We start from the raw sequence: 144,179 nt of genomic DNA, 5'->3' as shown, positions 1-144,179 counted from the left end.
CAATACAGACTAACAGCAGTTTACAAATTACTTGTTAAAGGTACACTGATGGCTTGTCAAATTAACAAAATCCTCTTTCTCAGTAAAGTTGCAAATAATTCTGAATATTCGCAGTTGAAGATAAATTTGTGTGATATTAATATAATTAGAGGAAAGCCCCCTATTATGAGATAGGCGCCTAATATGAGATAGCGGCGTTTCTGCTAAACTAATAAATGCTATCTGTTGATTTTACCATGAAATTATTGCTCTTGGATTGAAAACTATTTAGTGGAAAATCCATTGTTAAATCATGCCTACAGTAATTGTAAGATAAAATTTTAGAATTTAAATGTTTTCAAGTTTCATTGAGATAAGCCTTTAATCTTTGTTTATTATTTAATGAGTAATTATTTGGCAATAAATTCTTCATGTAGTAATAGAGTAAGATCGTACTGATAGAAAAATACGGAATATGTTGAATTTCTTAATTAAAGAAGTTAGATTTGATGATTGTAAAACTGTAAGACGTGATGTATAAATGTTATTGTACAATAATAAAAAGAATAACCGGAATGAACATTGAGGGTCTGTTTCTGCAATGCTTCGTTTCAATTGCTGAAGACAAATCCTGAGTACAATGCATCACACGCTCAATTTACGCGCACAGGCTGTACTCGTTTGTATTTTAGAAACGTCAAATACAGTTTTTTTAATTCTAATACCGATGTACTTTGTGCTTTATTATCGACTTCTCGGGGTATCTCATATTAGGAGCACAATTTTTTTACTTTGCGATTTTTGTTCACCTTTTACATTTCTTTAATTAAAAAATAAAATGAAATTTGAATTAAATTTTACATAACACTATCTTAAAGCTTATTAAATCCTCTTCAAAATGATCCATTATTTTTTTAAATTCTGCCTACGAACTTCTAGCATTTATTTAAAGTAAACTCAGTATCTCATAATAGGAGCCTTTCCTCTAATAAATAATAAACGCTGTAATTTATCCCTTTTTTTTCTTTAAATAGATACGCCTAATGTTTCTAACACGTCGGTTTCTGTATGAAGGAGAAGATAATCGTTAACTCCGATACTATCGGAGTGTATCGCATGCTTGCTGCCTGTTCGTTATTACCGCGTCTCACGACGCAGCTAATCGGTCGCGATCGCGAACGTGTCCGCGCGGATTAACGGGGTGCTCGCCTGTCGTTGCACTCGTTATTGTTTAATACGGCGAGAACGGGGAGTGGTATATCGTAAAGAATCCGAGAGGACAGCACAATCGCACGCGCGTCATTATTCGCGTATGAGCACGGAATACTCGTCTGTATGCATGGCTATAATTCGCCGAGGTTGCATTACACAATATGCACGGCTACTTAACGTCGAGTCTCGATCCGCGATTTGCGCGCTCCTGCTCGAGCGAGACTATCGCGGATGTAAATTCCTAGTCGATGAAAGTCGAGCACACGGCAATCGGGATACTTCAAACTATCGCTTCCAGCTGTGCCCCAACGGAGGCATTTCAAAGAGAGACACTCGTTAGCGGTCATGCTGCTATTGTTTCGCCAATGCAGAATCAAAGAGATTTGTCCAACGACGATAAACTCGTAGATGATGGCGGCGATTCATCTTCGCGATAATTTAACGGACGACAGGAGGCGAGTACCTGCGCGGGTAACGATGTGGAATTATTGAATCTCATGCTGTATTATATAATATACTTACGATACTCGCTAGATATAATAATTGTTTTATATTAGATATAATAATTATTTTATTTAAACAGTATCAGTGCACCCCTGATGAAGTGAACGGCACGGTTCACGAAACGTTGGCATTAATAATGAAGAAAGACACGGCGATAACCCACAAACCTTCTGGTATAATCGAATAATTATTTTCTTAATGTTTATCTATTTTTATTTAATTTTAAAGAAAAAATAACACAAAAGTTTTACATCTTAATATGTTGCAGTGGCACGCACGTATCGTCGAAATGATTAAGACAATTTGTATTATAAAAATTCTATCTCGCCGAGAGGTGGTTTTTGCTTTCGTTTACTCGTTCTCTCTATCATCCTCTCGTCTCTCATCCCAAATCGGTAAAGACAGTTCCCGGAAGTCGTACTTCGAAAATCGCTTCCACGGAAGATTCTTTTCGATCTTGAGGATGAATTCTGCCGAGCAAATCGCGAATTATTCGAAACGACTAGCAGCACGGCACGTAGAAATCACTATGTCGAGGCGATGCAATTTCGCAAGCACGTTGTTCGTTTTTACAATTTCAAGTTTTCGGGTTTCACGGGATTTCATCGAATATAAACGTCCACCCCGGCGGACTTTGATACTTGCGGAAGAGCAAACATGTCATTTTATTTAATAAATGCAAGTCGAGTACAAAAGGGAGAAAAGTGACGTCGCGCAGAAGTCGAAAGCTACTTAGTACATTTTTTATTATTTATGTACAGCGAATAGCTATACAGACAGTTCTATATATATATAATAAAACTTATTTTCTCTTCGTCTCTTTCTACCGTTTTACAGTCTCTAATTTTTACTCTGTAAATTTCGTAAGACGCGAAGTTACTGCTCTTCGAATTGTTCACCTATCCGCGAAAAATGGATGATAGAATTGGGAACATGGTTCGTTTAACGATCGAAATCGTACATGAAAATTTCATATTCCTGTCCACTTGAGCCGTTCACCTTCCGGACGATCACCTTCGCTCAATATCCAGTGTCCAATAAGGCTACGTACGTGCCAGGACGCACACTAGCACGTATAGGACACTCACACACGGGGAAAGGCCTTCCTCGGTAGGTACTCGTCGAAATCGTACGAGCCACCCCCGGGATGACCATCCTTCCCTGGGCGCAGCATTTTAGGGCGTCTTTTGGCTGCCGAGCTCTCTCTCGTCTCATGCGCGCACACACACACACACACACACACACACACACACACACACACACACATTCTTACGTATATATAAGGCGAGATGGAGGTGGGGGTCTGCGAGATGGTGCGACGGTTAGGGGTTGCTGGTGTGTCCAGTCCACTCCAGTGGAGCCCAGGGCAGACCGTTCGATCAATAGAGGGTAGAAGCTACACGTTTCTAGGAGGTGGACACCCTGCTGCTCTCTGCCGCCCCTCGCATATGCCGTCGACGACGATCGCGCCGTGCCACCTTCCATACGATACCGCCGCCTTTCGTCGGCTCTTATCTCGTAATTTTCCACCAATGCTCTCTCATCGAAGCATCGTTATTTGAAGGTTTCGCGCGACGTTTCTCAAGAATACTATATAACAGCATATATATATATATATGTGTATTTTTCGTAATAAAGTTGTTTGTATAACCTTTCGAAAATCGAGGATAATACTCATTAATTCCTGACACACTGTGTCCAATGTGTGCTGTACCGGCGCGGCGCGGCGACGAGACGTTATACATTTTTGCAGCAAAACGTATAAACGATAACGACACGACATATACGAAGAATCCGCGTTGGCGTACCGGCGAAGTCAAGGTCATTGACCCAATCGAAAATTACGAGGCGCTTCGCTCGCGCGGCTCGTACTCGCCGGGTCTTGATCCAATTATCTCGTGTCCCTTGTCGGGATCAGCGTGCTACGCCATTGGTCTGCATGGTCCGGACCGCCGGGCCGTTTGTTTTGTAAGTCTAATCGCAGAACAGTTCTCCGGTGGTCTTCCTCGGCTCCATCTACCGCTGCAGCGGGTCTCTCTTCGCGTCTCTCTCCTATCCTTCTTCCCACTCGGACCTCTCGGGGCCCCTCACGCCTCTCTCGCTTCTTCGTCCCCGTGTGCGACGTCGACCGGCGGCGCGGCTGCTATTTTATTTTAAAAAAAAAAAAAAAGAACGACCGCCAAGCGCACTTTCGTTCGTTCGTTCATTCTCGGTGCAAGCGAGGGGTTCGATTCTCCGCTGCGTATAGTGGCGCCATGGCCAACGCGCTCCTATAACCGTGCGCGCGGGGAAGAAAAAAGAAATAGAGAAGAAGAGTAAGATAGAGAGAGAGAGAGAGAGAGAGAGAGAGAGAGAGAGAAAAGCCAAGAGCTTCGCAGCTATGCTAGAGAGCCGAGAATACTGCGTACTGCAACAAGCCTCGGGAAACCCTATTCACCCTCGCAGCAGTACCGCATCATCGCCATAGAAGAAATGCGTAGACTTGATGACTCCGTCGGCTGATTGCACGGAATTAGCGCGGTATCAAACACGACCGGTGAATACTGCAGAAGAGCGAAAATCCAAAGAGCGAGCACGCATCACTTCCACATACAGTTCCATCTGAAATCAATTATCTTTTGCTTCTCTTATAACATTGAACGTTAAAAACATCCCTCTATAATATTCCTATTGCTCGCGCAATCGTGGGAACGATATATCTCTTTTATCGAGATATGCGCGCGAGCAATTGCTATAATAACGCGAAAGCCATATAGTAGCGCGATACGTAATCGCTCCGCTGAATTATTTCGGAGCTCCATTATTTTAGGGAGTATATAGTCCGTGTTCTTAAGGTAGAAAAAGCCCTGCTGAGGTCGAGACAATTTACTTTTTTTCTACACTCTCGGAGCGGTACGGTGCCTCTAATGACGTTTATTACCGTACGATCATTAGATAATGGACGTTATAAAAGTGAAATGAAATATTTCGCTCTTGAAAGTGTTTTCCGATATTCAGAATATACTTGTTATCTATTTGATATTTGTCATGCGTAAATGTTTTTTGATACTCGTATATTAAGTAAATCGTTTCTCGCATGATGATTTTATATGATTATTCATTTTATCGTGGAAAATTAGTGAGAAATTAGGTTCATTTCACCATCACAATTATCTCAATCGATCCTGCTTTTCTTTCTCTCTCTCTCTCTCTCTCTCTCTCTCGCTCGCTGTCCCTTTCCCATACATGAGCAATAGTTCTAACAATTCCGAGAAAACAGTAACTCGGGAAAAGTACAAACTGTCGTGACCGCATCTCGTAAGAGATAGCATGGAGATTTCTCGGAGTGAAACTTTTGCTCGTCCTACACACCACCTCCGCTGTGGTGCTCTTTTTTCTCAAAGTGTCTGACAAGGTCTCGACCTTTGACCTGGCAGTTTGGTCTTCTCTCTTTTTGCGCGGAACGACATTGAGAAGAAAGTATCAGGAAAAAGTAGTGTATGCGAGCAATTTACGAAAGTTCGGTAATCGCTTCAAAAGAACAGAAATCGATTAATCGCCATTAGTCTTCACGCGGAAGAGAAGCAACGAAAATGAATGTTTTATGTGTTTGCGACCTGGAGCGCGACGTCGCGGGAATTCCCAATCCCGAGGAATACGAGAGATACGGAAAAGCGTGCGCGGAGACGCAAATATACAAGAGAAACGTGAAAGAATATCAGCCACGAATGGTCGTCTTTTCTACAGGGCTAAAGTTCTCTCGAGGGAGTTTCGCAGGGCTGAGCCATCTTATCCTGGCGCCAGGGCTAGGCAGGGCCTGGCAAAAGGGATAAATAAAGCAGCGCGCGCGTGTTCGTGAGGGCGAGTGTGCGTGCGCAGCTGTGGTCAGCGAGTATTAGAGGATTGACCGTAGGTGGCCTAGGGAGAGATAGCGAGGAAGAGAGAGAGAGAGAGAGAGAGAGAGAGCGAGAGAGCGAGGGAGGGCCACGAGAGCCATAATGATATTGGTTCTGGATCCGTAATCACTGTTATACGGGAATTAATAATCTCTGCGGTTTTAGTTCTGCGGACAAAGTCACGTGACCACGACCAAACTCATTTCCTCAAAGATGATTGAGACATCCGCGTCCGAACTCTACGAGAACGAGCTTGCGATGTCGCAGCGTTAACGATGTTTTATGCGAAATGTAATGCATATATACATACAGCCGTGAGAAACGTCTTTCGTCTGCGGTAGTATCGAATTTTTTTAGGAATTTGTTATTAAAAAACGCCCAATAGAATCAAAAAACTTCAAATATACATCGAACAGTTCACGATAGTGATATTCGAATTCTCAAAGTTTCATAAATATTTTTGACTAGCTCTCTATATAGTATATATATTTTATTTATTTTGTCGCTGATATAGTTTTTAATTAGAATCCAATTACTCGAATATTTGTTTAGAAAATTGTTTAAACGATTCAGGCGTATCGATCGTTTTTCTATTTCGTACTTTGTTCGCTGCACAACTTTTAAAACCGAAGAGTAAGAATCTCGGGCATCGAGCGACGAAAGGACGCTTACTAGAATTCGTAGACCGGCATGAGAACCTGCGGAATGCTTGCACATAAAGACGCAACCCCATAAGACTTCATCCCCTTTTATACAGAACGTTCTCGCCCCCGAAGGAGCGCTTGCGACGCGCACTCACGAGCTCGTGTGTGTATATGTGTGCGTGTAGGCGGCCCCCGTATGGGTTACTCCGGGATCGATGTTTCCTCCTTCATCCCCGGTATCGGGATGTAGTTCGTGCGTAAAAACCAACCCCAAAGATCTTGTCCCCTCGCTCCCCATTCCATTCCTCGTTGCTTTTTTCTCTTGGATTCCGTCGCGCGAGAATTCAGAGTCCACGAAATTCGACGGAGAATTCCTGTGAATATATTTGATTCCCCCTGACCTCCGCGATTTCCGCCGACTTGTGCTTGACGTTGTGCTTTTTCGAGTTTCACAAGTGGAAGTAGAGAAATAGTGACCTAATTCTCTTTTCTTGAATCTGCCGTTAAATGTATCAAAAGAAAATTTTCCATTCGTATAAACTTTATCTTAATCTGCAGCGTATTTCGACGAATAAAAATAATATAATAATAACAAATAATAGATACTCTGTAATACTGGAAGAAAAGATTGGCTGAATATGGCACGACATTTTTATTTTTTAATTGGCTGCAGCAGCCAGTCTTTTCTTTCGGCGTAGCAATACAAATTTTTAGCAATCATAAATAATTGATATAAACATATAGGTAGTACATAATAATTTTAACAACCTTTCTTTATTTTGAGCTCCAAAGATTTATTATAGTACCGATGAATTCTATGAATTCTAGTTGGTGAGCGTTCTTTCGTCGCTCGGCGCACTGTCCAGCATTCTTTCTTGCTCTTCGGTTTTCGTAAGTTATTCTGCGCGGCGAATGAAACACAAAACCCAATTGGTTTCAATTAAATCCTTCTCCATTGTAATTTTAATTTTTTATTCTTGTATGCAACGAAAAGCCGGGTGCGATATAAAAATTGGATCGCGCGCGATTACTTTTATCCTCTCGGCTTGATATTTCGAGCATATGGTATACGTATTCACTATATATATCCGACGCCGAGATCTCATTGGACCTGCAAGAAGAACTCGGACGGGCGGACGTTCGCCGTCGTTTTGCCGGCCACGAATTCCGCGGAAAACCCTCGGGCGAAACCTCAACAAAAGTTTCACAGTCGAGGAGCCAGCGACAATAGGAAGAGCAGAACACGGGAACGATTTAGCGCTGAATGCGGATGTGACTAATTTTCTGGGTTGTCCACACAACCTACCGTTTAAATCTTCCCCCATCGGCGGCGTCCAGAAAACGTTAGTCGACGCTCAAAGCAGCAGCTCCAGTTGCCGCGTTGCCAAATTAACGGAACTTCTCGTTCTCGTTTATCAGACAGAATGTATAGTAATTTGTGCGAAGTAATCCAATCGTTTGAAAGAAATGGATTTCAAAACTGGCAAAAGATCGTGTAATTTACATGAATGACGGTAATCAAGGAGAATATCCTGAGTGGAGAAACGAAATTGCGAAGGGACGTATCCGGTAAAATATATATATGCACATATTTTTTCACATCTGCTGTTTAATATCAGTGTCAGGGGAAAAGCACTCGCCGGATATGTTGAACGTGAGCGCGAATTTTACGGCTGCACGGCAATTAATGCGCGGATCTGGTCTAAGGTTAATGAAATTCCCGGTGCCGATTTCCCGTGCTCTTTCCGACATTCTGAATTGCCAGTTCCGCGCTCCTTCCTGCTCTGAGAGTATGCGCGCCGTATAATGATACGCGAGGTACACGTCAACGGAGTAAAGCTGAATTAATGACAGACGTCGAAGAGAAGAGCCGTGGAAACACAGGCTACGGTTTCACAATGGCCGAGGTGCAGGTTATAATGCGAATGGCAGTTATGTATCGCGGTAGGAGTGCCCGGGATAATAAGGGGTTGTTGTCAGTAGCGGTGTTGCATGTGCGGAATATAGGGGGAGAGATTCTACGCGACACTGTATATACGCACGCCGCGGCCCAGATATGTATTTGCTGCGTGAATGTACTTTCGAAATTGAAAATTACATTGTCGAGATTAATGTAATACTTAACGACCTGAAGCGGCGAGTTTATCGGATGAAAAATATTCGATAAATGTGTCTATTGATGTAACAAACTGTGATTTTCTGAGAGTGCATATAAAGGGAAAACAAATTTTCACTTATGTACATTTATCTTGTCAATTTCGTCTTTTGTATTTGTTTACGAGAGAGAGATACATAGCCTAAAAAGAATTGCTAAAAAGAAGTATAAGAGTTATCGAAAACAAATAAATTGAACATTTCAAGGACTCTTTTATATAATAATAATCAAATACGTTAAACAGGACCAAGAATTAACGAACATATGTGACAATAAAAAAAAGAATATGAAGCCATATTGATGAATAAACTGATTTGCGTTGCGTTGATTAATAGAAAAGTGTGAAAAATGTACGACATGTGTACGCGCTCGTGTATTTTAAAAGTGATTATCCTATACGAAAATTAAAATGTATTCTAGATTAATCCGGCGAAAACCGGGTTGCGGGGGCTCGGAAGTAATCCCGAAGGCGCGTCTGTTTACATTCGGCGGGCTATACGTTATAGAAACGGGTAACAAGGGAAATCCTCGGACGGAAAAGTATATATACGTGCATATATGCATACACACTCGAAATAGTGGAAACAAAAAAAAAATCACATACGTTCAGTACGAAACTACTTCGCCGCGCCGCGCCGCGCCGCGCCGCGCCGCACCGACGGTAACGCGACGGCACGCATTTATTAGATACGCGAAAGTAACAAAACAGAAAATGAAAATTCAAACAATTCCCATAGCTATACCAATCATTGACGGCAATTAACGACAATTTTATCGCGCGAATTCACGGTGTCCCGAGCATCGAGTGCGGATCGTGAGTAATTATTTGAATGCGATTGAAATTTCGCGTTTTCCGCGGTGGCGGTCGCGAGGAAATGTCGACTGACATCAATTGTACGTCAGAAATTTGATGCGATCCGCGGCGGCCGGCTTCCATCCGTGCATTCCGCGCGTGCCGTGTAATTTATAATTTCCATGAAATATTCACGCGTCGCTCGCGAATACCGGCAAAACCGCGGTACTCGCGGAACTTTACGAATCTCGCGACTCGCTGCGAGCACGGCTGGAAAAAATCACTCATTCCCGTTGTATCGCCCCGGAGTTTTCGGCATTAATTAAACGCGAGCGCGAAACACAAATCTCACCTCTCTCGGCTCACAATACGCGGGCTCGGTTTGAATGTACGTTCGACAGTATCAATGAAATGATGGATGGATTTTCGTGGTTCTATTGTTTAACTAAGCATGCTTTTCATAGTGAAATGTTCTTCGTGAAATGTCTTTCAAAAATAATATTGTATTGATTAATTTTATTTACCATTTATATAATAATGCGATAGTGTTAAATATTACAACCGATTGAATAACATTATAATTTGTAAAAGAATTACGAAACGTCGACGCTTCTATATTATATTGTACAAGCACAGTAAAATGCACAAATAAACCGATAAAGAAATACAACGTTAACGAGCAATGATTAAATAATGATAAATTCCACAAATTGTAACGCTGCCGCAATATGATCGTTAATCTCATTAACGATAAGTTAATCTCGTTAATCGTCTCTCTGCATCGCATTTGTACGTAAACGACGTTTTTTTCTCGTGATAAATGACGGCGATTAATGTCTATGTGAGAATTATGTGTGTGTGTGTGTACAAAATAACTTTAATATTATAATGTTTAATGAAATAAAATTTAATTACATATACAGACGATATTTTTATTATCTCTCTCTCTCTCTCTCTCTCTCTCTCTCTCTCTCTCTCTCTCTCGACACGGCATCGACTCATAAAGTGGTAATCCGAGTGTAGAATATTTCCAGCGAGATAATCGCTATCTATCTATTAATCTACTAATTAAATATTTACGATATCGATCGCGTCATCATCGATGGGCAACTCGCCGGCGAGCTTTCATGGCGCGACATGAATCGAGAGGTCGAGTTTCTCCGACCGATCCCGGGGATATCGGGGGGCTCGGGGAGGCGGTCGGCCGAATTTCCATTGGTGCTCACCTCAGGGGTGGTTTTTGGCCGAGCTGCCCCGAGAAGAAAGGGGGCCCCTTCGCACACGACGGCACAAAACCGCTTCGCGCTAATACACGTATACGACTGCGGGTACGACGCTTGGAGAAAACCCACCCTCGGAGAGAGAGAAAAAAAAAAACGCGTTGCTCATAATGGAAGCGAAGCTATCCCTCTTGCCTCCGCCCTGCCGCGACCCCCTTTTATACCGACGTTCGTGCACGCGTGTGCCATTGGAAATTTCCGAAATATATATCCCCGCGTGCGTCCTATTGTCGGCCGAAGAATGGCCGGAATTTCATAGTTTCCTCCATCTTTTCCTACGTTTTCACAAGCGGCGCGAGGGAGATCGTATTTCGGGCTCTCTGCGCTTTACGACGCCCGCGTACGGGCTTTTTTTTTCCTTCACGAGAGTTTCCTCTTGCGCTCTGCAAACCGCCCGCTATTGCAGGCGCATATCGAGGCGAAACGCGTAAGTAGAAGAATCGAATGGGCATTAGGCTTGTAATAAGGATAAAATGTCGCGAGTGAAATTTACCGCGCGGCGCGAGTGCTCCAAGCAAATTTGCGTCCTCGACAGTTTGAGTGGAGTGATATGTAACTCATCGTCCTGATTCTGGAACTTTTTGTGACTACTCTTACTGTACATCCAATGAGAAATTCCATTTCCTATACTTTATACATATATAGTGATAGGTTCATGAACGATATTGTAACAAGATGGTTATTTTGTTAACACAGTATATATTATTTTCAGTAAGTCAAAACGTTTGCATTCTACATTCAACATTGTAATAAATATTTATGTACCAACCTATAATGCTACATAAAGTCTCATCATAATTCATTTGCGTTTTGTATCAAAGCATAATTACGCATATTATATTATTTTTATTCAGTCAGGGATAAAAGAGTAACGAATAAATAACAAAATATTTATATACTCGGTTAACAAACGATTAAACGGTTTGAAGGAGACGGGAGTTGCTCGCCGCAGTGACTTCAACCATTGGCATTTTCTCTCACGATATGTATAGGAGCGGAATTCCTCGCACTGACAGTACGCGCCGGTTCGATTGGCGGAGAGCGCTGCGAATGGAAAAGACTCTTTAATTTATTTAGATGCCGAGAGCGCACGTCCGCCTCACGTCGTTCTCCGTAAACGTGCAATGCAGAGAGGCTATAGATGAGGCTCTAGCTGTATAAGTGAAAAGGGTTTAAACGGGTGCATCGGCAACCTGCAAATGGACGGCAATCCTCGCGATGAAACGACCAACGGTAAACCGCAGCGAAACTTTCGAAACTTACACACGTTATTTATAATACAAACTCGTGAAACGACGAAACGCCTCCTTTGTGTGTTGAATTTAGCGCGATTGATCGCTGATGATGGGTAAATACAAAAGTTGCTTAAGTAAAGGAACGGTGGAAAAGGGGGAGCGAAAAAACTTTGTCGCCTCGATATCTTCTCTATATTATATTACAATTTTGCACTTCGGACTGCCATGCCGTCAAGAGAAGTTAGCAATTCTCTGCGCAGCGAATAAATCTTCTATTAAGAAACTACTTTGTAAGCGAAACTTTTGCCAGGAATAATATTTAAATTACTGTCTTTAGTTGTCTTATATATGCGCGTGGATAAATGCGTCGATAAGAAATTGTTAAAAAGTATTAACGCAATAAATACACGAAGATTCTGCTAGAAATTGTTACATTTCTATTCCAACACTCTCCTCTTAATTGTAGATTTTTTAATGATCGGATAAATGCTCTCTTGTTATTACTGCAACGGTTGTTATCAGAATCAGAATCGATTGGGAACGTGCAACTATGCGCACTTTCGCGATACGCTGAAATTCTGCTCCAGATTCGGGCAACCCGACTCAACAAATCGTCCGTTAATTCCGCCGCTTGCAAAGTTTAGTTGCTCGGGACTAAACCATTGGTGGCTGGGGGTCGCTGTAGTCCGTCGTGTCCTCGTTCGTTCATGCGAATTCCGCGACTTAAACTGGAGCACGTCTATAGCTGAACGACGTTTGCCTCCGTAAACTGTTGGCCACGCGAGGCAAGCAACTTCGGCAGGTCGCTATATCGAGTGACGTTTTTTTTTTTTTCACGTATTTTTGATTGCCAAGCCGACGTGTGCCCCGACATTCTCTCCTCCTTTCCTATCGAAACTTTTCGTAACGTTTACATATCCGCTGAGAAAAATGTCACGTGGATCGCAAAGTCGTGTCTACTCTAAATTCTCTCTCCTACTAAAAATTATTCTTATTTCTTTTTTCTAAAATTCTTAATTCTCTTTTCTTTCGCGCACGTACATGCCTATACACTTGTAACAAAATTGTTCCTCACCTATCCAAAAAGATCTCACACACAGATACATCACGCGTATAATATATTTAAATATCATTTCACTTTATATAAATAACCTGTCGTGTTATGTAAATTCGGCCTTTAATGTAATTTTTTCAGAGTCTGCTTTCGTGGGTAGAGTTCTCTGTTGGTAAGATTAATTAAAATTGTAAGTATCTAAGCGCGCGGAGGAAAAATGATAAACGCACCGATGTGACTTCCGGTATCCGTGGAGGCCTATATTAGTGTAACGTACACACGTCCTTCGTGGGAAGGTCTTGGCAGATCAATTAAATTTTCACGACGGAGGAGAGACGCGTCATTACGGCGCGACATACCACGACAAAAGAGGCCGAGGCGGGCTAGGCCGCTGCTACGTGCGATATTGAATTATCGATGAGTGTCGTGCGTTTGGATATTCATGTGTTAGCGGCAAACGGCAACATTATGTCCGATGAACGACCGAACGAGTTCCCTCGTATTGCCCTGTCACGTTCAGCACCGCCCAATGGCCATTTTTCACGAGGCAGGCACGGGCAAATATTTTGCGGGATCCTCTTCGCAGATTCATTCGTTGTGACATTCTCAGGTGATAGCCTTGTGTTCGAGGCCTGGCATATATATGATATCAATGTGCTAATTATAGTGAATTTCAATTCCTTTTTATTGTATAATTCTTTTGCATTACGAAATGTATTATATATGTATATATATTGTTCGCTTCTTATCATATACTTAATATATACGTATCGTTCCTTTACTCTAAAAAAATGATACAACTTAAAAAAATTAAATTTTTTAGAAAAAGGGAAACCTATGTTTCCACTTAACAAGAAATTATTGACTAATCAAATAATATACTCTTTAAAATTATTCGGCAAAAAAGTACTTTTAGAAAGATAATCAATATCATCCTTTTTATTGTTTTCGTCTGAAAATCTTTAAAAAGTCACCCTTTCGAAATTGTGATTTTAATATTTTACAGAATTATAACAAATCTTTATATAATTTATTGAGATAACAAATCTGTAATAATTTATTGAAAGTAAGTAACATAATTCGAAATATTATTAACAGTTTATATTTATCTTGATTAGCGAAAATGATTATATAAATTAAAAAAGAAGACAATTTTTTCTTTAAACTTTAATTACCAAACTGTCTTGATTTTAAATGTTTTCTGTGTAAAAGATTCTCCTCTTTTTATTTACAATATAAAACAATTCTTATTATATATCACTCTTATATATATAAAGTGTTATGATTTCCTTGAAAACCTTAAGAATCTGTGAAGTTAAGTTAGTTTACTTTGAATAACTGATAAAATAATCTTTACCTAATCCATTAATATAACTTGATATTATATAACTTGAAAATCATATTTATTTTAATTGTGTCACTTTTGATTAAAATAAGAAAACGATATTATATACTGCAACCTCTCATTATGTTATAAAGAATAATATCATCGACGAAATTCTCGTAGGGTTTTACGTCCAACTGAACGTTTCGTCCGAATCTTGAGAGTGTTCTTAAGCGTCAGATCGCGGCGGCGGCGGTGGCGATCTAAGGGACTGCGGTGTAATCCGATCTAAGAAATCTATGTCGATAGGGCAATAATTAGGCTGCTTAAAGACGGAGAGGGCAGAAGGGAGGTATACAGAAAGTGCCGCCGCTTCTGTCTCTCGAGCCTTTTTCTCTTTCTTTCCGCGCGCGCGCTACTAAAAGGAGGGTCCGAAAAGACGACGAGAGGACAGTCGTCATAGGTACTGCGTTACCCCTTTTCATCCCTTTCGAAGGCGCGCGTACCGCCATGAATGGTCTATCCAGAGATCCGCAAGATTCCAACCCTCTTCTTCTTCCTCCATCTCTTCTTACTCTTTCTGTTTAACGCACGAGGCATATACATATATTCCCTTTGCGAAAAGAGAAGACGGAGAGAAACAATCCCAGAAGCGCTGCACTCGTATACGAGTGTCGTCGCCGCCTTCACCGCCTTCGCCGTCATCGTGTCGTCGTTGGTTGCAGCTTGACGTCCCTGTGAACTACACTTCGAGCCTGTATCCGCACTCTGTAATGGAGGCAGAGGGCCGGCAAAATCGAGGGAAGGACCCCCCCCCCCCCCTCTCTCTCTCTCTCTCTCTCTTTCTCTCTTTGGTATAATGGCGGGTTCGACACAAGGCCTCAAAAGAAACCCATAGATATCGCATTGCGCGCCCGGGCGACTGACGGGACAAAACAGCTCGGACCACGAGACAGCAAGCGGGCCGGGTGCGTCGGCGGGGGGAGAGGGATGAAGGGGCTCCAAGAGTCCCTCTCATATATAAGTTTCGTAAACCTCTGCGAGTGAGAGAAGAGGGACGCGGCATTGGGACGAAAATGAACGGGAGAGAGTGGAACGATTATAGATTGGACGATAGTCTGCGTATATGAGAGCGGCGGAGATGAAGGTGGAGGAGATGGAATGCGATGGTTGCGAACAATGTTTTCACGTCACGGAGCATCGCTCACCGCGGTATCGGCAGACGCGAGAGATTATTAGGTTCTCCTCACGTGCCGATCCATTAATTAACCATTACTGTTTCCTGCGACACTTTAGGCGGAACGACTGCGAAAATAAAAGGGGGACTGCGATGCCATGTTCTTCCAAGGATACTTGGAAAACACAAATTTTTACGAGTACGAGCGCGACAGTTCGTTGCCATCGAATCACTATCGATCGCCACAAATTGCCTCACGACAATACATTCGACTGTATGTATTTTTCACTCTCCGCTACCAATTATGTTGTTTGTGAAGTATCCTACGGTTAATTCGATGTAACCAAGTGCTGTTGCTAAACAATGGAAAATTTTATTTATCATCACATGAGAAAGTAACCCCATATGTCACACACGCAGTAACGATCGATGTCGAAAGGATCGCACGTGTCGCGATGTTACCACCGTAAACATCGGGCGACGTTATTATTTTCTTCAATTATAAATTGGCATTTCTATGACGGATCTCTCCGCAATAAAATTAGCCTGCCATTTTCTCGTGTACCACGTATTGGACGAAACCTGCGATGACAGTACCGAGATAGTATCGAAGGGTGAATAGCAAAGTTGTAAACTATAGCTTACTTGCATAGGTAATCAGTTTCTAAATAAAAGTCAAGTCGATAAAATGGCGATTGTGTATACGCATTCCCCGTGTTGTACAGCGTTGACATCTCTTCGAACTTGAATTGCTGCACGTAATTCACTACGATTGAGAATATCGCGTTTATTCGACATTTTTGATAAATGAATCGTTTCAGTTGACGAAATATCCAATATTTTTGCACGGTACGATAATAATCTTTTTTTTTTATGTAAAGTTTTAATGAAAGAAAATTTTAAATAAAATTATTTGTCGTCATTTGTTAATTAATTAGTTAGTTAATTTGAAAATTATATGAAAGTAGGATATCGAACGCAAAATTTAATATATCTATTATTTGACTTCTTAACGTGATATTCTGAATTTTGTACAACATGTTACTACTTTTAGTTTTTATATTACAAGTTTTGTTGCGAGTATCGTTCAAATGCTCAATCGATACGTTACATTTCTAGTATATACTCTAAAGCTCACATCTATTTTAAGATAGTTTGTAATAGTTAACGAGATATTCTAGATTCTACATATGATTCGTCATACATGCTGCATCGCCACTTTTATTGTTAACCCCAAGTCAGTTCTCGAATGTCAGTCGTAGCTTTTATGCAAATCGGACAGGTCTGTGACCTTGTATAGTTTTCCATGTTACACGCAGCTGGAAATCTGTTTAGAAGTTTTCGTGAGTTCCTTTATAATTTTTCATGGATTACCGTGGCATGCAAACGATGTCAACTTCAGACGATAAATTATATATGTGAAAATGTATTCGTCAGATGATTTCAAAATTATAGTTTCTATAAAAAGAGACTCTCTCGAGATTTTTTCTCTTATAATTTTCTTCCTACGAGTCAATTTATCTTTTACAATTATTATTATTCTACGATTAATTCAATGTCGCAATAAGTCAGAATGATGTTACATGACAGAGAAATTTCTCACTTATGAAATACGTGCACTCAGATGATTTCTAAATTTACATAAGAAACGTAAATTATTATCCAAATACGATAATACTTATAAATATGAACGAAGATCTTCATTCGCGGGTTCTAATCGGAACGCAAGACATATCTAGTCTAGTCAGCTGGTTTAAATAGTTACTTGAACGATGAGTTAAATGGGTTCCACGCGGCGGTACACCTACGGCGAATTCAATCAACTGTATGCCCGATAATTCAATCAATGGCGCGAAGTTGACTCCCGGAAACACAATCGAGTCTCCGCGTTATCGGAAGTGAATTTCGAGTAGAACAATTGTCGCTCGCAGCTATAGATGGACTAACGAATCGATAATTCGTTGCCGAGATCCGACGACGGTTACGCAACATATGTTGTATTAATTTTCGCTGCAATCTATTGGATGTGTACCTTGAGCCGCACCAAGTGAGTAGTAATTATCTAATTAATAGCGCGAAGCTCCGGAGTACGCACGATTAACAGATCATTGTTGTTTATTCTCTTTTACATTTCCAACCGAAAAGTGATAACAATTTCATCATCTGTCCTCCACTATGCACGAGTATGTTATATTTTTAATTATTCCTATTTATGATCAACTAACTATGTAGATTTTCTTTCTATTATATTGCTGCGTTATGTGACGCATATCAAAATTAGAGAATATTTTATGAATTAGGGAGAGGTAAAATTTTAATTAGGATACTAAAAATGCACAATTTCATTTTCTTTCCATGTTATACTTTTTCAATTAGGTATATAAACTTTTCAAAACTATATCATGAGTTTTCAAAATTCGAACACCATACAATTCTAACACCAATTTTGTCACTTTTGTCACTTTTCTATCAAAGTGGCGATATGAAATTTCTCGAATCACATTAATATTATCGTAAATCTTTATTAAATTCGAATCTGCAAAAGAGATCTAAAACATCGAGTAAATTCCACTTGGAATCTTAATTCACTCCACCGAATTGGAGAGTCTCGGAGGTTTTAAAATCACATTATAAAAGAAACGAATATTCTCGAACGAAGATGCCAAGCTAACCCTGTAAAGCGTTACGAGGCCTATTGTGGAGAGATCTCGTTTACCAAAACTATCAATTGATGTCGGGGCACAAACAGGGTAACGCGCGGTATAACACACTCGCAGCTGCACCCTCGAACACCGAAATCCAAACAGAGCGCATATATCTCCTCGCCTGTCCATCTGTCGTTGTGTAACGGAACACCGGCTAATAGTATTAGAAATATATATATATCTCGGACTAAACTACCCCTGTCAAACCACTCGATCGAGCACCACCCTCCCGCTTCTGGCTTTCCTGCTCTTCTACAGATCGCTACGGTCGCTACGGATTACGTCGGTAAACGTCGGGGTTCGCCGAACGAATTCTGATCTCTCTAGCTTCTTCCACCCTAAAATCTGCTAAACACATCGATGGATCGGCGATATCCCATCGAGGGCCCGACACTCGGCGACCCCGATTTATTATCCAAATCTACCAGCGTATTTGTCGCCGCGTGTTAACAGGACGACTGTATTATCCTTGTATATCTATGAGTATCACATTAATTTAATTTACATGTCACTTTGCAATTATGCGTTATTAATTCTGATACGAAGAAAAGTAAAAAGTTTATTCCTATTCTTATTGTGTCATTAGGGTAAAGTTGTCGAAATCAGTTTTCACATAAAGATTCATAGCTCAGAAATTATAATGAATAATCTTGATTTTTTACAGCATAATAAACTACATGTTTTTCCCCCTTTTTTATGTAATTTTTTTTACATTATTATAACGTTTTAAATGAGGATTTTTTTCAATATGGTGTAATTTTGGCAAAGAGGAATTTTGTTACCTAAATCGCATCATATTTTGATATTCTTCATTTAAAATTAATGCGTTAAACATTATAATAATGTAAAAAAATTTTAAATTACATAAGAAAAGACAAAAATTATATTTTTCTTATTATGTGAATTAATATTTCGTAAGATTACAATGCATACAATTAAATTTTTATATAATAATAAATAAAATAAAAATGTAAGAAGGGTATAACTATTATTGGAGATTTAGAAAGTTAAATTGTTATTAGAAAACTACATCATGGTGCGATTTAGAAAACTAGAGTATCTAGTAAATTTTTATTCATTTAACCTATAAACAAAAATGTAAAGCAAACTTTAACCCTATTGATTTAATTTTAATAATATTCTAATTACGACAGATGATCAAGGCTTAAGCTATTTATTTTAATTATATTTTCTGTAATTCTGATATAAAATACGTTAAAAAATGGCAACATTCACAATTTTTTTATTTAGATAAATAACAATACTCCTATTTTGTGACTTATGTCACAAGTGTAACGCAGCAGCGTTGCAGTATAATATAGTTCTCAAAAACTAACCAGTAAAGAACTATGTAAGTACAATAATTGAATTTTTAAGTGAGGTAGTGCGATTTAAGAGCCGGTGCCATTTCATATATTACGCACCCTATGTTCTGCACAACTTTATTTGATTCATATAACTATCTATATAATCATAAAACTTTTTAAAATTAATACACGAATGTGTGTGTAACCCCCTTATTAAAGCATTATTATATCGAAATATCAACTTTGTAACAACCATAGCAGGATTTATTTGAATATTCATTTGTGTTGAACGTGAAGTCGATCATCAAAACTCAGGTTAAGAAGCGCAACGTGTAATTGATATCGAGGTGCATTTTTTGTCCTTTTTCACTGCATCCCATCACGTATAGTACGTAGTCGAACAGGCTGGAGAATTCGAAAATCGTGACGTGTCGAGCGCGCGAGCAGGCGCCGTGGAGACGGCGGATGCCGGTTTTTGTTTGCTTGTTTGTTGTTTGTTCCGGGCGTTTCGTTGCCGCGTCGTGTCGGTTAGATACTTGACTCTCCTCTCGCGCTCCCGCGTTTTCCTGAACCGGCGATGATTTCCTCTCTCGCTCGCTCTCTCGCTCTCTCTCTCTCTCTCTCTCTCTCTCTCTCTTTCCCCTCTTCGTTCCTCCTGTCCGGAATCGATCCGTGCAAATTTACACGCCCGCGGCGCGCTGGAGTGACGTCGGGAATTTTCGCTGTCTTTCCACACTTCTGAACCATCACCGTCACCACGGCACCACCTCTCGTCGTCTCTCTCCTCCGGCCCTTTGTCCCTCTCTCGTCACGACAACGATCACCCCGAGGCTATCCGGCTTTGCCGTCGCTCTCTGTGGGGGATGGATCGGCATGTGCCCTCCGATTGTTTTATCCGATTGTTACGGAATTACCGTCGCGGTAATCCCGTCCCATTAAAATACTTAATTGGTTTGTTCTGTCCTCGCGCACAATTTTCCCGTCTATCCCAGCCGATACCTATACGTGAGCTAAGCCTCTCTCTATCTGGCAGTGTTTCTTTTTGCTGAATTTTCTGAGGAAAAGCTGCCTTGACGTTCGAAGGCGATGACGAGTATACGCCGTTTACGCTCCAATTTCAATCTACTGATGATCAGTTGGTATCACGCAACCTTCATTAGTGTCTTGTTCGATTCCCCAGCGCGAACAAGTTACTCAAAGCGGCATCCGTAACTGCACGTTCCAGCCTCTCGTGTGGAAAGAAAAGTCCCTGTTTATCTTCACGTTAAAGTGTTCTCGAGGCACAATAATTTTACGCTCGTACAAACAATTTCGCTTACGATTATTTATGTACTCCGTATATTACATAATATTATATATTGTTTTATTTTCGTATATTATATTACATCTATATTTATGTACTCCCCGTATATTACATTATAGATGTGCAATGGATGCATGTGTGTGTGTGTATGTGTGTGTACAAGTAAATTTCGACATTACACGCGCGTCTATGAATAGTGTTTCATGGTATAAACTGCAGACCGGCTTACGTCTGTAACACCGTCGAAGTCTCGAGGAACTCGAGAGGGATGCATGTGCTAAGATATATGAAGAGACGAAGCAGCTAAGAGTACAAAATTGGCCGCGGTACTCCCTTCCCTCGAAGAAGCAAGCTGCGACTTGATGAGTTTGGCGTTAAATTCAGCCATCAGGGGCTTTCAGCCCCGTTCCACCCCGCCACTAGTCTCGTCACCCTCGTGTGCGAGTCACTCCTCCTCCTCTCTCTTGCTTCTTTCGCGAGTTACTCGCGGAGAGAGCGAAGCGACGACCGTCGTCACGCACATGCTGCAACGACCTTTCGCGTTCAAAAGCTTTGTTTATGGGCCGAGAAGATTTATAGGCTGCGCGCCGATATACATATAGCGGGGCCGGTGTACTCTATCTGCTTTATGGAATCTCCGTTCGAAATGTTGACGAGGGAAATTCATTTTGCGTATCCAACTTACCGAGCTGCTGGATTTAGTAAAATAAAAGGCGTCGCGGAACAACAATATCCGGTTGTAGAAGATTACTTAAGGATGAGATGTGACAACAGTACTGATTTTGTGTGGAACTAATCAGACCTATTGTATCTTTTACTTCAAAAACGACACAACTACACTGTGTAAAAAATAAAATGTTAATTTTAACTCAAAGACGTTGAGTGGATTTTCTGAGACATGCAAAAATGTTAACATTAACACAAAAATGTTAATTTTAACATTTTTGCATGTCTCAAAAAATCCACTCAACGTCTTTGAGTTAAAATTAATAACATTTTATTTTTTACAGTGTAAAAACCGCCACTTTCGAATTATAATTATTACTACGAATGAATAAGCAAATATTAAATCAATCATCAAAAATGAATTAACTTTACTTAATAAGAAATTATCAGTAAAGAGTGTTGAAAAATAGTTTTTCCCTGATCCTGAGAAATTTAAATTTTTTGAGTTGTATCACTTTTATAGGTAGAGAGCACACAATATGAAAAAATGTATTATTTATTATATCTAGAGAAAATTACATATGGAAGTTACATCTACAATCGAGTCTACAATTAGATAAGTCGGATATGCAGGTATTGAATGAATGTAATATCGATATATTAAAATTCACTGTTTGCACACTCACGCATGTTTTCAACTTTGCATCAATCGCAATTTAAAGGTGACCCTACACGATCAGTAATACTGTCAGTATTACTAAATACTGACAGTGTTACTTATGATATATATGTGGTTAGTATTGATGGATTGTAAAATACTGTTGTGTGTGATCTGGATTTTGATTCTCGAGCCTCAGTATTGTTTTAGGTAATGCAATGGATAATGTATGTAAAACTAAAGTGAAATATATTGTCAATAATACTGACCGTGTAAAATTGTAAAAATACTGAAAATATCGATGCATATTGTTGATTCAATTACTGATCAATATTATTATTGATTACACGAAGTCACCTCGAGTCGGATATATTTTTTCTTGCACATGAATTCATCTGGCTCGATTCCCTCTCCTGTATGCAGTTCGTCAGTTTCCAGAATTTCGCAGCCACTGTGGTTAACTAATGCGACTATGCGTATGCGATGGTTCACCGCATCGGGGGAGGAACAAATGGTCTATATCGGGGTGGCGTACTCGCGAACAGTGGTTGGTAGGCATCATTAATTATATGCGAGTTATTGGCACTATCAACGTAGCGTTTCAAAGACCGGATGCACTACATACGCGTACTGTCCACTTCCTGCGGGCGGAATAGCCCGCGATCGAAGACGTAATTTGATAGTAATATTATCGCCTAAAGCGCAAAGTTTATATCCCTTTGACGAAACTAATTTTGAAATCACCTATACGATACAATTATTATAGTCCGAGAAACGTGTGTTACATGACATTTTCCAATTTCTTTAAAATGTATACGTTAACTCTGTAGAGGTGCAGTAGTTTTTCATTTTAACGTATTTATCATGCGTCTATACATGTATACTCACGGATATATCTTGCCTCTAAATAACTTTATTGTAAATATAAATTATATACTTTTCCTATATTCTATCATCAAGAATCATTTTAGAATATTATTTTGTGAACAATCAAATTTGCTATCTGAAAAAAGTCTATCTTACATATTCTTACATATGTATGTGTTGCAAAGTTATTTATAAAATCATCTGCTTTTTATTGTATACTTTATTGTATACATGAGCTCTTTATTTAATTGTTACTTATTTTTTCCGCACACTCGATTATTATTGCACTAGCAATTGAGAGAACGTAATGTTAAATAATTGCTTTTTATATTTCTGCATTTAGAAGTAAAATTTAATTTAATCAAACGAAAAAATTCTTTACATATATGACAAGAGTCAGTACAGTTTTAGTAATATCAATGTACACTGATCCACAGGAATCTCACGTCTCTTCATATATATGTATATTGTTTTCTTATACTTGTAGGCGAAAAAACTAGTCTTACAATATAATTTAATTGTCTCAATGCAATAATCTACGAGGAGTTTTTAGGACACGTCGCAGGACTTGATATAATTATCCGATAAAATCTGTGGTCTTGTGGGATGTTCATCGTTTGCACACCAAGCGATAGGATGTACGTGGCGTACGAAACGCTGCACTAAGTTCCTTCGTGCAAAACTTCAGCCAATCTCCACACTGACCAGCCAACAAGACCACCGCGTATGCGCGCAAAAAAGATCTCACCGTGTATGCTGGACAACGTGAGCGCGCGCGCGTGTTAAACACATGCTCTCGGTGTATGTACGTGTGTGTGTCCTGTCTTTTCGTCCTACTCTCATCGCGGTCACGGGACGAATGCCACACGAGTCTCCATCCTCGTCTCGCAGACCCCCCACTTCCTCGCCTCGTACACTCGATACGATTCCGTGCGTCGCGTAAGACTAGACCCCTACTTACGGATCGGGTGATGATAGTGGAGGGGAGTTGAGGCACGTAGGCGGAGTCAAGCCGTGCCACGCCCTATCGCGTTGCCCCTTTACCAGCCCGGTGCGCTCGTCAAATGTTTTTCGTCGCGGATTATGACGCGGTCTGCGCGATTATGACCACCTCTCTCTTTCTCTCGCCCGCGCCGTCGTTCTCCTTCTATCTTACGTTGCTTCCCCCTGACTCCGCATATCACGGCGCTCGGTGGCGGGATTTTTTTTCTTTCTCTTTCTTTCTCTCTTTTTCTGTCTCACACCGCTATCTTCTCCCTGCCGACGAGGACAAACTTTGCTCTCTTGCCTCAGCCGCTCGCTACCACGTCGTCTCGGACACGCGAAGAGGCGACTAAGCTCCTTCTCTTTCTCACTGTGGGATTTCTTGCAGTATATATGTACCCGTAGGATTTTCAGACGTTCTTTCTCTCGCCTTCTGCTTTATGTTTTTTTTTATTTCGTTTCCTTTACGTTTCACTGCCTCTATCCGATAGCTAACACATATAGTAGCATCGATCGCCGCCGCTACATTTTCCTCAGATTGGTCAAGGAAAGAAAGAGAACGAAAAGTGTAGAATGAGCTGTCTACAACGAGTGTCCGATAATCCAGCAGGAGACAAATGAGAACTAGTGTAAGGTGACATTATGAGAAATAGTCTATCAGATGTACACGTTGTGTTAATAATTATTACACGAATAACTCAACTAGTCTAATCTTTTACTCTAAAGATATAAATGAAAAAAGAAAATTTTGCTTTGATATAAACAAATTTAAATTTACACGATTATAAAGTTGCAAATTGACTTGAGAATTTTTTTTTCAATTTGTGAAAGACATATGCTACAAGTTAAATTTAATAAAATAGATGCTACAAACTTAAATTGAATAAAATATTAAAAAGATATCGTGTATTTTACCTTTACACCGGTATCAATATTAACTTTGTAAACCATTATGTATATTTTAGATACAATACGTAGATTTTCTATGATGAAACTTATATCTGTATTTTAAAAGTGCATTGAATATAATATCGTTGCAGTCAATTCGACGTATTCTGAAGTACGTATACCTATATGAAATTTGAAACGTGATTAGAGGTAAAAATTTTCAAGCACTGTTATTATTTTTCTCTTGTGGAATAAATCAGAAAAATTCAGTTTATAAAAAGTGCAACGGAAAGGTGCACGTTGCCAATAATTCACTGCAGAAGCAATAAATAATGAAGCAACATGATCCGCCCCCTTTATTCCAGACGTTTAATCCTCCCGCGTTTCTCTCTCCCCATATAATTATGATTAAACCGGATCATGGCCCGGCAGACTGAATTTCGCTTTGGGCCAATAAAAAAAAGCAACTTCCGATCGACGGTTTCAGTGTGACGGCGGTCACTCTTTACGATGCTCCCGAATAATATGATTCTGAATACATAATTCCAGTCCGCGCGGGTAGAAAAGCTTCTCGCGGATTTGGCAACACTGTGATGCTCTGGGCGTCTCAACGACACTCTGCGGCGCGAAGGACGAGCGTCGAACGTTTCACGACAGAGCGGGAGAGGTTTCGCCAGAAGTAAAGGGTGAAGGGCGGCACCCGCGAGAGACGAGACGGGGAAGCACAGCGGACGACAGAGATAGTGAACGCGAAAGGGGAACGGATTTGATCACGTGATACCGTGAGAGGGGATGATCGCGGTGACGGTAGGGGTATAGGGGGTGTGGCTATAAGTTTCCTCTCTGTGTCGCTGCTACCACTACACTGAAACGGGAGAGCGCCTGAGAGTGCAAGCGAGAAGAGAACGGAGTGAGACAGGGTGAGACTCATGACGCTGTACCGTGCGAATTTTGGCACGGCTCTCGAAAACTTCTCACTCGCGGTATTTCGCGGAAAACTCGCTGAATTCCCGACGTGGTCGCAATTGTATTGCATTACGGCGATGATAAAGTATATTCGCCACGCGAGTGCGCGCACGATGGAAAGATACCTATATATAGGTATCTATACATTTTCGAGTGAAACTCGTCGCCAAACGTGATTCCACACACACAGAGGAATTATATTCTCTTCATACAATTTTGGTCGAACTTTACTTATACAGATAAGTTCGTTTGATCTTCAATTATGTGATTTTTCGTGCCTTATTCTAATTCGCTTAAATAAGACTATTGGCATTTTTTCAATTTTGGAATTGTAAGACATAATAAGTCACAAAATATGTATAATATTATTGACAAAAGTATATCTGCTATACGTTACATCATATTACTTATTAATTGAAATTGATATTATACCCTATATCATCAAGTCAGAACTTTGAAGATATATATATCCCTTATTATTAAGGTAAAATTTTATTTAATGACAGTACAAGTTAAAAAAAAGTTAATAATACCTGGATAGAGAAATTGTGCAGCTAATAATACACTGGCACCTGTTATATACAACCCGTATTACCCAAGTAATCGAAATTCGCTTATCTATAATACGTGAATTTTAATTCTTTTATCATAATAGAATTAAATAATTTGGAACGTGTATTACAAATATTGTATTTAATGAAATACGGAGATTTAAGCTAATTGATAAAATTACATACAAATATGATAAATGTTTTTAATATTTAAGCAAATTTCTCAATTATTCAAACAGTATGGCCAACCGTAATAAAGAAAAATTAATAAGATTAAAATTATAACGTGTGAATGGTGTATTTGAGTAACTCATTTCTCAATCCAAATTAAATTATTTATTCAAGGCGCTCTGATTATACTTCCCTTTTTATTAGATAAAAAATATCATTTTTTTAATACCTGATGAATCTCGAAAAAAGTTTTCAATCGTTGCAATTAATCGAAATGCTGAATGACAGATCTGATAGCAATAGCATTATATTCTATGATTCAGCAAACGAAGGTGTCGAACAACGTGGCAAGTCAAATGTGAAAATTCTCTCGCGTGTCAAATGCGAGAGAGCGTTAACGTTCAGTCGGCGAAGATTCGAGCGAGCTTCACTAACGACACCTCGCGACGTCGGTCGTGTGCTCCCTTCCTCTGTACTCGATGCCCCCGCCCTCGTTGGAAGGCAGTGACGCAGGGTGGTGTTAATGGGCGTACTCGCGGTTAACACCCTTAGAAGCAAGGTGGTGGGGGTAGACGTCGAGTTCACCGACGACAAACGGAGAGCGCGGCGAGAGTGTGTGCGTACGTGACGTGTAGCGGTGGGGATAAGTCCGTGAGGAGAGGAGACAGGGAGAGCGTGCGAAGGCGCGAGTGAGACCGGTCGTTGGCTCGAGTAGCGTCGGAAAAGGCGTCGAGTCCAACGCCGCTCGGATTGGCGCCGGAACGCCAATCCGGACTACGAGCGCTCATTATCGCCCGACCGGGTGGTAGGGAGAAGGTGCCGCGAAATTCACCCTTCTCCCCACCGCTCGCCGCTTCGTTTCGCCGGTCCGGCATCTCGGTCTTTGTTACTCTCGTGGCTGCTTGTAGACAGTCGGGGAAGGCCGGACCCCCACTCCCAACCCCGGCTGGTCATAGGGGAAGGGAGGAGGAGCCCCCGCATGGTCTCAGTCTTCGCGTCGCTGCCCTCCAGCATTCACGCCTCCCGCGTCCGTTCTGCGGCGCAGGCACACCGCGGTCTGTATACACGCGCGTAACGCACACACACGGTGCCGCGGACCACCCATATACACGCGGCCGTCGCGTACACACCGCCCTGAATCCGGACGGGGACTTTAGCACACCAACACCTCCGTGGGAGGTGTGGGGGTGAGCCCCCAGAGTAGGTGTCAATCCTAGCGCTGCTCAGTGACCATCGCGGCGCCACCCAAGTAACACCTTTCGTCCGCTCTTCAGCCCCGGCCCGAGAGCACCGTCGTCGTCGTCGCCTTGCGTCGAGAGAAGGATAAACTCGCTCCTTTTTATTCACGTCATCGTCAAATCGTCGACTTGCGCTCCTCGTGTCGAATCACGCATGTCGACCAGCGTGTGACGCATTCAACTAAACTGTCCTCTCGTCGAGACTGATGGTGGTGGTGGTCTTTAAACCCGTCGGACCCATCGAACGAGTGTCCGAGTGTCGTGTTTTGGAGCATTTCGAGAGAAACGAAGAGAGGGAAAAGACGACAGAAGAGTAAGTAAGTGATACACAAGTGAGAGTAACGGATTCGCGCACTATGGGGCCTAGAGTGCATCGCGCGGCTAGTGTCTCGACATGAGAGTGACTCTTATACTGAAGATCTATGACGCGGCGTCACCGTAGACGTCCGCTCGCGAGTGTACCAGCTCCTCGACGATTCGGAGTGTCAGTGTGCTGCCATCCTCTTCGACCCGATTAGAGATCAGGTGCTCCGAAAACGGACGACGCTTTCGCGCGAGTGATAATTCCGATCGAACGCACACTTGGCGCTGTATTAATTGGTGAGAGATCCAGCTGAGACACAAAGTCGGACAATCCTGCCGGCAGGATCGAGTGTCCGCTCGGAGTAAGATGTCGACTAGGCAATTTCCATCAGCGTCATTCGGTAGCGAGACAACGATCGTCGACGACGATTTCCTACGGTCGGAAATTGGTGGCGCGAAAGAACGACGCGGGCGTACCGACGACGAGGAACGTGATCCACAGTCTTGAGGCGCCGCGCGCCTCTTTTCTTGGATATGTGGAGGAACGAGCGTAATAATAATCGTTGACACCTAGAGAGCCGTCGACATAGGAAGAAGGAAGAGTCGCAGCAACGCAGCGTCCGTCCCGCGTGCGTAATTCGGGTCGTAGGAGGATTGCGGCGAGCAACATCGAGCACAGAGAGAGAGAGAGCGCGAGGTTTGAGTCACTCGAAGAGGAATCTCGCGCGACTCGGCACACCCGCCCGTCTCGATGAGATTCGAACAAGACACGGCGTGCAGGGGTACCCACTGCGCCAGCACTCCGCAACCCTCCGCGCTGCAGCAGCGATCACGGCCAGAGGAGGTGGTGGTGGAGGAGGAGGAGGACTCCTCCGCGAAGGACGTCGACGGTCAACGACGTAGACTTGGCATAGAATTGGAGGCTAACGTGGTCGAGGGTGCGAATACGGGTGGGCCGCGGGCCGAGGCCGGGGGGCCTGGGATGGCGTATCCCGCGTCAGCGACGGCTCTGAATCAACATTCGACCTTCGCTAACTCGCTCGCCGGCGGCACGCCGCCCGCCAGCAACCCGAACGGCCACATCACCCTGCCCGCACCGGCGGCACCGCGACCGACGGACTTTAGCGTCTCCTCGCTGTTGACCGCGGCGAGCACCCATCCGCCTGGTATTCTGGGCGGCTCGTCCTCTCAGGGTAGCGCTTCTCCGCCGCCCGGCGGACCCGGTAGTCCGGCAGCAGCGCCGGAGACTCCGCCGCCGCCCTTACCCGCGAGCGGTCAGCGTGACTTGTCGCACCCATCTTCCGCGGTGGCGGCCGCGAGTTACTTCAGCGCTGCCGCCCTGGCGGCAGCGAGTTTCTACGGTCCGGCACATCTGCCGCCCACCAGTTCGCCGGGACCGACGGCGGCGCATCATCTTCAGGCCAAGGGGATACTCGCCGGCGCGCATCATCATCCGCATCTCAACCCGCACGGTATTACGCCGCCAGGTAATAAGAGCGCAGCGTGATGTTTCCTTTAGCCAAAAGTGTATTGTTTATATCCTACGTCTTGGATTGTCTTGGTGTCCGGTGTGAACCAGTAAAAATGAACATTTTACCGTTAGACTTTTCTCGAGGCAGCCCACTTCATGCGGCAGGGGGCTGAGGATTAGTAGGTAGTTTCCTAAAGCCGTCCTATATAGTTAGTGGGGTATAGTAGCGATCTCGCGCGCGTAAAGAGTGTGTTTTCGTCGAGGAAAGTGCTCCCGCGCATTTAATTAATACGTCAGCACGACGAGAGAGAGAGAGAGAGAGAGAGAGAGAGACAGGCGAAAGGGGCCAGCAAGTTTTATGAGTCGTACAAGCTAACCGTACGAGCTAAACAAACTTGTTGCGTGCCAACGGTAATGCTGACGGTGTTTATTTCGGCTGCAGAGACGGTACTTACTGGCGCGAGTATTAGGCGGCAGGTTTTATGAACACGTTTACTTTCCCCAGTTTTCGCGTTGCGGACATATCGTTCTCCGCTTTTTATTATTTCCGACTCTAGCGCTTAGACATTCCGTCTATTTTATCCATAAAACGAAAGATGAATCTTCTTCGTATCGCAAGTTTGACTTGACTTTTTCTTTTCGATGACAAATCCGAGCCGTATGATGTCAATGTTACGCAGATAGAACGGCAAAAGTCGCCGGTTCGCTCGAGCTCTCTCCATCGGTCGGAAATCGACGTAATAATCGCTCGGCGTTTCAAGAAGAAGCTTGCGGACGCGCATCTCGTTGTTCTGGCGCGATGCCATTGTCGCCGCCGGAAACGCGCACGTTTTTCGGAAGGGCGCACATATTCGTGACGAGCTGGAAGTCTCTCGTTTGTCACTCACGTCGTCTCGTTTCGTCTCGCGGACCTTACGCAATATCCTGATCGCGTACAACTTGGCGTGCGACGACGTCAAAGCGCGCGACGGCCGCACGGTAGAAAACGACGGCGTATGAAATATTGCGCGTTTCGTCCGTCGCGTCGCGCCGCTTCCAAGTAGATCGAGGCGCGTTTTCTCGCGCGAGTCTCTCTGCTTTGTTTTTTTTCCTCCTCGCGCGATACTGCGCAATAATTAGACGCATCTCGCGAACGGCGGCCATTGTTAATTCGCGCGACGATAAAGCGACGTAGTTCGCCGCTATTGATATTAAATGCCGCTAATTAAAGACAGTTTATTACCTTGTTTGCCGAGTCGTTTGGTGCCATTATAAAGATTGGCGCTAATGTCGCGACATTTGATTGTGCCCAACCAATCGCCTGCTAATTGTTTTCTCAATAATATTCTGTTCCACGCCTGAGAGAAAGAGAGGGAAATGTCGCCGAAAGTGTCGTCGAGTGTGGCTCGACTTTGCTTTATCTGTTTTGTTTTTCGATGGAGAGTTTCGCGAGAGAGAGAGTTATCGGAGTCAAATCGCGGCTGTAATGTTCCGATCCCGTCACAATTCGCGTCATAATAATGAGATTATCCTCAGGGTATGACAATATTTTCAGAATAGTTGGCGAATATCTTGCGAGAATGAACGTTCGTGCAATATTCGAGATTATATACGTTCCCCGCTTTGTGCATTTTCAATCGAGAGATTAATTGCAACTTTTTCACTCATAAAGCATGTTCTATTAAACGTCTTTTCTCATTAATTTAGCTTGTAACGTGGACAGACATCTTTAACTTCTTTTCGCGCGGGAAACTAAGACGTTTTATATACCTATATTAAAATGAATTTCAACACAATATTGAGCGAAAACGATCTTGGCGCCTAATAATATTTTTGTGTGAATTTTAAGTTTAAACGAACTGCGCGCCGATAATACATTTCGTTCTTCTCGAAAAAGGGTGATTTCTTTAGCTTTCGGAAGATATATTAATTATGGAAATGTGATTTGTGATTCGATATACGTGAACTGTAAAAACGGTAAAAAAGAAATCGGATTGCACTCGATTATCAGTGATCACAACAGCGACGTTGATATCATCGAAAGAATACGACGCGATTACAATTGAGATTGACAATTGAAAAGCACAGACAACAGAAAAATAGGGAATCCCGGATTTTATCGTTTCAATTAATCTATAAGAAAACATGTATTCCAGTGTATTATACGGTTTCTGATCGTTGAAATCTGTTAGTCCTCCCTTTCTCTATTACCTGTGCTCTTCCGTTGTGCCTCGGGCTTAACGCAGTCGACAAAAAAAATGTGCAATTGGTGCATAGTCAGCAATATATTAGGCAGTGATAATGCAATCGATCTGGCATATCTTCAGCGTTAAACGAACAGAGCGAACGTGGATTCGTGTGACTCAATTCTTCGACTTCATTACTTTTAAAATGTATTGTCTCGTATGCTTTTCCACCGACGAATGAAAATGTTCGAACCACAATATGCGCGGATATGCAAAAATGCAAGACGTTTCGTGGAAAAGTGTTTGAGAAAGCGACGAAATACGTCAGCGTTAAGCATTGTCGCAAAATTTTTCGAGAGCTCTGGAATTATATCCACGTCTAATGGTGTAAGTTTTCTATTAGCATTCGAAATGAAGAACGCGGATTAGAAAAGGAAAATACGACGCGCAAAAGCACTCTTTATCATTCGTTTTTACTCTGTGAATAAAAGGCGGCAATAACAGCGGGATGCAATGCTGTCTGCAAATGTCGTGCCAGGTGCGTGAAAAAAAGAAAAAAAAACAAAGAATCGGAAGAACGATTTCCAGAGCCGACAACGTGCTCATCGCGCTCGTCCTCGTCTTATCTGACATCGCATTATTACGCGCGTCCACCTCATCCGCTACAACTAGTTATTCCCTTCGTTAGGCTAAATGATGAATTAATTCCCGACGTCGGTAGACACGCGCGTTACCATGTTGCCGCTAGACAATTTAGCTCCTGCTGACGTACAACTCTTTCACTTGCTGTAATATTTCACTTGCTGCGCCGCGATTCAATAATATTGGATCGAAAATTTTTCGTGAAAAAATTAACCGACATTTTGTTGGTGAAATCCTACTTTTTGTCTAACGGTGACAGTTGAATATATTTTTGAATATATTTTCTTTCGATGATAAATAAAGAAATCTGCCAAATGAATTAAGAAAACGCAGTTGGAAAAATTGGAGAGAGATCCTGTGCTTCGTTTTCATCTTCCATCTGTAATCGCGACGCGCACAGCGACGATTCCCTCGAACGACGCGAAGCCGACGTGTTCTCGCGGTTCATCGCGACGTCCGATCGTCGAGCCAGGATGCGATCTGTCCATCCGTTATACTGTTTTACCGTCATTTTTCGAAACGGTGCTCGTTCTTCTTCCTCTTTTCCGTAAGTCGGGCTCGCGGCCAACTGACCGTAAGGTAGTGGCGATTAATCTCGCCAAGGGCATGCCCGACGACGTTCCTTGCATTCGAAATTCGGGACGCCGCCGTGTACTTGCGTGCGTAACCCGTGTACTCCGAGGAGAAAACGACAGCGACGGGGATGCGGCAAGGGGAGAAAAAGAACTGGATATGCAAAAAGGAAAGTGAAATATACGTTTTATTTCTGCGTGCGTGTCGAATATACAACGCGGTGGCTGCGGCGGCGACAACTTACAAGACGAAAAATATGCCTCGTAAACGCGCGTTCGATCAGATTCCATTTAGATCAGATTCTAAAAACGGACCGAAATAAAATATACATATTAGTCTTTATCGTGAAATTAATTCCAGTTTCACTTTGCGGAGCGATAATAATCCCATTCGGTAGGCGACTGTGATCGCATTAATCTGTCGTTCGCAGTTAGATGTACACACGTATGGTAAAAAGGACTACGCGCTCGCAGTGACAAAATCGCCGCTCGTGAAAACGATGGAAAATTCGAATGTGATATCGCGGTACGATTAAATGTGCGGGGCATTGTTGTGTCTTGTTGTTAGCAATTGTATTAAGGCATTGTGCGACGCAGAAATCACGTTCGGTAAATCGAAAATCCGCGTTCTGCATTTTATCGAGGCTTTATACGCCTGCTGCTTGTTTATAATTTTCAATAATGTATTACTTGTGCAGAGAGAATAGGCTACGCACACGGCTGTTGATAAATTGACGGCAATGAAGCAATGTGTATTTTCACTGCTTGATAACGGTCCTTCCAATCGTGGGAGAGTTATTAAATTCGCCGCGTATTTGTGACGCCGTAACAAAGCGTACGTTTTTCCCGCGATCAAAGTTCCATGTCGCGCGTAATTAATATGCAAAAAATCGTAACCGCAAACGTAAAATTATCCCGAGAGATCGAACGATTATTCAGGGTACCAGTGTCCTTTCCAAGAAGCTTTTCCGAAATTTCGAAAAACTTTCAATCCGTCTTATTAGGCACAATAAAAGAGCGTGTGTGTCGCAAGAAATCGTATCTGGATAGATATGTATCCCAAGGTTGCACACTTTGCGCTAATTAATGTTTCCGTTTTCATTAAAATAGGAATAGGGCTTGGCGAATAACCGACAGGAAGAATGTTCCAACTTCGTTGGAATCGCCAGTAATATAATGAATATGCAATCCGACGCGGTCGAGGAGCGACACGAAAATTAGTAAAAGAGCAAAATAAATGGAAATTAAATGAAGAGCGGCTTAATCCGCGCCGTCATCTCGACAGGAACCTCGCACTTGCGTCACACACTCAAAGTTTCATCTCCCTTTGATAAGAAATAATGTGGCATGACGTGTTACATAAATGCCATGTCGCGGATACTGAACAGAGAGAGCCGACGGTTACTCTTTTTCCTTTCTCCTCTCTCTCGATTAGCGATACCGTGTAATCATCATCATTGCGAACAATCGTATGTCATTCCGCTCAGTCTGGACATTTTTAGCGCGGTGTACTTCGATTGCGCGTGGATTCACGTGAAAAATATAGCACGTCCTATTAAAAAAAAAAAAAAAAAAAAAAAAAAAAAAAACGCCGCGGTTAAAGAACGTCGCATATCGCGAAGCGCGTGTATATTTCCGTTGCTGGTTCACGAATAAAAATCAAAATACATCGAGTGCACGCGGCTAAGTGTTCGATAAAATTCGATTCAGCTACGCGTCAGATGTATCTGGGATGTGCGTTTGATAAACGAACGGAATACCAAACATCACGGTTCACTAGCGCTTTCGTTCAGTTAATATGCTACGAATTTCGGCGAATTTATAGCCGTTTCCTGAATGCATTAACGCGTAAAAATATCGCCTATTTCGCGCGATCAATCTCTCGTTCGACTGCGGCGAAAGTCCGCGCACGACAGCACCCCGTGATATGTTTATAATCGTGACCGCACACGCTCTCTCGAGTACGCGGGGTTTACATTTCGTATTGTGGTTACATTGCGTATTACACATCTTGAGACATCAGCAAAACGGCGGGCGGGGTGCGTTTTCAATATTTTCAATATATATAACGACACACAAAAAGAAATGGCAAGAAAACCGCGCCTGGAATAAGCAGTCTCGCAAATCTGTTATAAGATCGCGCGCGGTATATTATTATCGACTTAGTGCCCTATAACTTTACTCTAGTATTATATCCACATCGCTTGTCTTTACACAAACGCAAATACACATTACCGTTTAACGCGCAAACAACAAATACGGTTGCAAACAAATTCCTCCGTCCATGCGTCGCGTATAATTATTCATCTCCTGCACGCCGTGCATCTTACGACTGCAGGAGTATTATTTAAATTACGAATTACGACAGTTTCGTATATAAACACCCAGCTGATTTATCGACGAGTATATACAATAAAAAGGCGTACCTTGCATGTACACGCGAAATCGTGCAAAATTAAAGCTACAAGTATCGTTACATTTTACAGTTTTATTGCATTACAAAAGATAACGTATATTTAAAGCGCGTATAAATTAATGCTATGACTGTAATTTGAAATATGCGTTGTATTTGTTGTGTCGTGAGCGCGATTCGTAAAAAAAATGTTACGTAACGTGTTTATTTTCGCACTTTTGTCTGTTGTGATTGTCGGCTAAAGTTTATTAACGATTGCAACACTTTCTACGTATAAAAAAATATGAAAAATACAATAATTTCTTCACAAAAACATGTAATTACAAATTGTTATATAAATAAATTAGGATACGCGAAACACAAAGAGGTGATAATGTAACCAAATATTTCAAACGTTAAGGATGCTGCAAATGTTTTGTTTCTTTCAATGTCGGGTTTTTATTTCTTTACGCAATTACACGTTACATTTATCATAATAACGCGCGTTACGAGAAATCAGATTAAATTATACGGTACCTTCTATAACGACACTAGCAAAAGTAAAATGAACTTCTAACCATTAGAAATATTAATAGAATGCAATAAATAATAGAATGCAAGCAAATAATAGACCTTTTTAACGCACAATAACTTGTTAGACAAAAAGGAATGAACGTTAATCATATACATATAGACTGAATTACAGACTTGTCAAATTATTGTAATTATTGTCATTATTTGTTTTGAAAAGAAAGTATTGCGTGATAAATACATAAAGGTAAACCATACTTTGCTGCAGGTTATGCATGAATCATTACTTCCATCGGCACGATGTCTCATCGAGAGAGATTGTATGATAGAAACACACGAGTATATATTGTACAGTAGCGATTACATTTTCTTTTACATGTTTAGTAACGGAATAATTAATACGCACGAGAAAGAACGGGATTAAAGATTATTGAAGATAATAGTTATCGAGCTCAGAATTGACTTACAGAGATCTGCCGCGGTAACAATCATAAAGTCATTACACGCGGTAACAGGTTTTTCGTATTTTTTCCCGTTTACAGATGGTAATTGATTGAAAAGGAAAGGAAATACCGGGAGCTGCCGTATCTACGTCGTTAACTATTAACTGCATCATTACTCATAACATTTATGAACGGTGATTTACATTAATCATTTTCGCTAACTTGACATTATAGCAAACGGTGGTGTTATCTAGACGGACTAATGCAATTTCTCACGAAGTGACTCGCATTGATACACAACGCGTAAAATAAGATTCTTCATTTTTGATACGTCTGCATGTGATTTCAAGTCATATTTTCGGGAAATCGTCGCAACTTTGCTGAATTGTTTATAAATATTTTATCGCATTATACTTTTGCGGTTTCAGTTTAAATAAGCAAACAGGATTTGCCATATAATATATTTCTATATTTATAGTTTCATTTGTATATCTCTCTATTCTGTTAATTTGCAACATCTTGTCGCTATATTTGAAATTATGATATTCTCGATCACTATAAGAAGATAGTATAGGTAGATTGCTTTATTGATTCAAGAATAGGTCTATTCTTAAAGATGCATCTTTGCAGTTCAAGAATAAAGTGTATATAGTTAGTCGCGTCCGCTCGCAATTTCCGCAAAACATCCTTTTTAAGTCGCCGTAATGGGAATAGAGAGGAGAAGAGGAAGTTTGAGATCAGAGTCAGGTGAAGGGAAAAGGTGGCTGTCGGGGAGGCGTAGAGAAGAATCCGCAACTTTCCTCCGGGGGTTGCTATCGTGAACTGCCAGGTGATTCACCCTCGCGGAACTTAAAGCAGCTGTCTTTTACTTGTTATCCCATCGCTGATTTGCGGCCCGCTCGCTGGATCGACAGTTCGCATGTTGCGTTTACGTGGATTATCGAGAGAGACGACCATATGTTGCTCATCGCACTGATACCGATTTTCGATTATCGTGATTATAGCCCTACTCTCCGTTAAATTACTCCTACCGAAAAATCTGTCAGATGTCTCCATTAATTGTTTTTACCATACTTTCTTACTATCACGCAATAATAATCTGAATATTGAAGAACAAACGCACTGAAAGAAAAGATTGGCTGAACATAGTACAGGTAATTTTTTACCATTTAATTTTACCATTTTCCCTTTGAAGAATTATATTTTGTTTATTGTTTACCATTTAATTTGCTGCAACAGCCAATCTTTTCTTTCAGTGCGATTATTGGTATATTTTTTCAAACTAGATCGCATAACATTCGGTAAAATTTCAGGCCTAGGGCTGGGCCCGCACACGCCGGAAGAAGTTCTGGCGGCGGCCGCGGCGGCGTTACATCACCATCACCAAGGTCCCGGCGGTCCTACGATGAGGCCTCTAAGGCCACCACTACCGCCGGGGATGCTTCATACATCGCCGCATCCTTTGGCCGCGCATCACCCTCTCACGGCGCCACATCATCCCCTCGTACCTCCTCATCACCCGGAGGAAGACGGCGTCGTCGACGATCCTAAAGTCACCCTAGAGGGCAAAGAGCTCTGGGAGAAATTTCATAAGCTCGGGACAGAAATGGTCATCACGAAAAGTGGCCGGTAAGTGTCAACGTCATCATTCTTCGACATCGTTATCATGATTACGATCCTTTGTTACTAATTGAACGATCGCTGATTTGGCTCTCCCAAGCCAAAGCAATCAGGACGTCATCTACCAAGTTTCATCGCACGTGCGCGTCTATATAAATTTGTAATGTTTAACAGACATCAAATGGCTATCGGACTTTAGTCCATTTATGATATCTTGCTGATTGCGTGACACGTTATCGAAAATTGCGGTTTCGTTCGGAACGCTTTGACATGAATATAATTTATGACGTATGAATTGCGCGTGTTTATGTCATAACGGTGGCTTACCAACTTGTGATACTTCGCACTATTTTCCTCCTGCGATATGTGACAAAACTCATTTTTACTATTACTTTACTATCGCCAAAGATACTAGAAATTCAGAATGCGTATATAATTTTCATATCTATATAATTATTCTTTTGATTATTTGTAAATATTTTTCACGCTTAAGAATGATTAATTGTCCGTATAAAGATCCGTTTTTGTTTTAATGAATTTAAGCAAAAAATATTTCTATGGACAACTTTACGCTAAAGGCAATACACTGTACAAGCTACAGCACACAAAAATCTTAAGCAATAAAACGTAAATAATAAGGAGCTATCAACTTGCTATTGTTTACTACGACCTTACAGTCTTTATTGTGATTTAGTGCTTAAGTTTTTTCTTGTATCGTGGTCTTAGATATTAAAGAAGCAATGATAACCCCTAATTTCCCTTGAATTAAATAAATTTATTTTTAATTTTTATGTTAAAAATAACAGTTTTTTATTTTTAACTTTTATTGCGTTAAAATGCAAATTAATTTATTTATTTCTCTTCTGATTGAATTGCTTAATTTCAAAATAAACATGACAACGTTCATATTAACACTAGAAATACCAACCTTTCTTATTAAAAAGATTACACAAATAAATTACAATGAAAATAAAAAAAACGTGCTGTGAAAAATGAAGTATTTTATTTTATTAGTATAAAGCCGTGAAGGTAAAAAAAATTAGAATCTTATTTTTTTTACACAAAAAATGTTTAAAAAATATAAATAATCAATAAAATCACCTTTTGATAATTCTACTTAACGTATGTACACAGTATGTAAATATACCGGACAGTAATCTGTAATTGTGGTTGTGTATATTAAAAACCTTATATTTAAAAAATTACTGCTTAAAGTAAAAATTTATACACAACTATTTTACTTAATTTTCGAGAATCTTTATGCTATGGTATTTCGAGTCGCAAATTTGGAGACAACTTTGTAAAAAGTATTTACGAAGACTAACTATACGATTTTTGCACTTGTAGATATACATACATACATACGTATGTATACCTATATCTATGCACACATATGGAACTTTACAACTTTATTCTTGAGAGACGTGGCCGCGAGTAAAGTACTCTCGAACGAACCTGATACCTCAAATGAACATGAGAAAGAGATGTCATGCGGGTTGTCTCAATTTGCTCATTAATGTCGTGAGCACACACAATGCAGAGTTTTTAATTCTTCTAGCAAATTAGATTAAACAGAGACATATTCTAAACTTTTTTATTAAAATAAATTTTAATCGAATATATATAACAATTACTGACTCTAATTTGCTAAACAATAATAAAATGTACATAAGTCAATTGAGAGCAGTACTGGATCATGATTTAAAATTACTTTATAAGTTAGTAGTTTTTAATACACACAATATCGTGAGGGGAATGTTTCAACTTTACTTAGTCTTTATCTCAACCCCATACAGAAATAATAATTTATTCATATAAATTTCAAATTAGTAAAAGTTTAGAAAAATCAATACGCTTAACGTCACATGTCAAGTTGGACATAAGAATACAATCATATAAACCACCACTAAAAATATACATTCTTCCAGTCGTATAAACTTACATATTAACTATTTCTTTGTTTAAAAGCGAGAAAAATAAAGTCAGTCGATTCACAAATCTATTTCTATGTGAGTCAAAAATGACGTGTATTGTCATTGAATTTTAAACATATAAATACAGATAACAATAAAGTTAAACGCTTGTTATGTTTTAAAACAACAAATTACGATATTAAATTATTTTTTCATTGAATTTTAGTCGGTCAAATAATTGAAGGAATGAGATAATTAAATTTATATTTTTTGGCCGTGTCTGTGTGTGTGACTGTTAAATTATGTCTATATAGGTAAACTAAGTCTCATGTGTGTTGACTAAAATAAATTTTAATTAATTAGGATCCAAACGACGCACATGGACGCATAATCGGAAAGAATGTCTCTATCACATAAATTCGACTTATTCTGACTTTTTTCTCGCATAATACAAAGAATTTAAATTTATATAATGGCGACATGTCGATTTCATTATCTCTAGATGCTGCGGGAGAAAAGCGTCACTATTGACAAGCAATTTTATTACATGCGATGTGTGCTCTCGACGAGCTTTTACTTTTCGTTATTGCGAGCCGTGCTCGTATCACGCACGTATATAACGCACACGTGTTCGCGCGCGCACGATCCCGTGATCCCCACGCACGTGTGTACGGGGGTTGCATCACACGGCACTTTCCCGATGACGTTATATAGCAGCGCGCAACGGTAAGAAGATATCACTGCGAAGTTGGATCTCCCTTCGTCGTCAAGCAATTGAAACTTGTCACTCCCACCGCCCTCGATCGCTCTTTTGTGCCCTCCCTTTTTCCCCCTTCCCACTTTCTTATGCCCTTCAATTTTTGCTCTCTCCTTTTCTCGAAGCGTGAACTTATCTACTTCACCCTATTCCGCGAAGTCATGATCGCTCGGTAGTGGTGTTGTCGTGCTGGCAAAGAAAATAGCGCTTGATGTGGAAGGCGGCGAACGAGCGAGCCAAGAAAAGAGAGAGAGAGAGAGAAAGAGCCGAGCTCTGCTTCGCGGTGATAGACCGAGAGCTGCAAACCGGCAGGTATATCGAGTCTGAATGAAGACGACGGCAAACTATAATAGCCGAGACTAGAGCACACGCGCCCGCGCGACGAAAGGGTGAGCATACACGCTTACATATTTCATGTGCGATGTATACAGGTGCTAAAGCGCTCGCGGGCGCGCGCACGCGTGTCCGTGCGATACAACCATACCGGATGATGTGAAAACGTCGGACGCGTGTATCGGTCGGATTAAATCTTCCTCGCTCTTTTCCTTCGATCGTCGGTTAAATGCGCGCTTTCCTCACTTCTCGCGAGCGCGCGCACTGGGGGATCGTTTTAAGGGATTGTTGTCGCCGCGCGCTGTGAGAATCAAGGCTTAAACGAAATCAGCGATAATTAACGACGTAATCCTTATGTAAATTTTTACTGAAAAGATATTCGTAAAATAAAAGATGCAAGAAAAATGTGTATCTTAAAATTTGAGAATCAAACTAGTGTTAACCTTTAGACTGCTGGCATTTTATTTTCATTAAAATAGTGGTTCTTTTTTCTTAAAAATTTTTCTATACAAAAAGTAACACATGACGTAAAATTTTGAGATTTTTGCAAAAGTGGCTTTGCCGACAAGGAACGTACGATCAAATATGGAAAATGTTTATTTTCTCTGTTAAAATAGTGTATTTGAGGGTTTTTGGTATCGCTGATTCCAAAATTCTGAGCATATATTTATAAAATTTTGAGCCCTAAGCGCAATATTGACAAAATAAATGAATATATAAATGTATAGACTTAGAATTTTCCTTTAGCATTATCCAGAGCTAACGACGTGGACGTAGAAAATTTGTAGCTCCTTTTTGATTTTCTTTTTTCTTTTTCTTTCTTTTTCATTTAATATTTAAAATACCACTAAAAATAATGATATTTTAACCCAAACTCAAGAGCCACAAAAGTGGCTTTCCCGGCAGTCTAAAGATTATATTAAATGTATGGTATATCAATCGTTCCACATTTAAGCTGATATTATTCAACTAAATAGCATTATTTAACGAATAATCGATTTTATTAATTTTTTATTATTTATCAATTTATTTTTGTATAAATTTTTACTCTCTCTGAGAAGAAACAAAAGATACAAGAAAAATTGTTTTAAAATTTGTGAATTCAAATTGATATTAAGTATGTATATACTATATACATATTAATTATTACAAATTAGGCCGATATTCATAATCGATCATTATTATTTAACGAATAATCAGTTTTATAAATCTTTGATTATTCATGAATTTATATTTAATTTTTACAAGGATTCGAATAGCTTTCAAATATTTTTTTACTTTATGAAAGCGCTGATTTATGAATTACTTCGACAATTTCAGATTGATGAAATTGTAGATTTAAATCATTTATTTATTCGGATGATAAATTTTATACAATATAGATACGTGTGTGTATGTATATATGTGGAACATATTATCTTTTTCTTTTATAACATATCTTCAATCTTCAATCGTAAATAATAACTGTTTTTTCAAACAACAAATTACAGATACAGATAAAACAGACATTTGATGTGAAACATTAATTTACAATATGAATCTGTAATTAATTACACTCTCAATTAAAGATGAAAAATTATTTACGACTATGAATTCCGGCTTTTGACGTGATATTATCAATAAAGTTATCAGCAATTTTATTAATATAACAAAACTGCTTACACACACACATAATAGTTTTAACGCATGCTTATCATATACGATCTGCCAATCTCAGCTACGTCTTTGATAAATACAAGATGCCGTTTAACATGACAAATAATAATTGATCGCGATATTTAGTAATTTAATTTACAACATCGTAGAGCAAATTGAACATACGAAAAGGAACGACTGATTTAAAACCGACAAGATGATTAATTCATACGTGTGTAATGACACATATCGTAATGATCCGTTATCGAACTGTAATAATTATCCCTCTTCCTTATGTGACAGCTGTTCTACATCTGAAATTTATTCAACGGCTTACGTCTTCAATGCTCTACAATAAACTGAGCTATAACACTCACGTATGAACATTCATACGAGAGAAATTAGCATTATTATGATGACAATGTTAATTTATTACAGTACATATATATTAATCTTTTGAAAAAAAGGTTTCGACTTAACATAGCAATTCAGTTAAGTATTGTTCTTACAAATTTCGAAAATAAACTATTGTCTATAGAAGATACAATTTTAGTAATTCTTATAACAGAATGGATATTAAGTAATTAAATAAACAAAAATAAAACAATTACTTCTCATAAGAAATTACGGTTATTAAAAACAAGTACTTGCATCATTAACGAGACACGTGAATAATAATCGTTTCAACGACGAAAGGTTTTGAGTCAATCTTGTTGAAATGAGCAAGCTTGACTTTTAGCGTTCTTATCAGAATCGGATGACTGGTCTCTCCGATCGACCTAAAATCGCGCTCGATGGTGCTCGCGATTCGAGCGACGCCGATCGATCGCAATCTCGAGGACTAGCACAGCGCTCTAAATCAATCTCCATCGATAAATAATAACCGACCTGTCTCCTCTCTCTCTCTCTCTCTCTCTGTCCGGTTGTAGTATCCGCCCGCTCGCGATCGGGTTTCAGCGAAACACCGAGCGAGCGAGAACCGCACCGTGCCGCGCCGGCCGGGTCTCCGTAACGGCCGATCATCGATAATTATACGCGTGGAAATTATGCCGGGGTCTGTTCGTTGGACCCCGCACTCGAACCCGTCCGGTGGTCTACGTCTCAATACAGCATACGGCATTTGACACATTCGCCACCACATGCAAAGCGCATTTACACTTGGAGTGTGCGTGATCTTGTGCCAGACGCTCTCCCGCGCCCTCTCTCGTTCTCACCCTTTTCGTTTCTCGCCCGCAGCGTTATTTTCATGCGTTTTTGTACAGGGTGTCCCGAAAGAAGCGCAGCATAGAGGTTTAGCGTATTCTTCATCGGTCGAATGTATATATCACAATTGATAAACATGTTACGAAAATTGGTTTGACGCCGAAGCTCTCAATTTAGCCTGAACCCGTAACGCTCTGAATTTTTCTGTGGGAATATATACATACCCGCTACTGTTCCTCGACGATTTCCGTGACACCCTGTGCACTCGCACACGTAATGAGACGCAGCAGTATCGTAGATGCACATAATAGCGAGCATGTAATGCCAGAGGGGGTATGTAGGGTGGGGCCGGAAACGGGTGGGGAGGGGGGTCTTAAGTATAGGGCAGCCTTAACGATGTTTGTTTTATACATTGGCAGCCTCTTCTCGAACCTGTAATCTTTCTAAACGAGATATTACCCGGACCCGTTGCGATACACAAACCCTACCCGTGTGTGTGGTGTGCGCGTTCGAGAAGCTCGTCTCTCGCTCGAGAGAGGAAGAGGAAGAGCGAATGAAAATGAGAGAAAGTGAGACGGAGAGGAGATGAAGGGGAGATGAGGAGGTTTGGGCGAAAATTTTGTGCTCGAACGAAGAGTCAGTGCCACGACGAGGAGACAGGGGAGTATAGGGCCTCGGGACCCAAAATTGCCTCTCCTCCGCCTTCGACTGCCTTCAAATTGCTCATCATTCACAGGTTTCACGTTTATATACGCACGCACGCACGCCACGCCACGCATGTGCGTGTTCTGGCCACTGCACTGAATTAAGAGAACAGCGATTAAAAGCAGACTGGCACAGAATTCGTCAGTGCCCGACGCTGCTGAAATCCAAGGTTTGTAGGCTATACGATCTTGACATGGACGAATTGACTTAACGACGAGATGTGTAAGCGCTTTAATTCTTCTGATTTCTAAATCAAATAGGCGCGCGCAGACTGACCGCGGGAGCAAACAAAGCGCGAGTCATCAAAGGGATCCCGTGAAATCTTATGTAATCGGCTTAACATTCGTCTTCGTCACTTTCAGTTTCTTGGCTAACGCCGGCACGAGCCATCGCACCGTTTCGTGCCATTTTCGACATCTCGTGAAACACGAATATAATATACTCGGTATCGTTTATTTCTCGAATCATTGAATCCAAGGAGAGAGGAACCGCGTGCGTCTTTAAAGTCAAATTTGCGCGTCACAGAGAAAGATATTTGGTTGAATTAACTAAAAATTTTTTGATGGAAAATGATCCATAATTCTGGTTAAGATTTCTTAAATTTTACGATAAGTGAAATTTACTAGAATTCTGGTAGATTTAGATAATTATTTATTTTAACCAGAAATCTCTAGTAGATTTAACTAGAATTTTGGATCATTCTCTCATATTCCATCAGAATTCTACCTAATTCAACCAAATATTTTTCTCCGTACGTGAATCGCAAAACGTTACTCCAAGTATCGTAATATCTTACGTTTAATTCGAAGAAATAACGCGGTCGTTGATGCGGTTGATGCGTGTGAAACACGTTTTATAGGGATGCAACATCCTTTTTCCGTACATCGCTCTATCTTTGATACGGCGTCTGTTCCCCTCCCCCTTTCTATCTATCTATCTCGTATTCTCTTTCTCAGCAGCTCAAGTTTATCCCATCTCTATCACACGCGCGCATGCGTGACATGCGTTTGCACGCAGTTTCTCTATTACGTTCAACGCAAATGCTCACCCTTACCAACCCTTACTAAGTTGGGCTCTCTCTCTCTCTCTCTCTCTCTCTCTCTCTCTCTCTCTCTCTCTCTCTCTCTCTCTCTCTTCCCCTCTTGCCTCTTCTATATGCAGGACGCGCGCGCTTGTCACGGGGTAACCGTGAGCTCGATATAATTAGCCGTATAGTGGGCTCACACGCGCGTGCGAGCCTAAAAATGCATGCCGCGATTGTGATAGAAGTGTCGGTACATCCACTGCCGTATATCGACGTTTTCTTCGGGGTTGCGGTTCAATGACGGTCGCTACGAATGAGACGAGGGTGTCTGAAAGCGAGCATACCATTCCTCCCCCGTCGTTGGAAGCCTGTCTTTCGCTGCTTGTTTCGACCTTTCACACTAATTTTTTTTTACACCGGAGTGCAGTAACGTCGTCACTTGAATGTAATGAGAAAATTTAAGAAGCAAGTTTGGAGGATTTTTTTTTCATAAATTTAATTAAATATCTGTATATTTTAAAATTGAAAAGTGATTCTACTTGTAAGTTCCTTTTTAACTGTTTGCAATCGAAGTATTTCTTGGTATAAGCGAAGTTTTATTCAAATAAAGAAGGACGGAGTCCGGTTCTTCCTTATTTTTATTCAAGTTTCAGTTTTTATCAAATAAATATTTTAACATTCGAGTTAAAAAATCCAGATTGTAGACTGAGGAAGTAAAAGTATATGATTGAATGGAGGGTTAAACATTAGAATATACAATTTTATAACAAGTGACACTTATTATATAAAAAGATATTGTAGGAACGTGATAGTATCATGACGAGCTCCGTAATCTGCTTTTAAAAAGATTGTGATTGTCAGATTAAAAATACTATTGTTGTAACTGATTAATATTAGAGATACGTATATGCCGCTGTTTATCTCTCGGTGTGAAAGTAGCCTGCGTCATCGCAATCGACTCGTCTCGCGAGCTTCGCGTGACGCTAATAAGGAAGTCTCTCGTGTCGGGATATTGAAACCGACAGTTCGTAACGTCGAGTTGACATTTCGGTTTCGTCATATTTCAGAGCGAGATGTACACGAGAAATCGAGCTCGAGAGAATAGTCGAGGTTTTTTTTTTTTTTTCCTTGAAGTGTCTGGCGCGTTGCTTTGCGCACTCACGACGCCCTCCGCTCCCTAAGTCACACTCTTTAAGAGCGATGGTATCTGCCGCACTGGACGACTTTAAGCCTTCTCACGTTTCGCTACTTTTTCCGCTGCAAAATATCGCGTTTTACGCTTTATGCTCCGACGAAAGTCATTCGCGAGCCTCGAAGATCATTATCCGAAGAGGGACATTTCGTAATGCAAGAAAGCAGAAAAAAGAAGGAAGGAGACTGAAATCACGAGCGTGCGCGTTGCATGAGCGTTGATTTAAGACCACCGCGGCCACCGTTTTCGAGAACCGAGACGGTGTGTGCTCTCGCGGGTCGAAAATCCACACGCGATAAAGAGAGAGAAAAACGCAAGCGACGCCCCTGTGTTCGCGGGATATTAGCGCAACGTATTCGCATTCGAAGCCTATAATCTTTCCGTGCCAGTTAAACGATAGCTGTCCTGTGCATTCCGCGCGTCCAGTAATTATACAAATCCAGGAGGAGGAGGAGGGAGGGAGGGGTGGGTGGGGGGGATATAATCGCCGCATTCTTGCATCACCGCTCATAAATATTAGCCAAAGCGTCAATTCATTACCGCGCTGCTGGTACGTGCCGCGGGCACTTTGTCTCCGATATATCGGTTACACCTTTCTCTCATACGCGGTCTCGCTCGCTATGCGAAAATCGTCACGCGTATTGTCTCGTAAATGAAAAGAAACTAAAAAAAAAAAAAAAAGAGAGAGAGAGAGAGAAAAACGGAAAACCAAAAGGGACGCGATTGCGAGAAATTACGCGGTTACGTAATTCCGCAGTTCGTTTCATCGGCGATCCGAACGTAGGTATAACGACAGGATGTCCCGCGGCTCTGCCGCCGATCCTTTCCGTGGCTTTACATTTAAAAAAGAGAAAGAGATCGTCTGTTTCCCCCAGCGGCTGTTATCTTATTATTTGTTCGCCCGATCGACAGGCTTTTCGTGTCTTCAACCACCTTGTCTCTCGTGTCGTTTTTGTTTCTTCGCTGTGCACCTCGTTATAATTTATAATACCATCCCACTCTTTTCTTTGCATTCGCAATTAACTTTCTTTTGTGATATATGTCATTAAATTAAGTTGTTATCGTGCGTGTGAATTTGTTTTAGTATCAAATCACTCGTGCTTTCATCCATTTATTTAATGTCTTTCAATACTCTCTCTCTCTCTCTCTCTCTTTTCTTTTCCCTCCTTTCTCGCCGACTTCATTTCTTTTATTTTATTCAGACGCGAGTGTCCTTATCTTCGACGGCACTTCGCGGCGTGTCTCAAGGTTACAAAAGCCCGTACACGCGATTACGAGATAGTGCATCCCGTCGTATCGCCTCGCACGCGAAGCTGTTTTGTGCGCGCCACACGGCGTGACGCTTGAAAGAGTGCTCTGAGCCCCGCGCTTTTGAATGATTCTTCTTGCTCGTGAGCTTCCAACTATCCGTGGAAACCCGCACTTTTCACACCGTGAGCGGCATTTAACGATCGGCGCGAAACTCGGCGCGTGTGTCGGTTGCATGCAAGTCACGCATCCGTATTGATTGAATTTCCATCGTCGAGCTTTACCATATATCCGATAGCTGAATTTTTTTCAGTAAAATTAAAGTATTCCGTGGTAGAAAGAAAAAAATACGGGCTTTTTTGAAAAAAATCAAAAGTAGAGGAGACACGGCGAAGAAATTTTATTCACGCCTGCGGTTATTCTCCGCGACGGTCGAAATCGAAGTGCGTTGGGAGCGAAATATTCTCGATCGTTTCATCGATCATTTCCCTGTCATATTGGACGTTGTTATACTATGTTAGGTGTGTATATAGTCAACGCTATTGAAATCATACCTTAAAATTCGTTGCCAAATGAAAATTTCTCAAGGTGATGAACGTACAGAAATTACTACTTACAATTGATAGTCAATGCTACGTGCCGGAAGGTTATTGCGAATAAATTAGCATGCGGCGAGGTAATGAGGCGTTAAATACACTGCATTGTCACGGTGATACATTTGCGCATAAAGCGCGAACATTTTCTTGTGCGGCATCCATCATGGATAGATATATACGGGGGGATAATCGTGTCCCCGCGATTCGCTTATGCGCGACGGACTGCTTTTTAGAGGAATAATAATAATAAAAGTACAGAGGTGAAGTTCGAGGCTATTGTTATTCCGCGGTCACATAAATTCATTCTCCGTAGGATCGCGCGTTGCATCCAATTATCGGCGTATACAGTTATTGTGCCGAACGTTATCGCGCCGTCTGCAGGATGGCATCCGTCTTTAAGGCCGCGCGCTTTAAGTAGGTACGCCGTGATAAAGGCCGGAATATAACGCAAATAGCATGGAATCACGAGATATCGTATATATACGCGGAAGCGTCGACCGCCGCGCGTTCACCGATCGCGATAAATCGGTGTCGCGCGAGAAGAGAACCTTTTCCTTCGCGCTCGCATGATGCGATCTCGCGACACTTTGTGGCGGAAAATTCCACACCAGCGCGATAGGTGAAAATTTGAGGGATACGCGGCGCGGGGGAGCAATTTATATATTATTACGAAGCGATGAACAATCGGTAAAACGATATCGAGCATTTACGCGCGCGTATTCGATACGTTGCCAATGGTATAACGATTCATAAATCTGTTGTGTGATGTAACTTTAGCCCTTTCTCACGTTACGCCACGTAATAATTCGTAAAAGCGCACACGTTATGTAGCATTCACGGACAGTTGTACGCCGGTTGCGCTGCTTGGATCTTGATCGATCGGCCGCGATCCATCGATCGCGCGGCGCTGCTGCTGCTGCTGCGTGCAGTGCGCGCGTTATCGAGCCGCGGGAAAGAGGTGATCGGATAGACGTTATCTGCAGATCGAATTCCGCGGGAATATATTAATTTAAAGTCGCCGCCGCACGCTGCCCGTTCCCGCGTGTTGGAACGGCGGGATTAAACGGCGATTGCGATCTGACGTGCGCCTCAAACAGGTGCGAGAGCTTTATTATCCGTCAGTGGAGAGCACGATACCTATTATCCTCTCGCGATGTACGTCGAGATCATCTTTTTCGACGTTCACTTCAAACTCGACGGCGATGTACGTTGAAAGCGGGCCCGCTCGAATTTAATAGGGCATCGACGTTGCGGAATCACTCGGACGCTCATCATCAGGACGGAATGCAGCGCGGCATCGCGTTGTTATCTAAACCCGAATCTGGAAAAAGGGAAAAACGAGACAGAGGAGCGATCGGTCGAAAAACTGTGTGGTTGACGGATTGGTCACGTTTGAAATAGTAGAGAATAACGCAAAATAGAGAATCGCCGCGAAATGACGCGCGCGGATCAGCTCGAGTTCACGATAAAACGTGTAACGTTATCGGTCCTTGAACACGATAGGTGCGTCCATGAAGTGTCTAATTAAGCGCCTCGCGACACATATCCTCTGTGCATCGCGCATCGCGTTCGCCTCGACTCGCTACTCCATATCGCACGAATGTATAACAACGCGGCGCGTTAATAGCCGGCTTCGCCGGCATCGTATTACGTGCATTACAGCTGGTTTAAATCTTGATGGATACAGCAGCGCGCGCGTTCATTTTTATAATTAAACGAAATATAAACTGTCAGGACTGATATGTACGCGGAAGGGGGATATATATATAATTATAGTTTCCAGCGTCTTTTTTTTCTTCGTAGCCGCGTTACAGTTGCCCGTGTTAAAACTCAATTTGGACAATATCCTAGACGAACGCTCTTCGATTCAGCTGAAGGAAAAAAAAAAGGATTGGAAAAATCGGCGGACTGCGTTTTTGTTAAAACGAGTGTATTTTTCTAACGATAAAAAAAAAAACTTTATAAAACTGTCAGCGTTATTCGCATAAATACATTTATATGAGCCATAAATATTGAGGAAAAACGGGCTACGATTGCTTGAACAAATTAATTATATCGCTAGCAGGTCATAAATTTAATTAAGAACAGACACACGTTTAGACATACTGTACCCTGCTCGATAAGTTAGAAATACTAATATTTTCACAAATATATACTCACACTCGGTCGAGGGATTGAAGCTCGTTTGTGTAAAACTTCCTGAAATGCTTTCGAAAGGGGTTAGACGGATGTGTTGGTTAATTAATTAATATTCTTATTACTTTGACTTTTGAAATAATTAAAGGTGACACACTGTACTCTCTCACCGTAAAATAAATGAATCTCACAATCAGCCGAGCTGGTAGCTCATTCAAAATTTCCGAAGGCAAGACCGTCGGAGGGAGGAGAACGCGAGGTATACGTGGTGTGGTAGGCAGGAAGGAAGGAAGGAGATCGCTGTGACGGCCAATTTCTGAATGCAAATAACGGTGGTGTCGAAAGGGGGTCTCGCGGATGAAAACGCGGGGAGGCGGTGGTATGCAAATAGAAAGCTGTTACGGGCGTCTTCTTCGCCTTCGGCCTAACCTACGCCACTTGAATATGACGCGCGAGCCAACCCCTTTCTCACGGCGCGGAAAGTGTGAATTCAATGTGAAACGCCAGGGTGAAGCAAGAAGATCTTGAATTTTTTTTTTTTTTTTTTTTTTTTTTTTTTTTTTACCGACTTATTTTGGAACGGTATCTTGCTGCGAAAATTCTTCGCGGAAAACGAGCGTGACCTAAAAATGATTAATTGAGTCGCTCGATCTGACTTTATCGGAAATCACGACCTTTCGTTTAATTATTACATTTTGCACGTGAGTGTAGAAGGAAATTGCTCGCGCGATTGAATCAATTTGCGTTTTTATTTGCATTTGTCATTACAAATAACGATCGATCAGCTCAAGCGCACTGCGAGAGATCGTTCTTCGTACGCGATTGTTGCTTTACGCGTACATCACAAGCGCGATATTAAGCCGGCAGCGACAAGCTGGATCTGATTAATTAGCGATCGTATGCGGGCAAGTTAATCTCGCGCTTTATCTGAAGGACTTTAATAGGTGCCTCGCCGCCATTCACCAGCTGCCGCTACACGCTGCACGGGACACGGTTACCCCACTTGCAGCGGTCTTCTATTAATTCAAAGGCCGTAGAAGCATCCGTACTATTTTGTAACATCGCAGTACACATTATTCTTTTCTCCTTTCATCTCCGGGCGATACGAAATAATTAACACCGTGTCGATTCGTTATTGCAATGCACACCGTGCAGAAAATACGCAGAAACGAAGAAAAAAAAAGGTCGGGGAAGTGAAAGTGTATGCGAGATATTACGCGTGTGTTAATTTTAATAACAAATTCTTTTCGTCTACGTCACGATACGGCCGTCGTCATATTTTATAGCGGCTGTAAATTTACGACACCCGGTACGTAATCGATCGGTGCGTCATTACGATCGAGTCGAGTTCTCCGAGTTTCTCACACCTGAGTTGAAGAGGACTAATAAGAAATCCTATAGGGACGGCCGCATGGCGAGATCACGACGTGAAGAGTCTCCGCGCTCAACACACGCACACGCACGCTCGCACGCACGCACGCACGCACGCGTGCACGCACGCAGCAGCGAAGACGAGAGATATAATGATGGCCGTGGCGTGCCCTATAGCGTGTAAACCATAAGAGATAATGTAACAGTGGAAGTTCGGCTGGCGCCACTCGTTATTTATACAGTGTGGTCGGCGAGAATGGGGCTTGTCGAGGGGAGAGAGAAGAGGGATTTCTCCGAGAGCAGGGGGTGAAGGCCGGGAGACGCCCACTAAATTATTATTTGTTCTTGGCGAGTCATAAACGCCCGGAATTATACCGGAGCTACCACGAAGTCTTCTCGCGACCACAAAACTTTTGCCCCGCTGTCCTTCGGAGCAGCAGGAAGTGATGAGAGTTCGTTTAGCACTCGATATATATATATATATTGCTTTCTTTCGAGTTCTTAATTCCTCGCTTTACGCTAAACGCCTTGCTACAATTTTCTCCCTCGAAGTCTACTCATCATAGAGTCTACTCTAGTCATACGCGTGCCGAAAAGCAGAGTATTGAAATATTGTGAATGATCTTTATCTGAAAAAATTATTACAAGAAGTACACATATACTATATAAAATATAAAGATCGTTGAGATCCGAGTTTCGAAAAATCACAACAGCCGTGAGATATAATATGATGAAATCATTCTTTTGATTCCGCGTCTTCAGGACTGAAACAAAAAGACACGCGACGACGCTTTTCCTCGTCTCGTTTAAATTGCGCCCGTGATAAAATGGACGAAAAAGGTTCGGAGAAACTTTTGGTACGGAGACTTCGGTATGTTCCGTCGATCCTCCTCTCTCTCCTCGGATCCGGTTAAAAAAGTTCCTCGCTGCGGGGGTTCCTATGAGAGGAGATGCGGCCGAAGGAGAGATGTAGGGAGAGGAAGCTCTCGAAACCCTGGCGATGCCAGAGGAGAGCGGCGACTATCGGTTTCCCTATCGCGCTCGCTCATCTCTCTTTGGAGCCCTGTACGCGGGGCCCTACGGTAGAAAGGCGTATATAAACTCGGGCTTAACTGCTTTACGACGATCGTTTGTACCGATTTGTTCGACAAGACTCTCTCGCGCAGTCGAGAGGAGTGAACAGAGAGCGGCGAGAAGGAGGAGAAGATGGAGGATAGGAAAGTGGCGCGCGGAGAGGTGACTCTTTCTCTCTCTCTCTCTTTCTCTCCTCTCTTTGCTCTTCTTGCATCTTTTTCTTACCGTCGTCAGTTCACGAATAGATTTGTGTCCTGCCCTTGGTCGTCCCATAAAGTCTCCTCTCCTCGTCTTCTCCTGTTCACCTCGTCGCACTCCTCTTCCCCCCCCCCTCTCCCGCCGCCCCGGTCTTTTCCGGTGTGTTTTGCTTCAAGTGCCAAGAAGAACGGTTTGCGCATCGTTATGAAAACGTGTCGATAAATTTGCGGGACGTAACAGCGCGCAAGCAGATTAAAATAACGACGCTGGAGGTGCACGCGATAATTTTGTAATATATGGCGCGATTGATTCATCGGGATTCGAGATGAAGAGGGGGAGAGAGAGAGACGGTGTTTGCGACGTGGCCAATTTACGGTGTAGTTTCGGGAGGATTTTTTAATTTCCTCGGCACGGCGTCTCTCTCTTTTACATAGACTCGTACGGTTTCTTGAACCTATATACTTGATGTGCTTGTGGAAAGCGTGAAAGATACGGTGAACCGCGTGTCCTTGCAACTGGTGGGAAAGAGCGACAAAGAAGCATGAGAAAAGTTGCTCGTATGTATATTAGAATAAATTATCAGATTTAGATTTTTAATTGTAATTTGACTCTTATTTCGCCTTGTTTAACGTATTAATTATTATTATATATAAAAGAGTCCTTGAAATCTTCAATTTATTTGCTCGTATGATCTTTAACACTAAGGAATTTTTTATTAAAACTTGCAATTTCATCATCTCGACGAGACATGTATATAATTCGGCGCGTCGAAAATTGTTAATTAATTCTAATTGCACACGGAAAAGATGCAAGCATATAAGCGATACTGCAAAAAGTTTTGACATTCTGCATAGCAGACAACCGAGTTTGAACATCCTACGTAATTATTTTGATGGTTCAACAGAATAATTTTCAGATATCCCTGTATCTAACTAAATTTTCAGATACTTTTTATTTCGTGCACGCAAACTTTTGTTTCAAACGAGAGTCGTCTCAAGCAGTATTAAGGGGATCCTAAAGTAGTCTGTATTACTGACTAAATCGTACAATTTTTGTATCGTAAATACTTTTTTTGTCATTCACAGATTCGAAAATCCTTTTACAGAATTAAAGTACCTATACGCATTAATACGTGCCTGTGAGGTAGAATCTATGCTGAAGGCGATAAAAAATTTCAAAATTGAGTTCTTCTTTACCATTTTTTAGTCCAATATGGCGCTCCAGAGCTGTCACGTCGTTGCACATCGTAACAACATTTGTTCTATATAAAAGCTGCGCAATCTGTACTTAAGAAATAGTAGTCCACAGGCATGTAGTTTGCATGAAGAAACAGCGTGGAGTTCTTAAAATTAGATTTAGATGTCTAATTAAAACATAATTACGATACAAACATCTACACATATATATGTGTGGCATGCGTGAGTAAGATATTGCAAGATGTAATGATGTGTCAATGACACGTTATCGTCTGTGTGTAAGTGCTATTTCCAATATGATTAATTGTCTTTAGGATCCCCTTAAACCAAAAGATTACTCAGTCACAATTATAATAATTTCTTAATGAGAATAAACTCACGGAGGTGGACCTTTATATGCAGCGCGTATACGCTTCGCGTGTCACCCGTTATGTGGCCCGAGATCGACGAGAGGTTGAAGAAGGAGAGAAAGGCGATAAGAGGAGCGGTATAAGAGATTGGCGGGCAGAGAGAGAAATAAATAGGCATGCGAAAGGGACGCGAGAGAGCAAATCATCGGTGGGCGCGCAGCCGCGCTCTTAGCGATAAAATAAATTAACTTAAAGCTACCGGGTTGCGCGGGATTCTTTCGGTGGCGCGTCCCCGTCGTGCGTAATGACGCGCCGTAAATAACGATTCCCCCCCTTTTCGATTTATCGACGAGTGCGGGACGGTGGGGGCGGGGGAGATTCGGTCCAAGCTGTTTGGCGCGCTGCATAAAGGCGCGCGATGCGACGTGAGGATGCGCGTTACAGTTGCCGGACGACAAGCCGCATCGTTATACGCCTTACAGAGGAGCTCGTTCTCGCCGGGCTAATAACGAGGCTTCTTTTTCTACGGCCTCCGGCCACGACCCAGAGAAATCGTAACGATTAGTCGCGCAAAGTCGTAACGTTCCATCGGCACGTTGTTTGAATTTCTCAGCGCCGCGAAAGAAACCGCGCGCACGAGATGGCCTTTCTTAATTGCAGCGTAAAACAGAAATCCTATATTCGATCCTCGAAAATTTATAAATCAGTAAAAGTTGCGATAAAAGTTGCGTTTGTATAACCACACGATAAAATAAATATAGTTTTTATTTTCTTGGATACGTATATATATAAATATTGACGCATTTTCAAAAAGATCGTTCTTAGTCATTGTTGCATTTATTTATTCGTTTTTATCCTTTCGCTTTCTTTCCTAAATAGTGAGTTTGCACTTATGGAGAAATGTCGGAAACGCGAAACCAGCGTGTGTGAATCAATTGTAGTAAATAGGGTGTTGCGCGATTCTCTTTCTCTCTTTCTCGTACAATGATTACATAGAACGATACATCTACCGTGTGTCCGTCCAGGTCGTAAATCCGCGGTTGGTTTTATCGAACCGACGACGGCGGGTGTATCTCCATCGAGATATCGGCGCGACGGTGAAGAAACATCAGCAACATGCACCTGTGGTCCCTTTTCTGTCCTATTTGTCGTCATTACTCATCGACAATATCGTAACGTATATTCCATGAGGAGCGAGCTCCTCTCTCTTTCTCTGCTCTTTATTTATGTCCACTCTCAGATGTACGTAACTGCGATATTTGTATACGAATGAGATTGTTCCATAGGAACCACTTTCGCCCAAGAATTTTACTCGGAATTTTACGTGATAGATAATTTTCATTATATATTTTTTTCATTATGTAAGTAATGAATAAATAAATAACCGTAGAACGAGAAAAAAGGAAGAAAAAAGTCCTTTAAAATACTTTTAATATTTTAGAAATGCTTAATCACAATTTTGATATTCCAAAATATTTTTTATTTTAAGAAATTCCTAAGAAATATAGATTCCTATTTTTATTCCAAAAAGTAGATATAAAGATTGATAAAAAAAGCAGTGTTATAAATATAGGTTTGCCACAAAGATAAAGCGTAAAAATTAGATGTTTTATAAAATGCTTATATAATTTAAATAAAACGTTTCGTCGGTTATATGTTTACATAGTACTTTTTCAATATAATATGTCAGTAGTGATTTAAATATTTTATATTTCACACATTTGACCTTAAAAAAATTTCGTTTGCTGCGCGTCAATCGTCCCCCTCTTGACAAATTTCTGGATTCGTTCCTACTGAAAGTTTGATGGTTTTTTTTTTTTTAATAACCCCAATGTATTTGAGAGAAAATTAATATCTATGAAACTCTGTGTCTCTCTTTTCTACTTTTGCCAAATATTTCTGATCAATTGTTCAACGAGATCACACGTTTCGCTGTATTAACGATCGACGATAATCGCGACTATAGAGACTCGTGAGGGCTTTGTTGAGCAAGGCAACGTACGCATGTGTGCGATATATAAGCATATTCAATCGGTTTCTCCGACGTTTCTTCGTCTCTTGTTAACGAGGCAGAAGCCATAGGGTCGGCACGAAACGTCGAAAGAACGCCCGAGGCTGCCGCGCGTTTTAGATCGGGCCCTGGCGATAGAGCCGTAACGCCGAAAATTAGCGCCGTTCGAGAAACAAATACGTGAGAAGAGAGAGAGAGAGAAGGACAGCGAAGGTGGGACGACGAGGTAAGCTTGCGCGACGTCGTCGCGTGAGGGAAGAGGAGAGACGCTCGCGTATAGGTATACGTGTGTCGACGATGAGAGGATGCATGTGCGCGCGCTCCGCTCGTCGTCTCGTCGTCGTTGTCGTGCTCTTGCACATCACCGCGGGCTCCTGAGGTTTCGTGGAAGCGATCTCTCTTCCACCTGCCGTACACCGCGGAAAGTGCAGTACCGGGGATGGATGTACTGGGTGTCCCGGAAGTGCATCTCTCTGCGGTTAAACCCGAAACTGGCAAACCACTTCCGCGTGCGCGAAGCAAAATGCGGCGCGAGAGAGAGGGAGACGGGAAGACGCTGCGGTATCTAAAAATTTAGTTGGATAGACCGATCTGAAAGTATAATTTTGTTGGATCATTCAAATATTTATGCAAACCGCTTAAATACTGATTACAATATACTGCGAAAAGTTCTAACAATCGCTTGCAGCTTAAGCGTTCTATATAATTATTTTGACGATCCAAACAAAATTATATTTTCAGATTGGTATCTAACTATAAATTTTTAGATGTGTATTTCAACAAAACCGTTCTTTCTGTGCAGATAAATTGTTTATCGAGATTCAGCAAGCGCTCTAAGAACATGTATAAAGAAACAAAAATAAAAACAACGAATGCAAACGTAATACTACAATAATACATAAAGAAAATAGAAAAGAGATTAATTATAACAATTACAAATAGTATGAGAAAATTATCTGTTATATATCTAGAGAAGAAAGAGGAGAGAGAGAGAGAGAGAAAGAAAAGTTTCGGCGATATCAAGTGGAAATGATCGAAATGAAGGAACAAAATAATGAAAATACGTACCGCGTATTTCTGCACATATAATTAATATCTATATGTATAATTAATATTTATATAACGTGCAATTAATTAAACGTATTTGCATATATTAATTTCAGTTAAATTATGTGAGACACATGGAGTTAAAGTAACAATTAATCTGACAGGATTATACACTGTCATAAAAAGAACGAGTCTATTCGATTGATCGTTAATTGCGATCATCGTGATCATCGCGATCATTGTGTGCGGAGCGGAGAGCATAAATTATATATCGATTAAAAAGATTAGCATCTCGCAACTTATTAGTGATGATATCCGCGATATAGGTTCACGCACTGTGGATCGATCAGAGAGTCTCGAAAATGGAAGTATACCATATGCCGTATGGGAATAAACTGATGCGATGCACTTGCAAGAGAGAGAGAGAGAGAGAGAGAGAGAGAGGGAAATTGCGATGTGTAAAGCCCTTTGAACGTTGTAGCGGGACGAAGAATTACAAACGAGGAAGGAACGCCGGATGATCGAATGTTGGACGGAGCAGGTGCCTCGACAAACTTACCCGTTTTACACGTCGCACATTATTTTGTATTCTATTCCATTTCTCATTGAGCGATACCTCCGAGAGAATCAATCGTAATCTGATATCGCCACGGTGGCCGTTATCGTTTTTCCCGATGTAATTGTGTCGTCGGGTACACCCTACATATTTAATATAGCAATAATCGCCGAACGTAAGCGTATAGGCACCATGCCTATCATACATAAACGGAAAACACCGTTGGCGTCTCATTTCACGCTACCTTAATTATTTTAACATGGAGTCCGAAATCGAGATTATTACATTATACATTTTAATTGGTTCTGGCAAAACTTAGGAACAATAGTATATATAATTTATACCGCTCTCTGGGAAATTTACATGAATTTTTCATGGTCATCGAAAGATTACACGATTTTTATCACCGCGGGTCTGCTCGCTCTCGAAATAGAAATGGTGTAAAAAAAAAAAAAAAGGATGCCATCATCGGCTAAATCCTGTTAATCCGATATTCTTTTAATTTTCTTAGGCACGATTTATCGTGCGCGCGATCACTACTTTTACGATGTAATTTTTAGTATTATTACCGGGCATAGACATTAACGTGACGTCGACAATAATTGAACGCGGCTCGATCTGGCACCTAATTTCTCTCGTTCTTCCCAACAGCAACATAAACTGATAATGAGGATACGGATCGTACCCAATAAATACTTCTGATGACTCGGTCGCTGCCATAAGGCTTCAGTCTTGAGACTTCGAAAGCCCTTTCCCGTAATCTGGGAGGGGGCTGGCCATTAAAGTCGAACGGCGCCTTCTCGGCTTCCTAAGGAATGTCATGTCTTTTTTTTTTCTAAAGAAAACTATATCTCCGGTTGAGCGTTTAACAGAAACAATACTATGGAAAAAAATCTTCAGTCGATCTTGACATTTATTTTTTTGTCGTTCGAGTTAGTTTAAGATCCTACATTTAAAACAATGATACAAATTTTATTTTACTTTCGTATTTAATACATGACATATAAAATGTATAAAAGGGAAACTGTTTGAAAAACGGTTACAGAGATAGAGTTATATATGAAGGAACAGGCTTATATTATTCTTTAGGTTACTTCGACCTATTACAACACGTAATGAGCGATGGTGTCTCCAAATTTGGACCAGAGAAATATGGTAGCCGTATATCACTCGGGACGAAACGGACAGCTGCTTTCGGTCGGTGGCAAATATCTTATCGGACCGTTTTGTATGGCGATACGTTGTTTGAGTGTGGAGGCTGAGAAAAGAAGGAGCTGCGGTGAAAACGAAATCTCTCAAAGGCGCGTTTATCAGACGATTTACAGCTTTCAGCAATTTCTTGCGTTGACAACGACCGGTTCATAATTTGTTTACCCGCATTGTCACTCATTAGCAGCTAAAGCAGCTAAGAGTTATATGTACAGCGGAAAAGAAGGTCGCGCGAGAAATCGACACCGCGCCGCTTCTATGCTAGTATACGAGACAACCGGATGAATCTTAACCCCGCGTGTGATTTCAGAGTGATAACACACACCCGGTTCTTCAAAGACTCTCGTTTGTTAGCCATCAAATAATATGATACGCGTCCCGCGTATTTTGGACATCTGCATCTGAATTCTGTGTCATACTTTTTGTCGTTTTTCTGTCAATTTTTGCCACAATTAAATTCAGGTGTAAATATATGTATATCTGTTAGAGAATGGCTGTTTACACACGTCTCGGACTGATTTTTAATCGATTTAAAACAGATTAATAACGCATCGTATCATTGATTAATTTGATAATTTGATGTAAATTAATTAAAGATAATTTTGTAGCGTGTCTGCATTCTTATTTTTTAATCGTTCTCAAGTTAAATACCGCCGGATTGTAAGTTATTTTTGTCTTTGAATTATATTAGGACGCAAGCATAACTTCCTATATTACTTATGATTTTGTTTCCTGCTATTGATTTAGTGCCATTGTAAAGATGGGACACGTGATGCAACGAAATAACGCATTTTGCGAGGCAAAGATAAAATATCTTAATAATGGAAAAGTAATAATATTATAAATTATTAATATTTCTTAATATATAATTAAGTAAACGTTCGAGTAAAATATATTCAAGTAAATACTGCACGAATAAACAACGGTATAATTTAATTACGTTCCAACAATTGCGTTATGCATTCATTTGTCTTAATTTTATAAAATATTGTTTAATAAAATTATTATTTTATTAAATTATATTATTTCATAAAATATCTTAGCGTTGTACGATCGAGCGATCATACAGTCGTCGAATAGAGGATATTAGCGTTCCATATAGCATTTTGCTTAGAGAGATGTAACGCCGACAGTACTTACATTCATCGCAGGACTCTCGTGTCTTCTCCCGCGGGATATTTTGGCTCACATAGCGCGGATAATCCGGCTTAATGTCCTCCTTGACGTGAATGAGAATGGCGCTCGTTTATCGCGAGCGAATGCGCCGAGATCTTGTCCTGTCCTTGCTCGCGCCGAAATTCGACGAAGAACGTCTCAACGGACATACAGTAGACAGATGCTACCAGAAATCCCTGCGATACCTTTCACGTCGCGAGACAAACGCCCAGCCCTTCTCAGTAATCATTTTCGATCGATATTCGGTAGCTCTTATTCGCGAGATCTTTTCTCGTAACAGTTTTGATTAATTTTTTTTGTCTCTGCGTCTATTATGATGAATTTGTAAAACTTATCAAATTTTTCTCCATTATTTGACCACTCATAATTTTATTGCGCTCAAAGACTTTTATAGTCAATATTCATTTTTTATTTATTTGCTTATTGAAGAAGTGATTTATTAAAGTCGACTACACACAGTACATTCTTGCCCTTGAATTGAAGTGAAAAATCGGGAGAGTTAAAAATCTTTGTTTGCTGTTATTAATAACTATTTATTGCTCTGAGCTTTTAAATATTTTATTAAATATCCTAGTTTATAAATATACCGAGACTCATTGTTTTCAATAAAACAACGTTGTCTTTAAATATTGTACATCATAATGTATATTTCGAGATCTATTAAGATATATTTTTCAAACTTGATGAGTTTTTAGCAGCTAATCATGGTAATGAAATGTTTGGTTGCGGAAAATTCAACACTGAAGTGTGCCAATAAATTTGAAGGTATAATGTCGGCTCTTAGTTATCCTTATAAAATTCTACAATTTCTGTGCGATGGAATTTGGAATTAAGTATATTACAAAGGAAGTAATAGTATGTTGAACACTTTTGTGATAGATATAAGTATTCTATTAGTAATATATTATGTACTAGTAAATATATCATGTTCTATGATATAAATATATTGTGTAATGATAAACGTATAAACGTTTTAATTTTACGTCTGTACTTATTATTGTTGAATCGTATTCATTTTTACTAAGAAAATATTGGAATCATGATAACGATATGAGTATGATACATCTTATACGTATAGTATACAGTGTTATTTTTAATACATATAAGACTCATGCATGTATGAAAGCATTTAAGTATTACATACTTGGACTTGGAGTGTGCATAGAACGATATTGTTTAATTAAAGTGCATGTATTTTGAAGTACTTAATTTTTTCTTATGTGTTTCGAAAAAGTATTTACGGTAAAAGGAATACATATGTATACTGCATATATATAAATATAGTATATGCATTATATATTGTATTTATTATTTTTTTGTATACATGATTAGCGCTTGCAGGACGATAGATAGGTACAACTCCGATGTAATTCCTCGTATGGAATCTCGAAGCGCGGCTCTTCTCCAGAAAAACATGTCGCACGTAATTTTCATTGTAGAACCGACGGCGAGTTACACGAACCGGCTAGATTCCGTCGAAAAACGTGTATATCCGAGCGACAATTTTCTCGATTTTCTTTCCAGCGACGCCGGTCGTGCATCTCCTCTTCGTCTCGGGCGAATATAATTCCTCCACGCGCATCCTCGGCCGAACGCACCTTGACAGTCCGTCGTCGGTTTCTAGCCCGGGGAACGGAGTCCGGTTTTTACTTACTCCAGAGAACGCGCGCCTCGAAAGCCAACGGCGCGTCCGCTGTCTGACAGCGGCCGGGATTGACTCATGCACGTTTCTATTCCGACCGTCCAGGATTTACCAGATGTCGCCGACGTGACTCGCGACCGCGTGATGTTCCTCGTGCGAGTGCGCGCGTTTCATCCCTCTCGAGTTCGTTTCAGGAACAAGTAGGGTTACCAACCCAAGACCGCAGAAAATGTGTATATTGGTTGCCAAAAAGAGTACATTTTCCAAAAGAAAAAAAAAAGGAAATGGAGAAAAAGGTTTTCTCTTTTGATTGCCGGTATAAATTCAATAAAATGACATGTGTGCAATGTAACTTCCAAATATATGTTAATGTAATAAAAGTAATATTTATTTGTGTTTTAGCAACTACATTTGTACATATAACATTATATTAAAATTGGAAAATTAAAATTAATTCAAATTTAAAAAAAAACTCAATCAAATAAGATGAAAATATTCAATGATTCCTAGTATAACAATAATTAATATAAGTCAGAAAGGGCGATATAAGAGTCAAACGATAAAATTTCATACTATGATATTTAATACTAAAATTTGACACGTATATTGACAAAATATAAATATTAAATTATCAGTATGAAAAAAATTAAATATAAAAATTACTTAAATTAAATACATGATGATCGTCGTAAAATCATCATGAATTTAATTTAAATTATTTTTATATTTAATTTTTTTTATACTGATAGTTTTATATTTTATTACTTGTCAAATTTTAGTATTAAATAGTATGAAATTTTATCGTTTGACTCTTACATCGCCCTTTCCGACTTATATTAAAAAACTCAATCTTTTATGTAACAAATGTATATATATGTACAGTCTTCAGGTGTCACGAACCAATTAGAGAGCCGCATTCGCGTCTTAAGACATTACTTAAGACAGTCTTCAAATAAGAATTGACTACGAATACCGGCCTAACACAACCTAGTACAAACCAAGCATAACTTCGTATAAATTTATAAATATATCAAATAATAGTTTTTTAAATTTTGTCTCATTTTTAAAAAAAGAGTACAATAAGTGAAAAGAGTACACTGTTTTCCGACCTCGAAAAGAGTACGTGTATTCTTTAAAGAGTACGGTTGGTAACCCTAAGAGCAAGGATCTCCGAGCCGAAACCGCTTTTCGCGAGGAACGAGCTTTTTGCGATTCTCCAGAATAAATATGTGTTCTAAATTCAGATTTAATGTTTTTATATGTCGGCAATATCGCGCGTAATGTGTTTGCGTTCTGCAAAAATAATAAATGATAAATTATTTTCGGATTACGTGGGGATATTATGTTTTTGTCAATTATATTACGGTATAAGACAACGGATGTATAACATTGTGTATAATAGTGATAACATACTGGAACAGCCAATCAAATTTGGGCCTAAATGCACTCTCTTATTGCACATCCACGGGAATGTTTTATCTGTGTTATTACTTATTATTGTAAATTATACTAGGATCACACATAAACGCGATATGAGTCTAACGATAATAAGATAAGACGCGATGGCTGCAAATTGCATGATATTTAATCTAACAATAAGTTAGCTCGTTTAATCGAGCAAGCGATCTAATCGAAGTGTACATGTTGATCGGGGGTCTAGGCAGATGTTTCCTCAGATGAAGTTTCGAGTTTCCGGTCTGGACGCCAAGGCCAAGTACATCCTTCTGCTGGACATTGTCGCCGCCGATGACTACAGATACAAGTTCCACAACAGGTAGAGGTTTTGTGTGGGAAAACAAAGGTGGACTCATAAAAATGCAAATGTAGCGGATAACTCGTGCGTTAACGATCTCGAACGTTTTCCACGATTTTTTTAACATGTACGACACGGATCTTGATGTCTGTATTTTATTTTTGCCTTTTTTCGATGTTCGAATCGTCTTAAACACAAATATATTTGTAGAACAGAATCAATGCTCTCTTACATCGTCGAGATCGTTAAAATCGGTTATCCGATTAACATCGCCGTTTCCGGAGACATTGATTTTTAAGCACGGTTCTCCGTTTTCACGGGGAACGCATTAACGAAAACTTAGCTGTGAACGGCAAAACTAATGTATACGGTGTGTCTTTTTGCGATTGCAAAATTGTTCGCAGACGCATGTTTCCCGCGTATAAAGTGAGGGTGTTCGGATTAGACAAGCAGGCTAGCTACATACTTCTAATGGACATCGTGGCATCAGACGAATGCCGATATAAATTTCACAACAGGTGATACTTTGACCCTGCGCGATCGTAGCGATTCTGGATCATTCTTTTTAATTACGAATTACATAACTCTTATATACATTAATATTCGAGCGACCTTTTGGAAGCTACGTCCAATTAAATTTTTCTTCGCCATAAAAGATATACTGTAGATAATTTTCGGAATTATACTTTGAAATAATGATCCTGGATTGGTCCTAATCGCGACTTAATACTAGTTGCACCAGGAAACTCTCCTTAAATATAAGTGTGGAGCGTGCGCTGCGAACAATTCCTCATACTCGTCGAAGATAATTTAATTATTTGTAATCCTATCCAACCTTATCGCGATCTTAAATATGGTTAATCCAACCCGCCGTGCGTGACAAATCCACGTTGAATTTCTACATTGTTTTTTTTTTGTGAAAAATCGGTTGTGGATAATATTTTGAAAATTTATCTTCAAATGTTTAATTAGTAAATTTACTTTTTTTTGTATTCTCTTGTGAACGAAGCAATATTTATAAAAAAAAAAGAAATAATGAATGTTTGATTCTCTCGCAGAAGTGCCACATAAGGGACGGTCCCATGGGAAATTATTTCGACTTGTATGGGAATCGCAAGCCTTCACATTAGTTAACCGAGATGCTTCGTGAATTTCATTTCTCTGAATTTGTCAAAAATTCCCGTGTGCTTATATTCTAAATAAATATTATAATTCTCTAAAAAATTTTGTTAAACAGTCGCGCGCATCGATAATCATTATCATATGTATCGCGACTTGCGATTTAAAAATGACTTTCGCGTATTTGCTCGTTTTCGTTTAAAGTTTCTCTCGAATTTGGCCCACCGCAAATATTTGCTTAGCTACAAAAGTGAACAGCCGTGTATTTCTTTCACGTACTTTCGCGTATACTTTTCGACGACGGCACGGCGCGGCGCACCGGGAAACTTTTTCGTAACAGACGCGTCGACTCCGCTCCGACAGAGAGGGACTCGATTAGCGAGGGGACTCGGTTCTCCATTTTGAGAAAACTCTTACGAGGCATCTCGGTTACCGATGTTCGGACGATCGAAACGCAGATCACAATGAACGATTACATCACGTCGGCGACCGCAGCCACTTTGGAACTCGTCGGACGAGTTCTTCCTTCGCGCTCGAGTTTGACCCACCTGCGACGACGGGAAAGAGTACGAACGGTGGACACGCCTCCTTTAAAAGACAACAATCGTGTCTGGTTGATGCTCGCGGTGAGTCAGAGCTACTCTCGAGCCAACGAGGAACACTAAGCAATTCAAATCTTCTTTCGGCTCGTTCTAGATCGTCGGTTTCGTCATCTGAGTTGAGAGGCGCTCAAGCGAGTTATCCACTGCCCTGCGAGGAAATTGTTGGAATCTGCTCGATTATCGGAAGCACGATTGGCGCGGTTCTCGTTCCAAATTTTAGTCGAGTCTAGCTAGATATATCGAATGAAAAAAAATGAACCGATAAATCACAATCTAATTTAGATTTTCATTCCGGCGTGGTGGACGTAAATTAAATATTCCCCGTACAGACTCCGTTTCGTTTAAGACATAAAAGCTAAATCAACTATACGAGAGAGAAAGAGAGAGAGAGAGAGAGAGAAAAGTGATGTTGAAGTAAATTATAATCTATTCGGACGTTCTTTTATGGTCTGCATTTCGATCCGAGCGGTTTGTCCTAAATAACGATGAAGAGCATTTCTCGATATCTTGATCGTTGTCGAGGCATGTTACACGTGGCGAATTGCATCCGGTAACTTTCTAATACATTCTTACGCGTGTTACGAGCAGTAGGTGGATGGTGGCGGGTAAGGCGGACCCGGAAATGCCGAAGAGGATGTACATACATCCGGACTCGCCCAGCAGCGGCGAACAGTGGATGCAGAAGGTCGTGAGCTTCCACAAACTCAAGCTCACCAACAACATCAGCGACAAGCACGGCTTTGTAAGTACTGTACGTAACGCCAACCAAACAATTACTTACTTATACTATAGCTACTCTAAGCTTACCTCTTCAGTTTGCAATTAATCGCTAAACTTGAACCTGCCTAAAACGTGCGTGACAGGCCGGTTCAAAATATACGAATGTATAAGTACTTTCCGCGATACTCGATTAAATTTTTTACAACGATGACGATCAGTGGAACAAACAAATATTATATTATTCAATCTATTTAGTTTTACGTTGCACCTTGGAAAGATGTGACATTTTTATATCGATAAAGAGAGCTGACGCTTCTGTCTAATTAATAATCCAATTTTAAAAAGGGGCGAAATAATTCACGAAATCGATCGGAAAACCGGAAACAGAGCAGTCGCGTTCCTTCACAAACGGGGCTCCGTGAAGCGCGCGCGATCGGATTTCTGCGCGGATACCTAACCGCAGTGTAATCCTGGGATTAAGTTATCGCGATGGATTTCGCCGTCAAGTAGTTTCGCTCTTTCCCTCGCGCTTCTTGTCCGCCTCGCGCTCCTCTTATTCGTCTTCTTCCTCTCTATTAGCCTCGACCGCCTGTCCCCTTATAGTTCTCGTCTTTTCTTTCTTTTCGACGCGAGGTGCGCGGAAGCCAGCATTAACTAAAGACGAAGCCTGTCCCCTTTCTGCGGCTATGGTGGTTCTGTCTCTTTCCCCTATATACCACGTCCTTTTTTTTTGCGAATCCTTTTTGCGGCAGCCCGTCGGCGTCCTTTGAAGGATCTTGCATCGCTGGCTCGTGAAATCTAGTCCTCCTTACCCAGAGCCCACCCGATGTCAATGGCTGCGGCTGTCGTGCAGTGCGTGGCAGATCGACCTTTGTTAAAACCACTCCTCTGCCTCCTCTCTTCTCTCCCTCTTTTCCTTCCTTCTAATCTTCTCTTTCTTTCGACGTCTCTCTTTCTCTCTCGTGCGTAAACATTCTCATAAACACGCTTCGCGCGAAGAGAGGAAAGCGAATGAGTATTTATAAGAGAGTGAGATGAATACGAGGATGTATGAATGAAGGAAGAGAGAGAGAGAGAGGCAAGGACAAACGGACAGATTGTCGTCGAAAGGTAATGTGGCCACGACATTATGTATGGTTCACCTACAACGTGTGATGGGGCAGCGGGCGTACGTTTTCCTTAAGGACTCTCTCTCTCTCTCTCTCTCTCTCTCTCTCTCTCTCTCTCTCTCTCTCTCTCTTTCTTTTTACTCTTCATCTCGGTAGAGAGGCAGGATCCAGTTTGTGCACGAGCCCAGAAAATGCCTCTTGAAAATATCTCCCAAACCCTTTTCTGCCCGCAGCTAATAGATGACAGCCCCTTTTCACCTGGTCCAACCCTTTCCAGATTTACGAATGATTTGGTCCGGAAGAGTTTTTTTTGAAGGATTATATATTTTTCACGCTATCTGAAAAACGATATCCGTAAAAGCGATGCGTATGAATACAAATTTGTCAAGAAAAGTGAGGATGGTTGCTTATCAGTGTATAAGAAAAAGTACGATTTGTTTTTCTTTCGTATATGAAATTTGGAAAAATAATCTTAAGTGGATCCCGTATTTTTGAAGGCAAAAAAAAAGGAGAAAATTTATTAGGAAGACCACTTTAGTCTAATTAATGTTTTCTAGGGTGTTACTGTAGAAAGAAATATATTTACACTAAAAATTTGCACTTTAAGTATTAGAAATAGTTCTGCACTGACTAAAAAGGCTTTTTTCTCAGAACTATTTGAAAAAATCACATTACAATTTCTTTAATGTACGTAAGCTGGTGTGTAATATGACGGCAAAGATGTGACATTAAAAAATGTAGATGCAAATTGAATAGTAGACAAAAAAATTTATCAAACAATAACGTATCTTTTTATATCTAAATAATTATCTTGTATGCGTTAATAATTATTAAAATCGCTTTAAAAAGTTCTACCTACAATACATAAAAATATATGTATGTCGTATTCTCAGATTCAAAAAATTTGCTGTTACTTTTTCTACATACATCTGTAAAGATAATAAAAAGTGGAAGTGCTTTGGACCAACAATAAATTTGAAGAATCATCGTGAAACTTGACTTAGGGTTTGACTTGAATTTTGTGGAGATTTAATCGTCTTCCTACTTAGGACAGGCGGTTGAAGGTCTTTGAAGGAAAAGTGAGAAGAAGCGAAAAATTAGCACAAATATCCTTTTGACTGTAATCCTAGTGTTACGCGAAGGGAGGAAGGGAGGACGACGCACCGGGCCTTTTGTCGGGAAATCCTAACGTAGCAAACAAAAACGAGACACTATACGGCCGAGTCCTTCCGAGATGTCTTCGAGAGCAATCTTAAGGGAGAGCCTAGGCCCGCGAGTAAATATCGGTGAAAGGCTGTCGAGGACCGCAAACAGGAAACTGACGGTGCGTTACCAGAACGGTTGGAGGCATCCTGGCGACGCGACGACAGCGGTTGAAAGGACCTCGTTACTCCCGTTTTAAAGCGACACCGCGTGCGCTTCTTCAGGTGCTAGTAAGCATTAGGCGTGGGAATATTTGACAGGATGAAAGTCGTAGGTGCGGAACTGTTTTTTAAATAGAAGCTGAAATACATTGAAATATATGTCGTCTCACCCTAAGTTCCATACATAAATGCAATGATATGCGTATAAGAAATGTCGTAAGGAAATAATTAGCTTTTGAATCGACACGTGGTTCTCTCTCTCTCTCTCTCTCTCTTACAAAAGCAGAAAGGCAAAATGTATAAGATTAAAAAAATTATTACGCATAATATTTTGCTTAGTGATTAACTTGGAAAGAAAAGGGCAAAAATTAAGCTAGCTTAATTTTTTAATAATTTTTTATAATAGATAGATTTGCTTGATATATGTATATCGGCGTTGCATGTAGTTATCTGCGCTTGACTCCTAATGCCCTTTTCTTTTCAAGTTAATTTTTGATTTATACAGGAGTTTGTTATTTAAGAATTATTATATATTTTGCTTAGTGATTAAAAATATCAGTCATTATATTTTTTTTTATTCCATGTTGTTTTAATCGCTATTTATTTAAAAATAGATTTTGTTTGTGTAAAATGAGATTTTTACTTTGAAAATGATATACACATAGTTTTTATACGCTGCTGTTACCATTTCTGAGTCGCAGTCGTTTGAAATATATATACAATTTTCATTCTTTTAACTAACCTCGGGCACAGACGACCCCCGCTTTTTATTAATTGTCGGCGGTTATCTCTCTCTCTCTCTCTCGTTTCGGTTGAGACGCGTTATCATCATTATGGCTTCCCACTAATGAAGTAGTTCATCGATTCGGCGAGCGAATCGCTTCGCCGCGGGACACCCGAAATACTGGAAATACTGGAATCACGAGCTACTTTCCTTCAGGTTAAAGATCGTCTTTTAGGCGCATTCTCTCACTTTGGTTGGGCTTCTTGGCGCAATGTCTTCAATTGGCATCCCTTACTCCGCGTACTTAAACATATTTCGTTATACTTTGACGTTATTCTCTAATCCATTAGTCATGTTTTTTTTTCAAAGCCATCGTTATCGTTTGCATATACAAGTCTATTGGATATTTGTGAAGCGTTCGTGTAGAATAAGAACTTACGTTAAAATACTTAACATCTTGGAATTTAATGCTTTTATCGAACGGCATATCGAAAAGCGTATACACTTTTATCGACATGTTTCGTGCATTTACATAATTCTTCAGTGGGCGAATGCAATAACGAATACTAAAAACTTCCAGCTCTATAAAATGAACGTTATTCTATCGAAACGTTAGTGGCGTAACGATTCGCGATAATCTTTTATTTCGTTTCTCTTCCGCATCTCTAAATACACTGGTCGTCCACCCACCGTGACCCACATTCGACGAATGACATTCTGATGAATCGTCCGCGGCGAAGTAGGTAGTATACAGCCGAGAAACTATTTCATAGGCGCGAAATTTCGGTATCGTTCGATACGTGCTCGACATATCGCTCGGAATTCCGTTTGAAATCAATTTCCAATTTTCGCCCGGCCGTATAGCGCGGGCCGCTATGCACGAGCATGTAGCGGGCGCATCCGTACTCGCGCGCGCGGGCAGAAAAAAAAAAACATCGAGGAAACGGGGGTGAATTCCTTTTTCAATTTTCCGAAAAAATTAAAATGGGGGAACAATCGGTCTGTCGAACGGAGAGCGACCGAAACTCGATCAAATGTGCCTCGCAGCTTTAATTATCCAGCGCCCAGCGGCGGAGCTTACAGAAGCACACGGTCGAACGGCGCTCGTGATTTGTTTAGTAATGGATACGTGCCTGTAGTAGTGTTCGTTAGTTGACATTCAGCGATAGACCGATATGGGACGCGGCTTATCCGAGAGATATAGCATTTCCCATCTGCCTGCGCGCCTCTCCCGTCATTGTCCTCCCCGCGACGTTTGCGCATTCCGCGTTAGGATCGAGGACCGCGTGTGTTCCAAGATAATATTTAATAAGATCCGCATTACGACGCGACGTAAGCTTCGATTATTTGTTCGCGGGAAACGAAGATAGCCGCGAAGGCGATTGGCAATCGCGCGCGCGCGCGCGGCTCTCGTAACGGCTTTACACGTGTATTCGCGCCGCGGCCGCGTGCAAATAGGACACACGCGGTTATCCGCAAGCCGCGTGCACGCTCTTGCACAGAACGACGCATATATAGAAGACGCATACGAATCATATCGGATTATACATTAGATCGCCGGTCTCGTTGCGTGCGTCGCGTGCGTCGCGTGCACGCATATATACGCACACTCGTTCATTATACGATGGCTTCGCGTGTCCCCGAGGCGTCGTGCATGCATATGCGTGTGTGAGCTTCGACTCTCGGCGCGGGAGCCATTTTGCTGTCCGTCGTGCGAGGTGCACCGATTCGATACGTGTCGTGTCGCGGACATTAAAGCCCTGGGCCGCGCGCGCGGCTGCATGGGAATCGCGATTAGTCATGAAAATCGCAACGAGATTGCGCCGCGATTTCCATCGCGCGACTCATCCGCACGCGGAAGTTGCGCGCGCGGTTATGGTATGCCGCATGCGGGACACGCGCGAAAGATGCTTATCTCGTTGACTCTGCAGCCCACGGTGATTCTTTGATAAGCCTGCCCGTTTTATAGCTGAATAGTTCATCCTCGTTTTTTCTCACCTTGTCGAAGGAAAAAGAGACAGACTGTGCGAAAAGTTCGGGTAAAAAGAACAGATCTTATATAAGTATGTTGTGGACATTATAGGTGTACGCGAGAAAAGGGAGAAGGGGGAGACACTTATTGCTTTCCTAAATTTTGACAAGATAATTGTGAAAAATTTGAAGATAAAAAGTTAAATGCTCATTGGTCGATGCGTGTCATGGACAGTAGTTGTGCATCGGTATCTGAAACTTTAACTTATAGATATAGATATAGATCTGGGAATACTTTTGTCGCACCATCCAAAAAATTACGTAGGAGTCTCAAGTAAATGATAGGCATGCTGCAAAAAGTTTTAACATTTCAGCAACAAATTTATGCGTTTTATATAGTTATTGTGTAGTTTTAAACAAAATTATTTTCAAATCTATATAGCTAAATTTTTACAGATATTTCAGCAAAATCCTAATCGCTCTTTCCGTGTACGACAGTTAACTGAAAATTCTCTTTAGTTAAAATATCTGTAATACAAGTATTTTAATAAACTTTGTATAAAGGTCAAGTTTTTCCCTCTCTCTTCTTCTGACTGAAATTCTAGGTACGTTTCTATTATGAAGGGATTCAGACGCAACCTTACATTTGATTTAACGTTCTTATCTATTAGAATATATATCATCGACATTTAGAATGGACCGCTGATGGTAGTGGTGGGGGTAGAAAGACGAGTAGAGTGAGAAGCAGAAATAATATGATCGTTCTTTCTCTGTTTACTGAAGCCTGATTGATTGTTGGATTAACAGCGACCAATAGTAATCAGTAGTTATATATCAGTAAACAGAGAAAGAACGATCATATTATTTCTGCCTCTCACTCTACTCGTCTTTCTACCCCCACCACTACCATCAGCGGTCCATTCTAGATGTCGATGGAATATAGAAGCCAAAGATTGCTTAAAATGATTGCGTTCGGTGTGTAGGAGCCTTTATACAATCACGATCGTGTTTATATCCGCGCTTGCTCACCGTTGACAATTACGATCGTTGCAACCTTTGCAATTTGTGTAAGTTATCGCTGTCCGAAGAGATCATTCCAGTTTTTATAGGTGCGCATTTTGTCATTATTTACGGCGTATAAATTGACATTTAATATTCTCCGCGTGTTTCGAAAACGCCGCTGTCCTTTCGCCGCACGCACCGTCAGGAATCCGTATCGCTTTGTTTCTCCGCGCCACTATTTATCTAATAATCAGCGAAGTGTATCCTTTATGTTTTACTGACACACGCACTTTGTGTCCCACGTGTTTTTCAAGTGCATTAATCGCGACTCATCGCCCTGTACTTTTATACCACCAACGGTTGCACGTTCTTCGTCTTCAACTTTATCAGGCACTTTACTTATTTATATGGTGACACAGCTTTTGCTAGAAAATGATGAACGATAAATAATAATACCAATTCCGTGAGATATATATTGTATACTCGTTTCGCTTTTCCACATACATTGTTTTTTCTCAATTTAAATCTCGATCTTACTCCTCGTTTAATCGCAGCTGCATTCTCTTACATAATTTTCAATTCTCATCTTATATCGCGTAGTATTGAACCCGCGTCACGCCCATTTTCAGACCTGTGCAAAAAAAGAAAAAAAGAGAACCGGCTCGCTTCGCACGCAGGCATTACTAAATCATTTGCCCGCGGCTGAGTTTCGCACGCACTCCGCAAATTTCCCTGGGGGTTCGCCCTCCGGCAACAATCGAGCGCGAATTCTACTACGAATTCTAGTCGATACGAGAAGAAAAGAGATCCCCACCTGGCGTATTATCGTCCGACGAGGCTGATACTTCGGTACAGTCGAAGGAAAACTTGTGCGTCTCTTTGTTCCGTAGTTACTCTCTCCTCTCTCTCTCTCTCTCTCTCTCTCTCTTTCTTTTTTTCTCATTCTCGTTTTATGTACCTCGGATCGATTTTTGTAGCTAGGATGTAGCTAGTATGTCGGTGTGGAAATTCCTAAATCCTCAATGAACGTGCAGTTAACGACAGATATATCTGTAATAACTAACGAGTTAAATCTTATGTATGATTGAAGAACGTATCATTGTACATCGCGTGAAAAATGTATGCGGCCCTACTATCTCCTCTCTTTCTCTCTCTCTCCCGGTACCCTATACTTTTGACGTCGCACACCGCCCGTTTGCTCGGCTCCATCCAACGTTTACTCAAGACACTCCGAATTAACGAGCGCGGCGCGCTCATTTGCAGCTTCATGGCGGCGCGGCTGATTCCAACTTGACCTAGCTATCTCTGAAAATTTTATATGACTCCCGAGAAGCCGAGGTGGCCGTTCGCCACAACGTGGCGCACGCACCGTATATATACATCCGCATTTGCCCCGAGAGAAGCGGCCCTCTCGGATTAAACGGCGATTAACGATCGTGCATTCCGTATCAAGACATCATCGTGTATCATCCGCGACGGCCGGAGCACGAAGGACTGCGCGCTGCGGTGCCGGGCAATTTGCGTCCGTCGAGCGAGAAACGGGCGTGGAATCCGGTTGAGGCGGCCGCCGCCGCCGCCGCTGCCGCCGCGGTGGCTCCTGATCGTTATAATAAATGGGATAATGACATAACGGGCACGCCAGGATCGGGAACGCGCTCGGGTTCTAACGTCGTAATTATTACTTTCGGCTCGTTCGCTCACTCGATATGTTCTCCCTGTGGAAACGCGAGAGAGGATGCGTCACCGAAATTGCGCGCTCGTACAAGGAAAGACTGGTGTTTTGGGCGGGTTGTACGAAATGGACAATATGACAGTGTCTACCACCTACGTTACAAGACACGCGAGCTATTTTCTCGCGTGTGATTTGCATAGGCCAGACACGTAAGATATATATGCAGAAGAACTTGCAAGCGAGACTTGCAAGCCGTATAGGTTCGCTTCCTGCTTTCAAAGCAGCAAAGTCTTCGTGAAAACTAAACTTTTACTCGCGTGTACGGTGCGTGGACGACGTAACGTTCATCGGTTCGATTTTCAGGAGAAAACTTAAAGGTGGAAGTAGACAACTCTGTGATAACAGTTGCAACATTTACACGTAAGTAAGCAAGTTGATGAGTGAAGAAGGCGTTCGCCAACTGTCGACCATCCCTTTGCTTCATTTATTTATTACTTTATTCAGTTATGTGCAATGCTTCTACGTGGTCCTCTGCGGGTTCAATGAACTCTGTGTACACCGCGAAAAGATCGATGATTGAATATCAAACGTAATTCAATTAAACATGTCCAAGTGATGCAGAAAGAGACAAAAATGAACATCATGTAAGCATGTAGATTTGAATAAGAAACAAATATCAAGGAAAAAATTCAAATATCGTAAGATGCGCTACTGCAGGAATATGGAAAGAACAATTTTGTTCGAGTATTTAAAAGTTTAGCTATAGATATAGGTTTGAAAACAATTTTGTCGAATTATTAAAGTAATTACGTAGGAATTTTAAGCAATACTGTAAAAAGTTATGGCATTCTAGCTGTTTTATATATCTTTTTTTTTTTCACGCCACTTTAACAGCCCTCCTTTCCGTCGTTCGTTAATCAACGACCGCGTACGCCACGCTTGTCTGTCGAATGACTAACCGGCTACCTTCTATTTTCCCCGTCTTAATGCCGACACGACGTTTCTATAGGTGACGCTCGGTGAGCAATTTAACGAGTAACGAGAAATCCACGACGCGAATTTCATTACCACTAAATTGGAGTCATACGTCGTTTCTCGCCAATAAAACACGGAGTGAATGAGTTCGATATTTGAAACGGAACGCTGCATTCGAAATCTCGGAGTATTTAGTGAGTTAATAATCTACTTGTAATTCAGAAAACACATGTTCCATGATAAACTTTTGAATAGTCCAAATTTTAAATTACCGATACCTTGATACACATTGCCTCATACATATTATGTTTTAATTAATGCACAAAGTTAGGTAAACTATAACGACGAAGATGTACGCCTAGCTTACAACATCACAGGACAGCGATAACGAACAGCTTTTCTTATTCTTGATATGAAGAAGATAAATCTCTTGAAGAAGATAAGCTATTTCCGGTCGTCTCCCCTGATATTTCTGCTTCCGCGCGTGCTCTATCTCACTTCCCGGATGTAAAAACTCCGCTTTTCCGCGTTTTAATATTCAATTTGTAGGTCGTTACACGGATACGTCACCTGTCGTGTTTCCGACTGAAAATTCCACGACCGAGCGCGCGCGGCTGCTCTCGGATTCGCCTAGTTTCGCAGCTGTCATTGTTCTTTAGGCTAGTGATTTTTCGCAAAACCCGTCTGCGCGATATCTTGGCGAAGGTTCGAGTATGTCGCGAGCGTGTGACAGCTGTCACTCAACGGGACATACATCATCCACGAGGTTGGCGTATATTATTCCCACAAGCAGCGGCATTCGTTTCGGCAAGGTCGATTTATTTCACGCGCGCCAGAACTTACTAACTGTCCGTCCCGATAGCGAAACCAGCCATTTATACTTTGAGCGATCTAATCGAATCGATGAATTTTCCACAAGTGCCCGCATTACGACGGACATTGAATAATCGAGCGTTTTACGGAATCCCGAATGCGTAATTGCACGCCCGAGGACAGACGTGTGTGGCTCGTTAAGTGCAAATTTAATATCGCGCCGCGACTATCTGATCGCGCATCTTTGTCATAAATCGTCATTTATCTGTAGTCTCGTTAAATGCTGTTATTATCTCGTATATGTATAATACTTCTTTGATTGCACCTTTATTTTTCACATCCTCCAGAAAGTAAGGGTGAACAATAAAAAATCACAGAAACGATCAGACGCGTACCATCGTTGCTGTTATGTATATAACTGTTTAATCTAGCGTGAGAGATGGAATTAGCGATTAAATTAGAACGAAACGGAAGAGCGCAAAAATCGAGCCTCGCGGCGTTTCTCGATTTCGCCAACGGAGACGCGCAGTTAAGAGGAAGCCATAAATTGATCTTAACGAAAAGAGACGAGAGTTCGGGTGAAGTTGAAACGAGATAGGAATGAGTTTCGTTGGGGTCACCGATGGATTTCCACGGTAAGCTCTCTCTCTCTCTCTCTCTCTCTCTCTCTCTCTCTCTCTCTCTCTCTCTCTCTCTCTCTTGTCCTTTCTCTCCCTGTGTATATACGTGGTAGGGCGCCGAAGGGCGCGTAGAGAGATAGAGTAGGTCGGTTTAATAGAATCGAACAGGCGGTAAGGCGATCCCGGACGATCTGTCTTTTGCCGCTGAACGGCCCAATCGAAAACCCTCCTGGCGACGTTTGACGCGACATTTCCTCACACCCGCTCATCCATGCCTCTTAACATCAGCAAACAGCCTTCGTACAATGTCTCTAACGGATGTCCGCGAGCTGTTTCATGGGGTAAGACGCGCCCTCGCGCGATCCGAAAGTGATGGATTCCTTGAGATACTCCTTAATGTTACAGGGCGAAAGATGGCGACGATATAAGCACTATTTTGTTCAAGGAATAAAATATTTCGATTCTGTCGAATATATTATAAAAAAAGGAATGTCTGAAACATTCAAGACAATTATATAAAAATACGCAGATTTGTCAGAATATGGAAGATACACGTATCGACTTTGTCTGAAGCTTTTTAGATTTAACCCTCCATGGCTATGTTGGACTTTAAAAATGCAGTTGATTGTTTAATTGTGAATTTTTTAGCGGATAAATTTAAATCTTAAAAGTAAAAAATAAGTAAAATACGATCCAATTTCTGTGCGATAATAAAAATTCGTTGTTAAAGCTTTCATAAGTATGTAAGAATTTTTCAGTGTGTTTATACAGTCCGGGGGGAGTAGTAAACAAAAATCTGCACTAAAGTTTGAAGCAACCAGGTTGCGGACGAAGAATGAAAATTTTACATTGCCAACGGAGAGTTAATTAAAGACGAGATTATATAATTTATGTCGCGCTTTATTATCGGAGCGTCTCCGTGCCTTTGACGCTCCTCTTCAATTCTTTCTTGCCGAAATTGAGCTGGGAAGTATTCTCGCGCGACTCGAGACGAGAAAATTCGGAAGATAAAGGGACGTTAACGAAGCCCACAGAAAAGAAGGCGGTTAGGAGAAAAAAATGCGACATTCTTATTCTTAGTAGGTAGTTTCACGATGTTGCACCGTTTGCTCACTTTTTTCCGCGGTTAAACGACGTCGCACGCGCAGTGCGGAAACGGAGCAAAGAAAGTAAAATTAAAAGGTACGCGGGAGGGGTTAGCCGGCAAGCGGTTTAAATAAAAAGCACGGTTCTTTTTCTCGCTGCTCTCTCAATGAAGAACGGGCGCTCTTCCGTTTATGAGACTCGCGACGGAGAGGAAACGAGAGCACGTGCGGTTATCATTCGCACGCGAATACAGTAGGTTTTTTTAATTTTCCTCAACGTGCAATTTTCGGAACACGCGGATCTAAACTCGATAATAGCGAGTATACGAGCTTTAAAAGCGCGCCTTTCTTTTTTTTTTTTAAACTGCGCAAATTCACCCGTATTTCAATGTTATTAGTTAGTCTTTATGTCTTGACGCGTAAATATCGAAATACGTATGGCGAACGCACGAAACGCGATCCGGAATATTTACCGCATTCGAAACCGCTAGAAACAAAATTAGAAAAAAAAAAAAACAGAGAGAGAGAGAGATAGTTATTCCGTGCACGTCGGTGATATTCAACCGGATAATTGCGCGCGGTGAATCAGATTGTTCGTCGTGTATCTCTTTGTCGAAATTCGCATTTTCGCCCCGTTTTGCCGAGCGGGCGATATGAACGCGCCGCGCGATTTTCGGCCAGGCGAATTTTCCGCGCGGCACCCCGTGAAATTTTCGACGCCGGCCGCGGGATATCATTTCCACGACCTTACCGGAGGCAAAGTAAATTTCGCCGGCATTTTCTCCGCGGGCAGCAGCGGCGGGAGGGGCAGGAGCGTGTGTGTGTGTTTTTTTTTTTTCGTTTTCTGTTTTCTGTTTTGGATATTTCCATTGTTGTTCGCAACGCGGAACACAGCGGAGTGTGTCCCCTCCGTTACCCACGTGCGCGTGAGCGCGCGTTATATCGGGGGTGTGTCGAATCCGGACGCCCTGAGTCTCGCGGCAAATTGAAAAAAAAATTGGATACCGACCGACTGTTGAGCTCTCTATTGCCATTCTATTAAAAAATACCGGCGGCGGCGGCGGCGGCGACGGCGGCGGTGGTCGGAGCCGCTTGCGTTTCGTTGCGTTGCATTCCCCTCGTGCACGCGAACGCGTTAAATGCATCTAGCGCAATTTTCTATCAAATACGTAGAGTCGACCTCCGATATATACGTACACTTACGTGTCAAACATTTGACAGCTCGTGACAAGTGTCCCGGGGAACGTGATGCGTGTCGACGCGATAAAATGCAGCATAATGTAAATTGGAATTAATTACTATGCATTATTCCATTCTCGTACGGTAAGATACATCAACGTGACATTGTATTTATTCGCGAGCGCACGTAAGCACCGAATGGATCGGAAAAAATAGAAAAGCTTATCAATGAAAAATGATTGGTGTTTACGTACGAGATATGTAAAATCGTCAATAAAGTATTATTTGATTTTATATAAGTGAACGGCACTTTGGTTGGAAATTTTCATATCGCACAGATACTCTAGAAATTAAACCTTCCATTCTCCCGATTGTCGATTTTTCTGCACGAACAATCTCTAATATATATTTACATACAGTTATCAAAGATATAGTAACGAATTTCGCGGGTTTATCTTGTCGCATAGAAATCGCATTATATACAAAACTCTTTTTTGCTCTTTGAATAGAAATCTCTACGCGTGTATTTTTCACGCTATTATAATATTTGCTCGTCGATAATATTATTCTGCGCGTAAGAGGATCCATCGATCCGTCCAGATCGCAGGCGACTGCAACGGCGATATTCTCTCCCGGGGCTCACTTTGGATGTAAATCTCACTGTGCGCGATGAAATAACGACTCTCTTTTATCTCCTCCGTGCTGTAAAAGAACGATTGTAATCCGTACGTAACACCGTCGCGCTTTAATTCACGAGTATCGTGCGAAGTACGTGCTTCCAGGAGCGCCTCTCTATCGCGAGGACGCGGCGTGCATGCGTGTCAACGGATAGACCGAGGGATGACCGTTTTTAGCCACCCTTTGTTCCTTCCTTTTCTCGACGCGATGCCGGGAACAGACTGCGGAAGACTGTGAACGGGGCTCCGCCATGCAGTTTGCCCTACATCCGCGCGCCGTGCAGGGCAGGATGCGAGCGCGTGTGAGTGGCGCACACGTACCTGCATAAGTGCGTGCATTGCGAGTGCATTGCACGGGTCCACCACTGCCGCCGCCGACGTCGTCGTCGTCGTCGTCGTTGTTCGTCGTGGAGCATACGAGCGTCGGGTGAAGCAAGTCGAAGGGCGTTTCTAGAGGCGGTCGTCGTCCCCACCAGGATGAGGAGCATTATGCGGGGAAGGGGCACAGAGGGGACATATCGTATATCCTGGTGGAAGGGCCGCGTCCCTCCCCGACGACGAAAATGCCCAGAACAGGCTTTTATGTGCGCGCGCGGCCGATGCATCAACGAGAACGAGAGAGAGAGAGAGAGAGAGAGACGGGAAAAGAAAGAAGGAAAGAGACGAAGAATATATACGTATTATAGATATGGTCGATTAATCCACTAATGGATGAACGAGATGACTTACATTTTAGTGTCTCTCTGAAATCGATGACGGTTCCGTATGATTTTTCGAAGCGTCCGAAATCTCTTGAAAATTTGAACGACGCGCGGAGGAAGATGTTCTTAAATTTACATTTCACGAACTTGCAGAATTCTCAAGTTAAAGCAAAATCTTGGTGGCAACTGATAGGAAAATCGTTCGTACCTTTTAACTTTTTTTGGTGTAATAATATAAATACACACAAAAATAAATTGTTTTTTTTTTTCCTTTATAGAAACAAGATGTGGTATTTGTGTTATTGTTGTACAGACTAGAGATACAAAACCTTCTTTGCTTCCTCTTCCCGTCGGTAGTGTCGCATAGTTCCGGAAGGAAAGCACATTCCGGGGATGTATAGTGCGTCACGGTATAGTGCGATGTTGTCGGAAGGTAAATATTAATTAGTGTTACTCCGCGTTCATCTCGTTCTACGCGTGGCGCAACGTTAACCCGAATAAACACATTTTCGCCCGGCAGCGATCGCACCTTCCGGGATTTCAGCTGCCGCGAATAATTAAACGACGAGCTCGAATCTGGAAATTGAATACCTGATTGCTGCATTTATAATTATAATTTTGTGTTTTCTCTTCAAGAAAAAGGGTGCAACGCAAACGTGAGAAAGAATAAAAGGGCACGACGCGAGAGTGACTCACGATTCGTTTTTATATCATATTTTAATTTCCTCGTAGCTAGCTATTATACTACGTATTGTATTTGATATGTGTGTGTAGGTAAATCGAAATCATTGAGACGAAATGGAATGACATGCGAAAGACAAATGCGCTTTAATGTCGTTTCGTTGCCAATCGGTTTTTCTATCGACTATCGTTATTATCGACACGCATTTGCACACCTTTTGCGCTGTCACGCTACTAAATGTCATATTTATCGGACTGTTTATCTAATCGCTTCACGACGCATCGGCTCCAGATCGGACGTTTCTTCGTGAATCGAGGTCATTAGAGTTTAACGAGCCTGTAATTATATCACTGTGCCGCAACAGCCGCGCTGGGAGCAAACAAAAGCGACAGTAGCGGTGAACGATATACAAAAATTGCGTTCGATTTCACGTTGTCGATTAGAAAGCTCAATGAACGCGCGGAATAAAAATATCCCGGCGCGCGAGAATGGACGACGATTTTGTCCGTCAGATGAAAACATTTGCAGTTTTCGATAGGGTCGAGCGAAATATTATCACGCGATATATTTGAATTGTTCCCGATTCGCAATCGATCCCGATAACCGTAGGCCGTAGTGCGTGCGGCGCGTTTCCTCCCCATTCTGTATTTACATTTAAAATTACAGCGGCGAAATTGGTCGCTGCAGAGGAAAAGAGCAGCCCCAAAAAATTGATGTGATAAAAACCTGTGAATGCCTTTTTCGCCAAAAATTGTGTGGTCGACAAAAATAGAAGGATAAAGACCGCGCGCGTTCGCGAAAAACAGCATTAAAAAAAAGGTGTATAATGGTAGAAATAGAAAAAACCTGGCATTCCGCGACGATGTACAAATTGCAGAGGTATCTTTAACTATTTATCTTTTCTTTCCTCCGTGACGCATAAATGAGAGTAATAAGAGTACTACTCTCTATTTTTTACAAAGGAAAAATGAGAGTTAGGGCTATTCGAGAATTAAAGTTTTATTCTATTTTTCGTTCTATATTCTCTCTCTGTCTTTCTCTATCATACATCTGCTACCAATCGGAAAATAAAATATACATATGTTTGACTTTTAAAAGTTTTCTAACGGTACTAGATTAGCTCGGAAAAGATGGCGGACGTAGCGAATATCGCTGGCAACGCTATTTGTCGTATAGAACGGAAAAGGAGAGATGTAGTGAGGAGAAGCAGCCCTCTGTGGGTTTACCGCTGCCGTTGAAGCGTAAGACCGACAAGGCTCTCTTCCGTTTTTGTTTCACGTCGAGTTAAGTCGGGGCGACACCGCGAAAACCGTGACACGGCCTTTCGCTTTTTTTTCGTGGCGCTGGGTTGCCGCCCTCGCGAGCGTATTTCATAACCGTCGGCCTCTATTATTAATGATCTATCCCGCGCAAATAATTAGCACCTCGCTCAAAGCCTCACGACTTAATAATCGAACCAGTTTACTTGCTTTTGCAACTGATAATCGTGTATCTAGAACAAATGTTGATTTTTTAAGATTGTGAAGAATGTCTTTTTTGTATAATTGTAATTTTGTTTGGTATTGCCATGAAAATTTAGAATGTATGGAAAAAAAGGAACGTTTCTGAAAAGACGATTCGATTCGGATAATCATTGAGTTGAAATAGCTTTTGTCTTAATAGTGGCCAATTACACCGCTAATTACTGTCAGTATTTAAACTTTTTTTTTAGACTACGAACTATACAAGGTTATTCTTATAGATTGTTTGTCACTGAATCAGCAAATAAAATTACTCTATCACTTTACATTTTTTTAAGCTATTAATTCAAGAGTAAAATGTCATTTTCGATAACTTTTTTAAGTTTAAGTTTACTTTTTAAAAAATGTGTGCCAAAGAGAGAGAGAGAGAGAGAGAGAGTGTAGAGCAATTTCATTTGCGAATTTGAACGAAAAGTTTGTAAGAAATGGAGTAAAAAAGAATTAAATTGGATGGTGATTTTCTGCTGAATGAAAGGCCATATAGTAGGTATAGGCACGCGTAGGAAATGAAAGGAGAAAAAAAAGACAGCGGAACATTTTAAAGGCACTGATGTGATGACAATTTTCAAGGACTCGGAAAAGCTTATCATACTTAAATAGTTTATAATTACAGTCGTCGCGCGTGGAATATAATGAAAGTAGTTAAATATTATTATATTGAGATTCACTCGGTGGAAAAAAAATGTCGGAGATCCTACGATTACAGTAAACCGTACCTCCGTCACGAAATATCTCCGAGCATCGTTCCGTCTCTCCCATCGCGAGAGTTCCTTTTCTCGCTCGCTCGTTGGCTGATTTTTTGCCGATTTATACCACGGCGCGAAGATCGACCGCATCCTGGCTCTGAACTCCTGGGATACCCGTTGTCCCTGTTGTCCTGCGAGAGAGAGAGATCGTTACGCGAAGTAACCGGTAATAACCGTTAGGCGATTCTCAACGATCTCGAAATTACTGCCCGCGCCACTTTTCTATCGCCGCCGTGGGCGACGCCTTCGCGGTTTCTCGCAGCTCGTTCCCATTTTTCCCATTAATCTCCCTGGTTCCTCGGCTGATATTTTACGAGCCTCCAAGAGATTGTTCACACTTTTTGCCGCGCGCCGCGTTTACCCGCGCGACCGGTCGGGAAGCTGTAATTATACCAGATATACAGAGACGGGCTCGCGGGCGATTGTCGTAATCAGGGACCACCCTGTAAAACAACTTCGAGAGATTTCTCGATATCGGATCTCTGGTTATATCAGCATTGATCCGATAAAAATCAATGTAACTCTCGTTAATGACAGAAGCATTTATAATTTTACAAACGATTGTGCTTAACTATGCACGCGCAGTAACACTTTTCTCACATTTATAGAATATTTGTCTGGTAAACATACTTTGATTTTTTGTATTATTTTTTGAACATTATACATTCTGTAATAATCTATAAATTTTTTAATAACATTAAACATGATATCTTTTAAGATCGTAATGTAATAAATACATGACAAACATGAGTAAACGGTTAAGATAAATCTTTCGTGCTTCTTTCTCGGTATGAAATTATATACTACATATCCAATCCTGCAAACTGCACGCCGAATTCAATTTTCAGTCTTGAAACACGATCCTAACTAAATTAGAGTAGTAATATCACAAATTAAATTGATACATAAACAATTTGATAATATTAATATTCATAGGCAATTTAGAAAGATCTTATAATAATCTAATATTGATATAAGCATCTTAAAATCTGTAACTTTTTCTTTTTACGTTACACTGTTCTCGCCACACAAAGAAATAGAAATTCTAGAAATAGAAACGTATTCTCCTGCCATATAACTGCATACGCGTAGACTGTTCCGTTCGTTCACGTTTCGCGAGCTTACACCTTGGGTTATCGCCATGCATGCGAAGGGAAGGGAACGTGCGCGTTATACCGCCTCGATAATGCACAAAAAGAGGGAATTGCGGAGTATCGAAGCACCTAAAGTATACGGTTATACGTGGCGCAAATGCCGCCCGCAGTAGCAAACAATTCGCCATGTCGGCGCTGCAAACGCGTAGGTACACACACCATACGTACACCCTTGATGCTGCGACTGTAATTTTCCTGACAAAGGAAAGCACACTCGAAAAGGTGAAACGCTCGCGTGTTTCCTCCAACGCGGGATTGAAAGGGGGGGGCCAAATACGCGTCGCGACGATGCAACTGTAATTAGCTGTTGAATTTCCAAGTTCGAAAACGAGAAAGAATAATTAAATTATTTGAAATCAGTGATAATGAATATTTTGTAAAAGTTAATTTAGATTTAAACGAGCTAATGAGTTATCTTTAATTTTCGAAGCGAATTAATTAGAGAGTTACGTTTGATTTTCGAAATAGCGCGCTCAGTTAAAATATTTTTATTTTTTAACAATGAATTAATGACATTTATCTTCTTGTGATACTCTCTCTCTAAATATGTATTATACTTGACTTTTCAAATTTGTGTCGAACGCCAAGAACGAGAGATTCTGATGAAACTTAAATGAGGTAAGGCACACTCTTTCATTCTCATCCTTTGCCACAGACCACTTTCAGTGTACCTGCTCGAGAAACAATTCAGAAAACAGTGGTCCATTCATAACTCATAGACGCCTGTGGCTAATCTTGGGTTCGTGGCGCCGGCCACGACGGTCATCAATTTCATGGGAAATCGCCCGTCAATTTTGTATTTTGACGTGGGTCCAGCCCAACGGCATGCCTCCTTGCCTACGTTCATTGATGACACTCTTTGGTTCCATCGACTTTTGCATACTTTATGTGTGCGTTTGAAAAACTCGCTTCCCCTCGTTCTCACAATGTCTAACGAAAAATGTATAACCCGAGAAATCATAACTATTATGGTTGCGTCAGAGCAGTTTCAGGCGATGTCCCGAGCCTTAATATGTATAATATTTATAAAAAAATTTTATATAAAGAGAGAAGGAGAACGAAACAATCAAAATAATGTCAATTTAACATCATATTGACTGAACTTAGTTATTTTTTGATCATGATAAAAATCTCGATCTCAGATAATAAAATGAAAGGAATGACAGTAAAAAGGAAGTCAATATAAAGTCATTTTTAAGTCATTTGAGATCAAAATTTTTATCATGATAAAAAAATGGCTAAATTCAGTCAATATGACGTCAAATTGACATTAATTTGATTGTTTTGTAGAGAGAGAAGGAGAGGAGGTTAAATTTCTTTCAGCAAAGGCAATAGGCGATTGTTATTAATGAGGCATTGTCTTTAATAGAAACCTATTTGCAGTTATAGACATTCCTTACTCGTAATTTACTCGTTTATCTCCTTATCTGTTTTTTTTTCCTCCCGAAACTTTAACGAATTTCATGGTGAAGCAATTCGCGCACGCGTTAGGCGGCCGAAAATTGGAGGCAATTTTCGGCAATTTCCGTATAATTCACAGGGCGTGGAACGATTCGCGGTGTGTGTTTCGAATGCGGGGAAGCACGCGAATAAATAATATCAAAGTAGGCGAAGAGAGAGGAGGGCGACATATGGCTCGTGTACCGATCGGAAAGCGCGATAAAGATCTACCGCGAGTTCCATCGTATTACGGGGAACTATCTCTTACGGGGCTTTTATAGAGGGGGGTTTGCAGGATTACGAGTCCACCGCAGGAACCTCCAGGGAGATCATAGATGCGCGATACGATATATCAAGAGGGTATAACTGCCGCGTATCTCTGATCCCTCCACGATTTGACCGCTTTATCCCGAGACAAATCGGCCTTCTTTCCGTTCGTTTCCTATGCCTGATTTCGCGTGAAAAAGATCACACCGGCGAGCGCTCGCATCGCGTCCTGCACGTGTGTTTCGTTATCCCCTACGAAAGTTCTCAACCCGGCCGTTTCAATCCGCTTTGCATTATTAATACACTGACACTTTGTGTTATTACTACACATACATCCGACCGAATGCTCTCGTTCAATTGAGAAATACTGTTTCGTATTATCAGTGAAACAGATTTCGAGCGTCTTTCCCGGCGATCATCAGAGAGTACCATTTCGTGTTCTTCAACATACCGAATGGTTTGTAACCCCCGTCGCTTTAGCTACCGCTTATGGAAGAAGCAAAGGCGAGAGCGGATCGTCGCTGTAAAGTGAATACCAGGCGCGCGTAAGGCATCATCAGTCGCGCTGCATTAAACGGCCGCACCGCGCCGATCATCGAGGTGCATCGACACCGAAAGATACTAAAGAGAGAGAAAAAAAATCCATCGGAATAACGCGCGTATAACCGAGAAGTATCCCACGATACGCGCACGCGGTCGCCGCTGCGGTGAGTCACAACGCGGGTATTCCGCTCGCGTATGATCGTGCCGAGAGTACCGGTGCTCGGGCCGCCGCATTAACAGCTCGGTATTTAACGTGCCGGTCGCGTTCGGCAGGTTAAATACCGGTACTTATAGAGGAGAGAGAGAGAGAGAGCTTAAATCCGCGCGTGAATTTCTGCGTATATAGTGAAAAAAAAGGGAGAAAAAGAGAGGTAGAGAGAAGGGAGTATATATACAGTGTCTTTGAAGTCGCTCGGATCACGATCGGATCCGTGGCGAGAGACTCTCGCATTCGTTTCCAGGTGCGGAATTTCCAGGCGTATCGCGAACGGCCGAGACGGTATAGGTAAGCATCTCATCCCTATATTATATCCCCTCTGGTTCATTACGCTTCGACGTATTTTCATAACGACTCGTTAGATCCTGTACAGGTATATACTGTGAAAGTGTGTGTGCACGCTTCAGGCATGTATCTACCTGGGCGAGCACCCCGCCGTGGGTGGTGCCCTCGTGGGAAAAAGTAATTCTCTCGCCGCCGCGCTGAGGAGGGTTCTTCGCCGACCATCGTCCCGGTTCTCTCCTCACCGCTGAGGAAACGCTCGCCGATATCTCCTTCCTTTTTTCGATTTCGCTGCCGTGCGTTTCCCGACCATGGCAATCGTTGCCGCCAATTTGCGCTTGCTGCTTCAAGAGATTTTAATTAAGAAGGAACGGACCGCGAATGGGGGGTTATATGGTACGAATCCGTTGCGGCAACTTGTACGGAATATAACGCGCTTCGAGCCTCGCCAATCGCACGATTGACTTTTGCAGTGAGAAATTGTGTGCGATATGCGTTTTAATTAATCTCGATATCGGTTAATTTAGATTCTCATTTATGTCAGCGTTGGAAATAATCACATAGTTATCGGGAGAAAAGAGGGGGAAGGAATTGACGTTGCTGAGGGCATAACAGCGAATTCCAACGTAACGGATCGTGGATTATCGGAATTTTAATCCGCGACAGAGAGTGTAACGTAAATTACTTTTATAAGAACGTAATAGAAATCAGCTCGAGCGCACACTGCGAGAATTAACAAAAAATCGACGCTTCACGAGCGTTTCGACCACCTTGGATGTTGTCTTCAATGCACGAAACGCCGTATACGCGCCGACGAAACTTTTACCATCGTGATTTTACGATATTATCTTAATTTCCACGACGTATCATCAACATCACTTTGCGCAACATTGTGCGCATTCCGTATAAATAATTCAGAAGCGTATTGCACTTTCCGATATCGTGATGATTCCATATAGAGGATCTCTCGGGTAAGAAACCCGGATCGCAGTGAATTGCGATAAACGTCGGCATGTCGCTACTGTAATCTCGCGTAAATTTTTCCTCTCTCGCGACACTTTCAGCTTTTAGTTATCGAAGATGATCGCTGTAGTATACACGGACCACCGCCGGAGGAGAAGAATTAAGAGAGGGGAAATTTAGAGGTAGTTACCGACACACCGTTATTGCGCACAACGAGTGTACCATTTATCCGAGGCGAGAAGAGCTGATGCGCGGTAGCTGGTAGACGTTTACTAGGGTTTAAGAAAAGTCGGGTCACGGAGACGACGGTTTTATCGTCGGGCTTGGCGGCGCGATGAAAGGCCGCGTCTTATCTACGGGGTGTCCCGGCCTCTATCTCTACGCGGTAAAGGATTCTCATGTTCCACCCGAGATAGATCTTATTTATGTGAGCCCTTTCTTGGCTACCGATTAAATCGACGTGCGTTCCCGTCGCTGCGTTGCCGCTGTGTGCGTCTCTGCGTCTCCGAGGCATTCACAAGATCCCGTTTCCGCCTTCCAGGAAAGACGGCGCGCTGCGCGAATAACCCAATCCGGAGAATTCCGGAATTGAGTCTACGAATTCTCCGTCGCGAGTAAAGGTGCCGCTCTCGCCTGATATTGCGAGGACGAGCGCCAGCCAGAGACCGATCGCATTTTGCAGTCTCTTTGCAGCCGCATCGTAACCTCGATATAGTCGCGATATGAATTATAGCGTGTATACGAGGGTTCTAAAGAAAGTTTGTAGAGAACGGCGAACAATACGGTGACAAAAATAAGTGCAAAATTGATTTTATAGACCAGTGTGTGGGCTGGAACGCAAATACATTTAATTGTACGGAGTAAAAAAAGAGAAATAAAAGTATATATGTGGACTAGCATCTCTCGAGGTCGAGTATCGATTTCCTACGTGGAAGGGCAGATCATGTTTCGTATGGTTCATTTAAAAAATGCATCGCAACTTTACAGGGTGACAAAAAAGTCTAATTACAAAATGTTGTTTTTATCAAATATAATCAGTGAAACGTATATTTATAATACAAAAAAAAAAACAAACTCTGAGAGAGTTATGTTAGTTATATATTATAAAATATAAAAGCTATGATTAATAGTAAAAATGACCATTTTTAGCACTTGATACAAAAATCCTTCAGGAACGCATCATCATAATAACCGCGCACCTTTCTATGAATAAATTTGCTTATATACGCAGTCAATATAATTTTCAGTTCACCAACTGATGAAAATCTTTTGGTGTAAAGTCTTTTTTTATATGTAATAAGATGTAACTAACATTCTCTAGAATTTGTCTTCTTTTAATACACGTTATATCGAATGGTTTGATAAACACGCAAGCTTTGTGATCATATTTTTTTGTTACCTTGCACTTTCAACGATATCATCTTGTCACTTTGTAGGCGACAACTATACGTGACGCATAAACGCCTTAGACACATTGTGGCATTGTATGTAAACGTCTTTTAACGATACTACATGTGTACCAGAGACATGTTATAAAGTTTTTTTTTTTTTTTCAATTAAATGATATCTAGATGGTGCTCGACTGTAACGCCTACACAGTTTTCAGCACCTCATTATCGTCATAAAAGATTCCCCTAATATCGCATAACGTATTCGTACTTCTGTTTCTTATATTTCATCTATAGTTACTGAAGTTTCCACTATGAATGATGATTCGTTTTACTTTTTTACCGTCTCTCTACGATAAATATATAAAGGTGCAATTTATATTACTTACAATGTTCGCTAAACTTATGTCTGTATACATTTACTTAAAGTAATCTTAAACAAACGCAACGTTAGACTAAAGTAGAGCAACATATCCTTGTGATATATCTTTTTTGATAACAAATACAGTGTAGAATATATATATATATATATATGTTTTCGTTTCTATTAGTGCTGCTTTCATTGAAAGGGATATCAAAACAAGTTATATGATAGATTATAATGCGTTGTGTCAAATTATACTAGTCTACATATGTTAACCGAAAATCAAATGATTATTCTAATTGGAATATCGAGTTAGAGCTTGAACACGAAATGACCAGTGTTGAAATTTTCATTCACGAAATAACGGCAGACACGGAGCGAGATCTTTCCCTCAAAGTCCTGGAATCTCCAATGCGATATTCTATCGTCTTTCTCGCGCATCTGTTTTTGGTCTTCGTCTTCGTATAGGTTGTTACATACCTGGTCGTGGCTAGTTAAGGGCCGCCTGAAACTTGGAACAGTTAAAACAAAGCCTCGTGACCGAGACGCGGCTCGAAAGATACGAGAAAAAAAAAAAAGAAAGGGAGAGAAAGAGAGAACGGAGAAAAGGAAAGAAGACTAGAATCGGAGGCTGGTCGCCCAGAGCCGAGCCGGTGAGCTCATCTAAATCACAAATCTCACAGCCTCCATCAGCACACCTCCAGCGATAGGAGTCCATGGTTAATAACCATCCTGGCGTGTCGGTGTGCGAGTCGTCCTAAGTTGGCTCAAGTGTTGGTACACAACCGCGGTTTCATCGTTCGCCTCCTGGACTCGCCAGAAAAGAAGAGAGAGAAAGTAGTCGCTTGCGCGCGCGCGCTTTGGTCACGGATATAAGCCGGTTAGTGTCGTGGCTTCCCTCACGGACACGCTCGTCGGGCCCTTCTGCGTATTAGTGTATCCACGGACCCCCCGCGACATGGCGCCAGGGTGCTCCGCCTTCCTTCGAGGCCGCTCACGATCGCGCGCCCATAACCCCTGGTCGTAGTTGTCGTGTAAGTCCCTCGGTCACCTGAAACGCTGGGTCTCCGCGCGGTGGGCCCTGGCTTGTGCACACACCACCGCACCGTGTCGATGGAAATTTACATGGGCTTTTTTACAAAGTGCGGGTAGATTTAATCAGCTCCGTCGCGAGGATCCTCCCTCCGCCTCAATTAGTTGTCTTTTTATGCATTCGCTCTGATGGAAATCAACCTGATACGACGATACTTTTTCGAAGGAAGGGATATTCACTCCTGCGCGCGATAGAGTAACGCCAAGATCTTTTGCTAGCCGCGACTGAAATTCGCAACCGTTAATCTTTACGATACAGGATTTTTTGTGATGTAGAAATAAATCTATGAATTTAGAGCGCTTCACAAATAAACATCTGATCGTCTCCTTCTTTTGGGAGTAATAACAAAACTTTAAACTATGTTATTCTGATAATATATCGTGTATACATTCTTCCTATATTTAAACTTAAGCCTGTTATAAGATTTTGCCTGATATTGTCTGTAGATTATCCGAATAGCTGGCCGAATTCTTCGCTACGTCACGCGATATCGTGCCAATTTTAACAGCCAGGATCCACCGTTTGCATACAAAATGCCGGTACGAACTAGATGAAGGAGGTAAGGGTATAAGGCGTACATTATCGTGTTCGCGAAGGTTACAGGTTGAAACACTTCGTCCGTCATACTTATTCAAAGTGGAAGATTCCCTAGAGCCTCCGGGCGACTTCCTATACGTTGGTCGCACCTGAAGGCTTCTTGTAGGTGCGAGTGCCATATTATAGCCAGCTATAATAACGGGCGCACGGTGGTTCTGCACGAACGAAGCCTCCCTATAGAACCTCCGCCTTTTGCCCCGCGTTGCCCCCCTCCTCCCCCCCTCGACTCGGCGCGGTGCTCTATATATACACGACGCGCCGTTGGATCGGTATTAACTCCGTGGTTCATCTTGTATGCACTTGCAAATTCGTCGTGGATACTTATGACTACATTATACTGGTTGCTCGCCACGGATCAAGCTCGCTCAACCTGCTATTCCAAAGGAATAGCGTTTTATCGTGCACCCACGGCGGTTACGCATACGTATTATCGAGTATCGATCTTGTCTTGCGGATCCGTTCCTTCTTCCTCGTTACGTTTCAATTGGATGCTGCAGCGAAATGAGATGCTGAAACAAGAAGGACGATGTTTGCGAGAGATAATTACGCGGATTCCCAGGATTTTGAGATCTTTATTCAATGTTCTCGTAGCGCAGCGCGGCGTCGCGTCGTGTCGCCCGCAATGCGTGAAAAAAAACGCGCGCGTAATCTCCACGCGCGCGAAGTCCATATCCCATTAAATATACGCACCGTGGACCGAGGCCGTTCGTCACTGGCGCCCCTCGTTTTCGATCTCACAGGTCGGTCCACCTCGGTAGGAGAGAGAGAGAGAGAGAGAGAGAATGGATCTGCCGTCACGGAGGAGCAAAAGAGAGAAAGAAGACACGACATCTTTGTTTGGTAGTGGCTCGGGGTGGCCCAGGCCCCGTCGGGCCGTTAGGGTGGTCGAGGGGGAGACCCCGTAGATGAGGGGTTTTGGAGGTTAAACAAACATGTGATTACCGACTCTGCCTACAGCTGGCTACATTATATCTGCCTACCAAGGTAACCATCTATCGTTTCTTTCTCCTTCTATCTCTCTCGTCCCTCCGAATCCATCATCCGGCGCGTTCTCTGCCAAGTCTTTCTCTTTCTTCCTTTCATTCTTCGCTTTTCCGTCTCTCCGTCTTTCTCGAACATCGCTGTTCATACCCGGGCAGTCCGGAGAAAAAGAGAGAGAGAGAGAGGGAGAGAAATAGAGGAGGATGCACGAACTGTGGCTGGAGGCTATATAGCACGCCATCATCTTCCATAGAAGATGAAGGAGGAGGAGGAGGAGGAGGAGGAACCGGAGGTGCTTGGAACCTCGGGAGAAACAGGGAGACGTATCTGTCTTTTTGAGTAGCCACCTAAGAACTATCTCGACCTGTGGCGATCGGACCATCTTTAACCTGCCTGCGCACTATATACCTTGTCCCTTTCTGACGATTAATTTCCTGTTTCCACAAATCGAGTGTCTTCTGCGCCGTCATCCTCATCATATTGACGTAATCTCTTAAACAAAATCTCTTAAGCAAAATCTCAATTATGCGGTCATTATTTTAAACTGAGGCCTTTAATTTAGCAGCTCTTTGTATATAATTTTACAAGTGAAGCTTGTCAATGTGTTTCCACGTCATCTTACATTTTTTTTCAATTTGTCGTTTTTCAAATTGCTATCGAGAGTTTTCACATGAGCGAAGCAACTTAAATAGCGCATCGCTGGAGAGTCGACCGACCAGATAGAGTGAAAAGACGAATAGGAGTAAAATCATTACGCTACATAAGCTGTATACGTATATCTTCGAGGCATTTATTTTCCACGCACCGTAGGAATCTCCGCGGTGCTCTACGCGGAGAAATCACGCTTATCGTGCTCGATCGCATTTAACGCTAATTACAGCAAAATCTGTCATTCCTTCGCGCGTGTCTCATTAAGAACCGCCGGCAGCCACGCGGGCAGAGTAAATCTCGTCGTTATGCCTTGCGCTTTCTTTACGAAACTGCAATGTTCTTTGGGACGCGTCAAGTGGCTGCGGCTAGAGCAGCGGCTGTTTAATTACTTTGTGGCACGTATACACAGCACACATAGAATCTCACTCGCACACACGCTCACGTGACCAGTGTACGTACTGGGCTCGCGTTTCGCAGCGAGCATTGCAAAAGTATGGCCTTTGATGCACGTGACGGTTGAGCGTTTACACGTGTCTGTCCTCTTTACTGAAGCTTCGTTCTTCAAGAAAGTTTCTCGCGCAAAACCATCTTTGACTGTTTTCTCTCCTCGGCAGTTTCCGAAATGATAATTCGTCTTTCGGCGTTATCGCACTTCATAGAAGTTCTTCAATGTTAGTTTTTTGAGCTGTATATATATATATATATATATATATGGTGTGTGTTATTTTCAATTTAATATTTAAATTAAATTAAATTTGAATAAGTATCATAACAGCACGTATATCAATTACAATAATAAATATCAAAAATTAAAACACTTACTTTTTTCCATATTTTTATATAATCTACTAAATAACTAAATTAGATTAATAACTTCTCTAATACACATAAACGAAATAAATGGATGCGATACTATAACAATTCTAGACTCGATTAAATGGGAATTCCAGCACGAAAAAAATAAAAATACAATTTTATTAAAGAATCTAAAAAATTAGCTAGATATGTAAATCTGAAATAATTTTGTTGGGACCACCAAAATAATTATATAGGATGTTCAAAAAGATCGTTAGAATGCCGCATGCTTATCGTAATTCAAAATACAAAATTATTTTCCGATCTGTATCTAGCTAAACTTTTATATATGGTAGATGCTTAGGTAAAATCGTCCTTTCCGCGTACAAAGTAATGATCGACGAATCGCCATCCGGCATCTCGACGAAGCCGGCCATATTGAAGAATTAGTTGAAATGATAAAACGCAATCTGGAGGACCAGTGGCCAGTGAGGAGAAAAAGAGAGGGCCCGAGGTAGGGGTCCGTAGGACGCACTTAATGGGTCCGCTTCGTCGGGACGGCTTCCTGCTTAACGCCGAGCCACTCACCCACGTCCGCTCATTTCACACAATTTCAGTCCGTCCCTTCTTTTCTATCTGTCCCTCTTTGTTCTGTCTCGTCGCCCTCAGCGTTGGTCGCATCAATCCGCCAATCATAATTCCTATCAGAGCCACCTCCGGGTGACGATAGCCGACAATCGCTAGATTGCCCGGACGCCTTTTGTCTCCCTCCGGGCTTCGACAATATAATGCACTTGAGCAATTTTGCCACGCGTACCATAGCGACCACCATTGCCATCGCCATTGATTCTCTTTCACTTTTGCTTCGGCCACGTTGATAATATTGCGCTCGCGCGATTAACTGTAAAACTAGACAATTCGTTTGTTTGAGAAAAAGTGATGCATCTCAAAATTAGCAACTTTCAGGAGAGCATTTTTGAAATTTTAAATTGTGGAGCATAAATTATTTTACAGAATCTTTTAAAAATAAATTTCATAAATCCCCAAAAGGCCGTTTTTCTATAACTATTTTAATGCTCTTCATGACATCTGACTCAAAACTCTCTTTTTACAAACTTAATTAGAGAACAAATGGCACTTTTAGGGGTAAATTGGAGTTATCGTTTATAATTAATTTCATAAAAGAGTTATTAAATTTTCCAATAATACATGTCTTTAGAGATTTCCTATTACGTAAAAAATGCTAATTGTATCATTTTTCTATTAGACGATCGAAATGTCGTATACAGCTGTATAACATATCAAGACGTATGTCGAGATCTTAAAGCATATTTAGCATATTTACTTTATCGTTTATCCGTATAGAACGAAAGAAAAGAAAAAAAAAAGGAAAATGCACAGAATAAAAATGCAAATGTTCAGAGAAGGGAAAACTCGAATGGAAAAGAAAACGTCAGACGTGTGATAATTCCAGATGAGACACGTATTCTCGATGTTCTGTAAACTTCGCACGCGAGCTCTCTTTGCGAGACCCAAGCCGCAGAAAAACGTCCCGGCGTTTCAACCCTCAACGAAGAAAACGTGTGCATCTCCTTTTCTTCTCTCTCTCTCTCTCTTTCGACCGACTCGTGTGTGATGCGCACGTAGATTGCACGCACGCTCGCGCCTGGTTTTTCTTCCTTCGCGCGAATCATGTTCCCCCTTCTCTCCTCTTTTTTTTTTCCTTCCCCGACGACTTTTTCGGCGGGAGCGGCGCTTGCGCGCCCACGCAACAAGATCGGGGCCGGGGCGCACAAGCGGCGCCTTTGAGCAAATTGAAAACACCCGTCGGATTCGGCTAATTACCGAAACATAATGAGCGCCCTCTCCCTCCCCGTCCACGTCTCCCGCCGTTCGTCTTCCCTCATTCTTCCCGCGACGTAGCCCGTCTCTCAGGCACCACGGTCAATTCCTTCACCCTTTTACCAGCTTGGCGCCACACCAGACCGCCGCGCCGAGAGTGCACGGAACGTCATCAGTATTCGCGGATTCTCGTCTTCCGTTTTCGTTCGCAACGAATAGAGAAGTGTTCTTCGACTGCCAAGCATTCTGGTCCATCGTGCAGCTTTTGGCTTTTAACGCGATTTTTCATTATTCATCGTATTATTCTACCGCAGTGCGCGCGCGCGCGCGCGCGTCAGTCTTTACTTTGAATATAATTTATGGTTCAATATGTCAAAAATGATGTTCAATTATAATGTGTGGATATAAGTACTTCTCGCTCTTCTATTTTGCCTCCGTTCCAGAATCCAGAATACATGACACGGCTAGGCCGCAATCAGGTAATTAGAATACAGTTGCGTGTGAGTGTGTCGGTGCGATGTGTAACATCGGTGTTGCGCGAATGAGAATAAATCAGTTTAACGATCGTACTTGGATCCATTGCGTTCGCCGTCATTTTATTGTGATATACCTAACGAGCTGACAAGCGGGACAGATGTTTCGCGGCTATCGCGAGCGCTCCTAAAATCGTTCTCTAAAGGGACCACCTCGTCGGCGCGGCGGCGAATTACGTCTCGTCGCGACAACGTCGTTGGTGGTGCATCTGTTGCAAATTAAGACGGCCTATAAAAAGGCGCTACTTCGTCGAAAGTACCGCGGAGTCCTTGAGCGACAAGTAGAGCAAATTACGAATGCGGACTTGTTTCGCGGAAATATCGCTTATAAGCTGTATTGTTACTCGTTATTATCTACTCGTTGTATTTCAACAATAATTGAAATATGAAAAATTATATAGAATATTGGGGGGGGGGGGAGGCATCATTAACAATGAGTCGAGTAAAAGCTCACGCTTGTTCTCTAAAGCATAAATAGATAAATATCATAAGTTCGCGTGCGAGATTTGTCAACAGCCTCGTTATCTCCCTCGTCTCGGTTCTCTCAACGAGAGATTCGCGTCAAGTTGCATCCGCGACGCAACGGCCGGAGTGAAGATGCAGACGGGATAGAAATTTGTGTTACGGATGAACATGTCGCGCGCGCGCGCGCACGATTGGAGCCCCAAGACATCAGAGGCGCCGCCGCGCAAACTCTACTAATGGACGTTCGAAGACGACGAACCGGCGAGCGCTGGGAACCGGATGGGAGACATGGAGACGGAAGAAAGGGGGCTTCTTACTGTTTGTCGTTTGAATGTTTTAGGATCTCTGCTTAACCAACTTACTTACTGCCCCTGTGGGAGACAGCCGCTGCCGTGTTTGCACGGAACGTTTCTTTCCTTACCCTCCATCTCCCTTCCCCCGAGTAGTGGTGGTGGCAGAGAGTGGTGATGGCGGTGGTGGTGGTGTACCGTCCATCCATTCGTCGTATACTTCTCCTTTTTCACTTTTCTTGAAACCGCGGACACCTTCTGTGTCGCTCTACACAGCCAGACGTTTCTCTATGACAGATGCTTCTGCAAACACGCGTATCTGTTTGCGCTTTCTGGCGGCTGTGCGCAGACACCACCGTATTTTCGGTGTGTGCAACGGGCGGCAGTTAAAAATCGACGTGCCACTATCGCCTACTATTTTTCTACCGATTTTCGTGTTCAAATTTGCTTCCGGGTACGCCGCGCCGTGTCGGTTTGCTCAGTCGGCGTTATATTAACGGTGTACCGAGAGGACGGGGATTTGCTTTGGATGGCGGATTGTCCTGCGATCTCTTTTTTTTCTGTTTTTTTTTTTTTTTTTGCGCCATCATTCTCACGCGACAAGTTTTACACAAATTCTTTCGCGTGTTCAATATGCGCGACATATCGAGACAGTAATATAGAATTAGTTAAAACATGTGCAACGTCTTGCATATACGTTATAATCGTGGAAATTTCGTGAAATAAAAAACGTCGAGAAATGTGTTCCAGTATTAATTATTAGAGGTTAAAAGTAATCGCGCGGGCTAAACGACCAATCGAGGCTCGGAAGGACTATACGTTATCGACATTCGTCCGTAAGTCCCACGCATTTTACGTGCCATACGCATGCATCGTCACTGCTCCGAATTATTGAGATAGATTGTGATAAAGTGTTCTGAACTCTGAGGTTATCCGAATGCCTCCACGATCGGGTCACGAGGGGACTGATAATTCGAGAGGACCTCGCTCAACCAGAAGTCGAACAGAAAGGAAAAAAAGGGCGAGGGGGGGAGGGAGACGATTAGTCCGGGGTGAAAAAAAAATGTCGAAGCGTTGACGGGTTTCGAGAGGCCTTAATGTACGCGTTAATTCTCGATTATTGCGTTCCTCCCGGTCATTTATCTCCTTTATGACCGGCGGAGCTATCCATATTTACGATTTTCAAGCGGTCTTTCTCGAAAGTCATTCCCGTGGCTCGTTTTCCTTTCGGCAAGCCGTTAACGCTTTTCTCACGATGATTGTTCTGAATCGATAATGGCCCATTTATAGGATGTTAACATTACCGATAATAATACGATATTCCGTGTCATTAGATAATAATAGATAGCGAACAGTGAGATACGATACTTGTGCGAGTGTAAGTTTAACAACGATACAAGCGAAGAAGAGACGATTGAGCGAAAATATTTCTTTCTGCGTGCAGCAACACTATAGGACATGTAGCCAATTTGTTTAGAAGGACCGGTTTACTGCTGACAGATTAGATTTATTCAAGAGCAGCGATAGTGCTAGCAGCGCGCGAAAAGAGTTCGTACGTGTCCCAAGGGTAAAATATAATACTTGATGCGCGTGTTGTCGACATATGTTTCTCTCACGTGATATGACCGCAATTTAATTTCATTTCTTCGGTAAAATCAGGAAAGCGAGCGTGACGTGAACGAATGGTGAGAGAGAGGATTACGTCGTCTCGCTTCACGCGAGATGTCAGATGATCGGCGCAGCTTTTATGGCGTTAATCAATCGCGCCGAATCTTTTTCCCACGTATCTGCTAGTGACGTGCTAGTTGCAGAAATAAATCATCAGCGAGAAGCATTCGAGCTAATAAATCTAAAATTCGACATTTGTAATTAACGTGTATATATATATACCATATATGTATATTAATTTTGAAATGTGTGTTAGAAAGAAAATTTCAACAGTGCAGATATCAATTTTTTTCGTCTGAGAATAAGTGCGCAATGATGATTGGGAGTATCGCGGATTATGTAATAATAAAATATTTTGATACGCAGCATTAGAATCGCTATATACATCAAAAAAGGGAAGGACCATCTAATATGCTTTTTCAGATACGCTCGCAGTATTATTTCCAAGCTGCGGTTCAATATAATCGATGTGCATTCCGTATTCCGCGCGAGCACGGTCTCTAAACCGCATCGCTCTCTCGACGGGAAAAAAAATAGCGACGGCGGCGGCGGTCAGTATCCCTTCGCGCAAGAGAGTGCCACCCAAGCCCTCATTCGTATTCTGATAAACGAAGGGACGCACGATTACCGGATAGGGTGGCGGTCGCGACTCGTATTCTTCGGGACAATAAAGCCGATACTGGAAACGAAGGGGGTGGCTGTCGCTGTTAGCCAGGAATCCAGGGGGTTAGTTTTGCCGAGCTTTTAACCTTCCGTTACTTCCTTTTTCTCTTCTCTTTTATTTGTTCTCTCCTTGTTTTCCGGCATTTCCTTTTTTCCCCCTTTCTTCTTCTTTTTTTTTTTCAACGTTTGATTCTACGACGATGAAATCACAGGGTCGTAACACCTCGACTGGAAACGAATCCGACGGCTGTCGCCGCGGCGGGGACGAAGTGAAAAAAAAAAGGAGAAGATGAGAGGAGGAGAGTCCGATAATCGGTTTCAATCAGCACCATTGTCGGTCAGCGTAATCCGTCAGGCTGAGGCATCGAAAAAAAGAAAAAAAAAAAAGGAAGAGCAGCGGACAATCGGAGGCAAAAGGGAGCCTCGCTGGCTCAGCGGGAAAAGCCCGTTCCCGGTTAACACACGTATATAGCCTCGTCTAGTCTTTAGCCAATATTTAATGTTCTATATTTAACGGATCGTCTAGATTCTCTACACGTCCGACGCGGTGAGATCGATAAATACGCGATACCACGCTCGTTGTGCCAATGCTCCGAACCATTATTCTAACAGGGAAGTTAGAAGAACCCATGATGTACATAGGTCGTGATATTCCCGTGCTCGTCATTGTTAATACATCAATACGTTTTTAGCTCGCTATTCTTCTAGCCGGTGATTTTTCTATAATCTGTATAGGGAGATAAAAATGGCGTTGCGTATCCGCTTTTCTCAACCATATGGGAAGCGATCCAAGAGTAAAACGTTTATCGTCGCCGGTGGTACGGAAGTTAATTAATTTCGGAATAAATTCGCCGTTACGTCATTGTAAACGAAGGAAACAGTCCGTGAAATTTATCTTATATGTCGGGTGCGGCGATAAGAGGCTATAGCTTCTGCAACACTGTCGGATCCGCAGAGGTGTTTCGAATCATCGCCGTATATTCCACGTTCAAGGATCTCAAAGGATTAAGACGCGCTGCTCATAAAATTTCTCGAGCATCATACAATTAGCGCGACGATGCGAACAACCGCGGAAAAAGTGTCGACGGGGCGGTGCGGCGATCGGTGTGGCGCATCACGTTGAAGGATATCGTCTTGTACATACCTCTCGAATATTCCGAGACAATTTTTCCCTTTGCCGAAAGGAAAAATTCGAGACTTCCACTTTTGTGTATTTCACGGCGCATCGAGCATCGCTGGCAATTTCACACTCGTGGCCCGCGCAAACACCCCCTTGCGGCGTTTCTTTCCCATCTTTTCCGCAGCCGTGTATTTCAACACATACCGCGCACTCGTTCCTCGTCAAAGAGCCTGTTTTCCGTATCGCCCCTCGGGTGAGAGGGAGAGACAGAGAGAGAGAGAGAGGGGACAGAGTGGGAAAAAAGAGAAACGGAGTGACGCTTCTTTATACACGCGGCCCGTCTGTAAGCAGCCTGATTTCCGTTTAACGTTTCCCTCCGCTTTTTTTTCCGTATCAACCGCCGAGGAAATCAAGGGAAAAGACGATTCTCGCGTATACCCCTCTAAACCTTGACAATTCTCGCTTAAATAACCTCTTACTTTCATGTAAATATCTGTATATGACTACATCAAACACATTTTTATCCATGGATCTTTTCGTAATTCATAATATAAATCCACAGGAACATTTTGCTGTGGAGTTTATTATGTTATGAACTTTTGAAAAAGAAGTTTTATCGTTACGTTACGTTAATAATCTGCATAATTTGAGTTTAATACTTTTATTATAGTTTAATCGTATATATACATTTATTCTTGAGATTCTTCACGATAAAGTGTTAAAGACATAGTGTGGAAGAAGAGCGATTGAATATCCGTTTCTCTCTTCAAAGTGCCAGACTTGGCTCGCGAAGTTTATCGGAAATTATCATGACGGCGTGCGGTGGCACTGGTTGGCGACAGTACCTATTTGCTTTCATTCAGTGATCAAAGAACGGCGTTAAGTCGATAATCTTTATTTCTTCGCGTGCACAGTAGACCCATTCAACGGATTTGCCGAGTCCATAAAGCTTCTACGCAATTTGGCTTGACACCGGAATTAAATATTATAGCTGCAATGCCGGTTCTCTCTATACATATAATCGTGATTTAAATATCCATTTAAATTTTTTCTACTATCTTTTAGCATAATAATGAACGCAATAATATAAATTTCACGCAAGTTGAATTTTTTAAATTAAACTGTATAATGGTACAAAGCAACAATAAAAAACAAACACATTTCATCTGTTCTTACAAAGAAAATTCGTATTAATCCACCTGAAATTATCGAAAAAAAAAAAAAAAAACAAGATTAGAAATAGCACCGTTATTAATATTTTTCGTCACCTATTTATGACACCTGTCACATTTCGCTGAGCAGCAGCGTTTACAAAGTAGCCTCGGAAATTGGTACGAATTCGTGTGGTAGGAAAAAAAGAGCACAGAGGAAAGGAGTTCCTCATGTTCGCTCGACCATCCAGACGGCCTGCTATTGGCTTGTCGACTTACGTGCAAGTCGGCCATAATGCCTGAACCGGATGATGGAAAAGCCACCCTCGATTCGGGCCAATTAGCTTCCGGGCGAGTAAGTGGCAGAGAAACCCCCCAAGGATCCATTTCTCTCCTACATTCCCCTTTTTCCACCTCTTCCTCCTCCTCCTCCTCCTCGCCGACGTCGTCTTCGCCATCAAGCCACCACGAATTGACCTAACTTCGCTGGTCTCGCTTCGCTAACAAGCGAGACCGTCGACGTCGCGTCGCCGAGCCGTCTGTAAACTCGAAGTTCATCGCCTAATTCGTTCTTAGAACTGGAAGACACTCCGTCACGCTTCCACGCGTCGCTTCTCAGAACTCAGATTGATTCAAACTAATTGACTTCCTCGAAATTATGCGTCTAATCGCGAGCTCCGAGGTCACATCTACGGTAAAAGATGGCGCGAACTGGAAACATCAGGATTAGATTTAAGTGTTCAATCAAGACGAACTCCAAAGGTCTCTCGCAATGTGTGCGCGATCAGTTGAAAAATGAATCAGGGTCATCTCCAATTATGCCACGCATACATTTTATATTTATGTGTCCACGAATATAATTAATAAAACATTTTTTTTTTTTGGTTGCACATATTATTCCAGTTTACTCGTTCATTTGTGTCTTTAGTTTTATATCATTGAAGTTTTATACTTTAATTCGATTTCCAATTTTTTAAAACTTTTTACGTACTCAAAATTCAAAGTAAAATCTTTTAATATCTCGCTGCGAATTTTAATATTTCCTAAGTAAACACCTATATTTCTAGTAAACACCTATATTTATTAAATCTCGACTATTAATACACGAAAGTACTGAGAAAAACTGAGAAAAACCGCCCTTATTTTTATTCCGCGTGACAAAAGTCCCGAGATGGGCCAGTCGCATTCGCGTTCGGAACACGTCCTCCTACACGGCGGGTCCTCCGCCCAGGGGTAGAAAAATCCACCCCTTTTTCAGGCGGTCGATACCAGGACGACCAACCTTACCACCACCTTTCCCTTGCCTCTTCCGTGCGTTTCACCCCCGTCGCCTCGTCGTCTTTGCTTCGTCGCACCCTCGTGTGGTGAGCGGGCTCTCTCGCTCGCACCCTCGCCTTCGGTGAAAAGTTTCACTCCTCCGCCGCTTTCTGCCGAGGTGGCGCTACGCTCGCCATCAAGAACCTCCCTTTCGTCTTCCTCCCATCCGCCGCCCCCGCGCATCGTCCACATACGCGAACCACTCCTTTATCCTTTCCCGTCCGATGGCTCTCTCCCAGTATATCCTTCTCTCGTTATTCTCGGGTATACGTTCAGATCTTGCTCGAACTTAAATGTATGTACTGTACACTTTGTGCGCGTGTAAGTGGACGAAAGTGCACGAGGTTCGCGAACATTGCAAACTGAACTGCACATGGTCACCTGATGTACCGATGGCTAAGTAATCCTCGGACCATCGGACAACTTCTTGATTCTCAAAGTGAGAAAGTCCCGTTGTTCCTTTTTCGTCTCTTTTCTTTGGAAATTTTTCCTTGATTTTTTATCTTTGTGTCGAAGCACATTCTACTCTCCACCTTTACTTCCTCACTGCGACGAGGAAATTTTGCCGTATCATTGTCAATACTTTGATGGTGGACTCCTTATTTTTAGTCTCTCGCTGAAGTAGTCCCTTTCAAACCCAAGAGATTTGTTTGCTCTTCTGTACGATCAGTTGACCAAACTGACCGAGGACAGCAATGGCAAGGTTTTGTTGCACTCTATCATCTTCTCGGTTTGACCAGTGCAATGTGTCGAAGGCTAAATTATTCCCTCCTTCTAATATAACGATTTGTCTGGTTTTATTTTTCGTTTACAACTTACATATACATATATTAAATATTATTCCTATTACGTGGAAATTTTTGAAACCGCAGAATAAATCGGCCTATAAGTTGTTAAGCGCTTAAACTTTTTTATTGATCCATATATTTTGAAGATACATGTATCGCGTTGGGTCTGAAAAAAGCGGCACGCCTAAAGAGATCTTCGGATTCCGTGATCCTGATGGTGCAAGGATGAGCGACCGGCGGGGTAGAGGGTAAGGAGAGAGGAGCGCGAAGGAGAGACGCGAGAAAGAGGCGAGACGTGGCGGCAGAGCAGCGTGTGCAGGTTCGTGATTCGAAGTAGGTGGGCCCCAGGTAGCCAGGACAGATAACACCCGGAGATTACCGCGGACAGAGTCATTAGCAGCGTCGGCTTCTGTGTCGGCCAAGATATTCTCTCACTTTCCTCCCCTACCGTCCCAATGCTGCTTTCTCCCCCTGCTCGTCTCACCGTCCATTCGTCCGCCGTGCGGTTTTATCTGGCTGGTCAATTCACGCGGCACGATATACATGCCGGACCGCTTCAGATCCTACCACTTACTTTCCATCGTCCTCCGACCATCTTCTATTCCCTCCTTTCTCCCTCTTGCCCCCTTTTCCCTTTCTTTTTCTCTCTCTATAGGCTTGTCTCGCGATACTAGCCTCCTCCCCTTTCTTCTCTCGTGAACCGTGTCCTCCTGGCACCACCGTCTTACCTTTTTACCCCTCTTTTGCCGGCATATTCTACGAGCAGAATGTACCGCGAAAGACGCGCATTTGCCGCGCTCGAGCGAGTCCAGATTAGAGTCCGGAGAAATACTAATTGCTCCGATCGGCGTTCGCACATATTTTCCACGGCGCCAGAGGCGTGTCGAGGCCGAAGGTCCACGAGAAACGAGATAGTGACGAGGGGACTGCCGGGGCGTCGCGCGAGGGACCGGAAGGGGGACCCAAAGGCGGTAGTGGCGGTAACGGTGGCTCGAGGGAAAGAGAGAAAAAGAAGGAAAAGAGAAACATTTTCTGCTTTGATAGGCTAATGACAAACGCCTAGATTGCCGGCTTATCACTCGGCCAGCGCTAATTATTTCCCCTTTGTACCGCGCCGCGCATAATGGCGTCCGTGCAGAAACGAGCGAGGGCTCTCTCTCTCTACCTCTCTCTTTCTCTTTTCACTTCACATGTGCCGTACTAATTTACACGCACGAGCGGCACGTCGACGAATTTTATTTGTTACCGTATGCGGTGGCAGCAAACGTGAATTTATCGCTGCGGATTGACGGAGTGACGTCGTACGTTACGATCAGTCCCTTCACTTAAGCTCTATACGCACTCCAGTGATTATCGACACGGTGGACCTTTGGCCCCTGTGCGTTTCTCTCTCTATTGACGACTTCTGTTTTACCCCTATTTACGCGTCCAATATATGGATCAACACAGTTGAATGCAAATTTTCGTTTGCACGAATAATCGTCGCAGTTATTCCTGAATATCCGCAGTCTTTCTGAACTTTTCAATTCTTCTGTCTTATCATCGCGAAGTCAATTTAGAGATCAAATTCAGAAGAACGGCAGAATCTCCACAAATGTATGAATTACGTAATATTAATTGTTAGAATTTTATCAGAAAAATTATGATATAAAAGCTAGCTTTATTTCTCAGGTAATTTTTATAGTTTCAATAAATTTTTAACTTTTTGTACAAGCAGATTGACAGGTTTTTATCTTGAATGATATTATTGTATGAAAAATTTTTACAAAGTAAATGTTTTAGAGCTTTCTCGCCTATACATGCACGCGTATCAGTATAATGCCGCAATATATTGCTAAGAAGCAGTTTCGAGAATTTCAACTTAACGCTATTAAGAACTTTCCTCAGCATCTCGGAAACTTCTGTGGTAATTTGCCCTCCTCCCCCCTTCCCCTCTCCCCACTACTTTGAAGAGTCATGATTCTTTAGCCATGCTCACTTGCTCTCCCGTTTATCGACAGCAATTTGTGATTCGTTAAAAGACATGTTACATTCGTATCCACTTTTCAAACGTTTCCCGACTGCGAAAGTTCTCATTCAAGCGTACGATAATTATCCGGATTTCGTGAGTGAAGCATTTGACGCATAAACAGATTTATCAGCCAACGAGGATACGTCCATTCGTTCTTTGTCAATGGTAGAATTATGTTCTCGGCAATCTTGTTAGTTGCTGTTCCCGCAATGAAACGAGATGCTCCGAACAGTATCTGCATAAAAGGAAGGCAGTCGTTTATATGACGAAATCATAAAAGAATACAGGAAAAAGTGAAAACGGAAAACTATGTCAACCTGGCGTCGAAATTAGGATAGGATGTATTTTTTTAAATCGCGTTTTCTGATTGTTTTTTTTTCCTTCGTCGAAAGTTCGCTCATTCTGTCAGCACGACATCCGTTTATAGAGAGACAGACAATGTGTTAACCTATAAAATATGTATAAGAAATGTAAATTAATTATTTCTTTAACTTGACTGCATCTTATTGTTATAATATATTAATAAAATTATATACATATATAAGACGTCTATACGCATTTGTTATAATTGATAGATTTTTTTTTATGAATTTGTGACAATTTTGAACTTTTTCTTAAAGTAAAATTTATAGGGAAGATTAAAATACAGTACAGTTTCTATTGATTTATCTTGAAAAACGATATTTATACCTTTCGTATTATTACATAATGATTTAGCCTTCGCTGTTAATTACAGAATACAAAATGTAGGGCTTCCGCGAACGATTCTTGGCATGTCTGTCTAGGTTTCTAGACTAACTCGGCATTAATTCTTTAATAATATTGTTCACGATATCAGCAAAAGCTTGGATCGAAGTACCATCTTATTTCACATTTTATTAAGAAGTTCATAAAAATAATGTAAAACGTTTTATATTAAAAATACATACAATTTTAGCTTCCACAGCTGAAATTTTTCGCAAAACTTGTTTCTCCCAAGGCATCGGGACCGATTTAAGGATGCACAAACCACAAACGATATTAAATAATAAATACTTCTTTCGAACGAGCGCGAAGATTCTTCTCGGTTTAGTGAAGAAACATTACGATCTCTGGCATGGTGATCCGATTTTAACGCCACGTTGAAATCAATCTCGCTCCTGCTTAGGGGACACTGTAATCGCGGCACACACGGATAATACAAGTGCGCGGTACATTTTATTTGGCGAAATAACAGAGCAGAGGACTACGGAATCCGAATTGAATTATTAAGCGAATTCGATTGCGCCCGGCAGAGCGATCGATATCCAGAATACGGCCGGCCATGTTTCGGAGCTTATCGATCGCAACATACGTACGCGCTGAATAACTACCATATAAATTATGCGAATGACGATCTAGGCCGATGCCGCCGATAGCGGGTGGATGCGGGTCGGGACTGACCCGTTGCAGATGCGAGAATCCGTCTATACGTGAATTCGACGGTGGAAATCGAGCGATGACACACGCGGCTTCCGGTTATCGATCGCGCACGGTGATTTGCTCGTTACCGCTCACGTATTAATCTCGCTCTTTCTCTCCCCCTTCACGTATGCCACGGACGCGTGCGCGAGCTACGCGCGAGTTTGCCCTTTTCGTTTTGCGTGCCGGAATATTCTCAACAGCCGTTCGGATCGTGTAATATAAAAGCAACGCGAGCGCAGGCAAATTTGCTCCGGACGCGCGACGTGAGTCTCGCGAGCGACGTGCATATTCGCGTCCGTTCAACAAGATCGATGGACGTACACGCCGTGTAACGCGCGAGCTTTTTTTAAATCTCAGGATGAGATCGATATAAATTATCGTAATCGGCAAGTTCGTCGTTTCGACAATTTTTAACAAATTTGTTTACGAACAGGGATAATTCGTATCGTTGTGTATAAATATATACTCTATTTTGTTCGAAATATCATGTAACTGTTTCTGTCATAAAATCAGCTAAGTGCTAATAAAATGTTAAGTCTTTAACGAATATAATCATGTTTTTAGTGCAAAGATAATAACTGTGATCGTCATCGTTAGCAACGATAAAAGCTCTCTCTCGGAAAGCTCAATTGTGTTCGCGGACTTTATATCGATCAACTCGGCATGATGCATCAGTGTGTAATAGCCGCTTTGCCAAGCTCATGCTTTCTTGGCTCGCACGGAACTTTATGAAATACTTGCACGAAGATTAATTAACCCGAGAGAAAGAGTAACGTGCCGACGCACGCTCTCTGATTGTGTGATTAACGGCAACACCTTCTTGACACTTTTTTAATCTGACGTATCTCTCTATATTTTTCTTCGTGCAAAATCGCTCTCTCGTGTCTCGCGCTACTTTTGTTTCTTAATTTTGCACCGTGCCGTAGATCACTTTCAGACCACGCTCGCCGATGGTTAATCACGAGACTTCCGAGACTTCCGCGACTTTTACGTGATGCTAAATAGAACGCTTCGTACATTGTTCGTGAGAAACGAAAAGGAAAGAAAATTTGAAGGCATTTGAAAAAATATAGGAAAAAAAAACTTGATTTCTCGTTGTATTTTCTCTTGACTCGATTTTAAAATTATCTACCGCATAATTGACGGCACCATCGAGTAATTGGTCTGAGAGTACATAAGCGAAGCGAAATAATTGCAAACGTTCTTTGTCAAAGCTAACCTAAAACAATCTGTCCCAATGTATGATCCCTTTCTTATTGCAGACGATACTGAATTCGATGCACAAGTATCAGCCGAGGTTTCACCTCGTGCGAGCCAATGACATCCTGAAACTTCCGTATTCGACGTTCAGGAGTTATGTTTTTAAGGAGACGGAATTCATCGCCGTGACGGCCTATCAAAATGAAAAGGTAAGTGACCTTTAAATTACTCAAACACATCCACACACGTGAAAAGGATTTTTCGTCAAATTAATTTTGTTAATATTAGAATAGAATTTTTCGGGGAAATCAAAAGACTTGTGATTATTTTTTAATGCCTAAAACTCCTGTAGGCCAAGCATAGAATTTATATTTCGGTATTTTCTGTTTATCTTGTAAAATTTATTGATGCGCGCAGAAATATAATCCCACCTTTTTTTATATGTCAAAAGTTCATCACTTTATCGCAGAGGAAATGTAAAGCTCACACGTGGCGACGAGAATTCGTTAGAAGAGAACAATCTCGCGTTACGATCTAACAGAGAGCGGGCCGTTTTGGTTTCTGGCCTTCCGTTAATTAATATTTCTCCGCGTTCCTGTGCCTTGATAAAGTCATGGATGCGAGAATCATTTCGTGGAATAACGTCTTCTCGGTACGCATTATTCTCAGTGAATGAGTCGCTCACACGCACGTGTGGCCGTAAGAAGAGACCGGGCCTTGTATAGATTTTTGGTAGGTCGGCTAATACACTCCTATCTTAATTATCGCGCCTTCTCGGTATAAGAAGCAAAGCGAGAAAGTATATTAGCTCGAGAGCCCGCAGGCTTGTTAAATCCGAACTTATAACGAAATATTGTTTAATTTGCAAACTTGTTTCTAATCCATACTCAAATCTATTTATTTTGTTTGCACACACAGATTACTCAGCTGAAGATCGATAACAACCCCTTTGCGAAAGGATTTCGAGATACTGGTGCGGGGAAGCGCGAGAAAAAGTGAGTGTCGCTTTCAAAACTGCACTATATAAACGCACAGTATATTTTTTAACACTTTCCTGAAATTAAAGTACAAGCTTTCTCGAAATTAAAACAAACCTACGCCAGAGTATACAAATATTTTGCTGCATATGTATGTGTGTTTCTAAAAGAGTCGTTTACTTCGCTCTGTAACAGTTTCAAGAGAGGTTTATTTACAAAAATTTATGAAAATCGTTCAATACCTATATAATCAGGAAAGAGTTATAAAAATCAGTAAGCTAAGTATCTTTCGAGCATCCTACGATGGCGAAATCGTATGACTCGGAATCTACGTTAATGTACAACGGATTAAAAACTACCCTAAATGCAAAGCAGGATATGCCCTCTCTTTGAATTGCGTTTTGTGACGAGTAAAGAGCGCGAATCTGTCTTCGGGGTCGACCTAATTGATCGTAGACCTTTCGAGCTTCCCCTCGATCGACGCTATTATGCCGACCTTAGGGTCACCCCATGAGCTAAGGGTTGGTTTCACAGGGCTCATTTGCACTCCGCATCGCCGGCAGTGCCGTCCATTTATATTCAATATTGCGGGTTTATGAGCTTATGTCAGCGAACAATCCCTCGGAGGGGATTGCTGGTTCGTCGTTGCCGTGGACCAGGCTGCTATGGAAACTCATTTCGATGTAATAAGTCGCGGGGTGAAAACTCAAGTAGATTTTGATGAAATTAAGTCGCTATGCATAACAATTTAAGCTGTTCCTAGTTCTCGTTATGCCATTAAAAAGCTCTCATAATTTTTTAAACGGAAAAGAATATTCTGTTTGTGGTGTCGCGGTGTATCTTGTATCAAGAAACGTATTATGTTACGCGGGAAGACAAAAAAGAACGATGCCGCGGGTCAGAAAATTTTCGGAAAATTGCGGCAGTCTGCGACGTCGAGCGGATAAAGAAAGGGCCAGGTTAATCGAGAAAATATGCAAAACAGGGGGCGCGTCGCCGCGGCACCGCCTAATTAGAATAAGGGTTAGTTTTGGCTTATGGTTTCGGTTAAGGGTGGTTGGATGCCATCAGGAAGCCACAGGGAAACCGGAAAGAGAGAAAGAGACAGTGCACTGGCAGGGAAACCAACAGAAAGAGACCGCGAGAGAAAGAGAGTGGTATAGTGAGAGAGAGGGATCGGGGTTGGAACATAGCCAATCATCGGATTAGCATACTGATGCTCAGGGGCGGCGCTATCGTTAACGTGGAGGGTGCCACTCTTGACGGCTTTGAATTTTATATTGGCCCTACAGATCGTTTTGTGGCTGTATAAAGACTGCGCTTCAAGAGCAGCTTCGGTAGATCTTCTGATGAAAGCGCGAAATCTCTTTTCTTCATCCTGTAAGTTATTTTTTCATATCTTCGGTTGTGCATAGACTTCTTTATAATTTATTGGATTACAAATTTTTCGCAGACCCCATAGGAATTTGAAGACCTAGACAATTTTTCAACTTTAAACTATTTCTGCCTCAAATTGCAATAAAAAGACTTAAAAAAACGCTTCAGGTCACATAATTGTATAATCATGTTGCTAAATATTGAAAGAACAATACACTTTATCTGAGGAATATCCTAAAATCGTTCTTAAAGCTTTAAAACGTTTGTTGGAAATATGTGCTGTATGGGAGCGGGACTACAATTTTCTCAGATTTTTTTAAAGCCCTTCGAAAAACAATCGTTCCTCAGCGATTCAAGTGGTCTAAGTGGTAAAATTCAAAGTAGTTTGCGAGGGATTAATTAAGAGCCGCGAGAAAAAACAAGTAGACTAGACGAAGATGTAACCGCGCGAATGTATACCTACAGCAAAGTCAGTCTCATCGGAATTCAATCGCTACATGATAATTTAGGCGCAACATTCCCCGATTATAGTATAGAAATGTAAAGTGTATTGCGTGACTATATACTCAAATAAAATCACTACACTCGATACCGCGATAGAGTTAAACGACACTGACAGCCGGCGCATTGTTTCGTTAATTTTTTAACAACGCGCGACGCGGCGTTTCGTCACGAGATGTAACGCCACTCGAGCGTGACGAGTTGATTCGCTACGCCGCTTTAAAAAGGAAAAAAAGAAAGAGAGGGAGAAAGAGAAGGAAGGAACCGCTCCAGTGCGGCACGTTGTCACGTCATTTATCATCGTACACACCGCGGAAAGATCGTATTGCGATATGCGTGGTGTGCGGATTAACCCGTTCGCTCGTGAAACTCCCACGATCGTGCGTTAATATACGTGTACATACAACAATACGTATTTCCTATAGCGATGCATTTTAGCACAAGGTATTAAATTAACAGCTGTTACGTTAACCATTGTCTCCGGGGTTAACTTTCGTGATCGGTACTCGCTTATTGCAGGTATATCACAAACGTCATGAGCGTTAATGAGCAAACCAGCGCCGAGATATCTAGATGAAGCCAGCGAATTTTATTCAACTTTTAATTATCCGCAGAGCAGTTGGGATTCCTGTGCGTTTTTCCGCAAAGCATTCTTATTAGATATATACATATAATTATAGCTCGACTAGCCGCCTTAAGCCGTAATCACCCTAGCGATTGCGCGATCGTGATTGACGATTGAGAATTACTTTTCAACCAATTAGAACAAAGCAGTTACCGATTGCTTTGCTCTAACTGGTTGAAAAGTAATCTTCAATCGTGCAATCGCTAGGGTGATTACGGCTTTATATAGGCTTTATCCCCGATTCTTGTTGATCTTGTGTTGTCTGTTCTGGATAATATTGAAAACACTAAGGATAACATGTAACCAACAATTTAAATAGATACTTAACTTATTTATTGGCGATGCAACGAACAGTTGTGTTTCTTGCCGTTTGATATCTCGCAATTTCTATTTTCATTTATGCCAAACTGTCATTTGCTAGCTTCCTCGATCACAACGATAATATATTTGCGATGTTATGTGTGTGTTGATGAATGAAAGATTAATCGTTCCCACGAACTCGTTCTTTTAGACGACGATATAGGCTATAAGCTTTCCGCGAGCTCCGCAATTCCTCCCATAATCGCACCAAATCGAAATACTCGATTCCGCAACCTAATACAGAATTAATTGGCGCACACGGATCCTTTCAGCGCGGGCTCGAACAAAATTTCCTGGAACGCTCCTAATCACGCAAAGGAAACTCGATGTGGTGGGGGGTAGGGGGGGGGGAGGGCTCGGGTAAATCTAATGCATCGTCTCGTGCAGGCAGAACAAACCTAAACCTCGTGTAAGTCTCGGCTATAGCCGTTCGCACAACGAGAGGCTTACCGGTGTCTTAATACCATGTAATGCGATCAGTTCACCAACACAGAAACGCGCGCCTTTGCTCGCTCGCTCGCCCGAGGTGCAGCCGCGCCGCTTCGCGCGCACGCTCCTTCTCGGTGGATGCATCCGTGACACGCACTCGTTGCAGTCCTGAAAGGGTGTGCAGGCTCTCTGGTTTCTCTGTACGTAAGTGCGAGAGTACGCGAAATCAATAATCCGTACACTCCGTGTAGAACTTTCGAGCGAGGTACGGTCCCTCTTCGTCCTCTGAGAGCTCTCGCACAAATAGGGTTACGTCCGCATATACCGTCCTCTCTTTCTTATAGAGCATTCGGGGACGTTCGGAGAGATTTTCCAACGGCGTGGGCATCCCGTGGGCATTTCAAGAGATATAGTTCAACTTTTATTCGCGTTCACCGAGATTGGTTGCGCCAATGTCGCTTAATATACTGAATACCGATTGACAATCCTTTTTCTTTCTTCGCTTCTGTATTTTAATTAGTCGTAGAAACGAGCTAAACGGATAAAAGAATTCATTAACGTAAATTAATCAGAAATCATTAAATCCGCGTGGCACGCTCGATTTCTCTTATGTAAAAGGCCAGTCCGTGTAACGCAGCTCGATAAATCGTGCCAAGATTACGTGAGCCTCGCGAAGATCGGGCGAAAGAAACACGTTGCCCTGGGGAATCAGCGAATAGATCAGTGTGTCGTGAATCGATACGGTATCGCTGTGGCATCGATGAAAAATGATCGTGACTCGGACTCTCGGGTGTGCAGGCGGTCAGACGTCAGCGCGATAAATCACTCTCGATTCCCGCACACCTATGTATGTACAAGCTCGCGATTCACGGAAAAAAAAAAAAGTTCCCCGCGTCGCGCAATATGTAATCGTGCCGCGCGTATATCTTGAGGGTTCTATCGACACGCCGCTCATTTATGCGAGCCGCCGGTAAATACCCACGCACACAGAGGCGCGAATTGCACCACACGAGCTCACGCTCGTCTGTTTATAAGTGCAAATAGCCGCGAGTGGCATAAAGTTAAGCGCACGTGAAGGCAACGCACGCGCGAGCGAGCGAGCGAGCGAACTCTAGACACTTGCCGCATAGGAAAGGCGTTGAAGGCGCAATTAAGATAATTAATCTAATACCACGGCCGCGCCTCGAGGCAATGCAGCTACCGACGCTCGCATAAATCCCTGGGCTTCGCGTTTATTGCATCGCGCCGACGCCGCGCCGCGTAAATTATCACCGCGCGGACGAGCGAAGCGCGCCGCGCTCAGCGTCGGGGCCTTTTGATTTTCCTCGACACAATACCTCTCTGTCTCCCGGAATCGCGATCGCATTGATCGCGTCTTGTTCTCCTCGCACGCGCAACGGCCCAATGCACGCCGTTGTCGAGTTTACGATATTTCATTCGCGTGAGTATAACAGGCGCTGTAGAATTTTCACAGATTCAACGAATCATGCGTGATTGAGATAACATTTAAGTATATACGCACAATCTGCGTGAAAATTTCAAAGAAATCGCACATTAATATTTATAGATAGAACTCGCGCGTGTTTATCTTTGATAGAACTTGTATCACATCTTTGTGTTTCATATTACAAATTAAAATTATTACAGCTTGCTAAACGATTAATATTGATAAAAGAATAATGTGATTCTCAAATTTAAAAGCGATAATAAAAGAAGAGGTAGTGGAAATTAAATAAAATTAACGTCATAGGTAAAGATACATAATTTGAATCACAAATTAACTGTGTTAATGGTTTTATTTTATGCACCGAGAACCTCGTTTGACTCTCTCACTATAGTCCTCCTTTCTAATTATTATTAATTAATATCGATATACATGCATATGTATGTGATCAATTATTATTGTTATACTTCTTCATACGGTTGCATTAACTTCATGTAATTTTTTCAGAATAAACGTTACAGCGACTATTTGCAATTTCAGCTCTTTTTTCTTTATGCTGAATATTAATTCGCCAATAAATCAATTAGTACATATCCTCGAGATATTGCGCTAATATAGATAGAAATCGCCGATTGGCTTTCGCAATCTTCCGGATAAGGAGGATCCTCTTTACCGCTCTCGTCATCTTCGCAATTTTTCGATTGAGACACACGCATACGGTATGCTAACAAAACCACAACGAGAGATCCAGCGTGAACGATTTAGCGTCGAAATTGCCACTGCCAAGAAAGGGAAGTAACTTTATCACCGGCCCTCTCGTTATACTCTCCGAACCAATTATAGTGTGCCGTAATCAATAGGCATTCGCGCGTCTCAAAAGATTGTCAGCTTGCGAACGTCGATAAATCATATATCGGAATAGGCGGAACCCATTTACCTGGTGGCCGCGTGTAGCTCTACTGACGATTGATAACTCGCTAACCACGCCTTTCCATAAATCAATAATCAATCTACTATTATAGAAACGCGAAGGCAATGAGGTTTCTTCGTAACGCAACGCCGCGACAAAATGTCCAAGTTTATTTGTCTTAACGTATACGACTTATATTTTTCACGAAGATTTCCCGGGAGAAGCGATTAAGAGCGCAAAATAAACGTAGCACGCGAATCTCACCAGATTGCTAACTCTGCGTCGTTGTTGCAGAAGGCAGGCGCTAATGACAGTATCGGGCGGCGGTTCCCGTTTGACAGCGGGTGGACCAGCATCTCCGGACAAGCGGCGTTCGTCGAACTCTGCCACCGACCTCATGGACGACGAGGACAAGCTGCTGGATGTGGTTGGACCCGATACGCCGCACCCAGCCCATCACCATCGGGAACGGGAGCACTCTCGCGAGAGAGACGATCGGACGAGCGAACGAGGCGAGGGCAGCGAATCGTCCGGGTCCGAGAGCGGTGGTGGGCCAGGCCCAACGGGGTCCGAAGGTCCACGGCCGGATGTCTCTGTCGGGCCACCGCTTCATCCGCCTCTTTTGCCGTATCTGTACCCGCCAGTGCCCGGACTCTATCCCGGTCCCGGTCACCTGATACCACCCACTCCTCTCGGCCTCCACGGCGGTGTCACGCCCGGTATGCTGTTCAACGCCCAGCTGGCCTTGGCGGCCCAGCATCCGCTCTTCGCACACTATCCCCATCCCCTGGCGAGTCCGCTGCATCAGCTCAAGGGGCACAGATTCGCGCCCTATACCCTCCCGGCGCCCTCGCATGGCTCGGCCTTCGAGACCGTAACCCCCGGTAGCAGAACCCTAAGTCCAAGATCACCGCCGCCGAGGCCGCCGACCGATTCGCCGACGCCCACCGGTGGCGGTGCTCTCATCTCGACGACGCCCAGTTCCGCCGGCGAGCTCAAATCCATCGAGAACATGGTGAACGGGCTGCAGGAGAAGAGAAGGAGAAGTCCGAGTCTGACGCCCGGACATCGGGGCGACGACGCTGGCGGAGGGAGTCCGTGACAGGAGAACGAACCTGTAAGCAGCACCAAGGACGATGACCCTGACGAAGATGAGAACGAGGATTGCGCCGATGAATCCGCCGGCGACCCGGAGGACCTTTCCGCCGACGAGAGGGAGCCGGACTCCACATCGGAGCCATCGTAGCGGCGGGAACGTTGGCTCGTCCGGCATTCGGTTCTCCCTGCCTCTTTCTCGTCCTATTCGGGGATCCTGGCCGTACCAGACGGGAGCGAGGGAGGCCAGACTCTTATACTACAAAGTGCAATTTTATTTCCGGAGTGGCGCCGCGACTCGAAAAATCGTTCACGCGAGCGAGTGCAGCGCCCTTCGTGCTTTCGGGACTGTACAAGGAGTCCCGCGTGTTTCCTGTATCTGTAAATAAACCTACGTGAGAATACGATGTCGCGCGCATTAGGAGGGTATATATACGTCTCTGTTAGGACCGCGAGGCGGAATGCGTTGGACTCTCCACGAATGCTGCGCCGATCGCGCATTGATGTAAATTAGATGAGATCCGAGAATGAATGTGATAGAAGAAAATGAATGTGTGTGTGTGTGTATAAGAGAGAGAGAGAGAGAGAGAGGGGGGAAGAGTCTACGAGCGCGTACCTGTTGTGTCCCGTGTGAGTCTACGTTCTACCTGTGTACGTTAAGTCTTAAAGGAACAAAACAGAGAACGATATTGCAATATAAGAGCACCTCCTAAATAACATCTCTCTGTACTAATTATTAAATACTATATTATAACGATTAGAGAGACGTAAACGCATAAACGCACGACGCTCGATTTATGCCTGAAAAACGCAAAGAAAAAAAAAAAGGAATTCCAAATCCGAAGAATCTTTGGGCCCGAATCGACGCGATCCATAGAGAAAAATAGCGCGACGTGGCATAAATCGCTGATTGGTTCACCGAGGAATAGTGCCACTCTCGAATCCTTTCGTTTTCGAAATTCCACGTTGGCATCGCCCGATGACTCGCGTCCTTTGACCGAAAGATAAAGCCGTGACGTCGGTGAAATAAACTGGTATAGGCGGCCAGTTTTTCATTTGTTTCCTCGGACGTCACGAATCGCAAATATATCTTTTTATTTCTTTTGTTTGTTCAGTTTCTTTTATGAGAAGGAAGCTCGTCGTCCCTTTTATCGGTAGATTGAAATATGCGGGCTTTTATAATTATCGATGTTTTTCTGTTTTATAATTATTGAGAAACAGCTTGTTAAAAATAATATTTTATTGTTGTCAAACATTACACATAACGTTACAAGTTACATTTATTTAAAGAAATTTTTTTAATTTGAAGAATATGAGACACAAATTGAGATTTTATTTTACAGTAGTTGCTCAAGACTCGATTTACCGAATTACAGCAAGCGATCGGAATAAACGCCGGCGAAAAATCCGAGCCGATCTGTAATTTGTATAAATAGCGGTGATCGGTGTAAATAATTATTAAACGTGTAATAAAAACGTCGAGTAATTCGCAATCAGCTCACGCGAGTCACTTTAGGGAGCAGAGGGATTCGCTATCGCGAATGCTGCACGTAACACAATAGAGGCGGTCTAAAGAGAAAAACCTGACGTCTTGGATGAAAGATAACGGTGATTTATTAAGGCGAAATCGCGCAATGTCCGCGAGAGAACGTAACATGGTGTTGCTTTTTTTTCTCTCTCTTTTTTTTTTTTAAGGGAACGTCTCTGAGAATGGGATTCTCCCGTGATGTCCGAGAATGGGAGGCCGTTATCGTTTGCACGCAGTGCGATAATACGAATGCGCTGCACGTCCGCACGTTGCACACAGCCGCAGCGACAATCGAAAGATCGATTCGTTACCTGACGCAATACACCTTGGCGTCTAACATCGATCATCTCGTTGTGCAATCGATGATCGGCTTCTTACTCGTATTCTTCTAAGCCATTTTATCGTAATTCGACTAATCGCCGTTACATTTCCTACGCGTTTTTGATCCTGCCGTCGGGTATCGTAAAATCGAGTATCGAGAAAGGCACTAATGGAACTTTCAAGTTGATCTCTCGTTTCAAATAATTTGTTGCCGTTATTCGATAATTGCAAAAAGGTAAGTCTTCAACGACTGTATGAAATAAATTAGTTTACAATATCAAATATTACTACTGAATTATGATATATTATATTTAATAAACATATAAAAATAATCAATTTCACACGACTGATATTTATATAGTATTTATTAAGAGAATTTTTAAGTATTTTTCAAACTTAATTCTTAGAGTGCGTATTAACTTTTAATATACATATATTAAATATATACAGTATACGAAATTAAATATATATTTAATATAATATATATTTAGATAGTCAGTTGACATTGATTTCGGTTTTATAGAAACATGATACAAAAACATAAATAGAATGTGATATGACATTTTGATTATTGAACATCTGCATTCGAATATATCGACTAAAACGAGAGACGCACATCGACTTTGGAAAGGCCTAATCAGCTTTGCTCCATTTTGCGATACCCGTTAAGCGGACTAGTATCGTCGTTGTAATATGTCTATACATCCGAATCGATTATCAAGGGAGCAAAGTGTTCTGAAATCTGAAAGCAATAATCGAGCAGAGCTGTCGCGGATGAAACTAATCGGTTCGGCTGTTCTAAACTTTTGCGGTCGGTGAAGACTTCCATAAGTATAAAAATCACTATTGGCAGGCACTTTGATTTTCAGTGCAAAATTCGCGCGATGAGAAATTTTCGAGCGATTCAAAATGAATCGTTCGGAAATCGGAGGTCATTTTAGAATCGTGTTGTCGAACGGGTCCGACGATTGTCGTTCATTCACGATGACTTTAAGCGAGAAGCTTGTTCTAAAATCTGGTCAACGGAACGGCATATAGATTTTTTTTTCATTTAATTAATATGTCGATCGGAGAACTTTTGTCATGGTGATATAACAAAGTCGCCTTAAAAAAAAATGGCAAGATAAATATTTTCCGTAAATCTTTATTACTTTATTTACTTGTTACTGATTACGCAAAACCCATAATTCGTTTACGCGTGTTGATTTTAATGAATCCTGTTCAGATACGACTGGCGAACGTTGTACATATATATTTACTTTATTTCCAACTTGTTTATATTCAGCGCTAAATATGATTTCCCTCGGTCTCGAATTTCACTTACATGAAAAACTCAATCGATATGCGCGAAATGGGAAATGCCATATTTAGCGCTAAACGTACAGTATGAAAACGAGCCAATGTTCCGGTGCGGAAAAGTAGAAACTGATCGATATTATGTACAGATATGCAATTGAACAGGCAAGTGGATGAAGAAGGCTTGTGTCACATTCTTACGCACGTTAAGTTATTTGTATGGATAAATATTATTCTCTATTGTATCATACGTATCAGTAAGTAAAATGTATTATCAATTTAGTGCTGTGATGGTTCTTAGTGCAGTTAGCCTGTGGACACGAACGGAGTCCATGTACAATATTAAAATCACATTAATGCGAATGTATTCTAATTTAAATACGCTGAAACCTGTCACGAGGCGTCATTATGTCGAAATATTTTCTTCGTCCATCTGCTCCTTCAATTTAATTCGATCGCGTATGATCGACAAGTCCCCGTTGTCCGTCAGAATTTCAAGACACGCAGCTATACACAGTCAAAGACTCGCCCGATCGAAATCGCGTCTCAGTTCCCTTGTATCTTCGGGAATTTGCTCAATTCCTCGCATAATTTTCGTGGCTTCCTTCGGAGCGTACGCACGGTCTTGTGCTCGAAGCGACGCGAGCATCATCGACGAGAAAATGGAAAAAGCAATAAAAAAAAAAAAAAGAAAAGAAAACGATCACGGAGAAACCGACAAAGAAACGAAAGGAAGAACGAGCGGTCCAGATATGGTAAAGCGGATTTAACTTCTTAAACACGAGAATCGTAATATTCCGTGACTTGTATTGTATATTGTACACTTCTTAGATTCTTTGTCCTCCGCCCCAATTCCATCTCCAACTTTGCCCCCATCATCAAAATCCCTCCGCAAAATCCACGTGATTAAGAATTATATATATATATATATATTAATTTAAAAATACAACACTGTGTATTACTCTCATTTCTCACGCTCCGATTAATAAATAAACTTAATTGCACGATGAACTTATCGCGTCGCATAGTTATATCGTGCGCGTGGATGGCAGAATAAAGCCGCAATGTTATACCTTAACTTAACGAACGTCATCTGCACTTTGCGCCGTTTGCTATTGGCAGCGCGCTTATCGACTTTCGTATACAATTTTCTCCTTTACACTTCACACGAAAAACGTCAGTTGCGTCTATCGGATAAAACGTGTGTCTTGACATAAATTTTTAATATCTTTGTACACATTGTTGTCTGTTTAATAACTTTGACACTAATTCTAACAATAGGCAAATCAACCGGGAATAGTAATTTGAAATTTCGCTTTATTACCGTTGTAGGAAATCGGCTATTTCATTTGAAAATAGTTATCGTGTGGCTATTCCGTGTAGCCGAATAATGATAATTAGCATTAAACGGACGTTGTTTGTGTACGCGAACGTATAACCGCAATCGGCCGATACGCATTTTAACGAAGGAACTTTTGATTCCGCCGCCGCCTCTTTAATGAAAGAAACCGTTTTCGTTATTTTTGCCAGAAAATAAGCGCGCGGGAACGCGCTTCGGTGGCGCGGGAATTTTAATCTTTCGACCGATCGGTCGGACGATCGTAATAATTACCGTTTGCTCGCGTGAAGATACGACGATGTGCTTTATTTCGACCGCAAAATAAAGTAATAAAGATATAAGGGGCAGCGCGAACGTTTTGAATTACGTATAAGAAAGTAAACGAGAAAAAAGAATTTGGTACGTTTATCTGTTTTGGATTGCTGTAAGTTCATATTTTACGAATTCGCGAAAAAGTTACAAAATTTACGTAATATATTTTTATTTGAGCAATCTGGATATATTTTTTTTCGAGAAATTTATGTAGCCATCTCAGACTCTGGACGATGTGTTACACGAGAACACTGTGTTCTAGGAACGACGGTGCAAATTGACGAGATATCGACGTAATTAACGGCATGCGTTTTTCTTTTTTTTTTTTTAATGAATGGTTTCCCCGATGAATTCGCATTTCCGTTGTGCCATGGCGCAAAGGTAAATTCCGATGATTACGCAGATAAAAAGTTAATGAATACGGCCTCGTTTGAAGCAAGCAAACTAACAATTCCTTACAGCGAGACAATTAGGGGTATTACATAGATAATTAGGCCGTGTATAAGTTTCGTCACATTATAACTCAAAACTTTGTCGCTTTTACGTTACGCTACGCGACGTATCTCCCAAGTGCGAATAATCATAATATTTCGCAGCGACGAAAGACTACGATTGTAAAAATAAAAATAGAAACGGAACGTCAAATGCTGATAACGGAGTTAATTGTTATAGAGACTGTATTATTACGTTCTAAATTTCACCATTTTTATAGAATACGTTTGGCGCAAAATGCTGATACGTGAAGAAATTCATTTCGAAGTTTACTATATTATGACTTTCGAATTACGTGTGGTTGCGTGTTTTCCTCGGATGGTCCTTCGCAGAAAATAAATTATGGTGAGAAAAGAATTTCTTTTGTCAGCCACGTGTCTATTCCGACGTCGTTGCCACAAAGCGATTATGATTCCTCGATTATCTCGGTAATTTGAAATGCTCGCATTTTGCGGTGACTTTCGTGTCACGTAAGCACTTTCGTCGAACGATGAGTAAATTAATAAAAGAAGAAGCAAGATTAGGTAGAGAGCGGAGACAAAAAGGGCGATCGTAGCGACGGCAACTCTATTTCACGACGATAATCGAAGAGACTTTCGTGTCGCAATATGCTAAACCGCATCAGCGAGGAGAGCCGCCCGGCAGCAAGCCGAACACGAATACGAATGACTGTATTACAATAATAAGTTGATTCACGATACTGAATATTGCGTTTTATAGAGTCATAACACACGTTTGTGTCGCGACGGTAAAAGTCACGCACGATAGGACGGATGGATTTATGAGAGAGAATTAAGAGTCGGACAATTAATTCCGGCGAACAATTAAAGTAGCAACTTCCTGCGTGCTACAACGTGTTAGGATACTCGGTCATATATTTGTGGAATTGCTTCCGTTCAATCTAATTCATATCGATTCATCAAAATATCGAAGTTATATATTCATAAAAGCATCATTTATGATTGATGCGCTGTACGTCGCAGTGAATATATACGGCAGACAGGCAGTGAAAAGGTTAACGAACGAAGGGAAAAGGCGAAAGAGGCACATTATCCACACATCGTCTGATTTTATAAGATCCTGCTTCTCGATTTCATCAGAACGCTGTTAATGAGCTCGCGAGTAATCGACGCGATCACGAAGGCAATGCGTCTTACACCGCGATCAGATCTATACGTATAATGTTATATGTAGGTAATAAAGAACCTTAGGTAATTATTGACGTGATATTCTTATGCGCATTAAATAACTTACAACGTACCTGACCCCGGAAGAGAAATATTCGATCAAACTCCAATCATTTTGCTCTCGTATTGCGAAATCGATTGCTTATTGCTGTTCAATAAAGATGGTATTTGAATTCGCATCGTACCGATGTAGCCACAACAGATTGCATTACTAGAGTACAAGTTTTAAGGCTTTACCGCATGTCATACAATTGTGAACCAAGGGAGGAGGGAATCGCGCAGCGAGGGGAGAAAGAAGGATTAGTCGGTACCAAGCAATGTGGCGTGTTCCGCTAAAAAAGCTCGGCTTAATATCGTTTATAAATTATTCTCCACGGAGATAGCCATCAGCATACAAATTGGTTCGCCTAGGACCTCGGGGGGGGCTTCCTATATAGATGGAGAGGACTCGGTATATCTTTTTCTAGATTCTCAGCCATTTTTCCATGAAAGTCACGTGGGAAGTATACCGAGAACTTTTTTATATATATATATATATATATATTAAGTATTTGTCACGTGCTCTCGTAATCAGAAATTCCTTCTTTTGATATCTATTCATTTGGAAGCTACATTATATATAACGCTTAAAAGGTACATTAATTTTGCAGCTACCGAATGCTATTTTAAAAAAATAAAAATTTGATATGAGTTTAATCAGAACATTTCGATACATTACGACGATCGTTGCATTATCTGTAACAATAATGTGCATCACCCCTCTGTATCTGGCGTTTTCGCATAATGCAAAACTTCTCTCTGAACGGCATCAATTAAAGGCCAAAAGTCTCGCGAATACAAACGAAGAGGCACAGAGAAAAAGAGACCAGCACGCGGACTTGATTCTCGAGAAGCGACTCAACTTCCTCGGGAATGAGAGAGATTAGGAAGCAATCGGAATGCACGATGGCCGTCTTTGATCGGCGAACGAATACAATCCGGCGGTCCAGTCGCGGGGTCCGTGTCCTCGAGGGAATTAGAATCCTCCAAGTTTCTCAACGAGTTGCGCCGAGCGGTCCACTTGGCAGCCTGATAGCGACGAGGATTTAATTGACACCGGGAGGTGTCGCCGCACTAAACTATGCAAAGTGGTCGGCTTTCGTCTTCTGAAGTCTTCGACGAGCTGCGTGATCCTCCGATTTCTGCCAGGATAATCGACCTGTCGAAGACGATTATCGATCGCAAGGATTCACGGTGTGTCCTAATGCTCTGCTATATAGATAGCTCTGGCAGCGTGAAGCTTTTTAATAATATTATTCAATTTTAATGATACTCTTTTATTACTATTCAATATTTAATAATCCAAAAAATTAAAATCTCGCCACTATTTATTAATATTTCACCATTTAATAAAAAATTATGATGTTATTACAGAACAGAATTTTATAAGTTTTTGAATTTTTTACATAATTTTCTAGTAATGTGTGTACATATATCATATCAAATGGAATACTTAATTAAAATTCCATAAAATATAACTTTGAGACACGAAAAAGATAAGGGAGTTATTATACATAAGTGAACCAAAGTATAAAAATATTTTGGATAAAATTTGATAAGTGTTTATTAAAGAAAAACTATGGATTTTTAATAATATAGAAATGTTTTCATAAAAAAATTATAACTGACTCGAAGGATCGTTGAATGAAATTAACCATCCAGCACTGCTTTTAAGGCACAAATATCAAGTTTTCTTAAAATTCCAACTTCAATATGTAAAAAATAAATAAAATACAGTCTAGTTTACCTTCTTTTTGTGTCGCAATTTAATTTGGTATAATCATTGCCTCAATAAATTTAATTCTTTTCCATCTTTATTTTATTTCATTATTATTTTTTTTTATTATCAGTTTATTTGGAATTGTATTTTTTGTCTACAAGCATTAAAATTAAATTTAAAAAAAAGTTAAATTCTGTGGCTATTGTGTGATATTCTGCACTTTATTCTTATTCTTAGTTTGCTATCTATGAATTCTTGCAAATCTATTCTGTAACTCTTAACGCAAAATTACTGTGGTAAAAAACCTGCTCAGTGATATTATAATGATAACGAAATTTGCATTAAGAAGAGTTACAGAATAAGTTTGCTGATACACTTCAAAGCAGCAGCAGTACTAAGTGTCTTACCTTTTGTGTACTTTCTTGCTTTCTATTACAGTTTGTAATGCTACTAATACACGATAAATTAAATTAAATTAAATTTCATTATAGTAAAAAAAACTTATTGTTAAAGATTTCACAAGCATATACAAAAACTTTTTCAGATTTTTATGTAGCTATAAGGCAGCTCAGAGAGAACTGAAAACGAACAAAGGAAAACGGACAAATCAAAAAGAATGAAATATATTTTTCGATAAAAAAATCATTTTGTTAGTAAAATCAAATATTTATATCCTTTAAATAATCATTTTGTTAATAAAATCAAATACTTATTTCTTTTTAATAAACATTTTTTTCGATTTGAAAAAACATTCTGTTAATATAGCCCGAAATCGTAAAAAATATATGTTGTTTCCCTCAACGAGTGTAAACTATGATTCCAGAGTGTAAACTATGATTGAAAATTTTGGGGTGGTGCTGAAAGATTAAGCGTTTATATTTTAATGAGATTTATTATTAGTAGTATTCCGTTAAATTAAATTACAGATTATTTTTGGGTAGATGATTTCTGTAGACAACAGCGTGAAAAGAATTTAATTATTTTCAATCGTATCTTTATTTGGTTCAATGACACTGAAATATATTGCGTGTTGTATGATTTAAGAAGAGGCGAGACCTGTGGAAGACCAATATGTGTAAACGCAATAACGATCTTTACGTGGTTTTAATCAAGCAACGATTAATTGCACAATCAACGCGTGATTGAATATTAATAATATTTATAGGAAAACGTGAATATATTTAATATAAAAATCGATACATCATAAGAAAAGAATTTGCTAGTTTTTTTAATGTAATAACTCTTACACTAATCTAGACACTCATACACTAAAATTGATAACTTTGAAATTTGTGCGCAAATATACATGTACGAAACAAATTGTAACTTAAAGCTGTTGACCTTGCGACAATTGATACTTGTAGCAGTATCTTTATTAGGACTTACACACGTATGATTTACGTGTTAGTGACATATATTACCACACTCTACTACATCAATATTTACGTACATACATACGTCACGTGATAAAAATTGATGAATATCAATTTTGATGATTTGACGCTAAAAATGAGCGCCGAGCGTCAGCATGAAAAAGTCTTCAGAACTCAACATTGTTTGTTCATGTAATCCCTAGTTCAAACTAAGATTATTTTTAACGCTACTCAACCAAGCGCAAAATACAAAGTATAAACTTATATTTAAAGCAAATATTACGAAATTGACGTCGGAAATCGATAATGAAATTGTAATTTTCCAACCTATTTCGTTCTTGGCATAAAGTCGACCGGTTTGGACTCTATATCATTTACACTTTAACTGCGGAAAAGAACTTTTAAATCCGTAATGGCAATTAGAAAAATACTTATTTGATAAATAATCGGTAAAACAGACGACTTTATGATCCTCTTAAGATACTCGAGAAATTTCCACCGTCTTATCCTCGATGAAGGACATTGTCTGCACTTTCAATGACCGCGCTTAATTGACACTGGTAGGTGTCACGACTCTAAACTATGCAAAGTGACCGGCGCGGCTTCGGCCTCTGATGTCGGCCACGTGTGTGCGGCTCTCAAGAGGATTCACCATCGCTAGGTACACGTCGGCACATCTGATGTCCGCGAGGACGATCGAGAATGATCATCGATCCGAGAAATTGAGGCTCCGACCGGACCGAATGAACGATCCGTTCGACGGAAACTTATATATCGTAATGTATTAATTATTGACGCTGTCGGTATCACGTTTCTTCTACATCGCTCACCGTTCTATGCGTCGTCTCTATGCTATAACGGAAGGCTCGAATTCCTCTCGCGAACCAGTTTATACCGAAGTGGCGCGATGACAAAGATCGGCCGCCTCTGAAAGTCGAGGCCGTTCGTCGTTTTTCTTGTGAATGCTAAATCACGTTTCAACATTATCTGCAGCATCTACAGCATTCTTTGAAAAATAAAAATTATACACACACATACCGCGCGTTGACGCGAGGATCTCTTTTCGCATCTTTTTAGATTCTCTCTTTTTCGCGTATATTATAAAATTTTATTTTGGCTCGCGTTCAACGTTGTTTATTTCACCGCGCGCGGAATAGAAATCGTAGAAGGTAAGTCTTTGAAGGGTCAGCTCGCGTCTTCAAGACGAGCATCGCGGCCATCTGTTTCGCGACTTCCTTCGCACGAGATAGCACTCGCGCAGAACCTACTCGGCCAGGCGCAAAATACTCCGACGAGTCCCGTTCCCCTCTGTTTCTTCCTCCTCTCTTCGCCTTTTCCGTGCCGCGACGACGACGTGCCGCAGAGGGCGGATATGTATAGCCACGACGAAGAGGTACACGACTAGAGGATGGCTCCCGGTCTCGGTGGATGGACACGGACAGGTCCGCATTGTATTCTGCGGCCAGTAAATCCTCCCGCTCGTATAGTGTAAATGAGAGAGCTGAAGAGGGAGAGAACTCTGGTGCTCGGCTGCTCAGAAGGGAGCTGCTTCGATCCCCCGGCTGTGGAGGAGGAACACCCAGAGAAGATTCGAGCGAGCAAGAAGGAGGAAGAGAAAGAATTGGGGTACGGAGAGAAACAGAGACGGAGAGATTTATCTTCCGCGGCGGCTTACAGCAGCCCTTTGTCGCCGACCGCGGTGAGAAGTTCGCATTTTTCGTCATTTTTTTCCTACCGTCATCCCCCGCGCCCACCTCTCCGTCGGTTCCACGGATTTATTCGCGTTCCTTCTACATTTCGACAGCGACACTCGGCCGTCGCGAGCTACCAGGCTACTGGAATTAAGAACCTCGATATATATATATATATATATATGCGTCTGTTTTCCTTTTTCGATAGTTAATTCTAATCGAGGATTACCGTATCGCATAAAGCTTATTATGTTATCGTATGATAGTAGCTGATTTCTGCTAGAGAGAAATTCAGATCCGTCATTGAAATATCAGGAGAACACAAGAATGGTTCTCACGAATAAAACTTTTTCATGAACGATCCTGATTAGCACCTGGTCGTCGCGAGTGGGGAATCATTCGATGACCCAACCGTACAGACGTCGAAGGACCTTCACACGAGCACGGCGAATACACAGGCCGTATACGCGATCGTATAAACGTGTGTGTCAAAGGGGACGCGAGGACAAGGTTGCGGTGAGGTAGTAGTCGGTGGTAGGAGAAGTTTCTAGTCGGACAACGTTTGTCGGCGCGTTTGTGGACACCGACGTCTTAAGGTGCAGGTCTTTTAAAGAGGCTCACAGTGCGCCCACCGTCCACTATACGACGACTCGGGCGAAGCAGCTCATCTCGCGTGCGTTAATTCGATATTTGCGACATATGCTGGATTCAATCTTGGCATAAATTGGTCTTTCATACTGGACGCTAAAATAACTTTTAGATTGAAAAGAGGATCGCAGGAGGTAAATCGTGTTATTCTTTTTGTAATACAAAAATTGTATTTTTATTAATCAAAATGTGTAGAATCTCTTATTATGTTATATGCGTCTCTGTGTGTATTATGTGTCTCTTAATATGTCGAACCTACACGATTTGCGACGCGAGACTTCTTTATGCATAACTTGTACTGAGAGGAGCGTTTTGATTCTCGGTCGAATCGCGTAGGAGGGACTCCGCTGATTTGTGATCAATTTGCCCTGATTTACAATCGGTACCGCGAAGGAGAACGCTTTGGGTCTGTTGCTGGCCTCGAGAGGCATTTCGATTGCACTTCAAGCTTCTTCGGAGAATTTTAACATCCTCTGTAACTACAAGTTTCACGCAAAAATTAAACACATAATTTACAACGAAAAATCACAGAGATCCTAAATGATTAAAATCACCATTAGAAAGATGAATAAATATACGAATGAACATTAATTTATAACCGTGCAAATTACATTTTTGAACGTATAAAGTTAAAAGCTATCGAACGAGTTATTAAAACATCCTCGCTCATTGTCAGCCGTATCAAGCCAATCCTGCGGATCCGATTTGAACTATTATTAAAAAAATACGGTGTTTTATTGAAAATAATACCCGTCGTATTACAGAGAGTAATTAGTATAAAATTTGCAGTTAGTTATAGGGTATGCGAGACGAACGCCGAGACAAACGACAAGAGAGAAGGTGGAGGGAAGCGGCTGACTCGTCAAACATGTCGACCGGCGTGGTATTTCACCATGGCGCATCCGCCACGGGGCCCGCGCTCGCCGCGCCGGGCCCGACGCTCCTACGACGCAACGTCATACATAACGCTGAGACCTCTCACAAAGGACTCGTGGTGAGATGGTAGCCTACAAGATCGGATAATATGGGTAGTTATTTGTCGGCGCCGATGTTGGTTTTTCGGCTGAGTGTGTTGCCGCGTACGTGTGGGACCCCCTGCGGCGAAGGGCCCGACGGGCCCGTCCACTCACGAGTCCCTCGGGCTCTACTATTTCTCCCTCTTCCTATGCTTCTCTTAGCTTCTCTCCACGCCAGCCACCACGGCGGACGGTATTTTTTTTATTTCTTCGTATATGTGTATATATCTTCTTCTTTCTTTTTTTTTTGCCATCGCGCTGGTCTTCTCTCCCCATTGTATCCGGATACTTCTCTCGTCACTTTCCATATTCAATCTCCTCTCGAATATCTCAAGGCCCGGTATGTAACAGCGTCTTGAAAGAGGAGGGGATTGGATAACACGAATACGGAAATACAGCGAGAATTCCGTGTGAACACCAGTGTCCAGTGAACAATTTTTTTATAGCTACACGCACACAAGTCTGCATGAGAGTTAAATCGAGGACGATAATGTATTTCCTATCGTAAAATACTAATTCATATAGTATTAAAAATCCGTTATTGCAAATCTGTAATTGTACCTATCTCGCTTATAACTTCCTCACGGGGAAATAGATTTTTCGCAATGTGATATATAAAATACAGATACGGGTAATCTTCCACACCGGCTCGCACACCGCGAAGCACGTAACAAATTATGCTGAGAACGACCTAGGTAACTTTCGAGAGAATCATAGTTTCCTCATATCGTACCATTCGCGCACTGTGGGAAAAAAGCGAGAATACGAGATCCTTCGTGGAGAACGAACGGAGGTGGATTCCAAGCGTGCAACAGCAATCGGTGCGCACCGGTCAGCTCTCCGATCTCGCTAATTACAACCAGCTCGGCCGATTGCAGGCACGGTGGAGGAGCAGCGGAATACGAAAAGTGTCTTCCCACTTGGCATTAAAACGGCGACGCTGATCCGGGTGTTTACCGGTCTGGCCCCTTTTTACGACGTATAGACCAGCAGCGGCGAGGCCGGCAATCACGCGCGCCGATATATGATCCATACAGATGGGAATATTCCGCCGAGCGAGTCCACTGCGCGTGTTAATTCGCTCGTTGACTTTTCGCGAACGAGGTGAACGTATAACCTGCGATTTCTCGGGGAAATAAACGTATAACTGCGCTCGCGGTTGCTCGCGAGCGAACGAGCGAGCCGCGACGTCGCGTCGGTGCGCTCGCTGCCGACTTAATTGGGACGTAATTGAAATTAGGGATTGTAAATCGTAATTACGACGGCGGAAAAAATTAGCTTAATTAATTTCATCGGCTCGACCCTCGTCGCATCGTCGCGCAGCGCGGCGCGGCAGCCGCGCGCTCTTTTACGTCGTGCACTTGTTCTCGATACTTAAATTCCGTACGGCGCGTATCGGCCGTCACGTTCGACCGCTCGATGGTGATGCGATAGTTATTTTCTTTTTTTTTTTTTTTTCGCAAGTGTAATTAAACGCGGATAGAAAAAGCGAGAGAAGGAAGGAGGATATTGCGTTCCATGTCTTTATTAAATGTTAACGTCCCTCTGTTGATAAAAATGGTTTCTTAAAAATTGCAATTAATAATCTCCCATTAAAAATCGTAATTTTTTTACATTCCCGCACAATTTCAGAAACGGTCTCCCCAATGATTTGGAACAAACCCAGTAGATGCCTCTACACGAATCGTTCGATCATATTAACAGAGTTACGACCGGCGTCCAAGAGACGAGCTATATTTTTTTCCTCGATTTCCTGCCGCCGATCTCGACGATTTCTCGCGTTGATTTCTTCTCCCGAGTCACAAGTCTGCTCACCATGGCCACCTTGCCCTTTTCTCTTCCTCCTTCCCCCCCTCTCTCTCTGTCTCTCTTCCTTTTCATCGTCTAATAGCAATAAACTGAGAAAGGCGAGAGCCGTTAAGCACGAAAATATACGAAGGGGGAGGTAGAATCCCGCCGCCACACACATGCTGCGCCGAGGCGTCCGTAACGTCTTTTAATCACGAAATGAGCCGGCTCTCTTCAAACGCCGAGGGGCCCACGGTCCTCTTTGGCCGAATTAAGTAAATCAATAAATAACGAGGATACCTCGGCAACACCTGCGCCGCTCTCCTCGCCTCGTCGGCACGATGTAACAGGATTTACGGCGCTCTGCGCAAGGCGCCGCTCCGCTCCGCTCCATGCCGCGTCGCATCGCGGCTGATTCCTCTCCTTCCTTCTACCTCTTTCTCTCTCTCTCTCTCTCTCTCGCTCCGTCCTTTTATCTCTCCGTTGGGCTAAGCGCCAAAAAATTCGTCGAGACTTTCTCTGGACGGAAGACAGGAAACAGGTATCCACTCAGCGAGACATTTTTGCACCACGAGCTATACAACCGCCATGTTGCGTGTAACGCATCTCAAGAGAGATGTAATATTTTTACACAAATTCGACATTAAGAAAATTGTCATGTTACATCCTATAAAATATATATTGCATACAAAAAACTTAATTTCGCGCATGAGCTAATATTATTCATTTATTTAATTAATAGAGAGAGAGAGAAGAGATGTTAATTTATACACAACACACACACACTTCTTTTTCCTCGGCACGTGCGAGTTCGTCTTGACGTCTTCGCATTTACAGTAGACGTATGGGGTAAACGTTGATCGTAATTCAATGTGGCGATTAAATTTTATAGCTGATAGTACCTGCATGCATGTATACCATGGTGTACATCACCATGTCTATGCACGTGCGGGCTAATACGAATAATAAAGCTCTCTGCTACGCCAGTTGTCACGCGATATATATACTTTTCGTTTCACTTTTCCTGACGTGCAATTTTTTTTTACGAATTCTTTTTATTCTCATGTCAAACGATACTGCGGGTACGTACATAATCCACATCTGATACAAAAACGATAAGAATTAGAAGAGCTGTTCTCGAATAATGAGCCTTTCAACGTATAAGCTCTTAGTTACAATATATCTACGATAACTTATATACGTTAGCTCTTTCGTGGCTGTACTTTGCGGCACACTTATGCGTTCTTATGTAGATTTGTGTGTGCGAAAGCCTTAACTCGCGCGCGGCAGCGCGCTGGTGCCAGCAACGGCGAGCGCAGCACCATTTCGCAAATTGAAATGGTACCGGGTGCGCCTTTTTTTCGCAGCGTTTAACCGTAATACGCGGAGCGTTTATCCGCGTGTACGGAGAGCCCCCCTCGACAAAAAGAGGAGCTGGCGCGTACAAACGGCAAGGAAATATTGCTCGGTGTCGGCGCGCGAAAATTTATTGCTCTCTGGTCGACGACGCGAGGCGCGGTGAGAGCGAGCTCAGGCGAAACAGAGAAAGCCGTGATGGTGGAAGAGGAAGAGAGAAAATATAGGAGTGCGGACGATGGAGAGGAAGAGAGAGAGAGAGAGAGAGAGAGAGAGAGAGAGAGAGAGAGAGAAATGAACCGCACTAGCTGGAATATAGAGACGCGTTAATAAGAGAGCGGACAGAGGGTGCGTCGCGTTTCGGCTAATCGAAAATGTAAAATGGGACGCGAATGTTCCGCGAGCTCGAGCCGCGGACGAGAGAGCCGACGTTGCGTTAAATTATCGGGCAAATAGAAGGCGACGCCGGGGAATGCTTTGCTCGCGTTAGTCGTTCAACCGGAGTAGAGAACGCTGTGTTTTAGTCAGCCACGCGGGATACCACATGGTCCTTCAACGGGATGATAGTTTGTTGCGAACAGAGACAGCACAAAGGTGTCCAGGGAGCACACAGATCCCTCTACGTGTTATTTATGGCTTAATTCGCGGAAATGCCTAAATTTTCATTTCCTAATGATTCGACAGTATATAGCCTCGACGATTTTAGTGTTAAACGAAAAGGCGATTTTTATTAGCATTTTTACAACACGATCGGTATTAGTGATAATGCGTTTCACTTTAATTTCACGTATATTATCACATACCGTAACATGAATCCTAATACAAACGATACTGAAGACCAAAATTCAGACACTATCAGTATTCTACGTCAATCCATCAATATTAACCATACACAATCATAGTAATATTGTCAGTATTATTGATCGTGTAGGGTCATGTCTAAAATTTCGTATATTATATAAAATAATAATACCATCAGGATATTTTTATTGAAATCTTGTAAAAAGATATAAATGTTTAGGCAAAATTAAAGAACATTTTAATGCAACTTTAAAATAAATTGCAAGTGACGCAAATAAAGTATACATATATTGAAAAAATTAGTGGAAAATAGATTCTTTTTATAATTGGAACTTTTTATAAGGAACCTATACATATAATAGTACATATATGAGTACTATCTTTTATCATCACCATGAAAATCCCTGATTTTCAAAGGTAAAGAGGACATTCTCTGAAGTTTTAAGTTTTTCCAGGTAGGTAAAACACTCTGATCATTGAGAAAAAAGATTTGTACGTGATTAAAAATGATGGTGATCTTGATAATTCTCTCTTCTTCTTCCTGACAATTAAAATTGAAATAACGAGATATCTTAGGGACGAAGAAAATCCTGATTACACGCGGCGTGAGCTCTCGCGTTGCTGAACCAGGTCGAAGTCGCGCGCGTGGGCCTAATGAGACCAGTCCGCTGCGCGAGCTGTCATCAGCGGGCCCACGCCGATGAAGGGGCCCCGCGCATTGAACCCCACACGATGGCGTGTCCTCGCAATAAATTCACTGTCGGAATTATTTTTGTCAAGTGCCGCGATCGGAACAACTTGTTCGCTGAATATGGCGGCATCGATTATCGACAGTACTATGTGTTGTGTCTCCTCTGTTTCTCTCTCTCTCTCTCTCTCTCTCTCGCTCTCTGAGATCTGTCTGTCGTCTGAATAATGGATCCTTTGTGCGGTCAATTATTATTCCAGCGAGCACTTTATTATCGACGACACGCGCGTGCGACTCATGGAAGCGAATTGATCTTTAGAAGCGGGGCAATTAAGGAGTCGGCTGAAAAAGGATACTAACCGCGTAAGGCGACGCTGGTTTTTCAGCTACGGATCGGCTATTGGCAGGCAGAGATGAGGTCATCTGCCGTCGTTAGAGAAATAGATCGTCAATTGACTTCGCAGAGCGCCGGACGATGTTTTCTCTCACGGCAAGTTTGTATTCTATGGCATAATCGTATTACCGGAAATGACGTCGATTCATCCCTCCATAAATGTTTTTCTCGTTCTCTCTTCGTCCTTTTTTTTTTTTTTTTTACAATTTTGCATTATATAATCGCCAAAAAGTCGCAAGTACATTAAATTCTCGCGACAATGAGGTTTCGCGCTTTATCTAGAAAATTACCTCGCGAGACGCGACCAAGCCTCGGTAGTTTCAACAGAGATTTATACAAGCCGGTTGTCCGCGGGGCTATACGTGGAAACGATTTCGCATATATATAAAACACCCACGTGCGTTTTCTCGCGGTAAGTCCGCGCGCCACGGTCGCGTCGCGCCGTGCGAAAGATGTTATCGACCGTTGACGGGATGCATTACAAAATTATGCAAAGCACCGACATGCACGATTAATATCTTTAGGAGCTCCACGCTCGTGGTACGCGCGCGCGCGCGGTACGCGGGTACGTATTTATTCAGGTAGTACGCGCGCGCGACATCGGTCTCGCGCGGCGTGCGAATGATTAGTTCTTATCCTTTATTTCTGCTGAAGGATATGCGGGTGCGAGAACCTTGAAAACGTGCGACTTCGTAGTACAGTTCGTCATAGAGTTATCCGATGGTCGGCGCGAGACCGCATCTGCGTTATCGAACTGCGCGAACAGACATCTCGGTTACTTACTGACGACGACAAGGCCGCGTGCGGCGTATCGTCAGCCGTGTAACCGCTCGTTAGCTTCGCCGCGAGAAAAAAGAAACGATAAGTGGGTGAGTTATGAACTCGACCGTTTAACTCGAGTTTCGTAATTATGCACGTTGGTGCGGCCGCGTGATGGATTGAGAATAAATTGGACGAAGAGAGAAAGAGAGAGGTTGAACGGCGGACACACACCTGAATATTAATATTATCAATATGTGCCATAATCTTTCTTTCGTGATGTCGTTTATGTAATGTACATATCGATATAATGTATCTCTACGATGCATTTACGCGAGAAAAGAAAACCGCTATTACTCAACGATATATATATTTAATAATTCAATTGAAAAATGCAACAATGTTTCAATATACGAATAATAAAAAGATGAGCAAGATTGAGATGTAAATGTAAAGTAATTTCTTTGATAAATATCATTAATATTATATTGCGCTTTTGCAAATTACGGGCAGTTTTCCTTCCCTTTTCGATGATTCAATCGAAGAAACTCAAATTAGAGGATTTCTTAGATTTAAAAATTGAGAGAACATTCTTTTGCATCGAATGCCAGAAAAGTTTCTGCCGTGTGTGTGCTTTTATGTAATTGATACGCGGGATCTGAGCTATAACAACGAATCGATGCTCGAATACATTACCTGTAAGCAGTCGCATTTATTAGCGCACGTGTTGCAAAGTGTGTCATTACCAATGCGTCAGCAGATAATAGAAACGGAGATAAAGAGTTTTAAGAATATAATTAGAATCGCTGCACTTTGATGATACGTGGTTATCCGCTAAGCGGCGTGTGTAAAGATCGGCTACGGATAAGATGCCTACCGCATCGTTTTCTCGGTACGAAAGTGAGATACTAATCGATGAATGATCTACAATGTTGCTCGCTAACACGAGGCTTCCACATCACACTTGGACTCTCAATGGACATTTTATTCCCTCCTTGTTTTTGTCGATCGCGTATACATAATATAGCGCTACCTTTTAACGTTACACGTGGAAAAGAAAGACGATAAGCAATGAATTATCCACCGTCACTGTTGCATTTTAATGCACAGATAATCACGTATATTCGTCTTAAGACATTCGTTAATGACACATTGCACCTTGCAAAACTCTTGACTCTCTAATTGGAACTGGAAATATATAAGAAATGTTACGATTAATCGTAAACGGCCGAAATAAATGCGAAAGCGATCACTAATCGTTAAGTACTTTACAGAGACGATATACAGGAAATAGAGTTAATGAGAGAGTCAGATACTCGATGTGCGTAACATCGTTAATAACCAGCGTTTATTTAAAATACAAAATCGATGTTTCTGCTTGATTTCGAGCCGTCTTCGGCAAAACAGTAAAACATGTAAAAATATTTTCACACTCTCTACAGTACATAACTCGTGATAAATCCTCATTTTCAATGTTATATACGTCGGTAACATATACGGTTGATAGGATAATTGATATGAGGAATGAAAAAAGACGTTTATAAAGACTTATTACTCTTGCAAATTGATTTAATCGTGTTGATTGCATAAATGGCATAGTAGACACGTATAACGAACTAAGATGTAGTTGATTTCAAGAAATTTCGTAAAATATGTTAATTAAAACAAAGTTCTTTAAAATTCTGAAAAACAGCATGACGATAAAAGAACGGAAAAGGTGCTAACGACGTTAAGGAAGTGTCTCTTTAGTTCTAGTTAATTTCTTGTGTGGTCCCGCGAAAAGAGCTAAACGAAGTCGATAAATCTTGTCCATCAACGGTACACATTTCGTTACGAATGTACGCGAGTATACGTATATCTATACATATATCGTCACTTTATAGCCAGGTATCAGGCCATAATTAGGGCGAGAAACAACAGGTGAGACTGACACAGCTGCTCCGTGCCGTCTCTTCTTCTACCCTAACGTTCTGGCATCGACACTTTAGATTGATCGTATCTCTTAACAGGATCGTCCCGAGTCGAATGTCAAGAGCAAGGAAAATTTCTGCCTGTGAGTTATAAAACGCTCGGGCTCGCATCGCGTCATCGCTACAAAAAGGTTTTTTTAATCTGATAAGTCAACCAGCGATAGATTTTTATCTATTTAAACACATACGATTATATAATTAAACTAAGTAATGTAATCATGCATCTGTGTGTGTTATAATAAAATCTAAATTAGATTGGCCGTCTAATGAAGTGATAGGATAATATGTGATAGGATAATACACTTCTAAATAAAAAATCGAATTTATTCATGTAAACTTTAATACTAGCCAATTTAATATAAGTAATTTATTTTAAGATATTAAAAGTACTGTTTTTCAGTATTTTCTTTTCATACTCCAGATAAGTAATTAATTATGTGTCTTTCAATATTAAATTGGCTAGTATTAAATCAATATTGTCTTTTTATTTTTCTCTGCAAGAAGAATGATTTTGACAAACTTTGGATTGATTTTAGTAGTTGGATTTGTTTCAGAGAAAGAAATTTCCTCATAAATTGCTTATATTTCGCTTTTATCATGAGAGTTAATGATTTTGTTATATTTTGTGCATATCGCAGTTTCATTCGTTACAACGCGAACCTTATTTAATAGCATGGAGCCGGAAAAAAAGTACGCTGTCGAAATGCTTAATGCGAGTAGTTAAGAAACGATGTTTACAACGTCGATGTTTCCCGATGATGAGCTAAGATAAAGGAAGATAATGAATTTCGTCGTTGGCGATCACAACCTGCGAAATCGATCCGCAATTAAAACGATCGCGGTGGTTTGAATCTCGTCTTGCGACTATCGATGATGTCTTCAGACAAAGATGGCATCATTTTAAACTTGCTGTAAACGTTATCTGTGACGCTAAACATTTTCCGGATAACATAATTCCAAAGAAAATCAAATGATATCTAACTGTCGTAATTGCAAATAATAGAATATCGAGAAAGAGAAAGAGAGAGAGAAGCGTTATATTATTTTTTATATAGCTAGTAAGTTACATAAATGATGATTGGATGAAAAAAGAGATTAGACGTAAAATTAAATAATTGTTATAAGTTTCGATTAATGACAGAGAAAAGCAAGCAGCAGTATTTACGAGACCATGTGAATAGACATACGTGCTGGTGCTCGGTGTTTTCTGAAAGGGAAGATAACGCATATAGTCGAGTGAAACATCCTACGAGTAGTTGCCTGACCGGAAGCAAAAACGCGTGTAATCGTTAGCTCCTGTATAGCCTGGCCTGGCTGGTTCAGCTCGATCCGAGTATGTGAGGAAATGTATGCGGGGCAAAAACGTCGTACGGTTTCGGATATGCTCGACTGAAAATTTCACGATCTGAATGAAGATTTGTTTGCACGAAATTAAAAGATTCCACGAACGTTAATGCTATTGTCATTATCACATTTTGGCAATCGATGTAATAATAATCGAAGTGATAAGTTCCAAGTTAATGTGTATGACGTTACGTATTATTTTTTTTAGACTTTATGTTTTCTTATTTTTAGAATTGTGTAAAATCAAATTACATAAGTAAGTAATAAAATATTTTAAAAGATAAATAAAGACTAATATTCGTTGCTTTATTGCTAACTTAATTTTGGCAATTTTTGTAGCAGTATAAAATAGCGAAATCTTATTATAGGAGACCGTTTAATTTTTGTAGTAGACTTTTAAGTTGCATGGTTTCGGGCCGTAATATAAGAGTCGCTTTAAAGCAGACTGAGTCAGTCTCTTTTTCATTCTTACATATGAAGGTATCTATATAGTTGTTCTCTATCCTGCAGAAGCTGGGAAGCCCGTTGCGACTGACTGAGAGACACTTGGTCGGTGTTGGTTACGTTGGGCCGCGCCCTGCATAGTCGATTCGACGATCTAAACTGCGGGGATCATCTGATTGCGAGCATCCAAGTGAAAGATCCAATTCTACCAATTAAGCTTTCGCACTTTTTGACGGCACGCTCGACGGCGTCGAGGAGTAAGAGTAAGAGCAAGAGCGAGGAGAACGTTGAAGAGAAAGAGAGACGAGCCCGATAAAATCCGACATTAAGGGCGTCGCCGGTCGATTGGATTAAGCCACGGCTCGCGTGACAATTGACTCACGTCATCAGCACGGTCGCCGATCTCAATGCAGACGACATCGGTCCGTGAAATTTGCGAAGACCTCCGCGTACGAAAAAGAAGGATTCTCCGAATATCCCTTTTATCGGGAGTACAATGCTGATGCAATTTTAACTTTGTTAAATTTATCGAAATTATGATTTTAATAGTTAAAAGAAGAGTAAACAAAAAATTAAATTTACAAATATAAATAAAATTTCTTATCAAAATGATTACGTCAATTTTTTGACATAAATTTTGACATAACATTCCCAACACGAGACAATAATTCTTTAAGAGTGACCTTTTACATAAAGATCAATTACGGTAAGGTGATCAATCCCTTAAGAAGGCAAAGAGAGACATTAAAAAAACTTAATATTAATTGTCGTAATTTAATTTTAATAGATAAATATTTTTTAAATAACGAAACACAAACAATAGTACATTATTATATTTGTAAATAACTAGTAACACTCTCTCTTAATGTATAACATTACACGAGAATATGAGAACACAATCAAAATTACGAGTCAAATTGAGAGATTTTATTTTTTAAAATTGTATTTTTCTTTTGAATGTATTTTATGAGTAAAATATTTGGATTTTTACATAAAAAAATCATAAAATATTTTACATATATCAATTAAAAATTATATTTCATACTTATTTTACATATATTATTTTACATTTAATATTTTTACACTTAAAAGAGAGACAATTTGTAATCGTGGTCTTAATTTGAAACAAAATTTGTCAAGTGGGATGAAGAGTTAAAATTTGGAACTAATTTGGGACGATTGGTCCCTAAGAATTACGATCATTGATCGTATGAGACAAGAGATTGTCTCATGTGCGGATTGTCCAAGAAGCGGAAGGAACCCTCGCTGGCGGTCAGCTAAACATGACAAAACCAGCACTAATTTCACAAACGAATAAATACGTGGCATGGTCGCCCCACTGAACCATGGGGTGGGCAAAATACGCATTACTCGCCCTCGACAAGTTCAACGGAAAGACGGGGGGATGGAGAACGAACGAAGTTTTGCGTGCTTCTGCTGAATGCTTTAGACATACGGTAGGGTCGTTGGAGACGGAGAGAGTGACTGTGGGGTAGTTGCGACGCGATAACGCATGGGGTGATACCGATACAGCGCTCCGAGTATACGAGACGGAGATGAGTCAGCTGTACGACCAGTGCACTGAGAAGAGCCACCCTCGAACAATTCACCCCTAAAAGCGGCTGGAGACGACCTATCGAGCGATTCCGTTAGCCGGCTCGATCAGAACGCGATCCTCGTGACGAATGCGACGACGCCGTGAAGTCATTGGAAAGATCCTGCAAATCTGATTATCAATAAAATCTCTCTTTTTTCCCCTTTCTTTCCTATTCTTTTTTTAATTTACTGATATTATCAATTGTTCTATACGTTATTAATTCCTTTTCTTTTGTGAGTAACAATAAAAGATAAATAATATTTGTTGTTTCTATATAAAATATAGATAAATCTAAGCCAAGGGAAATTGACGTTGGTCTTGTTTATCCTACATCCGCTGAATCTCTTTCGTTGACAAAGTCGTCGACAAAGTCGGTGATTCGGACGAATTGCATCTCCGCGGCAGCGTTAGTTCCAAATTAATTGTGTCACTCCTTTGGAACAAGCTGGCGCTATAACGATCGTAGGTAGGCGTCGTTCCGAGTGTTGTCCACTCCGGTATCATACGAGCACATCTGCCCCCGGCCATTCGCCCTTGCCCTCGAGGCCCTTTCTGTTAGGTAGACAGAGAAGCCCATAAGAGAAGCTCGCGCGCGCGATTCGATTTATTCCTCATACTCGTGGCCTGATGTGGTTGGGTGTCGAAACAGCTCGACCAATTATCGAGAAACTGGAATCTCTGACCACCCAGAGGCCACCCAGAGCCCGCTCCCCGCTCTTCGCAGTCGTCTTCTCCCCGTCTTCGTCCTCGTCCTCGTCATCGACCAAGTCGTCGTCTTCGTGGATCGCCGGCAATCGGCGCTCGCAAACGAGCTCTCTTCCTCGTCGACTTGGAGTTAATTAAGGCCGATCTCCGTACCGGCTAAGGACCTTCTGGCTTACGCCTTTTCCTCACGTTTTGTCTCTCTCTCTCTCTCTCTCTCTCTCTCTTCCTCTCTTTCTCGTTTGACTTTCTCCTTTTTTCTTTTATTCTTCTTCTTCTTCTTGCTCGTCCTCCATTCTCGACAATCTCGTCTCGCTCGCGAATGCCCGCTCCTTTGAACGTCGCCGCGCCGCTGCATGTCCGCGCGTCGATCTCTGCTATTAAACGCGCGCAAGAGGATCAACTTGGTGGTATTTTACGCGCCGCATTTCCTGTTTCTGAGCGCGAAACCGGGCGCCGACTTAATGGGAGCGGTTTTGCTGACGTGAATACATGTATGTGTCGCGGTCTCTCCGCATTATTCATAAACAATAAATGATCGACACGTCGTTGTAATCGCAATAAGCGGAGAACAGAATTCCTTAACTAGGGCGAGTTTTGTAATTCATCAATTGATTAATCGCATTGCGCGCAAATATAATTTTCTTCCGTAGAAGCTGCATTCGCGCATAATGCACTGAACCAAAACTGTACGTAAATACAATAAAATATTCCTTAATTCAATTAATGAAAATTGGTCCAATGAATTCTTAGGTTATAAAACTATTACTAGAATTTATTGCAAGAATGAATATATAATTATATAAATGAATTTAGTTATTGTATCAATGAATAATTGGACATTAATTAAGGTAAATAACATTATTAAGTTGAACATTGATTAATGATCATTCATTGGACCAAAATTTTTCTCAGTGTGCGATTCTTCGGAATGCAACTGTTCCTATTCTCGCTATCTTTAAGTATATATTATAGGTATATCGAACTGTCTACAATAGATTACACACGTGCGAAGATCGATCGGTTTGGCCTTTCGAGATTGTCCCTTTCTTCGTACGGTTTGACCCAAAATCGTTCGATTCTTTTGTTCGTGCCGACTGTCGACGAATCTAATTGCATCTACGCGGAACGATACCGAAGAGAGACAGCGCAAAAGGTATCCGCAACAATCTTCGATCAACTGTAAATGATCTGTATTGCCGGAGCTGGTAAGATCTTATCTCAATCGGCGGCGGTGATCTCGCTTTGGTTACCGTATTCTCCAGCGATGTTTATCTTCTCGACACCCTCTCACTGATAAAACCGACATTCACCACTGACCACCATATAGTCAACCTTAGATCTCTTTATTCTTCTACGTCCCGTAGGGATTGCGAACTACATAGCGTAATTCTTTTTTCAAATTCGAAGGCAATGCATATATATATATACTTATATATTTGCGTTTTTACGTTGAATACGGGCGTAGTTTTTAAGTAGAATAATATTGTGAAAGTGGACTTTTCAATTTTCGGCAAAACTCCATCTCACACCTTTGTCTTTCAGAAAACCAGCCAGAGCAAGTTCTCGTGACCCCGACCTGTCCGCCATGAAGAGAGAAGATGAGAGACGTATACGCGTGTACGTGCAAGATGCGCGCACATTTTGGTGGATACGGCTCTCGTGCAAGTGGAGAACAAGGCGCGGGTGTCAGATGCATTTGAGATAAAACCCCGTGGCCCGTGCAGGGTTTCCGGTGCACGTCCCGACGACGCGGTCGCCCCCGAGAAAGAAGGAGACAAATAGAGGACCAGCCGCATAAGGATCCCCTTTCGTTTTGCTTTCAACCGCATGAAAACCGAAAACGTGGTAAAACTACGAAATCTTTCTCTCTCCCTCAACTCCTTCGCCGATAACATCGCTGTGCCGCGCTCGGCTCCTTTCGAGAACAGATGCGTTGACAGAACCGAGCGTTGCCTTTAGTTATAGAAAAAATTTGAAAGATCCTGTGGTAGCAGCTGAGATTTTCACACCGTTACAAACATAAATTCGTAGACAGCATGATTGGTGTGCGAAATCCGATACAAATGCAGACAGGATACAAAGGCGCGATAAAAATAAACAATTTGTGAATAACTGTATAGATTAGAAGGATCATAGATCGAAGAGAGAAAGAGACGTGTGTGGTGAAATATAAGAGAAAGGGAAGTGCAAAGGAGAGGGGAAGGTAAAATTTGTAGTGAGAAAGGATCGAGAAAGAAGTTAATGGTGATAAAAGGGTGGAGAAGGGGGCGCGAAGGGAAGGAAATTTGTGAGGCTTTTTTGTTAGATTCGTTAGAAACGTACGATTAGTCTGTATATACGCGGCCAGGGCAGTCGCCTCGTAAAAGTAATCTATAATTGGGTCGTAAAACAATAAACTCTATTAAGCTTTGACGAAGGCGTAAAAGGCGGCCCGATTGGATTGTAGCGAGACTTTTCGGTACAGTGGCTTCCTGGAAGCCGCCGGCTATAACACTCCGTCGCACGCTTTAATAACTAATAAACCGACAATCGTAACGTAATCATAATCTCAAGTCTTTTGCCATCTTAATGCTCGCCGGCGCTGATGAGACGCCCCCGTTCGCCGTCCGTTGGTGTCTCATGATTTCGAATTAACGATTGTATTCTTTTGACCCCGCAAAAGGCTAAACTAGTACGCTCGACGCGCTGATATCCGTTGGAGACTATATGAGATGCGCGCATCACCGCGCAGTCATCTTCGTCCATGGCTGGAAGCACGTCAGAGAGCAGTAGCGGAAGACCTCTTTGGCGCAGGTAGCACTCGTGAATGTGGTTTTCGCGAGGGGGCAATGGTGTCAGGCGACACTTGTCTCGTCGTGAAAAACTGGACGTTCTTACCCGCGTGCCATTGGCGGCGACATCGACGGTTCCAACCGTCGTCGCTGCGAACGGGATGTCGTTGTAACGAAAACGAAGCGCGTCGACGGGTATCGACGCCATTGGGGATGCACGATTCCATCCATCAGCGGAGAACGGTCGTCGTCTCGTCTTCTGGCATTCTCTATCGGTGCGCCCCTCTTACCTCTCCGCCCTTCCCAGTTGGACCATTCTTATCCTTATTTTTTTTTTCCTCTCCGTCCTCCATCCTTCATTCCGGCTGAACCTTA

The 144,179-nt window shown here is 41.7% G+C and overlaps 1 protein-coding gene across 1 annotated transcript; it reads left to right on the top strand.

Moving 5' to 3' along the window:
- Nucleotides 1-28,388: 28,388 nt before the first annotated feature.
- On the top strand, nt 28,389-116,922 carry bi (T-box transcription factor bifid). The gene is made up of 7 exons (XM_018541007.1): nt 28,389-29,326; nt 37,369-37,684; nt 63,908-64,021; nt 66,310-66,472; nt 108,570-108,716; nt 109,426-109,502; nt 115,425-116,922. The coding sequence occupies exons 1-7, from the start codon at nt 28,591-28,593 to the stop codon at nt 116,230-116,232; spliced, it is 2,361 nt and encodes a 786-aa protein (XP_018396509.1). The 5' UTR covers nt 28,389-28,590; the 3' UTR covers nt 116,233-116,922.
- The last annotated feature ends 27,257 nt before the right edge of the window (nt 116,923-144,179 follow it).

The sequence above is a fragment of the Cyphomyrmex costatus genome, unplaced genomic scaffold (genome assembly GCF_001594065.2).
Source record: "Cyphomyrmex costatus isolate MS0001 unplaced genomic scaffold, Ccosl1.0 scaffold275, whole genome shotgun sequence".
Taxonomy (NCBI): domain Eukaryota; kingdom Metazoa; phylum Arthropoda; class Insecta; order Hymenoptera; family Formicidae; genus Cyphomyrmex; species Cyphomyrmex costatus.
Note: the sequence above shows the minus strand (reverse complement) of the source record. Positions and strands in the feature narration are given on the sequence as shown.

Coding starts and splice junctions, on each gene's coding strand:
- bi (XM_018541007.1), top strand. CDS start 28,591: ATGAGATTCGAACAAGACACGGCGTGCAGGGGTACCCACTGCGCCAGC. Junction 37,685..63,907: donor GTCATCACGAAAAGTGGCCG/GTAAGTGTCAAC, acceptor TCGGGGGTCTAG/GCAGATGTTTCCTCAGATGA. Junction 66,473..108,569: donor AGCACGGCTTTGTAAGTACT/GTACGTAACGCC, acceptor TTCTTATTGCAG/ACGATACTGAATTCGATGCA.